Here is a 144,179-nt window from a genome sequence, read left to right as displayed (position 1 = left end):
GGTCATTGTGTTCTGGCTGATCAGTGTATTTCATCTGAAGGTAATTGGATTCTACATTATTGTGAAACTCAGAAATCTGCCCAAAGACAAACGCTGTTAGCCAGCATATATGAAAATACACTAAAGAAATTAATTCAGTTTTATCTCTTTTGTTAACACCTAGTGATACCGCTAAGGCACCTGTTAATTATTGTATCAATTAAATGAGTTGGAAATTCAATTTAATAGTAACTGCTAATAATATTATGTCAGAGAAACTGTCAATGGAGATTGAAATTCACTTTAGATGTTACGATCGCGTTGTTCCTTGTTATCTGTTAAGCATTCTGCCGTCAACCAAGGCTACGCCCTTTTGACCTCAGCTACGGTAGGGGTGTACATCCCTGCAGCCGCGTCGTAAGCTACATATTTGCCAGTTCTCAACTTCAAAAAAAAAAAAAAAAAAAAAAAAAAAATTTGCAGTGAGTCTTACCAAAAAAAATTTTGACGTTGGGTTTCTTTCGGTGTTTCTTCCTGTAGAAAAAAATTGAGCTCAGGTTTCGACATGTCGCATTAGATACTTCCCTTGTAAGTATATATAACAAGACAACTTTCCTCATATAGAAACAAATAAACCAAATATACAAACCCCCAATGTATAAGTCCATTATTACTGAAAACCATATCAAAATCCGTACAGTAGTTTCTGATATTTGCTTCACATACAGACAGGAAAGCGTGGCATGGGACTTTAAATTATATATTGGTATAGATGCCTCCCCCACACTTAGTTCAGCCTCGCTATGCCCAGCAGCTGTATTCCGAGACACATGCAAGTGGACTGCAAGGTACTGATGACTCGAAGAGAAAATAATCTCTCCAGGAATCACCCACCGAAACAGCAGATACAGTTCTACTGAACATACCGTGGGAGTGGGGAGGTAATCACGCATGCAGTGGTGTTAGTAACGTGCATTTGGCGTTGTAATGATCAATCAACTAATTCGAAGTAAGCGAACCTCCTCCGCCCCCTTCTCCACAAGAAGGAAGGAAGGAAGAGGCAGGATAATGTGCTAGCTACTTGTTGGATTGCAGTTCTTTGAGTTATATTTTATATATTCTCGTTCTGAACCCGAATCAGCTGGCGTAATTAATCTTAAGCAGTGGAAAAAATTAATCTACAGCCAGAAAATGGCAGAATCTTTCCAGTTTCTCTATTTTTAACCTAAACGTCCTGCCAGTACCCAGTTCACTAATTCCTTCTGTTGTATTCATTGACTTTCTTTTCCCCGTAGTCCTGACACCAATTCATCTTAAAGCACGTGCACAAAGATTCGCTAAGATAAAGATCACACGCAAATTGCGAAGAAAAGAAAGTCTCTGGCGTGGTACTACACAAATCAAACATTTCTCTGAGGACACTAAATTCAAACTAAGCATGATTAAAACTACTGGTCCAAGTCAACGATAGGAGTGAAGAAGCGCTCATCCGGGCTAGGTGCTGACTTCATTGAGTCTATATGCCTTGTGACCAACAACTTTTCTTCTCTATCTTCCCAGCATCCGTGCGGAAACTATAGCGTATTTAAAGTACTGTCAACAAATCATTGGACCTGTTGAAACCTTACGACATGAGAGGGGATCGTCCTCGTTAGTGCCTCTCCCAGAAATTCGGTGTAAGTGAACCTCGTACACCCCCTTCCTCACAAGAAGGAAGCACATCTATACAGAAGGGGCAGGATAATGTGCTAGCTACTTGTTGGATTGCAGTTCTTTGAGTTATATTTCATATATATTCTCGTTCTGATACCGAATCAGCTGGCGTAAATAATCTTAAGCGGTGGAAAAAATTAATCTACAGCAAATAGATAGCCAGAAAATGGCAGACACATTTCAGTTTCTCTATTTTTAACCTAAACGCCCTGCCAGTGCCCAATTCACTCATTTCTTCTGTTGTATTCATTGACTTTCTTTTCCTTGTAGTCCCGACACCAATTCATCTTAAGCTCTTACGAATACTGAACATAATTTTTACCACTTTGAAACAATGATTGCGATTTTTTCGGCAGAATAATATCGAATCATGAGTCACATTTTGTTTTCGACTTCTCAGAACCGGAACCAGTGTGGCGTCGGGTGATCGCCTTCATGGACCTGGACCTGCTACGCAACCAGGTGTACCTGAACGTGATGTTCGGCTCGGCGTGCACCATCACGGCGGCCGTCAACTTTTCGCTGCTGCTGCCCTTGTACCTGCAGCGCCACCTGCGGCTCTCCATGTCCGACACGGCGCTCTGCCTCACCATGATGGCTGCCGGTGACCTCATGGCCAGGCTAACCCTGCCTTCCTTCACTGACCGCCTCAGGGTCAAGCCGCGCTTCACGTTCTTCGTCGGTACTGTCTTCTGTGGCCTCACCCGCTCAGGTCAGCGACCCAGGCTTTGCTAAAAACGCTAACAACAAATGTACATTACTTCTGAATTTCTATTAAGATTCCTTTCATAGAAATATCTGACGAAATCAAACATTGTATTTTGTGGGGTCAGGATAGTGTCATAGAACCGAGAGTAACTACTGAGCCCTGAAGGAATATCGTGCTAAACAATGCTGACTGTAAGCAGCGAAATTTCGGCAACATTGTCATATTACTTAAGGTCTCTCGTGTGTGTGCACATATACTGGGAAGATCATCTATAAATGGAACCACATTTATTTCGTGAATGAAGAACGACAGAAAGAGGTTTTCGGCAAATGAGGTGCAATTAATTTTTTTGAATTTTTTTTATCTCTTGTCTCTCTTTATCTCTTAATTCAAGCGAGGTAAGAAGCAAGAATAGTCGTTTCTGTCAGATAATTTACCTTTCTTTTAGGGATAGCACAAATGTGCCCACCTTCGACGCTTTGGCCAGGTAACTAATCAGAATGACTTGGTTATTTTGCCTGGTAAGACAATTCTCAGATGGAAACCCAGTTCTAACCAAAGAAGGGAAAGCAGAAAGGTGGAAGGAGTATATAGAGGGTCTATACAAGGGCGATGTTCTTGAGGACAATATGATAGAAATGGAGGAGAATGTAGATGAAAATGAAATAGGAGATATGATATTGCGTGAAGAGATTGACAAAGCACAGAAAGACCTAAGTCGAAACAAGGCCACAGGAGTAGACAACATTCCATTTCAACTACTGACAGCCTTGGGAGAGCCAGGCCTGACAAAACTCTACCATCTGGTGAGCAAGATGTATGAGACAGGCGAAATACCCTCAGACTTCAAGAAGAGTATACTAATTCCCATCCCAATGAAAGCAGGTGTTGACAGATGTGAAAATTACCGAACTATCAGTTTAATAAGCCACGGCTGCAAAATACTAACACGAATTCTTTACAGACTAATGGAGAAACGGCTAGAAGCCTACCTCGGGGAAGATCAGTTTCGATTCCGTAGAAATGTTGGAACACGTGAGGCAATACTACCTCTACGACTTACCTTAGAAAATAGATTAAGGAAAGGCAAACCTACGTTTCTCGCATTTGTGGACTTAGAGAAAGTTTTTGACAATGCTCAAATTCTGAAGGTGGCAGGGGTAAAATACAGGGAGCGAAAGGCTGTTTACAATTTGTACAGAAACCATATGGCAGTTTTAAGAGTCGAGGGGCGTGAAAGGGAAGCAGTGGTTGGGAAGAGAGTGAAAGAGGGTTGTAGCCTATCTCCGATGTTATTCAATCTCTATATTGAACAAGCAGTAAAGGAAACAAAAGAAAAATTCGGGGTAAGAATAAAAATCCATGGAAAAGAAATAAAAACTTTGACGTTCACCGATGACATTGTAATTCTGTCAGAGACAGCAAAGGACCTGGAAGAGCAGCTGAACGGAATTGACAGCGTCTTAAAAGGAGGATATAAGATGAACATCAACAAAAGCAAAAAGGGGATAATGGACTATAGTCGAATTAAATTGGGTGGTACTGAGGGAATTAGATTAGGAAATGAGACACGTTAAGGTAGAAAATGAGTTTTGCTATTTGGGGAGCAAAATAACTGATGATGGTCGAAGTGGAGAGGATGTAAAATGTAGACTGGCAATGGCAAGGAAAGCGTTTCTGAAGAAGAGAAATTTGTTTACGTCGAGTATAAATTTAAGTGACAGAAAGTCGTTTCTGAAAGTATTGGTGTGGAGTGTAGCCATGTATGGAAATGAAACGTGGACGATAAATAGTTTAGACAAGAAGAGAATAGAAACTTTCGAAGCGTGGTGCTGCAGAATAATGCTCTATATTAGATGGGTAGATCACATAACTAATGAGGAGGTATTGAATAGCATTGGAGAGAAGAGAAATTTATTGCGCATCTTGACTAGAAGAAGGGATCGGGTGGTAGGGCATATTCTGAGTCATCAAGGGATCACCAATTTTGTATTGGAGGGCAGCGTGGAGAGTAAAAATCGTAGAGGGAGACCAAGAGATGAATACACTAAACAGATTCAGAAGGATGTAGGTTGCAGTAAGTACTGGCAGATGAAGAAGCTTGCACTATAGTGTAGTATGGAATGCTGCATCAAACCAGTCTCTGGACTGAAGACCACATAAACAACAATATTGCATTGGAGATGCACTAGGAAAATATGGAGAGGTTCAAGTAGGTAGACAGTGTGACTGAGGAAAGTGACAGCAACAAAAAGATGGTAGTAGAAGTATAAAAACGGTACTATTCTCAAAAGCCTAAGAAGCCAAATCTGGAATACAGAAGTTACCTAAAAGTGAAAAGTGTCACACGTCGGTTAGTCTTATGCTACAGAAATAAGGACAATGAAGGAAAGTCATACAGTCAATTTCAAGGCTATTAGGTATCTTGGTGAATAGAACTCCAGAGATGGAGACAAATAAGAAGAATTTAAGGATACCAAAGAAATGAGAGACCTTAGTTTTTGTTAGAAGGACACAGAGGGGAAGATTATAAGGCTGCGAGGATTATAGGAATATGTCAAAATCTAGGGAAACAACTTGAATATGATAGAAAAGGGCAAAAATGGGAAGTGATACGAGAGTAGGAAGGATTTTGTTTGAGGCAGACTTGTTTAGTGTCTGTATACTGTAGTATACAATATCGCCCATGATAATGATGATGACGATGATGATGATATGACGTTTCCTTCGGCACAGATAGATACATAATGCATGCCGTCTACTTTGAATTTTTTATTTCAGTACCTTCTTTCATACTTCATCGTAAGATAAGGGCAACAAAATAATTATAGGGATGGATGTTGTACCTGGAGGAAAGTGTACCTACGGTCACGTTACATATCCTCGATGTTGCTTCAGTCTAGTGACTGATTTTAGAATCACGCAGAGTAAAGTGCACTTGAAACTGATTTAAGCAGGTTCTGTCAGCTTCTACTGTTTTTCTTAGTGTGAGACGGAGGTTATGTTTGGTGAAGCATTTACAGATTTACGAGTTCTACGTATTTAAGTAGTGTGTACCTGGAGGAAAGTGTACCTACGGTCACGTTACATATCCTCGATGTTGCTTCAGTCTAGTGACTGATTTTAGAATCACGCAGAGTAAAGTGCACTTGAAACTGATTTAAGCAGGTTCTGTCAGCTTCTACTGTTTTTCTTAGTGTGAGACGGAGGTTATGTTTGGTGAAGCATTTACAGATTTACGAGTTCTACGTATTTAAGTAGTGTGTAATGTATGAAACCTGTTTGGAAGATACTGTTAATTCTTTAATTACACAGTTTTGTGGCGATTCAGTTCTGTATTTTCTTAGAACCAGTTACATAAAACAGGTAAGCTGCACTTCATTCGTCATACACCATAGTCTTCCTTGAAATAGAAGCAGGTCATCTATCACGGAACATGTAATATTTGAAAACGACCTGAGATTTTTTATTCCGTTAATATTTTTCCTCACTTGAAAATGGAAATTTGCATTAGTTGCCATTAGTTCCTGTTCAAAATGTTTTTGACTTGCAGTTGTCCATAGTATTTCCTTTTAATTATATTTCACTTACTGATTTTTGTTGTGTAGTAGAGTAGTAATGTAATATAAAGGCTGTTAATTACTGAATTGACAAGATTTTCTCGGTTGCAAGAAATTAAATAGAATATTTGTTCCTAGATACACGATCAGGGTGTACTTTGAAACAGTTCTCCATGTTTTGAAGAATCTTTCTTTTCTGCAGAAATTTTTGTAATTTCAGAAAAATAATGCAACAAACATAAAGTGATAGTTATCATTTCAAAGATGTCGATTGACTATTTCGTTTATGCAACTTAGATAATTCGGATACTACTGCAACATGTACTGATATACATAATTAAGGCCATTTACATATTTCTGAACACGACGCCAGTTTACAAAAGTTTTTCAGTTGGATAGTTTTGAAGACTGTGCCAGTTTACGCAATTCAGATTTTGATACTTTTGGTCCTGGTACAAATTTACGCTGTTCAAGATGTTCATATAGTTTTGAACTTGGGAGCAAGTAATGATTTTCAACATGGCGCTAAATTATGAATTTGGGTCACATGGATACTTTTGAACGTGGCACCCATTAATACCATTCGGTTTGTAGGATACATCGGAATATAGTTCCGGTAGTTCGCATACTTATCAACGCTACACTAATCTATGCAATTCACATTGTTTGTATACTACTGGACATCAAGCTGCTTTACACAACCCAGGTCAGTCGGATACCTTTTGACATAGGTGGACGAGATGGTAGTTTTGAGGTTCATACTGACTGGCTGCTTCAATTTAACTGCTGCTAATACAAGTGCTACCTTGCATTGTTGCATTGGAGGGGGTTTGTAAAGCAAAACGGAGCTAATCCCGCAATCTTGGATTTTCGAATTTTCTGACATCACTTTTTTTTTAGTCCATCGTCTATTTCATTGCCCTGCACCTGTATTTTGGCACCTGTATGTGAACTTATAATGTGGACCAGGTACTCTACTTCTGCTACTGTACCCGGTGGAACGTCGCTTTCGTGCACTACTGCCACTGACTCGTCTTTGTTATCGGCTACTCTCCTTTCCCGCAGTGATAGCCACATCTTCTGGCATGGTGGCTCTGTGCATATGGAACGCTCTGTCTGGTTTCTCCCGAGGCGCCGCCATGATCAACACAAACCTGTGCGTGGCCGAGGTGTGCCCCGAGCACAAACTGCCGGCCGGCATTGGCTTCAACATGGTCTCCTGCGGTATCCTGCTACTCACTGTCGGACCTGCCATAGGTAAGTTCAAAAATGGCTCTGAGCACTATGGGACTTAACATCTATGGTCATCAGTCCCCTAGAACTTAGAACTATATAAACCTAACTAACCTAAGGACAGCACACAACACCCAGCCATCACGAGGCAGACAAAATCCCTGACCCCGCCGGGAATCGAACCCGGAAACCCGGGCGTGGGAAGCGAGAACGCTACCGCACGACCACGAGATGCGGGCCATAGGTAAGGAAATCATCATCACACACCACACGAATGCGTCCACACACATGCACATATTCACGTACACACACGCACACACACGCACACACACACACACACTGCGAAAAAAGTGGTGCAACTAAAACATTCCTATTTCTTTACGTACTACACGGACATGTAATAAAAAATGGGGGTTCCTATTTAAAAAAAAAAAAAAAACGCAGTTGGTATCCATTACCTATGGCAGCGCCATCTAGCGGGCCAACCATAGCGCCATCTGGTTTCCCCCTTCAAGCTAGACAAGTTTCGTTCGTTGTAGTCATTTCGTTTGACGCTTATTTCGTGAGATATTTGGCCCGCTCACGATCAATGTGTGTGGTGTGTGCGAGCGCACCGGATGCAGGCTTAGTCAGTTCTAACTGACATTATGTATTGCATTTTAGATAATAGTTATATTACGTAATACCTACTTGATAAGACTTGAGGAAAAGAAATGAGCGTCTGGCGTCATTGGCCGGGAGGCCCCTTGCTGGGCAGGTCCGGCCGCCTTGGTGCAGGTCTTATTACATTCGACGCCACATTGGGCGACCCGCGGGCTGGATGGGGATGAAATGATGATGCAGACAACACAACACCCAGCCGCTCAACGGAGAAAATCTCCAACCCAACCGGGAATCGAACCCGGGCCCGTAGGACGGCAATCCGTCATGCTGATCACTCAGCTACCGACGCGGACTCCTGTCTTATGAAACAGTACACATGCTCTTTGTTGTTGGTAATTTACACCACATTTGTCGTGTGACGAATAGGATGGTACTTACTTTCTAATTTTCCGTAAGTGCAATTAAACAATTGCAAAATGACGCCCCAAAGACCATGAACCTCTGAAATGTTCAACTGTAAGGTCATTTTTTCAGATAAATATTTTCAAATAATTGATTTGCACCAACTGTTGAGCACTAGTAATGCAAAACATTATGACTTGTCTTTATTCTAATTGGCATTCAATATGTATATATAGATGCATGTGGCTAATTGTTGCCAAGGTATTCTGAAGTAACCCCCTATCTCTTCATGTTATATGTTTTCTGCAATTCTTGATAATCATTATTACATCACTTTATCATTAGAACTGCTGTTTCATTATTATCATTTCATAAATGTATTTTATAATTTCTGTACTTTTCACAGTTTTATGAGCTTCATTTGTATATTTTACAACTAAGATGGACTTATCTTTCAGGTCTGGAAGTGCATTATACTACTATACTGTCTTCTACACTCCACCGGCCTTAAAGTTTAGAACAAAAGACATCCCAGACTTGGAGATTGAAAAAGCTTTCAGATTTTGGTAAAACACATGTTTTCCTTATAGAATAACTGATCACGCCTCTGATAATATATTCAAAGTATGTGATGAAACACTGATTTACGGAAACACTTGATAAGAACTACAGAGACGGGAAACTGGACAAAATATCTTTTTGTGGAAATGATATACGGTCCCTTCGACATAGCTTAGTGAGGTGCACTGAAACAGACGAAAAAGTCACGGATACGAATTACCTAATGCTGAAATTTCTAAATGGATGACCGACTTCCGTTCTTGGTATGGAGCGAAAACTATAACACGGAGAAGAATGATTATGATTCGTATTCGGATGGAAATTGCGAGAAGAAAATGTTCAAATAGAAAGGTACGAAGTGTCGCAACAACCAAACCGGTTGAAGTTAGCACATGCCGCTTTGGGATAATGTAGTGAGACATCTAGAGATGCAAATGTACAGGGTGATCAAAAAGTCAGTATAAATTTGAAAAATTAATAAACCACGGAATAATATAGATAGAGAGGTAAAAATTGACACACACGCTTGGAATGACATGGGGTTTTATTAGAACAGAAAAAAAAATAGTTCGCAAAATGTCCGATAGATGGCGCATCAAAGATCTCTTGCGCGCGTCGTTTCGTGACGATCGTTTGCTCACCCGCCACTTTCGTCATGCTTGCCCTCCCAGGTCCCCAGACCTCAGTCCGTGCGTTTGTTGGCTTTGGGGTTACCTGAAGTCGCAAGTGTATCGTGATCGACTGACATCTCTAGGTATGCTGTAAGGCAACATCCGACGCTAATGCGTCACCATAACCCTGGACATGCTTTACAGTGCTGTTCACAACATTATTCCTCGACTGCAGCTATTGTTGAGGAATAATGGTGGACATATTGAGCATTGCCTGTAAAGAACATCATCTTTGCTTTGTCTTATTTTGTTATGCTAATTATTGTGATCAGATGAAGCGCCATCTGTCGGATATTGTTTGAAATTTTGTATTTTTTTGGTTCTATTAAAACCGCATGTCATTCCAAGAATGTGTGTTAATTTGTACCTCTCTATCTACATTATTCTGTGATTTATTCAAATTTATAGTGACTTTTTAATCACCTGGTAGTTCCCAAGTGGTTGTGCGCATGAATCGTCTCCCCCTAAAAAATTTAGTGCTGTGCTGCTAACACCGTCTTTTTCCGCGTCGGAGGTCCGATACCCATCGAATTCCTCAAGCACGGAAAACAATCAACAGCGACGTGTACTGTGAGGCATGCGGTAGCCTACGCAAGGCCAACCAGAACAAACAGGATGGGTTGTTCATGGATATAGTGATTCTGCTTCAAGACAACTCGCCTTTACCCGTCTCCGTGGTCACACAAAGTGTAATGGCCATGTCGAAATGGAAGAAGGTCCTTGCGAACAGGATATCCTTCGGCTCCTGGAGTAGAGGGAGAGTTACGCTGAGGCCTCTGGTGATTACTTTTGACTGAAGACTTCAGGTATACCCACAGCGTTGTTCCGTACCTTTTCTTTTGAAGAGCCCTCATAACAACGTTTCACCACACATCAGTCATGTGCAGAACAAACGGGTAATACAACATCAACCAGGGAAAGCAGGGACGCTGGTGAAGACAGTAAAAAATCTGGAACTTCCTGACAGATTAAAACTGTGTGCCGGTCCGAGACTCGTACGCGGGACCTTTGCCTATACGGGCAAGTGCTCTACCATCTCAGCTACCCAAGCACGATTCACGCCCCGTCCTCAGAGTTTTACTTCCGCCGGTACCTAGTCTCCTACTTTCCAAACTTTAAATAAGCTCTCCTGCGAACCTTGCAGAACTAGCACTCCTTTCTTCCAGGATTGCTAGTTTGCAGAGTTCGCAGGAGAGATTGTGTGAAGTTTGGAAAGTAGGAGACGAGGTACTGGCGGAATTAGAGCTGTGAGGACGGGGCGTGAGTGGTGCTTGGGTAGCTCAGATGATAGACTTCCGCCGGCCGGAGTGGCCGTGCGGCTCTAGGCGCTACAGTCCGGAACCGAGCGACCGCTACGGTCGCAGGTTTGAATCCTGCCTCGGGCATGGATGTGTGTGATGTCCTTAGGTTAGTTAGGTTTAATTAGTTCTGAGTTCTAGGCGACTGATGACCTCAGAAGTTAAGTCGCATAGTGCTCAGAGCCATTTCATAGAGTTCCGCTAGGGACGCGACAGCGACCGGACGTAACGGTACTTCCGCGTAGTCGTAGCGCCGCAATCCGTGTTTATAGAAATTCTTGGACTGTGACCTGTGATATTCTCAGTGCTTCTTCACCACCGTCGTACACACGCTTCTTAATTAACTCACAGAGGTCTCGGTCGCTCATATAGTGCAGTTAAGGCTCCCAGTGTACCCTGTAAGAATACCCTGTGTTTTGCATTTGAGAAATCTTCCAGGAACGTGCAACCGAGTCCTCTAGAAACCCGTGACCGGATAGTAAATATTATTGGAATCACGTCCGACCAGATCCACACAGCATATTATGGCATGGCGGAATACTGTTTCTTTGAGAAGTTTTTAGATCAGACACAACTGGAGAAAATTTTGGTGAATACTGGTGGGAAAGAACAGTTCCGACTTCGTGATCAGTCGGTGAGTACAGTTTCAATTACTAACGCTGACATCTAATATAAACAAGTTCGAGGGTTCAATTTGCCACCTGAGGCTGAGAATTGTTTTCTTAGAGATGTCCTCGCCAAATACGGTGACATCCGACAGATTAGAAACGAAAAATGGTGGAGCCGTCACAAACTCCAATGTTATGGTGGGGTTGGCTCAATTGACATGGCCGTTAAAGTTAATATCCCATCCTATACAATGGTTTGTGGTTATAAGGCTCATGTCATTTACGGTGGACCAGTAGGCACTTGTTTTATCTGTAACACGAGTGGCCATTGACGAGATGACTGCCCACAGCCCTCTGTCGTACTTAGAAACAAGCTGCTACAACGACAGAGATTAACACTGGCTGATGTCCTAACACAAAACCAGACGCCTTCTGTGATTGACTCCCAACCAAGTGCATCTGTGTCAGAGGACAACGATCTCGGTAATGTCACCTTCCCACCTTTACCTCGGAAACCCGTGGCCAGTCACCCCTTGGCCGCCGGTGTTGCATTATCTGTCGGTAACAAACGACGCCGTACCAGTGACGGTAATGGCTCCGGTGACCAGGCCGTAAAAAATCAAACCGACGACGCGGAGTCACGGGCCTCCACACAGGACACGCATAATGGCTCAGTTACGGCCCGCCAAATTCACATTCAAACTCCCGACGCAGAAACTGTCAATACGAGGGCAGTCGAGTTGGTTGGTTTTGGGGAAGGAGACCAGACAGCGTGGTCATCGGTCTCATCGGATTAGGGAAGGATTGGGAAGGAAGTCGGCCGTGCCCTTTCAGAGGAACCATCCCGGCATTTGCCTGGAGTGATTTAGGGAAATCACGGAAAACCTAAATCAGGATGGCCGGACGCGGGATTGAACCGTCGTCCTCCCGAATGCGAGTCCAGTGTCTAACCACTGCGCCACCCCGCTCGGTGGCAGTCGAGTGTTTCCAGCAATGCGTTCCTATGCCGCTTCTCGACTCGCCACTGGTGGTCAACACACAAGAGACGGAAGTCAGTCAACGGCAAATAGTAGACACAGAGGTTGATGCATGCGGTGTAGAGCATAACATAAACACCCGCCACCTCGGAACTGCTTCCAAACAACGCGAGGAACCGGAAAGCTGTATACAAACAGCCAGTGCGGCTCCAAACGAACACAGTGAGCCTACTGAAGCTGCTGTAACTCCCGAAAGCATTACCTTGCCGTTATGATACAACGAAACTTGTGAGCATTCTTTGGTGACACTTTTAACTTCTGTGATACTTTTAAATTTTTAGTAAATATTAAATACTTGTGGTCATAAGCCCGAGACTAAATAGTGTTGCTAAATGAGGGGAAAAATCAGTCGTTTCCTGTGACACCAATATTGTTGTTTTGTGAGAGCCAATTTGCCGCTGTTGAGTGTGGCTAAAAGTGTCTAACCTTTGTTCCTGTTATACCAGTACATATGATTGTCCATTCGTTACCTGTGTTGTGGCAGAATAATTATTGCATATAGAGGATCATTATTGTTCATCGTATAATACGTTGCCAATTTTCACTATCCATGAGTGTAAAAATGTTATTACAATAACTTGCGACAGTTAACCTTGAGTCAGAAGTCAGGACCATATGAAGAAACCTATTTTATTTCACAAACCGAGCCTCCTTCTTAAATAACTAAAAAAAACTATGAAATGCAGTGCAATTTTTGAGAGATAAAGCCGTAAACGTTTCGTAAGTCTTAGAAACGCGTTACCCTAACACTCGGAAGTTACTTGATAGTTTTGCAAGTAAGTTCATATAATACAATCAAACTTCATGTATTCCGTGTTCACAGACCGGCATTCGTATTAACTGATTTCCGAAATAATGTCCTGACCGCTAGCAAGGGATCTATTGCACGCACCTTGTGAATGCACAACCACTGTGTACTAGAGACGAACGATACACTTCTGGCACAAATATATTCGTATAGAAGTGTATATTGGCAAATCAGACAAAGCACGTATAGTTCTACATCGTTTTCAGCCGTAAAAATTTAGAAGCAATTAAGGAAGTCTAAGCAGCTTATCTATGGGCGCACCCACTCTTTAGACGTTTGTAACGTAACGTAAACCGACAAAAATTTTCAAACATCTAACGCTGAATGAATGATGCGAGCGCGGGGAATCAAATTTCAGTCTGTACATACAAAGATATTTCCTTCGATATGGTCAGAGTTGAAGAAAGTTGCCTGGGACGCTGGTTGTCGAATGGTGAAGTTGTTGAAAGCTGTATAAATCGGGGACATTGGATAAGATGGTAGTTGCGTATGTGAAGAGATCCAACCAGACTCCTCAAGTTCTCCTTTGTTTCTATTTTAATTTCATAATAATGTGTAACTAATTTAATTTTTTGAACCTTTCGACTTTTTCTATAAAAAAACGAGCCGATTTTCATTCAAGTGAAGATAGAAGCATCAGTGAAGTTTTAGCGGGTATCAAATAAATTCGCTGCGCTGTAAAAGTATGGTGGAAATTATATAACTGGGCTTTAGTTAGCTTTTTCCCCACTGATGTGACTGTTTAAGGAAAGTGGAGTCGTGATTACATTCCTTACCCCTCTTCCACTTTTCAGGTTACGTCCGTGACGAGACAGGAGACTACCCACTGTGTATTCACCTGCTGACTGTGTTGATGCTCGTCGCCATGACGTCTTGGCTAATTGAGGGCGTCGTGCGTTGGTGCCGCCGAAAGAGATGATTCCAGACTTGAGTTAGCAATGAAGAGGAACCACACGGAGAACGACGGTGTCTCTCTTTAAACTGGAGAGGAATCTTGTATACCAAACATTATTGCAAATTTGTCAGCATCTTAGTGAAATCTCATTATAAAGTGAAGTTATAAACACTGTGTTAATTTAACGAGTGTTAATTTGACATGTGATAATTTGATATTTGATCGTATTACAGTCTTCATGTCTGTATGGCTGCTCACCGACAGTAACAATATCAATTTCTCAGTACCTACGATGGTACATGAGGTTCGAGGTTATATGGCATGATGATCACGTACATTATAGATACTTGTAGAGTTTTCGAAGCTCTGTAAAACTGTAAAATGTAAAATATGGAAATGAAGCTCTTACCCAAATCAGTCTGTCTCTTCAGTGTGTTTTTACGATGTGAACTAGAAGAACAAATATTTATTTTACGACCTTGCAATCCATGTATCTGGACGTAAATGTTCCATAAATCAAAGTATCTCTAGAATTATAAAATAGACTATTTTCTTTGACTACAGTATAAATATGGAAGTCCAACAGAGAGTTCTGCATGAATTGTACAAAACACGTATTCAGGACGGTGATCAGTGTGTAAGTGAGCGCCTACCCGTTGTAATATTGGTTTCCTTCCTGATTTCCACAGATTCATTTTTATAGTCCGCACGTTGATTTTAGGATGACTCTTAATTTCATATTCGCAGTTTTGCATCTGTGACTATTCTCCTACTAAATACTAACGTGTTTGGCGGTCTATGAAACATTATCCCTTTGCTCTTGTTTTCAAAACATAATGCTGTTCTTTTTATCCTTGATTACTGTGGTCCAAATGTAATACTTAAATGTTTTTCTTTAATTCAAAGAAAAGTATTGAAGTAAATAAAGTTCTGTTTACGACGCAGGTCCTTTCAGTTTAGTCACTTCACTGTCGATGATTTCTTTACTCAATGTATCTGGCACTGTCTGGCTTACAAGTTACATGCACATTTTCACTTTTGCAGATAATGTGTTTTACCTGTCCGTCCCAGTTCTATTTTTGTCATATTCTTTTTTTACACATATTATCCTGTCAAAAACTATTACGTTACTTTTTCTTTCTTATCTGATGATATAACATCTTACTCAGCAACTTGTCAATTTCATTTTCTTCTAATCTGTATTACTGCCACTTCAGCGTTATCTTAGAAAATTGTTTTACTTTTGTCACTGTTCTAAGCATCTCTGTTACCTACTTTGTTGCAATATCAATGTCTAAGTTCAGCTGCAGACGCGGTGAACCATTTTAGCATGAGTAAGCCTTTCTATACTTCTACATTAATTCCACATCCTTGTTGTTGTGGTCTTCAGTCCTGAGACTGGTTTGATGCAGCTCTCCATGCTGATCCATCCTGTGCAAGCTTCTTCATCTCCCAGTACCTAATGCAACCTACATCCTTCTGAATCTGCTTAGTGTATTCATCTCTTGGTCTCCCTCTATGATTTTTACCCTCCACGCTGCCCTCCAATACTAAATTGGTGATCCCTGGATGCCTCAGGACATGCCCTACCAACCGATCCCTTCTTCTAGTCACTTTGTGCCACAAACTTCTCTTCTCCCCAATCCTATTCAATACCTCCTCATTAGTTACGTGATCTACCCACCTAATCTTCAACATTCCTCTGTAGCACCACATTTCGAAAGCTTCTATTCTCTTCTTGTCCAAACTATTTATTGTCCATGTTTCACTTCCATACATGGCTACACTCCATACACTTTCAAAAACGATTTCCTGACACTTAAATCTATACTCGATGTTAACAAATTTCTCTTCTTCAGAAAAGCTTTCCTTGCCATTGCCAGTCTACATTTTATATCCTCTACTTCGACCATCATCAGTTATTTTGCTCCCCAAATAGGAAAACTCGTTTACTACTTCAAGTATCCACTTCCTTATACTTAAATAAATTGCACTCGTGTCTCTCTGTATTTCATCTTTACTCCCACACAATGTCGAGCATGTTATCCGAAACGGCTGTATTTCAAATGAAATTCAGTTTTTTAAGTATGTAAGTGCCCAAGAACTTGACACATGTTGGCATCTGCTGCTTCTGAGACTCGCCTACATGACCAACATTCACCAAACATGTGAAACTGTGTAAAGTAAATACGTGTCTACAACAGCTGAAGTATATATCTTAAAACTTCCTTCCTTTAATTCTTTTCCTAATTTTTCTTTGCCTGAAGTTCAGCACCTTATTATGTTTATTGTTGTTGCTTTATTTTTGCTTATTGTTTTATTGTTTCCTTATAGTATTATTTGAGTATAAAGAAGAGCTCAGTTCTGTTTTATAAAAAAGTTGTACTGCCTGCTAAAACGCATTTGAACGTCCAAGTCCGCAGATGATTTCCATTCCGCAGCGTATTGCTACTGTAATATTAGCGTATCAGTAAGTGAAAGTGTAAATCAAACAGAAGATGTTAACCTTCGATTCTGTATAACTAAAACCTTCTATCTTAAGCATCGAGATTTTGCCGTTAATTCTAAAATCGTCCGTTTCCCGGTGGGCATCTTGTTCGAGGGGCGTTCAATAATAAATGCGATACATATTTTTTTCTCCCAGTTCCGGAAGAAAAAACGCGGAATTTGTGGAACATCGCAGGTTGTTCCCGCTTCAGCCCCTATAGATGCATGAACTTCCAGTAGGTGGCAGTGCTGTACGTAGCCTTCAAAATGGCGACTGTAACGGAGATGCGTTTCAAGCAGAGAGCTGCCAGTGAGTTTCCTTTGGTAGAAAAGCAGAGCATCGCAGATATTCAGAGGCCCTTGCACAAGGTCTATGGAGACGTGGCAGTGAACAAAAGCACGGTGAGTCGTTGGGCGAGACGCCTGTCGTGATCACGACAAGGTCTCTCAAATACGCCCGATTTCCCGCGTGCAGGCCGGCCGCATACTCGTACAGCTGTGACTCCTGACATGTGTTCGTTTCCACGAAAATGCAATCGAAATTCTCCTTCACCATGACAACGCGGGTCCTCACACAAGTCTGCGCTCCAGAGAGGAGCTTACAAAACTTTATTCGACTGTTCTTCCTCATCCAGCCGACAGCTTGGATCTCGCACCTAGCCCATTGAAGAATGCACTCCACAGAAAGCAGTAGGTGGGGAATGGGGAGTTTATTGCTTCAGAAAGTTGTTGACTAGAACATCGAGCAGTAGAGTGATACGATGTGCACATTTGGGTCCTCACAGTAAGCTGGCGTATCGCCGTCGCTCTGATCGGAAATTATGTTGAATAGGGTTTTCTTAAAAAATAGGGTTTGTCGGGAATACGGTGTACTGGAATCTCGAATTAAATCTACCTACTCTTAAGAAAAAAGTATGTTGCATTACTTACTGAATGGCCCTCCTGATATAATGATTGTCACCCCTAATCGCGTATGCCGGGCGGGGTGGCCGAGCGGATCTAGGCGCTACAGTCGGGAACCGCGCGACCGCTACGGTCGCAGGTTCGAATCCTGCCTCGGGCATGGATGTGTGTGATGTCCTTAGGTTAGTTAGGTTTAAGTAGTTCTAAGTTCTAGGGGACTGATGACCTCAGAAATTGAGTCCCATAGTGCTCAGAGCCATTTGAACCATTTTTGAACCAAATCGCGTATCATATCCGTGACACTCTCTCCCCTATTTCGCTTTAATACGAAACGAGCTGCCCTTCTTCGAACTTTTCGGATATCCTCTGTCAGTTCTGTCAGGTGCGGATCACTCTGCGTAGCAAGCTCCAGAAGAGGACGAACGAAGGTTGTGTGGGCAGTCTATTTTGTAGACGTGCTGCATCTCCTAAGCATTCTGACAACGAAACGCAGGCTCTGGTTTGCCTTCCCACCGGCATTATCCAAGTGAGCTTTTCAATTTGTTCTAACTGCAATTTTTAGGTATGTAATTGGATTGAAAGCTATGGGATTTGTGTGATTTATCGTGTTACCGAAATTCAACGGATTCCTTTTCTTATGTGGATGATTTCACGGTTTTCATTACTTATGGGAAACTGATGCTTTCGTACCATACAGATGCCACGTCTCAATCATTTTTCAATTAAGTCTGATCTTCTGATGACTTTACTAGATGGTAAATGACAGCATCATCCCAAAACAATCTAAAATAGCTGCTCAGATTGTCTCCGGAATCATTTATATAGTTAGCAGTGGGCTTATAACACTCTTTTGTGGAACGTCAGAGATCACTTCTACTACAGACTGTGACCTTTATGACAGGAAATTACGAATCAAGTCGCATAACTGAGACAATACATCGGAACGAAGTTTGATTACAAGTCGATTATGAGGAGCAGCATCCAATGTCTTTTGGAAATCTAGAAATATGGAATCAATTTGAGTTTCCCTGGCGATAGCAAGATCACTTCGTGAGAACAAAGAGCTTTCAGTGTTTCAAAAGAACGTTATTTTCTGTATCCGCGCTGCCTGTGTGCCAACAAATCATTTTCGTCGAGGTAATTCGTAATGTTCGAATACAGTAGATATCGCACAACTCCACAGCATATAGACGTGAGTGATGTGGGTCTGTAATTCATCGGCTTACTCCTACGTTCATTCTTGAGTATCGATGTGACCTGTGCAAGTTTCCGGTCTTGAATACAGATCTTTCTTCGAGCGAGAGATTTATGTAATTATGTGCGAAGCTGTTATATCAGCGTACTCCGAATGGAATGTAATTGGTATGCATTTTGGAACGTTGGACTTGCGTTTAGTAAGTGATTTAAATGGTTCAGATGGCTCTGATCACTATGCGACTTAACTTCTGAGGTTATCAGTCCCCTAGAACTTAGAACTAGATAAACCTAACTAACCTAAGGACATTACACACATCCATGCCCGAGGCAGGATTCGAACCTGCGACCGGAGCTGTCGCTCGGCTCCAGACTGTAGCGCCTAGAACCGCACGGCCAGTAAGTGATTCAAACTGGCTTGCTATACTCAGGATATCTACTTGTAAGATAATCGTGTTGGTGGCAGTTCTTAATTCGAATTCTGGACTGATTACTTCGTCTTTTTTGGTGAAGGAACATCGGAAAACTGTATTTAGTACCTCCGCTTCAGTGGCACTTCATCTGTAACGTTACCGTCACTACCCCTTAGTGGAGGTGCTGATTCTATATTCCTGCTGGTGTACTGCACGTCCAGAATCTCTTTGCATTTTCTATCAGATTTCTAGATAGAGTATCGTTGTTGGAACTATTAGAAGTGTCTCGCACTGAAATTAGCGCTAAATTTCGAACTTTTATAAAACTTCGCCAGTTGTAGGGATCTTGCTTTTTTCGTTGACTCTGCAACAGTGTATCAAGGCAAGTCAGCTCCGACTTTTATTAATTTATTTGGTATAAGTCGGTCCATTGCTTCAGATACTATTTTTTTGAATTTAAGGCACATACGGCCTACGCTTCCATAGTTCAGTAGGGGAAGCGGCTGGCTCATAGGAAGGGGCCAATTAATATTTTTATCTGCTTTTTTAAATACATACATATTGCTTTTATTTTAGGTGGGTATTCAGTCTCGCTATGTGGCTAGTAATCCCTGTATCCGTCATAAAGCTCCCTATTTACTTGGGAATGTTTGTTGCGAGTGATTTTTCCCAAACAGTTACACTTCGAGTGAGATGCTGAACAAATTGTTCAAATATTTGGTTAGAGGGACATCTGTAACTGGTCTTTATAGAACACTGCGGTGACAACAGTCATGGGATAGCGAAATGCACACATACAGATGTCGGCGGTAGCGCTCACAACAGGTATAAGAGGGCAATGCATTAGCTGAGCTGTCATTTGTACTCAGGTGTGGCGTCAGTTTGTTCTAAGCCGTGTCTCCCTACCACTTTCGCGCAACGACGCTCTGGGCTTGTTTTTTAGGGAATTGACTAGTTTGAACCTGGGGTCCTGTTGCTGGTAAGGAGACGTCAGACCACACATGACATGTAGAATTCAGAAGAGTTCAGTGAGACTAGCGATGATATAATCAAATACTTAATGATTTCAGCGTCAGCTCCACAGCACTCCCTGTAAAAGAATCTTAATACTAACTAAATTTAGTGGAAGGGGTTCAAGACTTTCCTATTTTTAGTTAGGTGGTAAAATAACGTCGAAAAAGCAGTTAAGTTTACCATTGGAAATTTTATTCTACTCACAAAACGTTGTTTATAAATTGCACTACTGATAAAAGGAAATGTTTTAATACAGGATGATAAAAACCAACTGCGTTCAACAAAAATGTGAACGAATATTCCCTGAAAGGGTTTCCAAGTTCTACAATGGATCGAAGGATGACCTATGCCATATCACATCTATAATCTAGATTTAAGTTAAGTTTCATAAAAGAGAAAACTATCAAAATGGTATACAGTGGCCCTCAATTATCGTCAATTACTTATTTAACTTGTCATAAATCACAATGGCTGATGTGGCTTCTCAATAATTATATAAAAGAAAAATCATAGCGTTTCAGATTTTTAACTTCCAATAGCAAACGTGAATACCACGAAGTTTAATTGACGAGCCACACTAGTATTACGTAAAAAGGGGATGTAACAGATGAGACTTCTGCAGTTCAGAGTGAAGTCTTATGCGCTCTATCTTTTAACATGGGCTGGGGGGGTGGTCTTGGCGGTCGGCTGGCGACGTGGAGGTCCGTCCCTTAGCGTATGGCCTCCTAGCCTACATGACTCTGCTCTCGGCTTCTGTTCTCGTTTCTCCCCTCGGAACTGCGTCTGTTTCACGGTGGGAAGGTATGACATGCATTTAGGCGTTCTTGTATTAGTCTGTGGTATTCCATTTGCTCACTCGTTGATCGTATTACTTTGGTTAATTTAATGTCAGGATTTATTCGGGGCTCCGTGATGCACTGCTGGATTTGCTTATCATGTCAGGGTTTTCATGGAAGCTGTTGGATTTGCTTGACACCTTACAAGGTGATTCATGTGAAAAGGTTTCCGATGTGATAATGACCGCACGACGATAATCAGTGGACTTTGAACGGGGAATAGTATTTGGTGATAGACGTGTGGTACATTTCATTTCAGAAACCTTAGGGAATTCAGTGTTCCAAGATCCACAGTGTCAAGAGCGTGCAGAGAATACCAAATTTCAGTTATTACATCTAACCGCGGACAACGCAGGGGCTGACGGCCCTCACATAATGACCGAAAGACGCGGTGTTTGAGTAGAGTTGTCAGTGCTAGCAGGGAAGCAACACTGCGTGAAATAACCGCAGAAATCAGTGTTGGACGTACGATGATTGTATCCATTAAGACAGAACAGCGTATTTTGGCGTTAATAGTTTGTGGCAGCAGACGACCGACGCGAGTGCCTTTGTATATTAAACTGGGGATCTAGAAACGACGGAGAGGCTTCGTCCCTGCCGTAGCCCTCAGTGGTCCACAACCCCACAACAGGCCACAGCATTCCACCCACACCACCGCCCCACACCGAATCCAGGTTATTGTGTGGTTTGTCTCCCAGTGGATCCCCCAGGAACGTCCCATACCAGACGAGTGTAACCCCAAATGTTTGCATGGTAGAGTAATTACAGAGTACGCGTACGCGGAGACAGTGTTTGCCCAGCAATCGCCGACGTAGTATAACTGAGGCGGAATAAGGGCAACCGGCCCACATTCGCCGAGGCAGATGGAAAACCGCCTTAGAAACCATCCACAGGCTCGCTGGCACACCGGACCTCGACATTAATCCGCCGGGCGGATTCGTGCCGGGGACCGGCACGCCTTCCCGCTCGGGAAGCAGCGCGTCAGACTGCGCGGCTAGTCGGGCGGGCGTGCGAGTGCCTTTACTTACAGCACGACATTGACTGCTGCGCATCTCCTGGGCTCGTGACGATATGGGTTATGCCCTAGACTACTGGGACTGGGAAGCCGTGGTCTGGTCATGTAAGTCCCGATTTCCGTTGTGTTGCGGCCCCATGTAGTAAGTGTTGCCTCACACAGTGAAAAATGGCAAAACAGGGGCATGCCGGTGGTCAAGGCGTTGCGAAGTAGGCAAGCACAGATAGCCTTCCTGACAACACCAGTCTACCAACAGACTGACGTAAGGACGCACACAGACCGAGCGCCAAGCAAAGCCTGGAGAGAGCTGAGTAAGGGGAAGTAAGGTCAGCACGTTAAGTTACGCTGCAATATACTGCAGGAGTAATAACAAAAGGCTACCACCGAGGGTAAAAAGGGCCTCCTGCTGGATATAAATAGTGGAGCGCTGGCAGCAACAGACAGAAGCCATTAGGAAGGAGTTCGGATCTGAGGACGGACGGGGTCCTTGTCCGACTGTTCAATATTCGCAGGTGACGATTCCAGAAGTCTGTTGCAGCTCGCAGGAGTCATCCGTTCGCCGCCAGATGTCAACTTCAGCTCTGGAGGTCGGCCCGAGTTCGGTCGGCACCATGGCTGACTAACTACAGCGAGACGTTCCAGCAGGACCGGCCGCGGACCTCGCGGACATCGCGATTGACGGTTTCGGAGCCGCCGGTGCAGCAGGCGTCGGCAGCTGACCTCACGGCGACGCGGCTCCGTGCGCGTGCCCGTTCAGGGGCGCCGGGCGGCGACGAGTTCATCTCAACCACAGGGCATCCTGGCTTCAGCGGAGCACTGGTGGCCTGAGGCTCCCGAGTGTGATCAGCAGCGCGCGTTCCGCGCCTTGTCGGAGAATCTACACAGCAGCAGCCAGGCGGAGGGATCCGCAGGGCTGGGCGGCGACGACGAGGGAGAAATTGTAAAGAAAGTTGAAAAAATAATTGTAAAACTCCACGCCGTCTCAGTCTTTGGCGCAGCCACTGTGTCTGCTGCCAACAAGTGGTGCAGAAGTCGTAACAGTTGGTAAGAGCTGATGGTAGTGTTCAAATGTAGTGTAGACCCTACGAAGCTGTGGGCCCAAATTGTAAACAAGGCACTTTGCAAGCTGGTAGCGGCTCCATAATGGTGTAGGCTGTGTTTATGTGAAATGGAATGGGTCCTCTGGTCCAACAGAACCTATCATTGAAGGGAAATTGCTATGTTAGGCTACTTGGAGACCATTTGCAGGCATTCATGGGGTTCGTGTTCCCAAACAACGATGGAATTTTATGAATGACAATGCGCCATGACGACGGGTCACAACTGTTCGCAATTGGTTTGAAGAACATTCTGGACAACTCGAGCGAATGAGATGACCTCCCAGATAGCCCGACATGAATTCCATCGAACATTTATGGGACATAATCGACAGGTCAGTTCGTGCACAAAATCCCGCACCGGCAACGCTTTCGCGATTATGGGCCGCTATAGAGGTATCATGGACCAATATTTCCGCAGGGGACTTCCAACGACTTGTTGGGTCTATGCCACGTCGAGGTGCTGCACTATGCCGGGCGAAGGAAGATTCGACACGATATTAGGAGGTATCCCACAACCTTCGTCACTTCGGTGAACTTTTTAAATATTAAAGTTGTTCAGTTCTAAAAAGGAAAATGTAATTTTCAATAATAACAGTACAAATAAAATTTCTTCGTTTCATTTCCCCTTTGTCACGCAACGCACTTCACTAACAGTGCCTACGCCCGTCGAGTCTTTTGTTAACTGTTATGCTTGTTCAATATTCACACTGAAGCAACAATTTCTACATTGCATTTTCACTCAGATTATGCAGGTGACAACTGATCACGAAGCCTTTTCATTTACGTTCTACTATCAATGTGTTTCCCCACGAAAATTACTTTTTCTCAGACACGACACTCTTTTAGTCATAAATCTTATTATCAATCCCGGGCGCCTCTTCCCGGAACAACTGAATTACCCGAGCACCTATCTTCTACGAAATGACGTAACACATTCACTGTTAATTACACTTTCTACTAATTCCTTCATACTGCTTGTCAGCGATGGGGCTATGCGCAAAAGCGTTATACAGCAAAACAGTTCTCTCTCAGAGAAAAGGCGCGCTCAGCTTCAAAAGTCCTGAAGCCAGCGATAAATAAGGAGTAAAATATCGATAATTTACAATATCAATGACTGCACTACCGCTTAAGCATCTTGTAACTTGAAACTTCCTGGCAGATTAAAACTGTGTGCCGGACCGAGACTCGAACTCGGGACTTTTGCCTTTCGCAGGCAACTGCTCTACCACTTTTTTTTTGTTTTTTTGTTAAATATCATTTTGTTCGCTTATGTTCGTTACATCTGGTCGGGGCGGACGTCGTAAGACATCCGTTTAAGTTCGATGTTGATCGATTAACTAAGTTTCTTTATTACAGAGGGCAGCTAACCCTCTGAGCGAACACGCTGAGCTACCGTGCGGGCATCACTGAGCTACCCAAGCACGACTCACGCCCCGTCCTCACAGCTTTACTTCTGCCAGTGCCTCGTCTCCAACCTTCCAAACTTTACAGAAGCTCTCCTGCGAACCTAGCAGAACTAGCACTCCTGAAACAAAGGATATTGCGGAGACATGGCTTAGCCGCAGCCTGGGGGATGTTTCTGGAATGAAATTCTAACTTGTAACTTGGTAATATTCATAACAGTTGGTGCCTGACGTCTTTGAAACTGCAATTGACACTCTCTTACTGAAGGCGGAGGTATTTCTCATATGTCATATATCTTGCATGTCAGTTGGCATAGTTTCGTCCGGCTAGCTCTCCCAAGGATCTCGATAATTCTGACTGAAAGTCATCTACTCCAGGAGTCCTGTTTCCACCTAGAGTCTCAGTGCCCTGTTAGATTCTTTTCGCAGTATCGTATCTTCCATCCTATTCTCATATATTTTCTCTTTCCTTTCTATAAGAGTGTCTCCAAAATCATTTACCTTGTAAAGACCTTGCATATATTCCTTACACCTTTCAGCTTTCCTTTATTTGCTTAGTACTGGCTTAGCATCTAAGCGCTGCATATTCATTCGGTCTCTTCTGTTTTCTCGAAAGATCGCTTCAATACCCCTACAGCCTTGCATGTGTCTTCTATGCATCCCTGCTTTGCCATTTTGCATTTTCTATCAGTCTAATTTTCCAACTGTGAGCATCCACATTTGCTCACTTCACTTACTGTATTTTTATGTTTTTTCTGTAGAGTCAGATAACTAACCACGTCAGTTGTAAATAGTGTCACAGGTTCAAAATCATGGCTGGTTTCGCACAGTTATAAGCCCATCTTTGGGTGTACAAGAACAATGAGGCGCGTGGCTGCTCACACTGTGAACTTTAGCTACGGGCCGGTGATAGCCGCACGTGAAGCTGCGGATGTGGTTCATGTGCAGCTGTCACCTGAGTTCAGACGTGTTCACAGCAGGTGGCGACCAAGCGCCTTCTAGTAATCGGGGGAAAGATTAATAGCAATTGCACTCCAGCATCGTGTTGTAACTGCCTTCACGTGACGACGTAACTAACGTTACGAAACCGGTCGTGCTTGTTAAATAAAGTAACCATACAGCTGGAGCAGGTTTGTCCAGTGCTCAAAACTATTGTATATGTGCTGATGAAAAAACCCGTGCCACGTGGGAACGAGGTAATGACGAAACATTTACAATAAATTCATAGGCTAGTATGGTGCTCCTTCGGAAAAAATGGTTTAAATGGCTCTAAGCACTGTGGGACTTAACATCTGAGGTCATCATTCCCTAGACTTAGAACTACTTAAACCTAACTAACCTTGCCAGTGGCAGGATTCGAACCAGCGACTGTAGCAGCAGCGCGGTTCCGGACTGAAGCGCCCAGAACCGCTCAGTCACAGCGGCCGGCCTCGGAAAAAAGGAAGGATAAAATATACGCTGTACAAAGTGAAAGTCAGGAATAATAGCAGGAGCTGCTGCCAGAAATCTGTGTGTAGTAAATGTGAACCAAATCTACATTAACTGGAGGACAAACATATTTCACCATGCTATCGATTGTCTCACTGATCACAGGTAATTATCGAACGAGTCATTTCGAGTGGTATCCCCGTTGATAACACGCAGCGAATTTTGCTTCAGGCAACACAGCGAGTGGAGTCGTGACAGTGGAATGATATCTCCAGAGCCCCAAGTGCTGCGGTCCTGCGGAGCATTTACATCCAGGTAAAGTAGCAAGGCATTATCGTAGCAGTTATCACGTTTCTGCTGTTCACTTCATGTCACGTAACGGGAGACATCTTTATGCGATTTCACGGTACACACGTAAGAAGAAGTACTGGATGGAAGGGAGTTTCCTCGTCTTCTCTTACAAATCTGGATTCTGTCGTTAAACAGATCACCTATCGCTAAATCATACTGGCATATTTATCATACTCCACAACCCCTAAACGTTTATGAAACTTTTAACCGGTGTCTGTCTACGGCTATTGACTACTGAAAAGAGTGCATTTGCACCATCAGGTGTACAATTTCATCTTTACTCTCTACCATTTTCAGTTATAACAACCATATTCACAGGCGAGAAACAGTAAACGTCAATGAATGTTCCACAATTGGCATGTCGTATTTGACGAAAATGTATTTTTAATCCTTTGTTGTATACAGTTTTTTTTCTTGTGGAGATTGTTGCAAATGAAACCAGTAGAGAATATATATACCCTAAATGTCTGTATCATTATCACGTGAAAACGCTGCATGCGTTGTAGTCGTTTTAAGGAGTGTTGTTCAAAATTCCTCTGGAAAATCCCGACACCTTTTTTGCAGTCATTACAACTGAATGCTGGGATGTTTTCTGCAATGCCTTGGTTAGTCCTCTCCTCCCTGCGTCGTTTCTAGCACAATCAAGTTGGTGCCCCGTACGTAAGGACTTCCATGGCCTTTAATTATTTGTTTTCTTCGCGTCTAAGTTGTTACTGCTAATTTAACAGTTGTTGGTTGAGAGCACGAGAGTTTTATAATACACACATCAAAAAAAGTTTTGCATCACCACGGTTCCGAGAGTTCCGGAACCTGTACAGAAAACTGGAACAGAGATCAACATAAACACATAAACATCATTTCCGCCCTTTTTATTGCTCATGGAAACCACACATTGCATGTCGTACCACCATACACCGAGACCTTCAGAGGTGGTGGTCCAGATTCTTGCACACATCGGTACCTCTAATACCCAGTAGCACGTCCCCTTGCATTGATGTATGCCTGTATTCGTCGTGACATACTATCCACAAGTTCATCAAGTCAATGTTTGTCCTGATTGTCCCACTCCTCAAAGGCGTTTCCTCGTAGATCGACAGCGTGGTTGGTGGGTAACGTCGTCCATCTATCCCAAGCATGTTCGATAGGGTTCGTGTCTGGAGAATATGCTGGCCACTCTAGTCCAGCGACGTCGTTATCCTGAAAGAGGTCATTCTAAAATGTGCACGATTGGGGCGCGAATTGTCGTCCATGAAGACGAATGCCTCGCCAATATGCTGCCAATATGGTTACACTGTCGGTCGGAGGAAGGCATTCACGTATCGTACAGCCGTTACGGCGCTTTCCGTGACCACCAGCGGCGTACGTCGGCCCTACGTGAAGCCACTCCAAAACATCAGGGAACCTCCGCATTGCTGCACTCGCTGGACAGTGTATCTAAGGCGTTCAGCCTGACTGGGTTGCTTCCAAACACGTCTCCGACGATTGTCTGGCTGAAGATATACGTGACACGCATCGGTGAAGAGAACGTGATGCCAATCCTGAGCGGTCAATTCAGCATGTTGGTGGGCCCATCTGTACCGCGCTGCATGATATCTTGGTTCCAAAGATGGACCTCGCCATGGACGTCGGGAGTGAAGCTGCGCATCATACAGCCTATTGCGCGCAGTTTTAGTCGTAACACGACATCCTGTGGCTGCACGAAATGCATTATTCAACATGAGGGCGTTGCTGTCAGTGTTCCTACGAGCCATAATCCGTAGGTAGCAGTCATCCACTGCAGTAGTAGCCCTTGGGCGGCCTGAGCGAGGCACGTCATCGAAAGTTCCTGTCTCTCTATATCTCCTCCATGTTCGAACAACATCGCTTTGGTTCACACGGAGACGTCTGCCCACTTCCCTTGTTGAGAGCCCTTCCTGGCACAAAGTAACAATGCAGATGCGATCTAACCGCGGTACTGACCGTCTAGGCATCGTTGAACTACAGACGAAACGAGCCGTGTACCTCCTTCCTGGTGGAATGACTGGAAGTGATCGGCTGTCGGACCCCCTCCGTCTAATAGGCGCTGCTCGTATATGGTTGTTTACATTTTTTGGCGGGTTTAGTGATATCTCTGAACAATCAATGGGAATGTGTCTGTGATACAATATCCACAGTCAACGTCTATCTTCAGGAGTTGTGGGAACTGCGGTGATGCAAAACTTCCTTTGAGATGTGTAGTGTATCAATGTCAGTCTGTTTCTATCACTCGCTATCCAATTCTCACAACAAAAAAAAGTTTTCATTAAGGTATCACAGTGGATCTTTTATAGTGTTAGAGGAGCGCAACAGTTCGTGATTTACACTGAAGAGCCAAAGAACCTGGTACACCTGCCTAATAGCATGTAGGAACCCCGCGAGAACGCACAAATGCCGCAACACTACGTGGCATGGACTCGATTAGTGTCTGAAGTAGTGCTGGAAGGTACTGACACCATGAATCCTGCAGGGCTGTCAATAGACTCGTATGAGTACTAGGAGGTGGAGATTTCTTCTGAACAGCATGTTGCAAGGCATCCCAGATGTACTCATTTATGTCCATGTCTGGTGAGTTTGGCGACCAGTGGAAGTGTTTAAAGTCAGAAGAGTATTCCTGGAGCCACACTGTACCAATTCTGGGCGTGTGGGGTGTCGCATTGTCCTGCTAGCACTGCCCAAGTCGGTCTGAATGCACAATGGACACGAATGGATGCCGGTGATCAGACAAGCTGCTTACGTACGTGTCGCCTGTCAGAGTCCTATCTAGCCGTATCAGGCGTCCTATATCACGCCAACTTCAAGTCACGTTGAACGGTTCTCTTCAGTCGTTGGTACCGTTCTTGCAGGATCTTTCTCCAGCCGCAGTGACGTCGTAGATTTATGTTTTACCGAATTTGCGATATTCACGGTACACTCGCGAAATGGTCTTACGGGAAAGTCCCCACTTCATTGCCACCTCGGAGATGCTGTGTTCCATCGTTCGTGCGCCGACTATAACAGAACGTTCAAACTCACCTAAATTATAACAGTAGTAACCGATCTACCAACTGTGCCAGACACTTGTTATCTTATACAGGCGTTGCCGACCGCAGTGCCGTATTCTGCCTGTTTACATATCCGTGTACTTGAATATGCATGCCTATGCCTGTTTCTTTGGCGCTTCAGTGTACAATAAAGCGGCTGGACACTGTTCACGAATAACGTCGTACAAAAGAAAGTCGCAAGATCCGAAAAATTGTGTTGGAGTGGAGGAAGCTCTGAACAGGATCTAAGCTTCATGCAGGGTATTGAAGTTGACCATCAGTCTAGACAAATGTAACATTTTGTTCGTGATATGCTCGAAAGATCCATTATTATTGTTATTACGATGATAACTGTTCGCTTTCAAGCATGAGAAACAGACACAAGCTTAAGATGTGCCGAAGTAGGAGTTTAGAGCGAGTGGTATGACCAGATGAAGCTAATAGGCCAAAGACAGATGACACACTGAGCTGAGGTCCAAAGGAAAAGTAGCTCACCGACAAAATAGTAACTTCTTTCTACTGATCCCCGCTGGTATGCCGTCTGTGACCCTTAAAAAGTTGGATTTATGGAAGAGATAAGAAGATCCGACACCAGTGGTACGTTTAGCAAATGGGAAAGCATCACAGAAACTTTCATCAGCTTTCCGCATCGAACGCTATGAGTGTTGGAGCGTATGTTACAGTGTGGTGGTAGCTAAAGTGCAAGAACTGTTCATTCTACTGAGAGAGGGAAGCATCTTCCACATACATCTCGCGAAATTACCGTTACTGGTAGATAACGATGGCTTACCTTCCTCCTGATGTAGTTACGATGCTACAGCAAAACAACTGAGGCAACATGAAAGAACCTTTATATGGAATACTTCTGCTGTCACAAAAGGATGGTAGATTTAGTATCTGACAGTGATTCGGATTTGTCATCGATACGGAGGAAAGGTCAAATTTTGATTCATAGCACCATCGCAATTTGCTATGGTGAAATGCTCCGACGCTGCTGGAACATGTCACGTGGACTTGTCCCCGGACCCACAAGAAAGACGGGCCCCGCAAAGAACTTGTGACGTCACACCAGTTGCATTGTCCACCATACGTTGCATAAAGACTGCTCCATAAAGGGTCCACAGGAAATGACAATGAAGAGGTGCCCAGTACTCCTGGGAGAAAGAATATTCCACAGAATATCTTAGTCACAGCCTGGGGGATATTTCTAGAATGAAACTTTCTCTCTGCAGCGGAATGTGCACTGATGTGAAACTTCCTGGAGATTAAAACTGGAATGATTAAACTATCCAAAGGATGAAAACACTGACAATTTTTTAAGATTTTGAGAGTTAACAATAGGAAGCTATTTAGAACATATTATGAGACAGATGGTGCGAGCTATCGTTGTAACAGTCACCGTATCTAAGACTAACAGTTGAAAGGAAAGAAAACTCACTGTGTAGAAAAATTTGTCAGCAGTAGGTGATCAGTGATTCCAACACGCGTTCCCGACAACACCTTTTCTTGGATAATCGTGTAGGACATAGAAAGTTGTAAATAACAGTAGTGTGTAAATAACAGTAGTGTGTTAACAGCAGTGGTTCGTTCAGTAAGCGGGAAAGCATCGCAGAAATGGCCATCCACCTCACGTTTCAGACCCTACAAGACTTGCAGTATTCAAAAGTGTGTGATTCCGAGAGAGTACTTTCCAATAAGGGAGGCTACGTATTACTACCATCGAATCACAGCTTGCAAAACGACCATGACAAGAAAACCAGAGAATTCGAGCTTATTCAGAGGTTTAACTTGGATCCCATCCACCCGATTCGCAAATGGGTCAGGAAGAGGGCAAATGATAGCAGCAGACGGAGTACACTCCGCAACACACTGGAAGATTGTTTGTTGTTTAGATCGTCATTTACTGCAGCTCTCCGCGATATTGTAGATATAACATTGCAGGCAGGATACTGTTGTAAGACTCTAGGAAGTAAACGTATTGTTACTATGTAGTTTAACAATGACAGAATGATGACACGTGATTAATAAATGAGAATGGAGTTATGCTTACGCTTCGATAAATAAAGTAGACCTTAGTGAACATCTCCACTGCAGACTGATAATCTGATGTTGCAAGATGTTGCGAAGTTATCACCGTCCGTAATCGCAGCTGTATGGATAAGTTGCTACCTGTTTCTGATCATAGACAAGAGGAGAACGGCCTTGGATAGCACCTGTACGATAAATCTGTGATGTTGCGACGGGTAGACTGTTGCATAAGTGTGCATTGACATTAAGGCAGGATAAAGAGCTACTGGTGGACAGTCACGACGACCAGCAACCGTTACTGTTGAAATTCGTTAGTCAAAGCATGATTTAAAATATCATCTGTCCACCTTCGACCATAATCTTCGTAATGACGTCGTCCACCTCAGTGTTTCCTCAGATGCATTTGTGTGTGTTTCCCATCACTCCCAATATTTACCAAACATGCAACTTTCCAATACACGGTCTTAATTTTTTTGTGTTTAAACTGCATTCTTCAGACCCATAAGTCAAAACTAATAACACAGTTTCATTACAAACTTTTAATTTAAGATATATTTCAAATTTCAGATTTAAAACTGTGTTTAGACTACAGAAGCCTTCCTGAGAAATCTTTTACGTTTACGTCTCTTGCATCAATCCAGGGGTTCTCTTCAGCTGCGAAGCAGATTATAAATCTACTCTGAAATCATTTCTTCTGGACAGGTCCTTCTACTCTATAGATAAACACTTAAATTTGGTAGGTTTGTTTGCGTAAGCAAGTACATAAATACTCATTCTACAAATTCAAACGCCTTTTACTTGGTGAAATCTATTTTATTTGTTCCAAACGCTTTTCACTTTACATTTAGGCATTTTGAGTGGATTTAATATGGAACAATACAGTTTTGTTTTTACAAGCCATACTTATAGATTAGAAAACACCTCAGATCCTAATTTTTAGATACTACTTATAGTAATTCATTTCTGAGGCTGAAATCTGCAGAGTAAGCAGGAAAATACAAGAGAAGATAGAATATCGAACTCAGTGACATACAAACACAAACTCAGACATAAAATAACTAACATTTTCAAAAGCAAGGTATAAACACAGCATACGCAATAGACACATCTATGAAAAAATATCATCCAAAACTAACAACAGACATACACGTAGAAAAAATCAGGTATACATCAATTGAAATGTAACTCCTGTGATGGGAGATACTTGAGGCAAACAGGTAGAAAGTTCGAAGACAGATACGAAGAACCCATGACAGCATGGAAATACGGGACAAACCACTCTACTTTTGCTGAACATTTCAGAGAACATAATCACAAGACAATGTGTAGAGAAGGAGACATGAAAATAGTCAAAATATACAATAAAAGACACTTCCTGATACTAAAAGAGAATTATCATATACAGAAACCAAATCAGAGAAGAAAACCCTTTTGTCTGACTACTTTTAAGTGGAAAACAACTCACAACTTACATTAATAGGCAAAATAGTAGAACAACACGGCAACAAATGATCATAAGAATAATACCTCGCAATTCTTTCCCCTCACTCTTCCATGGTCCACTCTAAGTAACCTTTAAACCAAAAATCCAACCATAAAAACCCCAATGACTTGTTATCTACAGTCTGACAATTATAGGATCCGCATTCAGCTTTCTACAGTTTCGTCCCTGACTACCCAGAACCCTACCCTCCCGAATTTCTGAATATTATATTATATATTTAAAAAAAATATTAGTTTGATGCACACTTGGAAACATACAAACACACATACACAGGCACACACACACACATTCATACATGCATAGCTACAAACAGACCAGAAGGGAACAGTTATTATTATGTCCTTCGTTTGGTTAACAATATTTACGTAAGATATTAGGAGAAGAGACATCAAATGAAAACATTCCTACAACAGAAATTATAGTTCTCGAAAGAAAATCTGCAGTAACCGCTACCTTAGTAGTGGTGTGTTACAGCAGTTAGCTTATCGAAATATGGAATTAAGAGAAAAAGTGTTACTTGAAAATGTGTCTATGTTTCATAAGTGAAGTGATAGTGTGACCTCTTATCTATGACCAGATGAGGGGAAACTAGATTTCAGCCTGGAAAACGAGTAATTGTAAGTAGTAATTAATTTATGTAAAAATTAGGATCTCAACTGTTTTCGCGTCTGAAGCAAACACAATACATTGTAGCAAGAACTGCTGCATTTAAATTTATAAAATGAGTGTTTAAATTTGGGTTTGTAAACTTTTCCTTCTGCCAAACAAATTGTATTTTTTTCTGTGTACCGTAACGAGTTTCGACATCAATGTACTCTGCCACAGGTCCAAAGTGGGAGCGACATTTCGGTTAATAAAGTGCAGAATGGATGCTTAACATTTTTAGTTAAAGTATTAAGTGGCAAAGAAATCAAAATATAAATAATTACTTGCCACAGCATTTAAACAGAAGTCTGTTTACAATGAAGGGCTTGTTTCACTTCTTTGAAAGAACATACCTTCATTGGTTACAGTTAGCCAATACTTCCTGTTGTTCGTAACCACTCACAAAATGTTATATAGCTTACATTACAATTTGGGCAAGAGAAAAGAAAAGTGCTCACTCAGAAATTGTGAGCACTTCGTTTCCAGTGACATATTGCAGCTGCGACATTTGCACATCTCGTAAACAAGATAAATGTCAAGGGTGGGGACGAGAGACCCAGTATCCACAGTGCTGAAGCTGTTACGATTGTTACATTTCGGTGACACCTCGTATTCTTGGAATTCTGTCGACACTTGCCGAAGTTGTGGAACATTTGGGTGAGTGGTGGCATATTTCTGTATAAATAATTAAAACCCGACATTTGCTTATAAAACATAAATAACGAATTAGGAATTAGTATTTGTTGAACTTGAGTTTCGCCTTACACACTATTCTGAAAACCTTGAAAAAGCGAAATACAGTCAAGTCCTATTTCATATCGCAGTTGCTTATTGTCACAACAGACGGATCCATTGTTAAAAAAGCGACAGAAGTTTTCACTGTACCACGAATTATTCTCACTGTCGGTTCGTTCTATGAAACACACTTGGCTTAAGACAAGAGCCTAAAATTAACCACTTTCTATGGTGTCACAGTATTTAACAATGTCTGCAAAATTCGTTGGCAACACGGACAGTGCGATGTTTACATCTATTATCTAGGACCTAGTAAAGTTGAGTACAAGAAAAAGCTGTAAACCGCTAATAAACTGCTTCACCACGTCAATGATGAGACAATATTATAAAATGAGACAGACAAACTCTGTGTTGTGGCAGTATCTGAATGCGCAAATTGTATTCAGTCTGTGTAAAAAAATGTAATGTTTATGTTAATTATCACAGTATGTTCACATCAAAATTATGTTATATACATGTCTCACTGTGATTGTGAACTCTGAAGTATGTGTTGTGTGGAAGGGGGAGAAAATGCATCACTAGAAAAAATCACTAACAGACACTAAAGAAATATTGTTCACCTAGCCGAAGTTAAGTACAAAAGAAGCTTTGAAAATCTATAATTAGTTGCTTTACCACATCTGATGCGCCGCAGTATTCTAAATTGCCTCACAAAAAGTAATGTTTACATTGTAACAGTATCAAAATACATGAAGTGTATTCAGTCTGATAATGTGTGCAATGTCATCACCCAGTTTTTCTTTCATTCATCATCAGAATAGGCAGGGAGAGGAGGGGGGAGAGGGGGAGGGAAGGGGAGTAATGATAATACAGCCAGGAAGATAATAATACTTCAAATTTAATATAGCTGCAGTTAAATTGTCTGTGTAACTCATTAAAATACCTATACAGTCTGATGCTTATCGTATTATGCAGGACATCTACGGAAATATGAACAAAAGTAGAGATGTATTCCACGTAATTTCGCATATCTTGAAGCACAATAAGGATTCAAATGAACGTAACACGTAACAGCTAATGCATATGACAAGATATTCCCTGTGAGCATATGATTGGGTGACCATCCTCCATTGCTGTAAGTGCTACACAAATGAACAAACCTTATTAAACGAAAATAATTATTTATAATGTACAGATATGTAGATGCAGATTCAGAAGTGGCTGTGTTCCACAATTTACGGGGCCACAACCAGAAAAGGCATCAGAGATTCTACCAATCCTTGACCCTGCTACAGCTGAAATATAGTCTTAATATCAAGTACTCAACAACACAGCTCATGGTTCAGACCTCCAGTTATCAAAGTTCAAACAAAACAGCTGTAAATATTGCGAAGTAAGGCACTTGGACATTACAGTATGTGCTTGGGTGCGACGGCATGAAATGGCCGGTTTGCAGAGAAGATAATATCGACGTCTTAATTCATAGAAAACAGAAACGAAATAATGTGACTACTGCAGCGATAGCGATGGGGAATTACGTATAATCGTAGAAGTAATTGTATTTCATAACAGAGTAGCTGAAAAGAAAGACCCAAGTCATCGTGTGCGTACCCAAACAGTCTCGCACAGGGATCAAACACTCGGTCCATTCGTAAACATTACATTTTCTGACGCGTTTTAGAACGTTGCGGTACCATAGATGTCGGAACATAATTAATTTGAGCCTTACAATGCTTCATTTGCACTTAACCTCAGCTAGGTGTCCAATAATTTTTGGATTATTTGTCATCGATTACTTTTTATGGTGATATATTTTCTTCACTCTCCCCTTCCCCCTGACACATACCTTGGAATGCACAGTCAGAACGAGATACGTGAGCAAAGTAATTTTGATGTAGGCACACTGCGATGACCCACATAAGCGTCACGTTTTTTACTTAGACTCAATACACACTTCACGAATTTAGTTATTTCTGCAACATAAACATTTCATATCCTCACGTGTTTTAGAATACTGTGACATCAAATATGTTATAAATTAATTGCTTTGAGGCTTACAGCGTTTTTTTATTGTACTTATCCTCAGTTAGGTCTTGAACATTCGATCCGTGTTGCCAACGAAGTTTGAAGACATTTCGAAATACTTTGACACTATAGAAAATATTTAATTTTAGGCTCTGTTGTGTCTTAAACCAAGTGTGGTTCATAGAGTGAACTTTGAATGCGTTTGCCCAGTACAGACAACTTTCGGTGACAGTGAGAATGACTCATGGTAGAGAGAATGAACGCTTGTCACTTTTTAAAGTGGGGATCCATCTGTTGGTGACAGTAAGCAACTAGAATGTGAAACAGGACTTGATTCTATTTCGCGTTTTCAGGGTTTGTGGAGTAGTAATTACAGTAAAACTCATGATAAACAATCACGAATTCCTAAATCGTTATTTACATTTTCAAACAAAATTGCAGGTTGCAGTACACCATGGCAGGTGATATATAGATCTGAAGGAAATTTATCGATATGTCTAGTGAGTCAGTCCTTAAACGAATTTTTGGAAGTCAGTAATGCAAACATAGTTGACGAAAGTTCCAGGACACTTGGGGTTGGGTGGGGTGGGGTGGGGGAGTAGGGTGGCCTTGCCTTGATGATAAGATACAGTAGTAGCTGATTTCAGTGAAATGTATCAAACTCAGTTACATGAGAAACGGTTACTGCGCAGCAGGCAACTTGAAATTTCTCAAAGGGTCGGGGGCTTGCATGCAGCTGGCTGACAGCATGATGATGAGAGTGTCCAGGTGGGCTGTGGCAGTAGGGCTGTCTCCCTCGATGACCATGCCTTGTAATGATAGAATCCCAGGAATAACATATGCTAGTGAAACATAACAAGCATAACCGCCTCAGCACTACAAATGCTGAACCTGCCATCCCTAACCTTGACATATGTCTAATTTATGACAGGCACAATTGTGTCAGCTGTAATATGACGCCGGAAACAAGGTGCTGACGGATGCTCAATCAGCACATTCCTTTCCTCTTGGCCATGTCCTAAGGTAGTTTATTTTTCAGATCATCAGAGTATACATTGTACATATCATTTTCTAAGTAGTTGCAAACAACCCTAGGTATTCGCTGACTGTAACTAGTGAAGGAACGTTCTTTGAAAGAAATGAAACAAGACATACATTCTAAACTCTTAAGTATTCAATTTAAGTGGCAGACAATTATTTAAATTTTGATTCCTTTCCGTTGTAATCCATTAATTAAAATGCGATTCAGCCATTCTGCTTTTAATTAACCTCTTTGTCGCTACCACTGCCAACCTGTAGTAGAGTACACAGATGTCGGAACATATTAGGATGAATAGGAAAAAAAAGTTCATTGTGTTAGACAGAAGGCAGAGTTTAAAAACCCAGATTCCAGTACTTATTTTATACATTTAAATGCCGTTTACTTGCTGTAATATATTTTATTTGCTCCAGACTCGTTTCACCTTTTACGTTAAGGCATCTTCAGTGGATTTAATGTGGTATAAAACAGTTTTGTTTGTACATGCAATACTTGCAGAATGTAAAACATTTTACAACATCTAGGGTTATACTTTACGAAAACACAGTGGGATTGATTGTTTAACGTGCATGACATCCCGTTACCGGGTAAAACTTACCTAATACATTTATATATGAATCAAAGAGTGAACAAAGTTGTTGGTAACCATGTTACAGATTTTATAAATTGTCGTGACATGCCACTATAGGGTCTCCTCGTCCCTTCCCATGACCTTGGCAGCAGTGGACAATATTTCAAGAATTGCAGATGTCAGCGAAATATAACAAGCATAACTGTCTTTGCACCTGCTAAATTTGAGACATGGCCGTTTTATGACAGGTGCAGTTGTGTCAGCTGTAAGATGATACCAGAAAAAACTGCTGATGAATGCTGAGCCACCAGTCCTCACCCTCCCTCCTCGCCCTTCCCCCTCCCTGCCGCCATATGGATAGTGAACCACGATGCTTGCAAAACCCCGAGGCAATATCATACATCACATAATGTGTCATGTGTAATTAACAACAACAAATACTTGTTTAAATTAAATATTAAAGACTAATATAACCTTCCTGGCCACCTGTGTTGTTTGGAAATTTGAACAGGTTTAATACAGGAAACACCCAGTTATATGTTCAGCCAGTGTATCACTTCTTATGAATGACCTATTTACCATTCACACACCACACTCACAGCAGCAACAGACTTCATTAGCACTGACCCCATATCGAAACAGGTGTGTCCATTATGACTATAACCAATTTGGAACGGCACCAGCTACGATCTGATCTACTTCATTTGCCCAAGCCAAACTACCAGGAGTCTGGGAACATACCCCTGGCAGACAATGGCAGTTCATAATCTACGGAGAACTGACCCACCTGAAACATAGTCTACAGTTAAGGAGTCAACAGCAGACAAGAATGAAAACATGATATTTCGTTGAGTAACGTGCACCTACCAACAATACATTCCTTTCTTGAAATTCTAGTGTTCTCATGTAGTTATGCCAAGGTTTCGTTGAGAATCTTAGTTTGGAACATCCACAGCAGGCGCTAATCCGAATGTGGACAGATAAAAACCAACTGAGTGCTGCAAGTACCACTGTAAACAATCACTGCACCGCTGCTCTTTATAAACAATGCAATAACATTTGGAGGTCACACTACTAGCTCCTATAGTCAGTTTACTATTACCTCAGGGCCTTGCTGTTCTTAGACTTACAACTGACTTCTCTCGCGGCCACTTCGCCTATCGCGTCCACTTTGGCACACAGGGGGAGCCTCCGCAAGGGACCAAACATCATAATGCTCACCTCAACGACAATGTGTCGCAGAGTGGCACAGTACCATCTTCTGTGGTCTTCGATTTACTTCTGACATTACATTAACTCTGGAAATGGATTTGTACAAGTCGCCTTACATTTATGTCTCATTATGGTTATGCAGCATGTCGTGTTTCCCATCATTTTGTACATCACTGATGTGTTCTATTGCTTGCTTGTACCTTCACACCTGCAAATCCTGGATTCATCCCATCCTTTGTTATGCCAGAATTGCTTGGATTTCTGCCCCTCACAGGTTCTATAATGCCTTCCAAATCCTTGAGCACCATGCACTCCACCTCACCTTCCACATCCGCCTTCTGTCCCTCACGTACATCCTCTACAACCTCATCCCCTTCCCCCACCTTCTCCTTTTCACTGAACACATCCACATCCTGTGTATTGCTCGCCGACTGGATCCCCCAACCTTCTGGTGTCCCCCTTCCTCTCCATGCCAATCCCAATGCCGCACCTTTGCCATTGTGTCCCGCCCTCTCTCCCCCTCCACACCCTCCATGTCCTTTCCCAGTGCATCTTCCAGCACCAACCCCTCCCGGCTGATGAACTTTGCCCTGATGTCTACTCCTCCTAACCTCCCCTTCAGTGTCTCTGCACTCCCTCCTGCCTTGTCTTCTCTCTTCATCTCCCACCCCACTTGTCTCCTGTCTCTTGGTACACCCCCTGGCCCACCTATTCCTTTCATCCCACCCTCTCCCCTGCTGCACCTTGCTCTTCCCTCTTTTTACATCCCCTCAGGCCTCTTCCTCGACAGGTCCCTCCTGGCAGGTTTTATTCTTTGTCATGTGTGCTTCATCTCTTAAAGTGGTTATAAGGTGTCTTTGTTCTTGTGTGTTTTAATACTGTGGCCAACCTTTAACCTGTGTGTGTGACTTCAGTGACTTTTTTGTGCTTTAAGAATCGCCCACTGTGTTTTTTAACTTTATGTAGACTTTTTTAACTGTCCCCCCATGAACATCTGTGTGTCAGTGTATGTTTTCCCTCCATTGTCTCCCCATACTATGTTTTTATGTCCCCATTTTTATTGTCTTTATATGTATGATTTCTCCTTTTATTTGCTGTCATGTCACTTGGCTGAAGAGCAGCAGATTGTGCCGCTGCCAGCCCTCCCCTACCCATATGGGGTAGGGGAATTAAATCACAATAAAGTAAAAAACTTGCTTGTAAATACACACGTCTCAAATTTCTTACACTCCAGCTTCATCTGTTATGACGCATCATATACTTACTGTCTCACTCTTCAACGCCACTTGTTCTTAGGTAATTAGTGAGTGGGGAGGGTTGCCATGATGCCCAAGAAATTTGGAATAAACACAACCCTGCTCAGTCAAGTTCTTCCTGGTGGATGAATGTGTTTTGCGAGTTGCACGCTGAGCACTAAAGCATTCTCGTTTCAAGAGACGAACTCTTTGCAGTAACATTGAATGTTGTGCTGAACAGTTGGCTGGAGGATCTGGTCTTGACAATACACAGACCTCAAATTAATCTCGCCCGTGATATGAGACTCCGACGTCTGCACATAGTACTAGCTGTAAACATGACTGGCCAAAGTCCGTGTTCTACCCAAGGATATCATGCCAGAGATTTGCAATGATACACAGCCACCACCATACTCTTCTACAACACTCCTCAGGTATATGATATGTCCTATATTCTTCTGTGTTACACACTGCACACCAGTATTGATCAGTACTTCGTTCAGGACGTTTCCTCGCCTACGTTATTTGTATAGAATGACGCCAGAGCTTAGCTCTGTTATTTGTGATCGATGCTACGCTATGAAATTGTTTATGTGGACATGATTGCATACTGACTAGGTTAATATAGCCCCGAAGTTCTCCCTACAATGGTGGCTTGCACTGTGTCTTATATTTTGTAAAAACTTATATATCGTATACTTTTCCACGTTGCACATTTTTCTACAAATGTCTAGTTTCGATCATATGTGACCATTTTCGGATCTATGTAGTTGCGTAAACACCCCACTGTATCATGCAGAGTGGATGTAAAGGGCGATCAAAAAGTTTACGTTCGATGGCTGTACTGTCCACAGTTGCTAAGTCAATCACGCAAAATCGTTGTGAGCATTGAGGCAATCATTCCACTGACGCACCAGTTTGAATATTCCTGTTTGGCAAAACACTGTGTCCTGCTGCGTGAAGTACACAATAACAGCCTGCTGGGCGTCCTTATCTTCCAGGAACTGTTCACATTTCAAGGCTTTTTTAAGGGATTGAAAGTGGGATAATTTCATGGGAAGAGGACCACAGGGCAGATGCTCGAATGTCTCCCACTTGAGTAAAGCTGGCTCCCAGATAGACTGGCGTCTTTTGTCGATTCGCCACCAGTACAGAACTTAGCGCATCATTCCACATGGATGATGTTCGACCAACATGTTGCCCTACCCACATTCTTCATCCTCTGATGGATGTCTAATTTGTATGTCCTTTGGAAACCAAGAAAATAATAACAGCATGCTGGTCCTGTTTGGACGCATTTAGGAATAATGTCGTCATAGTTCACACTGCCACGTTTACCGCACACACTTCAGAAACACATAAATGCCACATTAATCCCTTGCTTTGAGCTTAAATATTCGCATTGGAGTCGCGGTACGTTGCATATACATTGCACAAACGCTCTCAAAAGGGAACTTTTAGGTCGACATGTATGCATCAGAATTCATCTCCCCACATTACCTACGAAAGACAAATTACAACTAATGGACATCAGCAGCTCACTCCGCGGCGGTTCTTCAATGCTGTCGAGCTAGCTACCAGCTTCCCATGCTCGCAACCCTTCTTGTCGTGAAGTGATAATGCATGCTCGATCTCAGTTTGAAATGTCCCTTTAAAACACGTTGACACACTGAACGCAAGAAATTTTCTCCCTTTCACTAGCAGGGAAAGAGATTTTCGATAGTAAAAACACACACCCTCCAAGTCAGTTGTTTGGTGTAATACTCGTACGAGCAGAGGAAATCATCTCAGGATTTTTCAATGTGTGTTCGTTGACATTCCACGATGTTTCGATAAATGTCACTCTCATGATCTGTAGGTGAAGTGTCGAGAATACGTGGGCCTCCACATCTTGCGCCCTCAGGGCATGCTCAGGTGGGTGCGGAGGGAGGTGTTAGATGGAGCTCCAATCACCAAGAGTCGAAAGGCAGTCCACACCATAGCACAAAACGCTGATCTCTTATCCAAGGGTTTAGGGGGAAAACGTCAGACGCTGCTTATATATAGTGGGTGATCAAAAAGCCAGTATAAATTTGAAAACTTAATAAACCATGGAATAATGTAGATAGAGAGGTAAAAATTGACACATATGCTTGGAATGACGGGTTTTATTAGAACAAAAAAAAAAAAAACACCCCATTTTGCTAGACGCGTGAAAGATCTCTTGCGCGCGTCGTTTGGTGATGATCGTGTGCTCGGCCATCACTTTCGTCATGCTTGGCCTCCCAGGTCCCCAGACCTCAGTCCGTGCGATTATTGGCTTTGGGGTTACCTGAAGTCGCAAGTGTATCGTGATCGACCGACACCTCTAGGGATGCTGAAAGACAACATCCGACGCCAGTGCCTCACCGTAACTCCGGACATGCTTTACAGTGCTGTTCACAACATTATTCCTTGACTACAGCTATTGTTGAGGAATGATGTTGGACATATTGAGCATTTCCTGTAAAGAACATCATCTTTGCTTTGCCTTACTTTGTTATGCAAATTATTGCTATTCTGATCATATGAAACGCCATCTTTCGGACATTTTGTGAACTTCTGTATTTTTTGGTTCTAATAAAACCCCATGTCATTCCAAGCATTTGTGTCAATTTGTACCTCTCTATCTACATTATTCCGTGAGTTATTCAGTTTTCAAATTTATACCGACTTTTTGAGGCGCACGTAAAATCTCGACACTTCTCCAGAAGATGATGAGAGTGACACCGCGAATTTGAACATAACAATATGGATGGAAGTGTAACCAAGATTTTGTCAGCAGTATCAGCCAGGAAGATCTACATTCACACTCTTTTGATCTTTACACACATTCTATTCTGCAACTTGTGCAGCCTAGAATAATATTTTACGTTGTCACTGCATGTATACCTAACGGAATAGGTAAAAACTCTCAGACAATAATATCGGGATTGTTACCACTGTACAAATTGAAAATTCAGATAATTTTTGATCGAAATATGCTTGGTGTGTGAAAGAAAAATATGTGGAGGATACTGAGGAGTTTTAGTTTGTTTTCAAAACAACTACAAGACCTACGCAGGAACACTGCACAGCTCTTTGGAACCTATATCATGTTTGTTTAACATAGACTTTAAGTGTATATACAGAAGGTCACCGTAATTTTGCTTGCAGAAAGGTTGAAAGTCTCAGGTTTTGGAATGTTTGGGCAGATGTTTGTCACTTCATTCGATCACTACATCTGCAAACTGAAGGAAGAGATATTTTAAAATATGGTTGTATTAAATGGATCTCCTATCACATAATTCTTAATTGTCAGTGAGTTATGAAGTATATATACACAACAAACAAGACTCAGAGCTGAAGGACACAGCGCCTTCGTTAGGAAGTTCATCTAACTTCATAATACACACATGGATTTTTCATCTAATTATTCCTGTTCTCATTTTCAGATGCAGAGATGACTGGAGCTGAAACTGTGGAGTATGAACTAGTTCCGCCCGATGGAGGGTGGGGTTGGATGATTGTGTTGGGGGTCGCGTTCGGCAACGTAAGTTGAAAGATAATGTACTGCATCTATCGAACATCTTTCAGAGTAATAAATTGAATGTGTGATGAGGTCTGTAAAGAGAGCTGTGTAGGAGATTTCTAAGTCATTACTAGTAGAGTAACACCAATTTACACACACACACACACACACACACACACACACACAAACACACACCGAAAGGAGGCTAACTCTTCCACCTCTACATTCCATTTTGCTGACCGTTGACCAATAACCTATTATTATCACCAATTTAAATCTGATGAGTATCCTGTTATTCGTAAGTATAGACTAAACTACTGCTGTGTCAGTTCACTTTGGTCTTTGCCACTGCCCAATTCCATGAACATTCCAGGACAGCAACGCTGCAAAACAAGAAGTCACATGTGTCTTGTGATGATACTGAATACTAAACTGAATAACGAACTGAATACACTTCACTTGCTTCCTCCCCATTACCAAAATTATTTAATCCACAAACAAATTTACATCGTTTAGGAACGTTACTCATATACTCACTACATGGTCTATGTCTCCATGTGTACGCCGCTAGACGATGTAATCAACTATGAGTTAATTCAGCAGAAGACACTAACTAAGACGTGTTAACCGTTATAAATACTGAACTGATTTTGAAAAAGTTAAGGTCCTCTTACCTCCAGCGTTACATCACAGAGTCTTCACAGATATACGTGCCCTGTTCTGGATCTCCATTTAGCTAAGTTATAGTCCAGTGGAGTATTCAAACGTTCCGATATTACATTTACATTGAGCAGTTTCCTTTCGCTTACAATAGTATTTCTACGATTCCTGAAGCTACATTCATGTTTGTCAGTACTAACATTTTATTTAGAGAATGTATCAATGCTTTTGAAGTAGGACTATGGAACCAATTATATCATTAGCAGAAGGGGAATCCCCAAGCAGTTTACGGAAGTGCTGAAAACTACCTACGAAAAGACACAGATATGTACTGAGAAGACCCAGAGTAATTCATTGCTAAATACACTGCTTGACAAAAGAAAATTCAGCACCCAGAAAACGTTGTCGGATGTGGATGTGACACCAATACATACACATCGTTGGCAGGTATTTAAATGATGGCAGAACAGCACTAGTTTTGTTCATGGTTAGTGTTCTTACCGTCACTAGAGGTTTAAATATTAAAATACATCCCTTATGGGAAGTCGTTTGTTTGATGGAGCACTATCATCTAGTCAAACTGTATCAAAGTAGCTAAAATAGTTCTGATTTTTGCTCTTAGAGATTGATGTTTCGATTGGCGTGTTTCTCTTGAAAGTTTTGGTATTATTTGCAGCACTTAGCCTTATACTGACTTTTCTCGTGGCAATAATAACACTCAACAATCTTTTTGTTCGCAAGAACTTTGCTTAAATTACTTTGTCAACATTAGCATAGTAACATTTTTCTGATCAACCTTAACAGTAGCGAATGCACATACCATTTCTTTAGTCTGTGACAAGTGAAACTCTTCATTCAATAATACTTTACTCAAGTCTGCTTCCTTTCATCACACAAGTCCTAAGTCATATTAAACGAAACATATTTCGTCGGAAGTTACCCTAAAACTTTATCGTCTGTTTCTCCACTGATTCACCAACTTCTGCCGGACATTCAGCTAAGGTTACAGGTTTTCCAATATAGTGCACAGTAGTATTATAGTGCGACATTTTATAATTAAAACCGTTGTTTTAATGTAACTTTATTTGTTGCAGATCGTTGTTCATGAATTACGTTAAGCCGCTTCCACAGACCAATTGCAGTAGCATACGACGCAACAGTTTGTAGCTGGTCAAATTTCAAACTATACGAAGTAAAAACCTCTGTTTATGTCTTAAGCTCATCCTACCAACTTTCTCCATCTGTGTTGGCAACTGGCCCTTTTTTCTTTACATCAACAATGTCCATACATTTCTCAGCATGGAAGAGATATCCATCTGACATTTCCATAATAAAAAATTATTTCAAACAAATTCCTGAGAACTGACGAAACTTCCCCTTTTCGCTTTACAAGTGAAAAATTTCGATGTATTTGAACTCGCTTCGGAGACGTGTTTGAAGTGAAGAAAAAAAAAATCATTCTGCTGAATTATGACACCGGCATCTTAAAAAATGGAAATATGTACCTTTTCTGAGGCACTGGAAAGAGATTTTTAAATTGATCTCAACAACTTAACATGTGTGGAAATTGATCGAGTAGAACCTGGATCAAAGTGCCGGGAGTGACTGTCCAATCGTTAGGACGAGAGGTCCAACTAATGCTTGTGCTAGTGTAACAGACTAAGCTGCCATGTAACTCAAGTGTTACTCATGTGTTTAAGTGTGCTCTAGAATCCCGTCAGTCTGTGTCCTGTTTTAACGATCATATGACGAGCCCGTTAAGCTATTCCGACTTTCACGTTGTGTACAGAAGTTAAAAATGGGGATATAGTCTTCACGCTGAATCTTGCTAGACTTTCAGCACAGTGGTGTGGTTGTATGATAAAATAATTGATAATGGTACCACCCCCCCCCCCCCCCCCAAGATATGTCTTTACAAATACAAAAACTTTTCAAGAACCCGGAAATTGTGTTATGTGAACGAAAAGCTAAAAGAAATGCAGCTCATTTTATCAGAAGTATCATCCAGTCTGTACTAGGCAGCTTGAACGTGCGAGTGGGATCAGCTGAAGAAGTGTTTTGTGAGCACTACATCCCAAATCATTTAATTCGTTCCACATTTCTCTCCAACACAAATAGCATGGCAGTTGTTTTCAAAACTTGATAGAATTCCACAAATATTGTCTACGAGATCTGATAAATGTTCTAGTGTTTCTGTACAGTGTGTTGTTTACGAACGAAGCATAATTTTGAAGCTATGGGCAAAACAGTCTTGGCAGTGTTTACTACTGTTCTTTAAAAAACTACTCTGGCTACAGAAACAAACAACAACCTTAGTCTGCCATCACGTTATGTGAGCGTTTCAAGAATCATATCAGCAGTCCCTACTTTTCTGATGAGACATTGGAAAAGTCACAGGTATCTGGAGATCCTAACAGATATTTTGTCTAAGCTATTGGTAGGCATTTCAGTAAATAAAAGGCAATGGATGTCATACTTCATGGATGTCCCACCCGTGTGGTGACATCTTACTTGAACATTTTAAGTCATTGGACTGGTGGCTCAGAAGACACAAAATGATGTGCCATCTTACCAGACATAGCAAGCCTGTACTTATATCTGTGAGGAAATATAAAGTCAAGACGTCTACAAAGATTTAACACAGACTTATACTGCAAGGTCTAGATGAAATGTAATGTGCAACACTGTTCGTCAAGTTTTACAACATGTGTCAGCGCTCCAAGTCATCATGTTGAGCACTTTGTGTAACAATCGTAATAATCCTATGTCTTTGCCTTCATTTCGTGCAGTAGGGAAGTTGCACTAACATCAGTCACCTTGTTCACAGTATTGGGCAAAGTTGCTACAGTTTTCGGTCAATTTGTTACAGTTTGGGGAAGCACTGAGTAATTTATTACATTGTTAGGGCAGTGTCTTGCAGTTTTGGGGCAAGTTGTTACAATTTTGCACCAATTAGGGGAAGCAATTACAATTTTGGGGAAATTATTTAAAGTATAAGGCAGCTTTTTCTAGATCTGGGGAGGTTGGTACAGTAGTGCAAATGTTTGTAGGACCTGCACTCCTGACAGTGGGACAGTGGTTTCAAACACTGTTATCCTGTTAGTATTTCATAAAGTTCCATATGTGTTACGTTGTTAAGGTCTCTAATCTCCACCTTTGTTCTGACATTTGTTAAAGTCAGTAGTTGAGGTTCATCAGCAGATATCAATGACATGCACTGGTGTAATCTGCATATTACAAAAAAAAAAAAGATCTGATGATTTAGCAGTGCAGTGACAAAAGCACTATTTGAAAAGGAATAAGTAATGGTAGGGAAAAGCGAATTCTGAACCATTTTGTTTGTGCAGGTTGCATACATTCAGGGTGAAGCACACATTCAGGGGCAAATTAGCTGCCTCTGCATAGCCCATTATTATGCTGATTTATTTATAACCTCCTGGAGCTGATTTATGACCCCCTGGGGATAAACTGTCCCTTTCAGAAACCTCACCACTTAGCTCCTCCCCAAACCCTCTGGGAAATCCGTAACACTCTCCCTTCTCCTCACTGATATGAACACTTTTGATACCAAATTAATTGTTTAATTAATTAAAATGACCACTCATCCACTCCTTCCCTCTATCAGACTCCCAGCCGCCCTCCCCCCCCCCCCCCCTCGCTGCCACTACCCCTGCCCCTCTGATTATTGGTTTAATGAGACTCAATGGTGGGGAAACCCTATGTGCAGCAACTAAATGTCCCAATTATGTAATTACAGTGGTGCAGGTTAGAATTGTCATCTTGTTGGAAAATTTTGGTGTGTGTGCTCTTGTTGACATACAGGGACTGACTGAGCTAGTGCACAATGGCAACACAGAGAATATCCCACCCACTACCCATTCCTTGCCCCCTACCTCCTGAAAAAAGTGGTGGGAAAAATCGCATAGTCTGTGCAGAGCTGGTAGACTGGAAGGATCCCAAGACAGGAAATTCATTTAAACAGCAGAGATCATAACAATACATTTTTTGTGTATAAAATTCAATCAGTGTAGCATCTCACAGGAAAAAAGCTCATCATTCTATGCTGTTTTTTTTTTTAATTTTAGAAGGTGCTGGTCTTGTAAAATAGGTCCAAAAGAAGTAATTAAATATGTAAACTCATAGTTTTTTTCTGATTAGGCAAGAAATACCAGCATGAAATCAATATCAACATAAAATACTCACTGAATATAATTACACTGTTACAGATCGCACTAAATGTGTCTGACAAAAATATATCCCCATTGTGTCTTGCAAGTGCCACACTGTACTGCACCAGCCAGAAAACCAGCAACCCTTTGTGTCAAGAGGAGTGGACTGGGAGGCAGTGGTTGCCTGCAGAGGAATGCTTGATACTGGATGTCAACTTCCTTTGAAATTTGATGCCAGACTCACTTCCTGTTTTGTTCCCAAACACACACTTTCCACACCAGGTCAGTGGAAGCCGCTGCTCATTGTGCTTGCACTGCTGTGCAGACCCTGACTGAGTTACTTGACAGTATCACCTGCAGAGGACTCTCTGAGGAGCAACCTCCCCATCCATCCTCCCTCTAAGCCCCTCCCCCCCTCCAATTACTTCCTGTCAGACAAAACATCAAGTGGCACCATGTCTTTGTTACTGATACCTGAGGAACTCCTATCAAAAGCATATTTTCTCTCTCTCTCTCTCTCTCTCTCTCTCTCTCTATCTGTCTCATCCCCCCCTCTCTCTCTCACAAGTTGTTACTTCCTGACCAGCGAGCGTCTGTCACATGTCATTTGAAACCACACTAACCCATCCTTTGTCCTGAACAAAGTAGCAGATACCTGTTAAATCCCCAGCCCTCCCCAAACTGCTGGATTGTGGATGTGTTGGAAATAGTCCAGTTCCGCTGCCCCATTCAGTTCCCTCTGTGTGGAGTAATTTTTCATGCTCCCTATTGGTGGATACTAGGACAAGAATATTTTGTAGGAAATTCTGGGGCTGTCCACGATTCAATCCCACAACTGCATAGTTTCCAAACCCTCCTCTTCCCTGTTCTGGATTTTCCCTGCCTCGTATTTGTGGATACTGCTATAGTTCGGTCAATTGGCGGGAAATCCGTTACGTTGGATGTAGCTGAAAATGATAGCAAGAATTTTAAATTCCAGCTCAATTACGTTATGTTCTAAAACAGTTTTCATGAGACATGTCAGGGTTTTGATTGGAGTATGCTCGCAATACCACTATCGGAAACAATAAAATGGTCAAACAGGAATTTGATGTCGTGATTGAAAGTAGTGCTGTATAAAATGATAACTGTAATTTCATATTTCCGTTGGAATTTATGCCATCACGGCGCGTTATAAATACATACAGTTAAACCATGATCCATTCCGTAGTAGTTTTCACAGTTAGTTATTGGAGACCGTGGGATCTTTTGTATGCCACCGCCACCGGTCATCTTCAAACACACACCCCATCCGTACCAAACGCTCAGGGACTGTCACCATGACCGCCAAGAAGTTAATCGATCAATTTACTCGGGGGAGGAGGAGAATATCATCCAGTGCAATCACTAGGCATATTGAACTTTCTCAAACTTCCATGTAAAAATCGGAGAATACTCCCAGCGTATGAAGTCGTGAAGGGTGCCCAACGCATACTGAATATTATTTCTCTATTCGCTCACCGAGAGGGTGACACAGCTAGGTCAACTGCACCCTCATACCCAGTCTGACCAAATAGTGAAGCTCAGTAGCGGCTCGCGCCCTAACCCAGAAATATCAATTCGTTTCAGTCACTGGCTACGGCCCCACATGTTCAGACACTAAGTGGTCGTCCTAGGAAACCAGCCACATATTCATCGATTTAATAACACTTAAATATTACAATTGCAGCGCCAGTTTGGTGAAATTCATCAGTGAGTATAGTATTGGAAATTCCTCCTCCTGACAACTGTGGCTCTGGAAATTTCAAATTCCCCTTAAATCCATATCCTCCTTATGACTGGACCTAATTTTTCCACATAAAATCTTTCATACCTCTTACAGTTATCGATGCGCTGGAATCGCAATTTTCCACGGCAGATCTGTATCCCATTACGACCAGATAAAGTTCCACTCACATCATTTTCTTTGGACATGTCGGAACACTGACCATAGTATCTTTAGACACAAACACATACACATTTCAGACAAGCAGTGCGACTATCGTTTATATGTGTATAGCGTCCGAAAAGATTATGGTATGTCTACATACACAACGACTAGGTGTCTCGATTCTCGTCAGTTGTAAGAAACTGTTTAACGCTTAGGGCTTCCAGCCAATCGGCCTCAAATACAGACTGTAAGTACTTCCCTTCAGCACTTCAGGAAAGTGTTGCATCCCATGAAGACTCTCTCCAAAAGCGTTGTAAAACACAAGCACCCTGCAGAATATGATAGTCAACGGATGAAAGGGTTGGGAAGACTTCACCGTTATGGGTTGGTGCACTGTAACGAATGTCTCAATCAGTAATGCGCCAAAGAACATGTGAGGATCTGTTTAGGGGAGCCGATGAGAGAACTGCATATCCATGATGTTACAGCCATAATGCCTGTTTGTCTGTACATTGCAACAGATTCAGCTGAAACCTTCCATTGGTATATAGTGCATGTGTTTATGAAATGAGCCTACCACCCCTTACAGCCGGTATACTCTTCAATTTTCCATATTAAATCTATCCTCTTACAGCTAGAAATACGTAATTTTCTACTGGAATAGTAGTCTCATTTATCCGCATTTTCATCATATTTTTCCTCAACTTTACGTATTTTCCACCAGTTTTGCAACCTTCCCGGTTTTTTCCGCAATTCCAACGCATTTTTACCTAAATACTCTAGTTCAAAACCATTGCTCTCGACGGCTTCTCAAGTCAACAAAACGTCTCATCGCGTCGATCTTGAGATGCTATCAGCCAATGACAATACAGAATGGTTTCTCACTTTCTGAATTGTTGCTAAATCACCACCTCCATTACTTTGCGCGTACCGTATACACATGGACATATCGTGAACCCTGTTACACTGCCAGCATCACATGAGACAAATACTATTCCGTAGTGTGGGCAATAGCCAGCGGCAGAGAGGAGATGCAAAACCTGCATTCCTTAGCCGAAACACTTTATAAATTCGGTAAGATGTTATTACGACTCACCATCTGCCGCTGTGTATATGGGAGTCACGAAGTATTCTCGCATTCGTAGAATAAAGTCAAAGATTGAAAGTTTCTTCTCGCCACACTTAGAGAACTGCTGACCAGAGCATGTTTCAGTGTTGATGCTTGAGCACAGCTAATAATTGAATGTTAAGACTGCATGAGTCGATCAATTTAATACATCACAGTTTGCTTATCATTATTTTTATTTATCAGCATCCAATGTTCAAATAACTTACGGGACAGCCGCTAATATTTCGGCAGGAGCACAGCCCTGCGATTTCCACGGCAAAACCGCAGCAAGCAAACGCTGAGCAAGCGAATTTAAAACCTCGGTTTTCAGAGAAACTCCATAAAGATAACGCTCCTTTCCCCCCTCATCGCCCCCGCCCACCTCCTCACACACACATCGCACACTGTAAACGCTAGCGCCATTACAAACCAAATATGGCCGAAGTCAGAAGTTATCGACAGTGAAATTAATAATCAACGGGTGGGGTATCATAAACTCTGTCCCTCTGTTTTTCGACAAGTGAGAAAGTAGGATTACATCCCCAATTTAAGCAAAAACCCCCATCTCTAATTAGAAGATTATTTGCTAATTTAATTTAAACTTCTTCCTTAATAACACTATCCCAGTAGCAGGAAGTGCGTGCCAAAATCTCCGTGTTGTTATATTCCATAGGGTGACGGGTGATTAGGCGATGTTCTGCGTAGGCGCATTTGCTCGGCTGTTGTAGAGCGACCAATACATGAGTTACCACAACTTCAGGGAATACGGCAGATAAGGCATCAATGTCATCTTAAAGGAATTTTTGACTAATAGGAACTCACTACGTCCAACCTGAAAGGTAACTAACGGACACGACCGTTACAGCGAGTATTTGAAGCACACCTGATTTGCGTCCTCAAAGTGGAGCTAGTAGTGCCACTCTTTCAGGACTGGCGGTAAAATTTGAGCACACAACACCTGTCAGATGTAGAAATACGCCTGTTAACCTTAGCTTATGTCACACAACTCCTTTTTTGTGTTTAGTTTCTTTTTCCGTCAGTGTAGAAGTGTTAGGACGCGACAAATAATTATTTTCGTTATTCATGTTGCTGTTAATTAATACATATATTTGAGTTTTCATAAGATCAGTGCTTCGATACTACTCAGAAAAAAAGCGTTAGGAAAGAAATTGCAAACCCTGCGGCCGATGGTCTGTAGGTACCAGTCAGGTAGCTACTCTTTCAGTTTTCATCTTTAGAGGCCTTCATTGCCTCTTCTTGACATTCCCTTCCCCTTGCCTTCACATGTTACTGTCATTCTCAGCACCATCGTGTTTTCTGTGTTACACACCAGATGACTGGTCAGTGCCTCCTGGCAACATTCAGCCTGCTGTTTGGAGACAAGTTACAGTCACTGGGCCTCAACACGACCAGCGCTGCCGTCATCTTGAACACCATGATGGCTGTCATGCAGTTCTCCGGTGAGTCTATTATGAAATGAAAACACTGCTTCAAGTCTTACTGACAGAAATAATTTTCGAAAGCTGTTTCACTTGAAACAGAGCCTGCAGAATATGAATGCTAGAGAGGGATGTCAGGGTACAAAATACGAGAAATTACAAGTTAAAGTAAATGAACAAATCTGTGTTGTTAGAAATTCAGCTGAAACTGGAGTGACTTTCTGTATACAAGAGTCTCAGAATAATTTTCTGCTTTTTCTGATGTTATATTTGGATTCAAAACGATCAACGACGTATCACTAGGTTTTTGGTAAATAATCAGTACAAACTGTACAACATCACTGATTTTGTAGTAATGCCGTTAACCCTTGGATGCATGAGCGTTCAGACTTACGTTACTGCATGATGGAGGTCTCAGAAGTACCCATTCAGATTTCTATAAATACCGGTACCGTTATTTTTCAGCCTTGTTGCGTATATTATGAAAAATTAATTTTATAAACGAGTAAATACAGTATTATAAAACATATCTGTAGTTAGCATAAAATTGGAAAACACTAAAGAAAACGGTTGGATTTAACTTCAGTGGAATAAGATTCGAATAGATTTTCACTAATTTTGTAGGTTAGACTGCTTGTCAAAAAGTCGACACTTTACAGGATACAATCTTCACAAACAAGCACACTATATTCACTGCAAACATTGTAAGAACATTTTGATTAACACTGAGTGCCTTGGCTTTATAATTCACGTGGACGCAAAAAGGATCTTCTTCTGGACATTTTGATGGATGATGTTCATTTTATGGCGATTTTTGTCGCCACATCTAGCCAATGCTTGCATTTTTTTTTCTTTGCAAATTTAGAGTTTGGTTCTGATCACCATGTGTGGATGAATAAGTTCTAAGACCAACTCTTTCACGAAAATCCTTCTTTCACGTGGTTTTACATTGTGATATTGTGGATGTTAGTTTGTGAATAAAAGAAAGTATCTATAGGTGCACCATCTATGACATTAGCCTACGAACCAACGACCATCTCTTTGTCTACCTTTCGCGAGTTTAGGTACGTACCTTTTGGTCAAGACAATCAACACATGGTTTTGTTCTGTTATATAATAAAATCATTTCTCGTTTATTCTTTCTGTGATGTGATGCATGGAACGTAGCAGCACTTTACTCTTATTGTTCTTTGCCGCCCTCTGAAAGACACTAGTTGTTCATCTCTCCTGGATGTAATCTTTGTCTGCAACTGCTTATGAATGGTTCCCACGCATTGCAAAAGGCTGCCATATTATCGTCTTGGCTGCTAGCTCGTCGGGTGTGCCTATCATCGAACCTTTTTACTTAAAACCTGTTTATGGAGAAAAAAGTTGCCAGCAGAGTCGTCAAAATTCTTATAGGAACATCCCAGCATCTATAACTCCGGCTAATAGGAGAATTCCAAAAAATGCATTGATTTCCTCGTTTGCTACATTACAACATGTTTGACCTTTTATAGCTGCTGAGCGTCGTCCTCTCATATTTGCGCAATGAACTATTTCGTCCACAATTTTATTTGTGATTATGTAACTCCAAGCATCTTTTGGCGTTTGTTTATTTATTCCCCGAACAGTCTAAACATTCTGCGTGGTGTCTGTTTGTTCTATATCTCGTCTCCCTACCACTTTCGCGCAACGACGCTCTGAGCGTGTTTTTTAGGGAATTGACTAGTTTGAACCTGGGACCTGTTGCTGGTAAGGAGAGGTCAGACCACACATGACATGTAGAATTCAGAAGAGTTCAGTGAGACTAGCGATGATATAACCAAATACTTAATGATTTCAGCGTCAGCTCCACTGCACTCCCTGTAAAGGAATCTTAATACTAACTAAATTTAGTGGAAAGGGTTCAAGGATTTCCTATTTTTAGTTAGCTGGTAAAATACCGTCGAAAAAGCAGTTAAGTTTACCATTGGAAATTTTATTCTACTCACAAAACGTCATTTATAAATTGCACTATTGATAAAAGGAAATGTTTTAATACAGGATGGTAAAAACCTTCTGCGTTCAACAAAAATGTGAATGAATATTCCCTGAATGGGTTTCCAAGTTCTACAATGGATCGAAGAATGACCTATGCCATATCACATCTATAATCTAGGTTTAAATTAAGTTTCACAAAAGAGAAAACTATCAAAATGGTCTACAGTGACCCTCAATTATCTTTAATTACTTATCTAACTTGTCGTAAATTACAGTGGCTGATGTGGCTTCTCAATAATTATATAACAGAAAAATCATCGAGTTTCAGATTTTTACTTCAAGTGGCAAATGTGAACACCATGAGCTTTAATTGACGATCGACACTAGTATTACGTAAAGGGGATGTAACAATGAGACTTCTGCAGTTCTGAGTGAAGCCATATGCGCTCAAAAATGCGGCATCGCGTGCGTTCATTACCTTGTCGGTGTTCGTCAGGGGGCGGCGGCTGGCGCAGCTCCGTCCAGCTCGCCCTCTCGGAAGCAACTCTCTCCTAACTTCTCCTTACTACAATTTACCTAAGTTGGTTTAAAAAAACTATCTGGCTTTGTTTTCATCTGACCAATCAGGGTCTCAATGTTAACCTTAAGCTCCGGCTACAAAAATTCTGTCTATCCAATGAGAAACGTTATACTTTTCGTGGTGGGGCAATGTTTTTAAAGTTTGCAATGTAACAGAGAAGCGAAAAAGTCTCACGCTAAAACTTGCAGCTGGTGTGGTCCTTTTAGCGTTATCGTAAGATCTATACTGTTCTTCTGGAGGGCTCTAGCTTTTAACATGGGCTGGGGGGTGGTCCTAACGTAACAGAGACGCGAAAAAGTCTCACGCTAAAACTTGCGGGTGGTGTGGTCGTAGCGGTTAGCTGGCGACGTGGGTGTCCGTCCCTTATCGTAGGGCCTTCTCGCTTAACACGGTTCTGCTCTCGGCTTCTGTTCTCGTTTCTCCCCTCGGAACTGCGTCTGTCTCATGGTGGGAAGGTATGACATGCATTTAGGAGTTCTTGTGTTAGTCTGTGGTATTCCATTTGCTCTATCGTTACTCGTATTACTTTGGTTAATTTAACGTCACGATTTATTCGGAGCTATGTGACATACTACTGGATTTGCTTATCATGTCAGGGTTTTCATGGAAGGTGTTGGATTTGCCTGACACCTTACAACAGCACGTGGATAAACATTCATTGTATTATGATTAACCGTTGTGCTAGAAGGAGGTGGTGCTTTGCTTCACTGAGTTTCATTGTGTCCAATAAAAAAGTTTGCAGGCTTGGCTAAAATTGCAAAGTTATTTGCATTTTCAGGCTGGTTTTTGCATGGTATATTACTTGTGTTTACAGGCTGGGGCATACGTGCTATGTTAATTGAATTTGCAGGCTGTGCTGTATTAGCAGGTCAGTCTATCCCTCGTAAGCCTACATCATTTACATCCCAAGATTCATCACTAATTTATTTAGATTCTGGGCTGTCCGACATAGGCCAACATGCGGGATCAATTTCATCTTCGGATTCACATTCGTCCACCCATTCAGCAATAATCCTTAAGCGTTAGGACCATCTACGTTTATTGTAGAAGCGGGTTGTCTTTTTCGAGAACTACTAGATGATTCCATACAGTAAGAAACGAACGTTTCTTGGCTAGATAGGAAGTATAGGTAATTACTTTGCCAGAGAAAAAGAGAAGGAAGAAAAACACAGAAAATAACTAACCTAATTATTTACATCAGCCATGAGAGCTATCCCTTTCACTTCTGTCAACTTCAGCAATGAGCAGGAAGTCCATAATTGTTGTTGCTAGAGTCTAGTCGGTGTAATAATTGCCAGTATAAAAATACCACAAGTACCAAAATTCAATGACTGGCAGAAAATCGCTTTATAAAGAATTAGATTACAGCATGTCTGAAAATTCCCCTTCATGCATTACGTGCATAGCATTTACAATACATTTTGTCGTACAATCTTTGCTGCATTAAATACAATTTATCACGTTTCTTAGTTCTAGACATATTTTTAAGGATTACATAAGATAGTGCTCAATTATTTATTGTTTTAATATGATTAAACGCATGATTAATTCACTCTCTGACCTTAAAGGCTCTGTCACGCATCCAATGGTTAAAAGTGAAATGGACGCAAGACGTGTTTACTAGAAGGGTATACAAGAATTGAAGGCAAACAGCGCAGTACAAGGCAATCACCTACGACCAGCAAGTGTACAGGTCAGGTCGTGGTGGTAGGCACGTCAGAGTCAATGAGTTCGATGAAGAACCAAGACATTTCACTTTGTCATATAGAAATTGAAGCAAACCTTGGTATTAGGATTGTGTGTGAGGTGTAGCGGTCATGGGCCAATCGACAGGACACAGAGACAGAAGGACACCTGCCGATATGGCATTCAGAGTCTATAAAGACTAATGTTAAGCCGTTCAAAGCCTATTAAGACTATTGTTCGTCTAGTTTTGTGACAGGAGGTAATACGCACGAGTATCTCTGTGGTCTGGAAACATCTAATCAGTCAATGGACGACGTCACACGTTTTCCAATAGGCGTAAGAAGTTTAAAAGTCAGATATCACCAATGCAAAGCACTTTGACTGCTTTTTAGGGTGACGAGACCGTTATTCTACGTACAGTACACGTTGCAAAACAGGATCGTACACTAACAAACGGGTTATAAACATATTTCACACACAGTCAACAGAAACAATGGAGAGACGTCTACAGACGTTAAAGTAACCTCTGGCGTGCCACAGGGGGGTGTTATGGGACCATTGCTTTTCACAATATATATAAATGACTTAGTAGATAGTGTCGGAAGTTCCATGCGGCTTTTCGCGGATGATGCTGTAGTATACAGAGAAGTTGCAGCATTAGAAAATTGTAGCGAAATGCAGGAAGATCTGCAGCGGATAGGCACTTGGTGCAGGGAGTGGCAACTGACCCTTAACATAGACAAATGTAATGTATTGCGAATACATAGAAAGAAGGATCCTTTATTGTATGATTATATGATAGCGGAACAAACACTGGTAGCAGTTACTTCTGTAAAATATCTGGGAGTATGCGTGAGGAACGATTTGAAGTGGAATGATCATATAAAATTAATTGTTGGTAAGGCGGGTACCAGGTTGAGATTCATTGGGAGAGTGCTTAGAAAATGTAGTCCATCAACAAAGGAGGTGGCTTACAAAACACTCGTTCGACCTATACTTGAGTATTGCTCATCAGTGTGGGATCCGTACCAGATCGGTCTGACGGAGGAGATAGAGAAGATCCAAAGAAGTGCGGCGCGTTTCGTCACAGGGTTATTTGGTAACCGTGATAGCGTTACGGAGATGTTTAATAAACTCAAGTGGCAGACTCTGCAAGAGAGGCGCTCTGCATCGCGGTGTAGCTTGCTCGCCAGGTTTCGAGAGGGTGCGTTTCTGGATGAGGTATCGAATATATTGCTTCCCCCTACTTATACCTCCCGAGGAGATCACGAATGTAAAATTAGAGAGATTAGAGCGCGCACGGAGGCTTTCAGACAGTCGTTCTTCCCGCGAACCATACGCGACTGGAACAGGAAAGGGAGGTAATGACAGTGGCACGTAATGTGCCCTCCGCCACACACCGTTGGGTGGCTTGCGGAGTATCAATGTAGATGTAGATGTAGAAATGATGCCACAGGCAGTCTACGGAGTATATACGCTGGTATTTAACGCAGAGGATATTTTTCGTATGTAATCTGTAGGTAACATAAAAACGGTGCCCAAGACTGTGGCTTGCGACACTCCCACTGTTTTCTGATACGCCGCTACTGAAGCGTCAACAAGCGGATGGTGTATGGAAACATGCTGTGAATCGAATGTGTATTGAGTATATGGAGGGGAGAAGCACACTGAAAATACAGATGAGTTAAGAATATTGAAATGCTTTTTACAATTTTCGGGTAGTGTGGTATCGATAACAGACAGAGAGATGGAAAAACCATTCTCTTTCTTCAAAGCAAGTTAGAATAGTCTGTACTGACAGATTTGTATAAGAAATCATACCTAGAAAAGGTTCATTTGTGGACTGAAAAGTGAATGAGGAAACTAATGCACTGTTGTATTTCGTCAAGGACGCAAAATTAGCACAATACGAGTCATTGATGATGCCGCAGTGGTAGCCTAAAGTTTACAGTTCGGGTTTCGCTCTAAATATATTGGAAGGTATGCTAGCTGTAGGGTGACATACGGACAGCAATGAGAAGAAAGCGTCACAGGTGAACATGCTAATGGGATGAATGTTACAGACGCGAAAGTGGATCTAGAAGGAATGAATATATTTTTATACCTGGGAAGTAGAACAGATAAACATCACAGGTTCATGGAAGACATAAGAGCAAGGACAAGCTAGTGTCCGAGAATATAAATATTTTCAGAATGAGATTTTTCACTCTGCAGCGGAGTGTGCGCTGATATGAAACTTCCTGGCAGATTAAAACTGTGTGCCCGACCGAGACTCGAACTCGGGACCTTTGCCTTTAGCGGGCAAGTGCTGTACCAACTGAGCTACCGAAGCACGACTCACGGACGGTACTCACAGCTTTAATGGCAGAAGTAAAGCTGTGAGTACCGGGCGTGAGTCGTGCTTCGGTAGCTCAGTTGGTAGAGCACTTGCCCGCGAAAGGCAAAGGTCCCGAGTTCGAGTCTCGGTCGGGCACACAGTTTTAATCTGCCAGGAAGTTTCATATAAATATTTTGCTTAGAAAAAAAAACAAAAAAAAAAACCAAAAAAACCTTGAAACGAATTACAATAGGCGCAAAGCATCAGAAAGTACGTGACAAGTGAGCGGATATACTCATAAGCAGTCCGTTGTGAATTTTAACACGTCAGATCTAATTCATTTCTTGTGTATTCGATGATACGATTACCACTTAGTTACTGTGAACTGTATACATTGCATTTCACTCAGATATACTATTATACGTCAACATTAACAGGAAGAGGGGTGTTGGTGTAACTACATTTTCCTAATGGAATCGGAAAAAACTCCTCCACTTTCAGTGGTTGGGAAATTTGGAAGTAGCAGCATGAGAAGTAGCTATTTCTGAGTCAAATCAAGCCATTCTGCTGTTACTACATGCCAGGCTCTTGCAGAGCTAGAGCATCGCTAAATTGTCAGATTGTTACATTATTTTGCCCTGTGCACTTTCACGATCGTTTTTCGTAGGCTGTGATAAAAGCAAATAATAATTCCCATAAAAAAATACCCTCTGACCTATGGAAGAATATACGTTCTCTGCGGACGACCTTTTGCGTCAACAGCTATACGCAAAATATCTTCGTTAGTACTTGTTATTGTGCGTTAACGTTTTGCAACATGTACCATGAATTTTCAGTTTTGTGAGAGATGTTTAATATGTGTGAACGTCTGTATCGGAAGACTACTAGAAATCCTATATAAAAATATTTTTTCCCAAATTCGATATTAGCTACGTATAAAGAGTCATAATTAATTATAAAATCGCTCGTTGTGTTCACAATTAATTATGAAATTGCACGTTGTTTATATATTACAGTAAAGGCAACAATTAATACTGCAGCTCATACATCGAAAACATCACACGTAAACAGGACAGAATACAGAAAAACGCACTTGAAAATGGGAATTATTTGCCGAAAACCTTCGTGCAAGAATTAAATAAGAGGAAATCGTCTCTGGCTGCTGAAAAAGTGATTTCCAAAGATATATTATTCTTACAGTTGCAGACTTTCATCAATCTTTTCTAATAGGTTAAGGGAAAAAAGTTTTCGACCCTTACAGTTCTCGACCAGCAAGTGTTGGAGGACCTGAAAGCCCTATCCTTGTCATAAAACGAAACAAAATATCTGGTGAAAACTTTTATAGTGAGATTGCGAACAAATACGCCCTTTGAGTCAACGAGGAGTAAAGAAAAGGAAGAATTTGAGAGCCGGAACAAAACCAAATTCATAAGTCACGACTTTCGATTGACAACATAACACAGCTGAAATACCAACTCCTAATAATAGGGCAGTCATAATCGGTTAACATTAATGGCGCTTGTCGACGTAGAGGAGTTGGACAAAAATATGGAAACTCTATGAGAAAAGCATGCTCCAACATCAATTCAGGTGCTGGCCAAGCCTACAGGTTGCGCTGTTTAATTTGACCACTAACGGCATCTGCTCAATGTCCACAGTACGTTGGAAACGTTAGTGGCGGTCAGAGAAGTGTTGTGTATAGATGTGAGTGCATTATGCAAGAGCTAACCGAATTGGAATGTAGAAAAATGGTTGGTGCTCATGTGGTGAGTGCTTCTGTAACCAAGGGAACCAAAGTGTTTTGTGTTTCACGACGGATATGGTGGGTGCTTCTGTAACCAGGGGAACCAAAATGTTGGTGTTTCAAGAGGCATCGTATTGAAGATTTACACTGCATACAGGAAAAGTGGGAAAATATCATCTACTAAGTCACAAAGCGGACGAAAGTGTATTTTGAATGATTGTGAGGCGAACCCTGTCAACACCAAAACAACACGAAGGGTGCTCAATTAGGAGGGAATTTCAAGACGAACCCGAATTTCAGAACCACTCATCAGTGGTGCCAATGTCCGTAACAGGAAAACTCGATGAAGAAGCCATTAAACCTGAACAGTAAACCACTGGAAAAATGTCATTTCCGTCGGACGAGTGTTATTTTACACTGTTTCCAACATCAGGCCGTGTTTACATCCCAAGAACGAAACATGGGGGGAGTTTGGAGATGGTTTGCACAGCCATATAATGCCATTTCTTGGACCCCACCGGTACTTTGCAAGGTCACATTACTATCGAAGCGCCGGCTGCCATGGCCGAGCGGTTCTAGGCGCTTCAGTCCGCAATCGCGCGACCGCTACGGTCGCAAGTTCGAATCCTGCCTCGGGCATGGACGTGTGTGGTGTCCTGAGGACAGTTAGGTTCAAGTAGTTCTAAGTTCTAGGGGACTGATGATCTCAGATGTTAAGTCCCATAGTGCTCAGAGCCATTTTTGAACTATCGAGGTCTGTGTAACCATCTGGGATTTTCAGGTCGGTGCCATGGTAAAATATTTGTTCCTTAAGAGGATGCTGTTTTCCAAGATGACAGAGCCCCTGTTCAGGAGCTGATATGGTCCACAACTGGCTTGTTGTGCATAAGGTTGATTTTCTCATTTCCCCTTGTCACCACAGTCACTGTATTTCAGTATTATTGAGCCTTAGTGGTCTACTCTGGAGGGAAGGATGTGTGATCGTCATCCCACATCATCGTCACCTCAAGGTGCCACAATTTTGCACTAAGAATATAATAAAATTCCCTTCGAAATCATATAGGATTTGTACTTATCCATTAAGAGACGATTGAAGATACCGTATTCGTCATATTAATGTGTTGTGTTTTTGTGGTTCCATATTTTTTTCCAACTGCTGTAGTTCCGTGTGCAGCGAACAGACGGCGGGCTGTGTATTCGCCAGTCGGCTACTGCCCCGATTACTGCCATGTTGATAGCGACGCTTACGTGCATCTGTGTGTTGTAAGCCCAGTAAATATAGCAAATAACCATTCTCAACAAAACTAATTGTGAAATTTAATCGAAGTTCTTCACACTTTCATGGTAATTGGTAACTGCCGTCACATAATAGGAAATAATGAATACTTTTTACGCAGGAATTTTCTAAATGTAACTATGTACATATTTTTCAGGTCTTCTCACGGGGCCATTGCTGAAGAAATTCAGTGTACGCCAAGTGGCTTTCAGCGGGGGCTGCTTTGTGGTGGCTGGGATCCTTCTCACCAGCTTCGCCAACTCTTTCATCCACATCATTATCAGCTACAGCATGTTCTTAGGTTAGTGAGTCGATTTACCCACTTTATCAAAATTCCTCTTTTGCAATTAACTTCTCTCTTTGCAGTTATCCCTGTCCATTAATCTTTCCTTGCCCGTCTCATCCTTTCTCTGTCTGATTTCCTATTTTGTGTTTTCTTTTTTCTTTTATCTTCCTCTCAGTATTTTGCCAGTCTCCAGTAATTTATCTATGTTGTGAATTCTATACTGCAATCACTGTTAAACGGACAATTTGATATAGAAAGGGCTGAAATCCTTTTTATTTTGATTCCTGCATTTTCGTATGACTATCAAATCAAAACCACCATGAACAAAGTATTTCTTTTGTTGGATCACTTTTAGTCTTTGATACGGCAACCCACTTTTAGGACCACAGTTGTTTCAAATTCACTCTCCGGGTTTCTTGACATGATAAAGTTTATGTAATCCGTCACTCAGAGGAGTAGCTGTTTCTTTTCTCCAAAAAGGAGCCCCTGATCATCGATGGTGATCCTTCTGGTGACTGAAATGCCGGGGATAGTGTTCTAAAATAACCATAAGTTAGTAGTGTGAGATATAATATCACGTCTTTAGTAGACCATACTGTTCCAGAATATCACCACATATAGAGCAGCGTACAGTTAGGTGGCAATAGTATTTTACCTTCACTTTTGTTTGTATGTCCTTAGGTTAGTTAGGTTTAAGTAGTTCTAAGTTCTAGGGGACTGATGACCATAGATGTTAAGTCCCATAGTGCTCAGAGCCATTTTGTTTTGTTTGTATCGATTACTTCTGTCATAGATGACTGTGGTGGCTCATGTTCAAATGTATTTCGTCTCTGCCTTTCACTCAAAGCTAGTTTCGAAGGCAAGAAAAGCTGTGAGGATTTGTCATAAGTCGTGCATGTACAACTCAGTATGTGAACACTTACTCACGAAAGGGAAATGTCTCAGCCTGGACTTCTGTTTTAATGTGTCAGGAAGCTTCAGTGTGTTAGTCACTTGCTACAAAATCCGAATGGTGGAGAACTGCTACACTATCTCATTTCTGAACAGTCGTAGAAACTGAGTAGATGCGGCGGCAAAAGGTCGGTTACACTCGCGCAGTAGGACAATCAAAGACGGTACAACGCCCCTTCGTTTGTCCCGAATAGATATCTGGAGTGTTATTTCACAATGTTCATCCACAGTGATTGTTGTCCATCCCCAGGACCAAATGATCCACCGGAATTTTTAAATTTACTTTATCTGTGCCATAACGTTGTTTCTAGTCACATGCTGGCACTGAGATTTGCGCAGATATTAGTGTAGCGTTAGGTCACAGGTCAGCCTTAGATCTCCAGGTCAGACGGGGGTGTCTGCGTCCTCGCCTTGTTGCTGTTACTTTGTTCGCCTACAAGTCGCGTAAACAGCACAGAACAACGCTAACCTGTGAAATCAATTCTTGTTTTAAGACTATACCTTTCGTTTCACATGTCTAACGTTTGGCCTGGCATACTGCTCTTCCTTACCTGTGTCTGATTTTCACCAGTCTTGCGTGTCTCCCATAAACATATGAGTAGTCTTTGTGCTTAGTATCGCTGTGGTCATCTGGTGTCACCGCACTTTTTTCACTCATGAACAATTTGAAATTGTGTTGAAATTATAGTATTCCTAACCCTATGACGAATCGATCAATTTGTTTTGTAATGTGACCGGGTGTCCAGAAGGTCTACTGTACGTCTAGCTTACAGTAGACATCAGTAGACTCGGTCATGGTCTAACAATACACACATGAGATATGAGGCACTTGAAGCTCCCTGGCTTTTCAAGTACTATGTGCTATAGAGCAGTTACCAAGCAACAAGTTAATGATCTTTTTATTCAACACATTGTACTGTTTTTGGACACTAAAGGCTTGAAACTTTTGCCCATCATCCGATATAGCTGCTTTGCAGGATGAACTGCTAGTCAGATATTGTTTGTTTTGCGTTCCGTGCTACCCACTTGTGAAAATATATTAACGGACCAATATTCATAAAGGATGTGAAAAAAATAACATTTGGAAATTGAATAAGAGTTGTTTAGAACAAGTACTTGAAATGAATGTGTCTTGATAACTCTAAAGCCTTGCATTTCTGTTATTTTACATTTTTATTATTTTACGTGTAAAGTGCAGTAGTATCATGTTCGACATATCCTGCTGTTATAACACCACGAAAGCACAGAGTAGAACATGGATGACCATTAGCTCTATTACAACAGATAATCCGATTTTACATACAATTCATATGTTCTGAAAGCTTACAAAGACACTTGGACGCAAAAATATTCAATGTTTACGTTAGGTATCAGATATGAGGTGAAAGATATCTCATTAACAAGGATATGTTTTCACTAAGGTAAATAACCGCTATGCAGCAGAAAAATTTAACATATTTGTCTTTTAGAACACATATGAAATAATCCTTTATAATGAAAATAGTTCCAACACTTAACTTTTATCACATAGAAATCATGTTAGAAATATATGAGGTACATTTCTGTGTTACCAATTCGCAAAATTTATTTTTGTGTCTTATGAGAGAGTGTTGTTTTCGAAGTATTTTATAAAAGGATTGTTAGCCAGTTTAGTTTGTTCATTGAGGATGTTTGTGCTAACATGCTTTTATTTGGAAATATTTCTGTTTCTTCAAGATACTCATAATACTGTCCTTGTCTGCATAGTGAAGAATCTGCAGGTTGTTTTCAGTACTTTGCACAGAACATTCAGCAATGCGAACAGCCAAGGTGTTTTTCCTTAAACTGTTTAGCCAAACTGCATTGACTTACTTCCTAAACCTTATGCTGAAGCTTCTGCCTATCCGATAAATGTAGTATTTTGGGCAGGATTCACATAGTAGTTTGCATATGCCTGCTTCCTTATGGGAATAAAGGGAAGTACATTTCAGGAATAGCTTGGTGCTGCAGCTTATTGTTAATGAAAAAACATATTCTGTTATTTATACTTTTGAAGAGATTGGCTATCTTATAGAACAATCTTTCCGAGAAAGGACGTAGAGCATGTTTTGTGGTGGATTTGGCAGATTGTAGTGGCAACAATGATGCAATAGATGTGTTGTGTTTAGTTTTTATTATATCCAAAAATTTGTCCAAAAAGGGGAGGGCTGTAACCATTGTTCCTCGTTACTGGTTTAATAATATTAATTTCTTTTAATTCCTCTTATCTGTCACGCGGTACCTTAAGGATCTGCTTCAGCATTGTTCTATAATATGATGTTTTATGTTGATATGGCTGACAAGAACTATTGTTAATACTTACATCAGGGCTGTTCATTCCCTGAATGTACCGAACTGGTATTTCTGATTTTTATTCATAATTGTAATGCTTTTATTATTTTCATTTTCTTTGGCGAAGGTGATGTTTTCATACACGTTGCTGAGTTGATTCGCAGGAAAGTCTATTTCACCACATATATCGTCATTCAACTGAACATTTTTTTATACCTGGTAATTTATGACCCAGACTTTTCTAAATGAAACTCTATAGTTTTTCCGTGGCACTTGAATGTTCTTCAAGAGGAATTGTGTGGAATATGATCAAATAATAATAGGGTAACAACATTGCAAACCACTGTCCTGTCGTTGCGTTAGAAGGTACCTTGCCATCTGTCTCACTGTAGTAAATGTCAGCAAACATATAATTCAGGCAAGGCCAAGGCTAAACTCAGAAGAGAATAAAACAAAAGTAGTTATAATAGCCCATGAAACAGCACCACTAATAAGACACAAAAGACACTGATGCGAAATGAACACCGTGAAGATGAATCCCTGCTTAGAAAACGGTCTGGCACTCCGCCAGAAACCAGTGTGGAATGTATTAGCTTCAGACAGCAAAGGTGTCAAAAATAAAACAAGATAAGGACACATAAAAGGAGGTTTGAAGGGAACGAGGTATCACTGACTGAGGAAGACTTCTAAAAGAACAATATCAGGAACATCTACAAAACTTTTAAACAAACCCTCCAAATTACCATCTACTTTCAGCTTCAAAAGTAAAGATGGAAAATTAGCCCTAAGGACCCAAGAAAACTGCGAAATACTAACAAATTATTTCAACAAGTAGTTAAATAGTAAACAATAATAAAATCTGGACTGTATTTACAGAAAATAATAACCACCAAGCACGACTGAAATACAAAGTAACATTAAAGAAAAAAGGCACCCAGGAAGGGAATGTAGAAAACTGCAGATATTGGGACAATAAAGAAGCTACATGGTGTCTTTCAAAATATTTGGCAAGCAGAAGCTACACCAGAAGAATGGGAAAAGTCATTAAGTCATTCTATTGACCCTGGAAACTTATCAGTAACAAGCAAATTTCTTTCAAATGAATTACAAAAGGGACTGGAAAGCTAAAAGAGTCAGCAATTGGGAGAGTACCAACTTTGATTTAGAAAAGGACAATCCTGCGTGGTACAAATTTTAAATCTGAAATTTACAGTCAATTACAGAAGAATTAGAATGAAAATCATTAATAAATTGTGTAGTCCTCAAACGTTGTAGGAGTGGTAGGAGTGATAACAAATCATCTGCAATAATAAAAGGCACACTGATAAATATAAAATGTTAACTTAAATTTTTAGGTGAAATCTTCAAACATTTTGAGCTCAAAAATGGTGTAAAATGGTTTGTGGCCCTACAAGTTCAATTGCGTGCCAGAAAAGGTGGCCCGACGTTGAGTAAATGAACAGAAGAAGAAAGAATTCAAAAAATCATAACCGGGGGAGAGGGTGATAATCTGAGGATTATTGATTGTTTGGCTTCTGCAGACGATCTTTCCGTCTTAGCTGAATCTATAGAAGAAGCAACAATACACATAAATGTCCTACAAGCGATATTTTCTCAAGCGGGCTATGGATATCTTTGTAAGAACAAAGTATGTGACAGACGGGATGGAAGCACCGAAACATAAGGAAACGTAATATGAAAGAGTGAAAAAGGCTACATAAATTAAATATCTATATGGTCAATGCAGTCTAATACCCTGGAACAGAATTTAATACAGGCAAGAAAAACTGAAGTTTCTTCCCAACCCTGGCTGAAGCACTTTCGCTTAGTACTGCCTAACGGGTGACAGAAACAAAGGAACATCAATGATGTGGATCAAAGAAGTTAAAGCAGACCCGAAGAAAATGGAAATAACGGAGAAAAAAATTTAAAAAAGAGAAAAATTTAGAATAAAACTAAAATCTTTAAAGCGTTCCTGGCGAAAACGGAGAAAAATGCAAGTGCAATATGGTCAGAAGAAACCAGATAACAATATAGGGAAAGGGAAAAAAACTGCTGGAAAGAAAATACGAAGATGTAAGTCATTTCGTGTGGTCCTGAGTAGGGTAAACTAATAAAAATAAATCAGCTTCATAATTCGGCAACTACGTAAGTGGAAACTTACGGGCGACTTACGTTTTCCCGAAAATTCGACGCATTGAGCAACCGCAATTTCATATTGTCGCAGAAACCGAGCGTAGTGGTAATGATAGTAGACTGTTACATGGAAAGTCGTGAGTTCAACGCTCTCCTGAACGGAAAAATTTTAATTTCTATATTCTGTTCGAATACATTCTAGAAGTATCCACAAATCTCAAGTATCATTGTATTGTAATGTTCTGTAACTGTATATATACCGTATGTGTTCTAGCCGGAGGCAGTTCGCTCCGCGCTCTTGTATGTACAAGTGCTGGATGAACCTTCGTTAGGTGAAGTTAGTGTACGTCATTCATTTATTTACACCTTCTTCAACGTGGCATTATTCTGGTGGAGACGCTGGGTATTGGAACTTGTGATAGCTCACTTTATCGACGACACAGTGGCTCCCATCAGGCCACGACAGAGCCGCCATTTGCGTGACGAGAATCCCGAGTTCGAGCCATATTCAACAGATCGCAATCTATCGGAGACTGAAGAAGAAGAGGTCGTTACGATGACAGTAACTGTGTACCACCACATGAGACATCCTTACGGGTTCTCTGGTGGCGATGGCCAAGATCCAAACAAGTGGCTGAAGGTATATGAGCGTGTAGCCAAATTTAACAAATGAGATGACACCGTGTGATTGGTTAACGTATTTTTCTACATGGCGGGCACTGCCAAGCAATGCTAAGAGAACAGCGAGGAGAAGTTCACAAGCTGAGAAGTATTCGAGGCGGAACTACGCAAGTATTTCAGCGACACACAATGACAGAAGTCCAAGGCTGAAGATAAATTAAAGTGCAGGGTACAGCGTCCTACAGCATCCTGCATTCAAGACATCTTGGAGCTGTGTAAAATAGTGGATCCTAGAATGAAAGTGGAAGATAAGGTTGCAAATCCCATGAAGGGTGTTGAGGACATGTATCAAGCCCTACTCCTGAAGGAAGTTTCGACACAGACGACTTCATAAAATGGCGCCAGTATATCGAGACAATGCATCAAAAAAAGAATTACACGCAAGAAGTTAGAGCGGTTTCCAAACGTCATATCGATGTCTTTGATGGAGGAAGGAAATGATTTGACAAGTGTTCTTCGTCAGATGGTGAGAGAGGAAGTTCTGAAGGCACTTGGATTGCACAGCGAGCAAAAAACCGAGACGCTTCAAGAAGGTCATAAGGGAGGAAGTGGGTCAGACATTGAATCCAATCTCTCGCCCTTCATTACCCTCTAAAACGGTGAAAAAGTCAAGACCGAGGGGACGTTACGTTCCTACAATGCCGCATGAGGAACCTGTTTGACCTCCAAGGAAGACTGAAGTCTGGAGGACACAGGATGACCAACCAGTATGTTTCCACTGCGGACGACCGGGACATGTGATGCGCTGTTGTCGAGAAAGGCGGCGGATATTTGATGACGCCCGCGCCAGAAAACAGCAGACCGATCTTACCCGACCCCAACTGCGGGACGACGGAGATGAACGAGAAGATGTGGGTGCAGGACTACGTAGGTCACCATCGCTGCAAGCTAGCCGCTGGAGAGGACGCTCCCCAACACGCCGATGAAGGTCCCCGTTGCCTTTTAGAAGCTTCAGCCGATCACCTAGCCGCCCCAACCTGGAAATCAAATGGTGTGACCTTCCTTAGAGGTGAAGCCGCCGAAGAGAAATATCCTCTGCCACCGATAACGACAAAAATGATAGGAAACTGCGTCGATATACTCATTGATGGACATCGAACCCAAGCTCTTGTGGACTCGGGAGCATCATATTGAGTCATTTCGGAGAAGTAGCGTCGCCAGTTGCAGAAAACCGTATTCGTCGACAGCAAAATCTCGCTGTTGAAGGTGGTTAATGGGAAATATTTAAAAACTACTGAAAGATGTACCATTCGTGAGGGTATAAGTGGCCATACACAACCCTTAAAATTCATCGTCTTACAAGAGTGTAATCATGACGTCATTCTTGGATGAGACTTTTTCAAAGCTTCTCAAGCAATTATAGATTGTGATAGCTCAAAGATTATGCTAGACGAGATGAGATACTGTGGGCAGGAAGATGCGCATCCGAGTGTGTGAAGACTATGTGTGCTGGATGAAGTGGTCATTCCCGCTGTCAGCGCTAGAAAGGTAACTGACATGTGTCATGCATCAACCATTGATCTTGTAGTGGAATGTAAGAGAAGCATACCACTGAAGAATAACTTGGTCATCCCAGCCTCTGTCGTCCCTTTTAAGAACGGATTCGGTCAATTGTGGATAGTTAACTGTCGCCGAGAACCGCAGACCCTTCCAAGACGTATGTGCGTAGCAAACGCTCAGCCGTTAATTGCAGAACAGCTGAGCGTCACAGAAACCTCCCATGCCGAGTCTGTGGGCGAAATTAGCGCTACCACTACGAGACAAGATCTTCTAGCTCGACTATCACCAAATCTCACAAAGAAAGAACTGAAGAAGCTGCTTGCCATTCTTCAAGAGTCCTCTGAATGCTTCAATCCACAGGTGAAGAGCAAATTAGGCAAATCGACGGTGAAACACCGGATTAGCGCTGGAGACCATCAACCAATAGGCCAGACACCATACTGTGTGTCAGCAACGGAACGTCGAATAATTCGCGACGAGGTAGAGAAAATGATGAAGAATGACATCATTCAGCCTTTGCAGAGCCCATGGTCGTCACCAGGGATCCTCGTCAGGAAGAAGGATGGCAGTTGGCGCATTTGTGTTGATTACAGGAAGCTTACTAAGATAACTAAAAAGGACGTTTACCTTCTTCCACGAATTGACGATACACTAGATTGTCTGAAGGGGGCTAAGTTTTTCTCGACCATGGACATGTACTCGGGATACTGGCAAATCAAAGTAGATGAGGCTGATCGTGAGAAAACTGCATTCATCACCCCTGAGGGCCTGTATAAGGTAATGCCGATTGGTTTGTATAATGCACCAGCAACTTTTGAACGGATGATGGATAGTCTTCTAAGTCACAAGAAATGGAATATGTGTCTTTGTTATTTGGATGACATTATAGTGTTCTCAGAAACATTTTATGAACACATAAAAAGACTGAGGGCCGTTATTAAGTGTCTCCAACAAGGCGGACAGAAACTTAATCCGAGAAAGTGTCTCTTTGGAGCAAAAGAAATCAAAATGCTTTGACACCTTGTGGCAAACGGAGGTGTGGGGTCAGACCCAGAAAAGGTGCGATCTATAACGGAATTTCCTATTTCTAAACGCATTAGAGATGTGAGAAGCTTCCTCGGATTATATTCTTATTAACGTCGTTTTATCTAAGACTGCTGTATCAAAGCCAGGCCACTCCAAGAGTTGTTAAAAGGCGATGCTAAATTTATCTGGGGTGGTGCTCAACAAGATTCTTTCGAAGTGCTACGAAAAGCTCTGACGACTGACCCTGTACTTGGTCTGTGTGATGAGATAGCACCTACACAACTACACACAGATGCCAGTGGGTATGGGATTGGTGCTGTTCTGGGGCAAATTTCGGATGGAAAAGAGAAGTCTATGCTTCTAGGACACTTACAAAAGCCGAGAGAAACTACTCAACTACAGAAACAGAATGTCTTCGTGTGATCTGGGCCATGTGCAAATTTCGACACTGTCTCTATGGAAGGTCATTCACAGTTGTTACAGACCATCATTCACTTTGTTGGTTGGCAGCTCTTAAGGATCCAACAGGACGACTCGCCAGGTGGGCACTACGTCTTCAAGAGTATGACATTACAATAGTGTACAAAAGAACACACCAAGATGCGGTCTCTCTCTCAAGAAACCCTATGCAAGACTATCAAGAGTCTGATGAAGTTAGTGACTGTCTCTGCTGAGCAGCAGAAGGACGCCAAGATATCTCAAATTATGCTTGCGTTAAATCAGTCAGAGGATGTGAAATGACAACTTAAGGTAGTTAGTGAATTCCCTACACCTTTTCCATTATATAATCCTACTTTTCTAAGTATGAACCAGTATTAAAAGTACGATTTCTCTTTTACCATCATACATATTTTATAAAGTTTCACTACTTTTAAACATTATTAAGTTTTTGCAATATATACTTCATAGACTTCCACTTTCCCTCAGACAATTCAAAGATCTTAACTAGTACAGAACAATCACTTCATAGTTACATACACATACTTACACTGTATAAACTTTTTACAATCGATAATGGAGTTACAAGCGTAGCGGCAAAGGAAGTTATAAGAAGATCGGAGTACGCAGGACCAATGACTCGTTCCCGGACTAGGAGGACGTAAAACGGAGACACTTTCCTATTAAGGAGGAAGCAACGTCGCAGTCACCGTGGCGTAGTGGTTGTGATACTAGACTGTTGTATCGCAGGTTGCGAGTTCAACATCCACCTCAGCTGTAAAGTTTTAATTTCTATATTCGGTTCGAATACATTCTAGAAGTATCCACAAATCTCAAGAATCATTGTACTGGAATGTTCTGTAACTCTATATGTACTGTATGTGTTCTGGCCATAGGCAGTTCGCTCCGCTCCCTTGTATGTCCAAGTGCTGAATAAACCTTCGTTAAGTTAGTGTTCGTCATTCACCTAATAACACCTTCTTCTACGAGACAACATTTTTACTCTGCTCCTTGACTGATAACGCACTACACCCCGCTTTCGTCTTCTTCTGGGTGTATTTCGGATGGCCTTAGTTGCCCCAACCCGCAGCATACAGGAGTCTTGACCAACAAAGGCACTTCTGCTCACTGTAGGTCGAATTGCAGAGACACGGGCATGGGATGATGGGAGCACATTGGAAAGCACCCTTGTACTGGTGAGTCACGGTACACGTTCGTTCACACACGTAGCTACGGTTACCTCGAGAACCACACTGAACGATGCAGTCGATGTGCCAATAGGGCAACTTTCAGACGGGTAGGGGAGTGTTCTCGTGTGGGGGTCGTTAATATGGGATGAAATGGAGCTCATGCTACATGTACCATCTGCTCTCAGCAGCCCATGATACGTGAATCTACTGTCCAATAATGTATATTCACCTATAGCACATTTAAGGTGTCCTGTACCTTCAACAAGACAATCTAGCGCGCTATCGCTCCAGAGGTGTTCTAGAGCATGCTGTTGCTCCCGAGATGATTCATAGTGATATGAGAAACACTCCACTGTCAGGAGTGTGATGATGTATCCTCACAGATCACGTGAGCCCCGTCCCATTGAAGTATTTTTTACGTTACAGAGGAAGAAGTGCGTACCTTTGACCGAGATTCGATCAATCTATGTGAGTTATTGGTGGCAGTGAAGTGGCTATAACTCAGGATGGCTCTCTAATACCTGAGAGCCGATGCAGCGATGGAGGGCCATTGTCTGGACAAAACAAGATGTTACACGCCTGTGGGTAGATGTCTGTAATTTAGCTGGCCTGTTTCTTTTGCTGGGGACTGCTTGAGTCTTCAGACTAGTTTGATCTTGACTGTCATGGTTTCTTCTCTTGTATCTTCCTCTCTGACCACTACACAACAATATGAATAACTTGTTGGATGTATTCCAATCTCCATCATTCCCTATACATTTTGTCCTCTACAGTTCTCACTAGTAACACAAAAGTTATTGCCTTGTGTTTTAGCACTTGTCCTACCATCAACTCCTTCCATTCCATGTTTACAACATATTTTTAACATCGTCTGTTCTGTGCAGGAGCTCTTCATTTCAAATATCAGCCCGTTTAATTATCAAAGTCCTTCTGTAATTCCGCAACTGGTTCGTTTGTCTTCCTTTACAGAAATTTATTCTTTTAATTAAGGGCTATGATGGTACGATCCTTTTAGTGAGGAATGTCCTCTTTGTCTGTGCTAGTATGTTTCTTATATCGTCCTTACTCCTTGCAAGCAGTTGAAAATGTATCTTGAATAACTAACCTAATTACTAGCTTTTAATTTTAAAAACAACGTAATTGTCTTCATAGTTGCAGCCTCTCAACAGACGTTTTCTAGAGAATAAAATACAACAGCTATCGTTGCACAGGTCTCGGCAGTGGGTTGGTGGCGCCCTCTAGCTTCATAGCAGTCAAATCGTACTTCTTGAAAGCACGAGGGCGTGCCGTCGGCATGTCTATGGCGGGCGGCAACGTGGGGCAGATGATGATGCCGCACCTGGTGCGTTTCCTGCTGGAGAACTACGGCTTCAGCGGCGCCATGCTGGTGCTGGGAGGCGTGGCGATGCACCTTCCGGCATGCAGCCTCCTCTACCAGCCGCTGGAGTGGCACGCCGAGCGCCGACCAGTCGCCAGCGAGCTGAAGCCGCTCAAGGGGGAGCCAGACAGTTCCACAGATCGCACTGCAGTGGACAAGGAGTCGCCCAAGGTCCGGCAACCGAGGCGTTTCGCGTCCGTGACGTCACTAGCCACATCCGAGCTGGGCGACATGAGCGAAGCCTTACCTGTCGATAACAAGAAGTGTCTACCTCCCACTAGTGAAGAGGACCCAGGCCCAGTCCAGCAGAGTGAGTACCGACGAATATGTTTCAACATCTTGTCGCTCTACTAGCTGTGACCTTAGTGATTGTCAGTCCATTAGCGAATAGAGCAATACGTACATAATGCATCCACTGGGACAGCCCCACAAGGGCCAGCTGGTATGCTGAACTGAAACTTGCTGTCCTTATTAAGGGTGAATTCAAGTTACTGCTTTTGTTACGCTGTATCGCTGTTCATGTAATCGTCTAATGCAATTATTTGTCGATTTTTGGAAGCATGATCCACGTCAACTGTTTTCTCGGAATAAGCTAGATACAGGTACCTCTCGTGTTCTATCCGATGTTGCTGTATAGCACGCTCTGTCTGCCTGAAATAATAGAAAGTGCTTAGACAAAGGATCCAACATGTGTTACACATTTTAGTCCTGTGCCATTATTAACTGGCCTCATCAGTTATCACTTTGATGGTGGCTTGTCAAGTATCCTTGTAAAAGTCAGTTAACCTTTCCTCACAAAAAAAACAGAGGCAAAAACGCAATCAATTACAATAATTTGCAGTTTGGGTAACAGCTTTCATTAATTGCTACCAGAAACGTTATATCATTACAGGTAATGCCTGAGTACGATTTCCCAAATAAATTACCATGTAGTTGGTTATCATCTCTGTAAACGGCAGATTCATCTCACATACTATGCTGGAAACGAATTTTGTAATTATTAGTTTATAACCATGGAATCTTCCATGCAGCCACTTGTCACAATCAATGGCAACTTTACTGAAATAGGTATACAATAGGAACTATAACATATGTCGGAAGTTTCGGCATCTGATTTTGACATAACCGATATCTAATTCTCTTTTGGATTTATATTGTATGTCTGTCGTTGTTACTCTTTACTTCTCATATTTTATTAATCGCAAAAGAACCAAAAACACTTTTTAGAGTTCGTATGAATTTGGTATGTATGTTAATCTACAAGTGGTATTATGGTAAGTGACTTCTCATATTTAATCCACCTTACCCAATAGTTGAAATCATGTTTCTACTGGGTCTTTGTTCCTTTCGTTACTCATATCACCTACATTACAAAGCCAATCTCTAATGACCTCATTGGTGATGGGATAATAAGTACCAATCTTCCTTCCTTGTTGGAAACGTTCCCCTCCAGTAACTAAATGATAAGGCAGCTGTGTATTATGAAGAATATTGTATGCGATTTATCAAACTGAAACCACCTTACAAAATTATAACTTATGGCCTTAACATCTGAAAATTTATACTAAAATAGTGTGCTACATAGACTTCTTCCATGCTCATTATAGATCTGATGATGGTTCCTGCACCGTGAACCTGCTAATATTCATCAGAATGTTGTTGCATTTGTAAATAATACAAATTATTGAACTAACTATTTATCAGTTGTTATTTGTATCTGAAACAGTTTGTGTATCCTGATGATACAGATAATTTCTTGCAATGTCACATGTTAACGGATCTGAGTAATACGTCCATATGGCCTTCCTACGACTATGTAAGTCTCATAATATGTCATATAATAATGGTCTATTTATTGTGAGATATTACATTAAAAGTGGTACGATTATCACCTTACCAAGTAATGTTGTAATGATCTAAGCTTACATTCAATAACAAGAAACTGTTTGAACGAGGCACTCCAACTACATCTACATGATAATTCTGCAGATCACAACTAGATGGTTCATAGAACCACTTACACTTCATTTTTGTACCATTCCATTCTCGAACGGAGAGTGGGAGAAAGGAGCATGTAAATGTTTCTGTGCGAGTTCTGATTTCTATTATTTCTTCATGAAGATCATTTCTTTCTATGTAAGTGGACGCCAACAGAATATTTTCGAGTTGAAGCAGAAACTTTCATGTTTGAACCCAAGTTAAAACTGGAACTTAAAATTCAGAATACTGACTGCCTTTTAAGCTCTTCTCTAAAACCTACAGACACTTCATTCTGCGAAATTACTTACCTCTTCGCAGTCCAATGATATTTCAGTCACTGTGAAACGCATCAGTCAATTGATGGATCGCCATACCTCATATATAGTGGCAATTGATTCAATTAATTGTGATCCATGTCATATTTCGGCCAGTTGATGAATATTGGATGCTGATAACATTGGTGATGTCAGTGACACGCAAAGAGTGAACGACTAACAATTGTCTTTATTTTCTCCTATCTGTGTAGTTACTTATATGTTCGATATGCGTTGTGTAATAGGAATCTGATGGAGTCTTAGATAGGCTTCATGAAGGTGACCAGCCCCAAGAGCTCCCTTGGAGAGGTCAGCTTCCAAACATTAGGCTACTTGGAGCAGGGAACAGCGACCTGGTAACTTAGCGCCACATAGACGTTTACGGGTCCTGTACTGTCTGCCTCGGCGCTAGTATGGCACAAGCGGACAACATTTCAAAATTAAGGCAGTGCGCTGGGTGGTCTCCTTTCTAGTGGGAAGCTTGGTAGCTGTTTATTGCTAAAAGTTTTTTCTTCTCCCCTGTGGGAATTTCTATGTCTCGCAAGGCGGGATCTAAAAAAAAATCAATAAGTGATAGTTTCTCTCGAAATTTCAAATGCAGGAAAACAATTCACTGGGGACACAAAAAGATATATATGATGAGTTTGAAGCTTAGTTTTCTCACAGTTGTCTAATTCTGAGGACAGCTCATTGGTTACCTTATAAAACATTCGCTAGATTTGAAGACACATTATGATTAGTAATTCTTAGTGTACCCTTCTGATTTCGAAATATGTTTTGTGTGGGTTCAGTGCTGGGTAAAGAGGAAAGACAAACTTTTTTCGACATTCTGAGGGGAGAAATGGAAGCTGTTTTTTTGGATTTTGAGACATAGAGAAGCGGGCACTGTGATTACACTGACTTTGGAGACACAGCAAAATTCAGACTTACTTTCCTGGGGGGCAGTCCATCACACTGCGGCTAATGAATAGCACTTATCAGCAGGCCCGACTGTATGCATGACTCGACTCTCCAGCTCGTCAGCTGTGGTGGGAATATCTGGCAATCCAGGCTACTCAGGAAGGAGAGCAATTGGTTAGGTCCCGTTATTTAACTCTCGGTTAGACATTCGAGGGTTCATCCATGACCAAGCAGGGTTTTCAATTTGTGTGTGGGTTTGATACAACTTTCTGACATGATCAGGGCAATCACTGCACATTCATCCATGATTATACTTTTTCGAGAATGTGTAGTTATAACGATAGTCACTCACATCACACTTGTTCTTTGTGGACATTGACAAATCAGCCTAGTTCTGGCTTAAACTTGGTTTAATGTGAACACTGGTTCCTGTCAGATCACCGAAGTTAAGCGTTGTCGGGCTGGGCTAGCACTTGGATGGGTGACCATCCGGTCTACCGAGCGCTGTTGGCAAGTGGGGTACACACAGCCCTTGTGAGGCAGACTGAGGAGGTACTTGATTGAGAAGAAGCGGATCCGGCCTCGGAAAGTGACATACGGCTGGGAGAGCGGTGTGCTGACCACATGCCCATCCATATCCCCATCCAGTGACGCCTATAAGCTGAAGATGACACGGCAGCCGGTCATTACCGTAGGGTCTTCATGGCCTGTTCGGGAAGAGTTCAGTTTAGTTTACTTTTAGTCCTGAATTGGCCCCTTCTCTCACTCTGTCTTTTATTAATGACTTTATTGTGACATTTATTGTTTTCTTGATTATGCATGTGCTGGTGAGGAGTAATTGTAATAAACTGAGACCAATTTGAGCCAAGGCTTTTAATTCATTTGGTAGAGGAACCCTTTCTAGATAATTAAACTTGCAAAGAATTTTGTAAGAACCAAGACCCGGTACTAACGTATAAGGCCTCTCTGTTAAATTATTCAGTCCACTGCTTGTCAGATTTATTTTCGTGTCTGGGTTCATGAGGAAGGATCTGTCTCTTGACCCAACCAGTGCAGGTCATTATAGCAGCCTAAACGCTTGTTAGCTCTATTGTCAGCTTACTTTTGCAGTTGTAATCAAAGGATCGGTATCAAATACTTCGCAGTTGCCAAGGGAGGTGCATTTGTTTTTCTTGAAATAATCGAACTTTTTACAAATTCATACTGAACAGAATGTAATACCATAAGCTTCTATATTTCAAATAATGTTTCAAACTGACTGGTATGCATTAATTTTCAATACCATACAGAACTTCTCAAAAAAGGTATATTCGCTGTTCCTAAAAAAACTTAAACTGTGTGGAAGTTGCTGCTGGAAAGACAGTACGTAATACCAAAGCAATTCAATTAAATACCAAAGGTTAAACATTGTTGTACTATATGTACTTATTAGATTAGCTGTTGTTGTTGTTGCTGCTGTGGCTGTTGTTGTTCCTGCTATAGCACTCTTCAGTCTGAAGACTGGTTCGATGAAGCTCTGTAGGTCACACAGTAGAGCTGCTATCCCCAGGAAGTAAGAAGTCCCTAGTTTTCCCTTCCTTCAACTTTTTGCAGCACCAACATGGTAGGTGACTGAGCAGAGTGGTGCCTCTGCAACAACTGAAAGGACTGCTGCCACTCTTCAAAAACCATTTCCTTGTCTCTCCACACACATATCCCTCCTATGTGGTTGCAGCTGTGATCGATTATCAGTAACACAGAGGTATGCAAATCACCTATCCTTCACAAGATTCATGGTTTTTGTGGGTCACCTAAATCATTAAATTTTGTTATGTTTATTGTCAAACTTATTCAGCTACATACATTACGCTATAGATGAAGACTAGGAATGATCAACATCTTCACAGACTTGCCTATTAATGTATTCTTGAGAGACCCTAGAAACATACAACAATCACTGTAAAATACAAAAATTATCCATTACGAAATACATACATATGTATAATATTTTTCAATGGTGTAATATACAATGGATTTCTTCACATAAATGAATAGAATATGGTGTAGTACTAAACATCTCAGTACACAATTTAAAAAATATTTGCTTCAAATTTTAGAATCACATGCCTTGACATCTGCCACATCTAAAGTTAAAAGCAATATGCGGTAGCACATAAAGTAATGTCTATAGCATCTCGATTTCTCCGGTTCAGCCTAAATCATACAAAAAGAGAGCACATTAAATTTTGATCTGGATCTGTGAAGCTGTGTTGCTGTGTGGCTGTTGAAGAGTTTGACTTTCAAAGCGTTACAAAAAGATGTTCTGTACTGGTTTAAGATACCTTACAATTAAATTATACTCTATACGTGAAGAGCTTAATTTTACTGTAGTGCAGAATTACACTCAACAGTTCTAGAGAAAACCTTGTATTAAGGCGCATTGCCATGTGTAACACATTACACATCCCAAAGCAATTGCAAAATCTACAGGTTGTGTCCATCATGATGACACAATTATTTGGGGACTATCAAGAACGTGATGTGTATCAGTTTCAGTTAACAAATCCTATGACTAAAGGCGACTGAGCCAACAACTCTTAAAGAAACTACTTTTTGAGGTACTGGAGAACCTACAAATAGTTGTTTGTAAGAGGTAATGAGTTGATATGCTTTTGATGTAGCTTATATAAGGAAGACTAACTTGACGAACATCTATGTCATCACTATGTGGATTAAACACAGGAAACTCCATTAATTTGTTGAAAGTATAGTAATAGATACACCACCATTATCACTGATTTTGTAAAGGTCTTTAAAACTTCAGCCTATGTTTACAAGTTGAAGTGTACAGTAAATCTGTCTTGAAGAACTTGTGATTTACGGTAACTTGTGATTTACGGCGTTCAGTAGCAGTAAATATATCTTCAGTGTTCATTAATGCTAATAAGAACTATAGAGAAGCTGTCATATTAAATCGAACCGTGTAGGCGACATCCGATCTAAAACATATGTCCAAAACATATGTCTTTTGGTTAGTTGTACCATCGTAAAAACCTACAGCAGAGCGATATCAGGCATCGTTGTTCCGGTTGGATACATGATTTGGGGTGCAGATTTAACATGAGGCACTGGGAGGTATTGACAACTGCAATGTGGGACGACAGGAAGTGTTGCCAATTATAATGTGGGTCTGCATTAGCGTTGTGTAGACCACGATGCCGTACGCTCAGGTTCAGAAAAAAGAGAACACCTTGAACGACTAGAGACAGGACTTTCATATTCATAGAACATGTACATTACAATGTTCTTCAGAAATGATTAGCATTTCAGTCACCTTAGTTCGGCATATGTCATCTAGTCTAGTAGGCACATGGTAAGCCATGGGCACTGATAAATTCTTCCGTGCATGTTGGCACCGGTGCGTATAAGGCGCGAATGGCATCCTGTTGTGCAGCCATTCATGCTGCATTCAGCTGGTATTAAAGTTCATCATAGGTGCTTGGCATTGGGTCGCAGTGCTGCACCTGTTGTTTCATCGTATCCACCACAAATTCGATTGCGCGACAAGCCTGGTGATCAGGCAGACCAGGACAGAAAGCTGATATCCTGGACACCAAGAAGGTACGTGTTTATGCAGCAAGATCTGGTCGTGCATTGTCTTGCTGAAAAATGGCGTCTGGGGTTTTGTGCAGAGAGGGTGTGGCTGTGGGTTGCAAATGTCATTCACATAGGTCACACTGGTCACAGTACCCACCCAATAGCACTCCACACTGCAGGGTCACGAGTTGCATTGCATGTCCTTTACGAATGTAATGACTGTGATGCCACTCCCCCTGTCTGTGGGGCACCAAAATGCGGCCATCATTTTTAAACAATAAGAACCTGGATTTGTGCAAAAACGCTGTCAATGCCATTCCTGCCCCCAGTGAAATCGTCCCTTCTTTTATATTCGACCTTAATATTATCTTTTCACACATGGTTCACGATATTATTCCAATCTTCTGGCGTTACTCGTGTTACACCTCATTCACCAGCCTCTTTGTGACTCGCAACATAAAGGTTTTAAATAGCTCCCTGACATCTGCTTTTATTTGAGCTCAGATAACTTCGGTGGCACACCGTGGAAGACGTATAACTTTGTGGCTGTGATTCTCTGCTATCGTATCAGTTACATACTACATCTTCTGTGTCTTATATCGCTTCACTAATGCTAGAAGTCCCGCTTTTCGCATATTGTTTTCAAAGCATATTTTACTATCTTTCAACCAGCTGCCTATTCCGTCTCTCCTTGCAGCAGCATTCGTTGTACCGAATGGTAAGGTGCATTTTCCATTACGAAACCCTACCGTAATTGACTTTTAGAAGTAGACGAATAATGAAATGGTCTTTAAATGTATCTGCATTAATTTCGTCTTGGTAATAGACAGGTTTTTTTTCACTGAAATGACACCATAGCACTGGGCACAGCAGTTAATCCATTTGTCATCAATTTTATTACACTCTCCAGGTGCACTGCTAGGAACTCAGGCAGAAAACGGTTAGTGTCCCCGCGTTCCATTAATACCGTTCTTCCAGAGAATTTTGTCGACCGGAAGCCAGTTTTTTTTTTCGTTTTTAACAATGGAGAGACTTGTCGTTCTGCCGATAAAGTAATCACCGTTCGACAGTGAAGCCATTAACTTTTTAGGTGTTGGGAACTTTTTCGTGCTGTAACACGTGTTTGTATGTTGTCTCATAGCACTTTCGTCCAAGGTACCTGTTTCAGCCACACGACGCGATCTCTTCCTTGACTTTGCAGGCGTGACGATAACAAGGCCACCAGCTGAACTGGCACCCTCTTTATCATTTATCACTCTCTTCACGTTGCTGTAGAGATGATGTTCAATACTTCCACTACCTAGTCAATCATTTTATTCATTGGCGTCAAGGGCCCTCCACTGCCCCTTTCCCTTTCAAACTAAACAGACAGACTGTATATAAATTCGTGTGCATGAAAATTCAGCGTTGCATCTTTCCCAAAAGTCATCGTCTCTTCACAATAGGAAGCCATTTTCCACACACATGACCGAGAGAGGTGACGCAGTGGTTAGCACAATGGACTCGCATTCGGGAGGACGACGGTTCAGTCCCTCGTCAAGCCATCCTGATTTAGATTTTCCTCTAAATCGCTCCAGGGAAATGCTACGGTGGTTCCTTCGAAAGGGCTCGGCCGACTTCCTTCCCCGTCCCTCGCTCATCCGATGAGACCGATGACCTCGCTGTTTGGCCTCTTCCCCCAAACAACACAACCCACACACATGTCAAGAAACCCACATAGTCAGTGGAATGCACACACAAACGTGAACGAAGCACGCAGCACCCTTGACTGAAAGCAGGGGATCGTCTAGCAGTCTAGCACTACGGCAACACTGGGGCGTTGCCTCAGTAACGTAAGAAAAATCTCAGAATCTGACTGGCCATCGTAGACGCGCGAAGCACGTGCGCCAAGACCACTTCACCTGTCAGAGCTCTTCTCTCGGCCCAGGGAGTGTATGTAGTAGATGTGCGCCGTCTAAAACGTGCCAAGATTGCGTGGGCCGCACTGTCTCAAACAGCTAAGCAGGCCGCGAATTGTGAAGTGCTGTGTAATTTTTAATTAATGGTACAGGACTTAGACGTAGCTCTCGGTGTGTATTGTTCAGCGTTTCCACAAAAAAAGCAGTGCCAGTGGGAGCCACGTAAGGCAGCATGAAAACACTGGTAGCAAAGAGATCACTGGTTGGAACGACAAACTATAGACGCATGTCACTTGCTACCAATAAGACTGATTTCAAATCCTACAGGAATGTTAATGAATACAGGTTTATTTCATGCAGTTTTGGTGCAAACAGTATGACGGGAATTGCATACGATGGGCGTATGGAGACGGGTATCTCATAAAAGGATTTTGCTCACACTGGCAGATAGAGCTGCACGTCTTCAGAAACTCGACCGCAGATGACTGGAAGCGTGTTGTGTGGTCGCAATTTACTGAGTTTCTAAATGAGAAAATTATGGTCGTGCTTCCTCACCTTGTTAATTTTAGCTGTTGAGTTGCAAGTTTTTTTTCAGGTGACGTTACAGTGGGCGACTTGCGTGTTGGTGATGAGGAGGACAACACAACATCCAGTGGCGAAAATCTCCAAACCGGCAGGGAATCGGACTTAGGTGCATTGTGTGGCAATCAGACGAGCTGACCACTCAGTCAAGGACGCGGACTTTCTAAGTGATCCAAGTTGTCGACTACATTGTTGGCCTAATTAGACATTTAACTTGTGGAGTTTAGAGGATGTACTTCACGCCAGAGGTGGTTCTGTGGTGTTTTGATGGTGGGCTTCCTAGCATGACTTCACTCCACTCATTACGGTTACCATGTTAATGATTGAGATGTTTATTTCAACATCTGCAGGGGCCAAGCAATGCACTTTTTCCTACATCTCCCAATGCAGGTGCTGTGGATACTCCCGTCTTTCAAGTTGGAGTCACAAAGGGCTGCTCTTATACGTTCCCTGTTTCACAGAAGCATTCTGTTGCGTCTCGACTTGCCAACTAAATCATCAAATCCCATGCCCCAAGCGAAAATATCTGTGATTTTCTGGAAAAGCGAGTAAAATGTAACAGCTAACATCTCCACAATTTAGTAATCCAATATGGCCTAATTAGCTATGTGTGGATTCAACTGGATATGACATATGTGAAGAAAGTTTTGAACTCTCTTCTTCACACTATTTAGGCCATTGTAATGCTAGAGGTGTTGCTAAGAGGTCTGATATCTTTTGGGGGAGTGACTAATACTTTGTGCAGTAAAATGAGCCGGCCGGAGTGGCCGTGCGGTTCTAGGCGCTACGATCTGGAGCCGAGCGAATCCTGCCTCGGGCATGGATGTGTGTGATGTCCTTAGGTTTAATTAGTTCTAAGTTCTAGGCGACTCAGAAGTTAAATTGCATGGTTCTCAGAGCCATTTGAGCCAGTAAAATTAAATATTGTATGGCATTATTGGCTGGGATACCTGATCTGGAATTGTTCAGCAACCTGCTGGAAGTCTTTTTATATGATGCCACTTCGGCAGCTTCCACGTTGATGAAAACGAGATGTAATGATTACGACAACGCCAATACATAGTCTCTGAATAAAATGTCTGATCCGGTCGAGAAACAAACCTGTAACCATAAGGTCTAGAGGCGACAATATTGACCACTAGACCACAAGCTGCAGTACTTTTTTTTCAGTGTGCTTACTTTTATATTATCCATAACCTCCAACGAGCCTCTATCTCAAATTACATTTCTCATATACTGTATTTTGTTTAATTTAAGCACCACGTCAGTACATTACTCAGTCATTACTTTTATCTTGTCATTGTTCTACTTGTGAACCTAGAGAACCACAATTATGAAGATACTGAAATGCCCATTTGTTGACATACGTTGTGCAACGTTCCTTGAGATATGTATGCATGGCCGAAGAATCAAGCACTCCTGCGACTACAGGCGTCATGCAATAAGTCAGTTGTGAATGCCGGCAACCATCAGCTGTGCAATGGATTACGTCAACGGAAATTTGTGCCAATCCAGTACTCGAACCCGGATTTCCAGCTTTACATGAGTGGTCGAATTAACTGCTTTGGAATTGGCGCACGACTCACTGCCAGACCCAAACATCCAAGTGCCATCGTTTATGCGTTAGAACCTGCATGTGTACCTCTTATGAAATTCCCGCATGGAGGGGTGGGAGGAATGTTGATTCTTAGTCGCTGCCTGGTATCGTCGAGTCAGTACGATATTGCAGTACCTGTGGCGTTACGAGGCACGAGACAAGAAGTGCATGCAATTCTGAAGAAACATCATACCTTACTTAAGAACACAGGTGCTGCTATATCGAACTAATCCAGTGATACCAGGCAGAGACTTTCAATCAAAATTCCTCCCCCACCCCAACCTACTGTACGAGAATTACATGATGTGAATGACAACATATGAACGTTTATGTCTGGTTGTAAGTCGTGCACGGATAGTTAAGGCAACCACTCGTGTAAATCGGGAAGTATCGGCTCAAGTCTCGATCCGGTACAGTTTCCGCTGTCGTCATTCCATTACACAGCTGATGGTTGTGCGTATTCGCAGCTCCGAAAACATTTTATCAACAGCAGTCATATTTTCAGCTCGTGTGAAGACTGAACAAAACCTTTGTCCATTCCAAAACATGAGTGTATTCTCTTTTCATAGAATAAACTGCAGCAAAATTTACGTTAATTGTTCGACTTCGCAGAGACTCAGCCAGTGTGGCGTCGAGTGATGGCTTTCATGGACCTGGACCTGCTGCGGAACTGGGTGTACCTCAACGTGATGTTCGGCTCGGCGTGCATGACCGTGGCGGCCATCAACTTCTCGCTGCTGCTGCCCTTGTACCTGCAGCGCCACCTCCACCTCTCGCTGTCGGAGACGGCGCTCTGCCTCACCGTGACGGCCGCCGGCGACTTCGTGTCCAGGATCACGGTGCCTTCTTTCACGGACCGCTTCAAGATCAGGCCGCGCCTTACGTTCTTCGTGGGTGCCATCTTCTGTACAATCACTCGCTCAGGTCAGGATCCTAGTCTCTGCAAAACCAAAACTAACATCAAATTCTCTTTTTTTCGTTGTTTCAGATAGGAAAGATTCATCAACAGACTGGTCTGGTTAAATGTAGCAATGTATCTGGTAAGATCGAACTATCTTTATAGACCCAACAGTTACTACTGAGGATGAAAGCAGCATCTTCCTTATTTCAAAAACCTGTATTTCAGCAAATCAACCATTTAACTATGGGGAACTGTATGACTGTACATACATGAAGGCTAAATCATATTTTATTTTGTGAATGAGTCAGTATATCCTAACCAGGTTTTGTACAAATGATGTTAACCGAAATACAAAATCAGGTACAACTGTTTTCATCGAGAAATTTCCTCAATAGCTTTGAACGGCTGTGGAAACATCAGTAGAATGGTTTAACTGTTTGTCAAGTGGGGCTGTCAGGCCATGAGGAAGATTCCAAAGAGAGGACGAGTCAGATATCAATTTTGTGTCAAACTGTCCACAGCATTACTTACATAAACTAATGGAAAAAACTGCACGCCGTTAAATAATTATTGTGGTATAATGAAATTTTGGGAATGCGTTGTCTATTTAAGTTATGAATACTGTAAGATCAACGGTTAATGTCAGAGTGAAATAAGCCACTGCAAAAGTGGAATGCTGGTATACGAATAACAGGTGTAATCACCAAAATGTTGAATGCAAGCAAGCAAACGGCATTGCGTTGTGTTGTACAGGTGCTGGATCACAGTTTGTGGGACGAAGTTCCAGGTCTGTTTCACTTGGTCGGTCAGTACAGGGACGGTTAATGTTATTTGTTGATGACGCTGGCGATGTAGATCGATGACGTCTAATACGTACTCTACTGGGGCAAATCTGGAGGTAGGCGGCTAAAGGGAGAGGTTCGACACTCTACAGACCATGTTTTACAACAGAGGTATGTGTAAGAGTGTTATCCTGTTGGAAGACACCGCTGGAATACTGTTCATGAATACAGTTCAGTAGGTCGAATCATCAGATCGACGTACACATTTGCACTCATCGTGAGTAAGATAACGACGACAGTGCTCCTGATATCATACGAAATCGCACCCCATACCATAACTTCAGGTGCAGGTCCTGTGTGTCAAGCACGCAGACAGTCTGGTAGCAGGCCTCCTTCTAACCAATACACGGCTATCACTGGCACTAAGGCAGAACTAGCTTTGATTGTGAATCACAACAAACCTCCATCCTGCCCTGCAATGAGATCTTGCTAGGTACCTCTAAAGTCAGGTTGGTTGGTTGTTTTGGGGAAGGAGACCAGACAGCGAGGTCATCGGTCTCATCGGATTAGGGAAGGACGGGGAAGGAAGTCGACCGTGCCCTTTGAAAGGAACCATCCCGGCATTTGCTGGAGCGATTTAGGGAAATCACGGAAAACCTAAATCAGGAAGGCCGGACGCGGGATTGAACCGTCGTCCTCCCGAATGCGAGTCCAGTGTCTAACCACTCGGTCCTAAAGTCAGAAATGACTGTGGTTTGGGGTCAGTGAAATACGCAGCAGCAGTACGTCTTGCTCTCAGCTGTCTCTGAAGTAACCGATTTGTATCAGTTTGTTGTGTCACAGGGGAGCCAACTGCTGTTTACATTGCTGCTGCAGATACTGTAAGATTCTCCAAGCTATATGCCGAACACGATGGTCTTTCTTCTTGCTACTGGCAAGTGGCGATCTAGTGCCTGGTCTTGTTTCGACTGTACATTCTCATGACCATCGCTCCCAGCAATTATGAACAGTGGCTACCTTCCTACCAACTCTTTCTGAAATATCGCAGAAGGAGCATCCAACCCCTCATAGCCCTTTTATACGACCTGTTTCAAAGTCATTGACCTATTGATAATTGTTTTTATTTTACCTTAAAGTCAAGGAGTTGTGCAACATAAACGAAAGTTGGTAGGTGTCTTTCTACATCTGGAAGACGATGTCTTTTCAAATTTCGCACCACTATGAGGATATAAATCAAGTATGCAATAAACACCTACTGTAATAGTTGTGAGCGTTAGTTACCTTTGGGTACTAGACGTGGTGAGTTGGTGTTATCAAGAATGGCTTACAGACAACGAAAACGCCTTTGGCAACGCTTCAATAAGTTTGAACAAGGTCGTGAAATGCCGTAGGGCTACGAGAAGCAGGACGTTCCTTCTGCGACACTGCAGTGTAATTCTTCATGTCAGAAATTTCCTGTCATTTTAATATACTACTTTAATTCCCTTAGACAGGTAGGAAATTTGATGTCTAGTTACACCTTTTTCGTACTTCTTTCGTGTAACCATATGTAGGGTGTTAGGGGTATAAGTGCTGATATTTTTCTAATGACTGAGAGAAGTATACTGAACGACGTTACAACAGTGTTTATCTCAACTACAGAATAATAATGATAGCCATGGGTGTAGTGTGTTTTTATGTGGGTAGGTACTTCCAAGTATATGCGGCAAGAAGAAGCCATTAACGCATGTTTTCAGCTGAGCAGCAGGTCAGGTGTCGATGTATGGATGCATGGACGCAAAATGATTAGCCTACACCGTTTTCGTACAATTAGTGGTGCACTTACAAACACACAGAAAACATCAGACAGCGCATAATGTGATGTGTTTGCTAGAAAAATGTTAGATGCAGAGAAAAAAACAACTAACGCACTCATTAATGTACCAATGATAATAATGTACTGCACTTATACCCATAACACCCTGCATAACGGTCTATACAATAATATTTTGTAATTTTCCTAATCTGCACAAAAAACTTCCGGTTGCTGTATACTGAATACAGAATCGTAAGAATCAAGGAATTTATTCATGTTCTCTTTCCTTAGATTTCTGGTGTTCACATCGCTTTCACTGTCACACTGATTCAGTGACAACAGTGTTTTTCTTAATTACACAACATACAGAACTGTGTTCTCTACTTAAGCTAACGATCTAATTTGCTGTCCTTTCATCAGGTTTTATTTCGTTTGTATCTCTAGCCAAGAGTTCTCACGTTCTGTCCATTATTACAAATATATTCTCCATTCTAACTATTTCTGAAGTGATTTATATAGTGTTCGAACTACACTTGTGCCAACACGAAATGTCAACGAACTAACGTGATTCGTCTGAAGCGTTAATTACCTATCATAGATATAAAAATGTACCTGTGATGTTCTCACCTTCTTCAAGTGCATCGTCCCATTTCTATACTCTCTCATGTAACTTCTGCAGTAATGGCGCCAATTTGAAAACTAAACTGTGTCATTTTTCTTTATTATTACTACATCTAGTGTCCACCCCTGGGAGCTGAGTGTTCAGCGCGACGGTATGTCATACCTAACGGCTTGGGTTCGATTCGCTGCTGGGTCGTAGATTTTCTCCTCTCAGGGACTGGGTCTTGTGTCGTCTTTATCATCATTATTTCATCCCCATCGACACGCAAGTCGCCGAAGTGGCGTCAACTCGAAAGATTTGCACCAGGCGAACGGTCTACCCGACGGGAGGCCCTATACACACGGCATTTACTACATGTAGTATAACTGAAATATTTCCTGGCAAGGGATAACAGCAGAGAAAACTGGCCTGTAGCTTTCTGCGTATTTTCGATTTTGCTTCTTTCTCTAGTCATAGAAGATCTCTGTCCGTGTTAGACATTCTGGATAGGTTCAAAATGGTTCAAATGGCTCTGAGCACTATGGGACTCAACTGCTGAGGTCATTAGTCCCCTAGAACTTAGAACTAGTTAAACCTAACTAACCTAAGGACATCACAAACATCCATGCCCGAGGCAGGATTCGAACCTGCGACCGTAGCGGTCTTGCGGTTCCAGACTGCAGCGCCTTTAACCGCACGGCCACTTCAGCCGGCGTCTGGTTAGGGAATTGATCACAATGACTCAGTCATTTTGTTTGCTAAAGGAACCTTGGGTAGGGGAGACACTGTGTCAAGCACGACACAATTAATGCTGAAAAGGTAGGACTATCTGCTTACTTGAAACTCTCTATGAGTCATATCGTTTAAATATCTGGGAGTAAAGTTGCCAAGCGATGTGAAACGGAACGTGCATTCCAGGATTGCGGTAGGGAAGCCGAATGGTGGACTTCGGATTATTGGGGGAATTTTAAGATGGTGTGATTCATTTGTAAAGAAGATTGCGTATAGGACGTTAGTGTGACTTATTCTTGAGTACTGGTCGAGTGTTTGGGATCCTCACCAGATCGGATTAACAGAGGACATCGAAGCAATTCAGAGGTAGACTGCTGGATTTGTTACTGGTAGGTTCGATCAACACACAGTTTTTACTAAGATACTTTGAAAACTCGAATGGGAATCCCTGGAGGAAAGGCGACGTTCTTTTTGAAGAACAGTATTGAGAAAATTGAGAGCACGATCCTACTGCCACCAACATACGCTGATCAGCCAGAACGAGTCATAGCATGGTAACAACGAGGCCTTGGTAGGTCGCTGGAAGGAGCTGGCACCACATATACACACACGAGTTACCCTATTCCCGTAAATTCTTGGAAGGGGGGTGATGAGGTCCGACATCACAATGAATCACATTCCATATGTGCTCATTCGGGTACATATCTGGCGAGTTGTGCGGCCAGCACATCAACTTGAATTCGCCACTGTGTTCCTCGAACCACTCGTTACACTCTTGACCTTTTGACATGGCGCATTATCTTGCTGAAAAATGCCACTGCCGTCGGTAAATATGATCGTCATGAAGGGGTGTACGTGGTCTGAAACCCATGTGTGATACCCCTTGGCCGTCATGGTGCCTTGCACGAGCCCCACTGAACTCATGGATTCCCATTTGAATGCTCCCCAGAGCATAATGGAGCCGCCGCCAGCTCGTCTCCGTTCCGCAGTATAGGTGTCAAGGAGCTCTTCCTCCGGAAGACGACAGATTCCGTCCCTTCCGTCTGCATTATGAAGAAGGTATCGGGATTCATCAGACCATGCAACGCTCTGCCACTTCGCCAACATCTGGTGCCGATGGACACGTGCCCACTTCACTCGTAGTTGCTGGTGTCGTGATGTTAACATTGGCACTTACGTGGGTCGTTGACTGCGAAAGCCTATCGTTAAGCGGTTCGGTGCAGTGTGTGGTCAGACACACTTGTACTCTGCGCAGCATTATAGTCTGATGTATGTTCCGCCACAGTTCGCCTCTTGTCTTGTTTTACCAGTCTACACAGCCTACTACGTCTGACATCTGTAATGAAGGGTGGCTGCCAAACCTCACGGCGTGTGAATGTGGTTTCACCTTGCTTTCCCCACCTGTTGAAGACACTCACCACAGCACTCCTCGAACATCCGAGAAGTCTTGCAGTTTCCGAGATGCTCGTGCCGAGCCTCCAGCCTACCCTCGATCGAGCTCAGATATATCATACGCCTCCCCCATTCTACTCACGGACAGCACGCTCATTGACACTACATGCCCCCTGTGTGTGTGTCTGCCTAGCACTCATTCCTCGCCAGGTAACGCTGCTATCGTCTGGATGGGTTTATATCGGTAGTAGGTCGTTGGTCGTAATGTTCTGGCTGATCAGGGTACATTTGTCATGTGGACAACGAAGCTAAGATTCGAGAAATTAGGGCTCGTACAGAGGCATATAGAGAGTCGTTTTTCCATCGCTCTGTCTACGAGTGGGAGAGAAAGGAAACGATTGTACTGCTACAGGGTACCCTCCACCACACGTAGTATGATGAATTTCCGAGTACGTATGTAGATTTAAGTGTACCTTTCTGCCCTGCAGCGCTTCCAGCTGTGTGTCCACGCGGGCGCTCCCTACTTACACCTTGCTGGCTATTTCCCCCTTCGCCCGCCGATGTAACTCACCTCTCTCCATCGCCACTGCTTCACCCTGATGGTAGCAGTGGTCTATACAGAACCGCGCTGGCTCCAGAAGGCGACACCAGAAAAAGATAAATAAAGCAGTAGAAAAACAGTAGAATTTTCAAAACCATAAGAAACGAAATTTGGAACACAAATATTCCCCAAAGGTCGATAAGTGTCATATGGAAGAGTGCATGTACTCATTTTATCTTATGATGCAGCAATATGGACACTGAAGTTAACTTACTTCGCGGAATAGAAGCATAGGAAATTTAATTAGAGGGATGAGAGAGCGTTATTGACACAGGAGATGAATTTAAGGATACCAAAAATATGAAAGACATTAGGAGGCCAGGAGGAAGACCTCCAAAGGCTGAAGGAAATATACGAAAGTGTCCAAGGCTAGGGAAACAATTAGAATATGGTAGAGGAGGCAAAAGAAGTCAGAAAATGTTAGAGAAGCTTCTCTTTAAATTAGACATATTCCATGTCTGTGCCTGTTCTATATACTGATAACGATGATAATTCCTTCAGCGCAAACTGACACTTCATGGACGTGCTATTTTTTTGTTCACAGTATTTCGTTCCTTACTTCATTCAATTTTATTGACAACAATATAATTATACTTAGTGCACTATGTTTTGCATTTACTATGTTCTGAGTGACATAGAATATGTTGCTGAACTGAATAACTTCCATCCGTGATCTAAGTGCTGCTTTGTTTGTACTTTCTTTTTTAAATGTTCAATACTGTACATCACGCTGCGAACCATTTGACATTTCTCTTTTGTATTACATGTGGTTCAGTTGGTCGTTAGTTAAGTGATACTGTATCACTCAAAATGTAGCTCTGAATGCGCCACCGCCATTTACGTCGCTTCGCTACTGGCCACTATTCCTCTCTGCAGTGATAGCCATGTCCTCCAGCACGGTGGCGCTGTATGTGTGGAACACTCTGGCTGGATTCTCGAAAGGCGCCGCCATCATCAACATTAACCTGTGCGTTGCCGAGGTGTGCCCCGACCACAAGCTTCCAGCCGCCGTAGGCCTTAACATGGTGACAAGCGGCGTCTTCCTCTTCACCCTTGGACCCGCTATAGGTAAGGAAATCCGCGTCATATACACACAAAATTACACATACTAAGTGTAGGACTAGTGCATAATTTTCTTTTTCATACGTCTGTAAACTCACATTGTTTACAGAAGTATTTATGGGAGTGTGCAATGGCCATTTTAGACAATTCTGACTTAATACTCAGTTCCATATGTTAGAAATTGCGAAATCGGCATAAGTTTTTGCTACTAAAGTTTGATTATTTATGTGATTTATCAGTATTTTTCTCCTGCATTTTAAAACGAAACACTGACACGCTTCATACACACATTTGTTTATTACTATTATGATTGCCCTTATCTTCCAATTGGCTAAAAGGTCTGTCTAACAATAAGAAAGCAACCCCTGCCCCCCCTCCCCCCCTAATGACCGTCACCTTCTGAAACAGTCACTCATAAGTTCATTTTTCTTAAATTATTTATTTGTACTCACTTTTAGACAGTAGAAATGCCAATTTTTGTCAGTAAATTAAATACTGATGTTTAATATTTATTCCCAGAGCCATGTGATTTTCTATTGATAACTTATTATGAAAGAACACTTAATCTTTTTCATACGGTTAATGTTATGCATTTGCTTAGAAATGTCATTAGATAATCTTATGATGTTATCTTTAGAATAGTTATTTTATTATTTCATAATTTTATTTTATAATGTCTTCATCTTTACGGTTTCATGTGCTTGGTTTACTTATTTCATAACCACATAAGATTTTATCTCTCAGGGAAGATTTTTCATTTAACATTTCGTAGTACTATCGAACTGGTGAGCTATAATTTTTTTTCTAAAATTTAAGATCTCCAAAGTTTAGAACCAAGGGTATCAGTAGTATGCGTACAGCGACATTGACTCACTATGCACTTAAACACAGTACTGAACTATGTGATACAACTGTCATAATGCAAGATGGTGAGCACTTTGCTCTTTAAACCAATACTGCCCCATGCAATATCACTAAGGTCAAAAGCCATTACCTATGATTACCCCTTATCATTGATGTGACAATCATGATGTCAGAGAGGCGGGAAATTAAAAACAAATCAGCCATGGGCACAGAAACAGTATGTATACAGCTTGTTTAATCAATATCAGTAGTATTTCCTTTTTTTAATATCTTTGTTCCAAACTGCGTAAAGTGGTGCCATTTAAAAAATGTGTTGCTAATACTGCAGAATTTCCAAAAATTGGCTAGGGGCTTAACCTAAATTACGTCTATCTCTATATCTCTCTGCCTCACACACACACACACACACACACACACACACACACACACACACACACACACACACACACATATATATATATAGGGTGAGTCACCTAACATTACCGCTGGATATATTTCGTAAACCACATCAAGTACTGACGAATCGATTCCACAGACCGAACGTGAGGAGAGGGGCTAGTGTAATTGGTTAATACAAACCATAAAAAATTTGCACAGAAGTATGTTTTTTAACACAAACCTACGTTTTTTTAAAAAATGGAACCCCGTTAGTTTTGTTAGCACATCTGAACATATAAACAAACACGTAATCAGTGTCGATTGTTGCATTGTAAAATGTTAATTACATCTGGAGATATTGTAACCTAAAGTTGACGCTTGAGTACCACTCCTCCGCTGTTCGATCGTGTTTATCGGAGAGCACCGAATTACGTAGGGGTCCAAAGGGAACGGTGATGGACCTTAGGTACAGAAGAGACTGGAACAGCACATTACGTCCACATGCTAACACCTTTTTATTGGTCTTTTTCACTGACGCACATGTACATTACCATGAGGGGTGAGGTACACGTACACACGTGGTTTCCGTTTTCAATTACGGAGTGGAATTGAGTGTGTCCCGACATGTCAGGCCAATAGATGTTCAATGTGGTGGCCATCATTTGCTGCACACAATTGCAATCTCTGGCGTAATGAATGTCGTACACGCTGCAGTACATCTGGTGTAATGTCGCCGCAGGCTGCCACAATACGTTGTTTCATATCCTCTGAGTTTGCAGGCACATCACGGTACACATTCTCCTTTAACGTACCCCACAGAAAGAAGACCAGAGGTGTAGGATCAGGAGAACGGGCTGGCCAATTTATGCGTCCTCCACGTCCTATGAAACGCCCGTCGAACATCCTGTCAAGGGTCAGCCTAGTGTTAATTGCGGAATGTGCAGGTGCACCATCATGCTGATACCACATACGTCGACGCGTTTCCAGTGGGAAATTTTCGAGGAACGTTGGCAGATCATTCTGTAGAAACGCGATGTATGTTGCAGCTGTTTGGGCCCCTGCAATGAAGTGACGACCAATGAGATGGTCGCCAATGATTCCGCACCATACATTTACAGTCCATGGTCGCTGTCGCTCTACCTGTCTGAGCCAGCGAGGATTGTCCACGGACCAGTAAGGCATGTTCCGTAGATTCACTGCCCCGTGGTTTGTGAAACCTGCTTCATCGGTAAACAGGTAGAAATGCCCATTGACAGAATTGCACTCGATGATTAAAGTCATCACCATGACACTACTTTGACTCAGTCCACCGGCTCTCGCAATGACCCGTGTACTCATGTGTGGGTTCATGGCAACAGCAGCTAACACACCAACTGCACCCGCTTCTCCTGTGACGGGCCTGTTACGGACCCGTTTGCGTGTTACGACCATACCTGTTGCATACAGTTAGCGGTAGATGTTTTGCAATGTGCGGCACGTTGGATGCTCTCTGTCCGGGTACCGTTCTGCATACACCCTGCAAGCTTCAGCTGCATTTCGTCGACACTCGCCATAGATGAGTATCATCTCCGCCGTTTCAGAGTTCGAATACACCATGGTCACAGTTCCTACAACACTACACTATCATAGACGTCTGGTAACACGGTGTACTACAGTTGGTCTGTGTGCGGAGACGAATGCAGAATAACAATAGCAGCAAGCGCTACACGCGGACACTGCGACAGCTAGACCAAACCACAACAGTGCACTACAGCCACACTCGTAAATACGGTCGTCATCGTTAACATGTCCCTGCAGATGCTGCTCGCCGACCGTGGCCCGTGTTTGTTACAACACGGTTTCAAGCGTCAACTTTAGGTTACAATATCTCCGGATGTAATTAACATTTTACAATGCAACAAACGTCACTGATTACGTATTTGTTTATATGTTCAGATGTGCTAACAAAACTAACGTGGTTCCATTTAAAAAAACGTAGGTTTGTGTTAAAAAACATACTTCCGTGCATTTTTGTATGGTTTGTATTAAACAATTACACTAGCCCCTCCCCTCACGTTCGGTCTGTGGAATCGGTTCTTCAGTACTTGATATATATATATATATATATATATATATATATATTTATTTATTTATTTATTTATTTTGCAGTATCTTACGCACATATCTCTAGACTTCAGTGCATCTACTAGCTGGATGAATGAGAGAGCAGTCCATCGTTATAGGTAACTGACATCTCTGCTAAACACCTTGTCAATACAGCTATGGAGTGTGGTTTCATTGCTCAGCTGTAGGAGATGTAGACCAGACGCACCTCTCGTTAGACATGGCAGAGAGATGTTGAAAAATTACGTCTATGATGATCCATGATTTCTGTTACAGATCCTTCTCCAAGTTGCTAAAATACCTCTTAAAGTCAGTATTTTATCATGTTGCAAAGAATAGTTGGAAAGTTATTAATAATTCATCATTCTTAAAATGAAATTGAGTTTCGATATTTGATTAAAGTTAGAGGCACCAAATTTCGCATGAGGTTTTAATTATACATTAGGCTGGTGGACATAGATGTATGTTGTGTAATTTTTGAAGCTTTGTACTAGTGAAATTTCACTTTGAATTACATTGAGTGTACACTTAAAGTAACTTTCAAAGGTGTCGATTGCTATAATTACGAGTAGAACACGTTTGTTTGCATATTTCGAGAAAAGTATTAAAAATCTTAATAGGGATAACATGATAGCTGTATGGATGTCTTAAATTACATTCGGCTTGTTTTTGAAAGTAATGAAGTCGTAGATGAAAGCTTTCTATAACGCAATGACGACGCATGCCAGTACCGCAGAGGCAGCTCAACGTAGTGCCATTTTGCCACTCTCTGCGTTCAGTGCACCTGTGTAGAAGATGAATTTCGATTAACTCTTCAGTAGTAGACCTATCCCTGTTGCTGTGTGTCTCTGTTAATGTACAACTAACACTCCTGGGAAAGCTAGCCCGAGAGATACTCAACGTAAGCTTGAAGGTGATGAGTAAAGTAAAGTATGTGCTATTCTTGTCAACAAGGCTCACAGAGCATATCTTCGTCATTTGCAGGTATTATCAGTGTATGAAATCAAACGAAATGCTACGAGTTATCGGAAGCCATGGGTACCTTATACCGAAATATAAATAACTGTGAAAAAGGTCGATAGAATTTGCGTTTATTATCGGTAGAGAAATTACAGTGACAACACGAAAAGTTGGAAATTTGCAATCGTATTTCTACTTGGAGGACAGCTGCGAGGCTTTTAGAGAGTGAATTATAAGTTTTACTATAAGATCGTCTTCATTTCCGTATTAAATATTTCCATGAAGTTTTAAATCTAAAAACGGCAAATAATGTATTCCACGACACCCACTGAGTACAGCTTGTAGAAATGTTAAGAACATCTGGATCTATAAATAAAATAAAAAATAAATCTTTATAAGCATAAAAATGATAAAAAAATAACTGTATTTGTTTTTAAGGGGACGAGGCATCCCCTGCAAAAATGGGATATTGACAAATTCTTGCTACACTCACTCGTGTTGTAATAAAGAACTTTGGATTTTTGTGTTACACTGCGAGCGATCTGCGACGGTTCTCTCATGAAAAAGGTCAAAATTGTGACAGCGAAAAATGATTTAGGTTTTACAGTACTTGGGGAACGAAAAGTCTACACTAGTCACAACTTTACAACTATGTAATTTGAACAAGCTAACTCTATTGGATGTATAAAGTTATGTGCAGGAATCTGTTTACGTCTGCGGAACCGGATCACTGCTGTTGTGCACTCAGAGTAACAGCAGATACATTTCTCGTGTCTGTCGCAAGTTTGGCTACCGTGTCGACATTCACTGTGCAGCCAACTATAGCCTCATTGATCAGTTATAACATCTAATTATAAAAAATAATTAAAAAAACTAATTAATTACAAATTATTAAATTTATTAAAAATCTTTTAAACTTCCTCTTTTCATTGGTATGAAGCTTGTTCAATTCGAATTTGTACTTGAATAAGTATGAAGTTTAGAAAATGGGTCCATCATTTAGAATAACCCTATATTTTGATCTAATTCCATCCCTCTCTTCCACATTCAAGGGACCATTACACAGACAGAGGGCGAGATGATATTTAACATAAACATTTTTTAGTAAAGTATAAAATAAAGAGAGAGGGCGAGAAAGTTAAAATTTATTGATGAGGCAATACAGTGCTGATCATAGATATTTTGGAAATCAAACGCTCCACTGCTGAGTTGACAAAGACTTTTACAGAAGCCTTCCAACTGCACTCAAGCCAAAAGGGCTGGGAGCAAATTATCTTTATCAGATGTGTGTATATATGTGTGTATGTGTGTGTGTGTGTGTGTGTGTGTGTGTCTGTGTGTGTGTGTGTGTGTGTGTGTGTGTGTGTGTGTGAGAGAGAGAGAGAGAGAGAGAGAGAGAGAGAGAGAGAGAGAGAGAGAGAGAGAGAGAGAGAGAGAGAAAGAGAGAGGGGGGTGAGAGAGATGAACAGCATCAATGTAAGCAATTCAGTTGAAGTTTACATTTTTTTCTGAGAGTGCTGAGGTATTGGGAGTACTTCCTTTTTGAGTATGATGGCAATTTACGAAATTCACATTATAGTTTAAGTATTTTTAAAGAAAATAATACCAGTCATTTGTACTGGCAATGTGATATCATAATTATGACGTCATAGATAAGGTGGCAAAGCTTGTGACTTTAGTGGTATTGCACTTTTCAGTAGTGTATTTAATTGCAAACTGGCTGCATACTGGATTGTGATGCCAGTGTTATCACACAATTTAATGCTGTGTTTAAGTGCGAAGAGAGCCAGTGGCACCATAGCCATAATACTGATACAGCATTGGTTACTCAAAAAGTGTCCAGGTTTTTGAATAAATGCATATAATCTTACTCAACAAGCTAATAAGCTGATAAACTATTCCTACTATTTAATGAATGGAATGATTTATGGAAACAACCGACTAGAACTGTGGAAGGAAAAGATGCTTTTGTGTAAATGATATCTGATGTCTTAGGCGTAACTTACTGAGAAACATACCAATAGACAAAAAAAACGAGGATATGACTTAAATATAGTTTCACTGTCACAACCGATAACCAACTTCCATTGTTGGTGTAGATCAAAAACTAAAACAGAAGGGAGAAAGATCAGTGAAGGCCATTCCTATGTCAACAGTATGACATCTCTGCTCTGTAAAACCATGGTCGGGTGGTTGGTTGTAACAAGCTATTGGTATGTGTGGGGACTGTAGTTGGAGACATACTGCATCAGGTACATCTCACAGTTTTTCTATAGAACTCGCCTCTCGTTTTCCTTTCGTTGAAGAGGTTATGTTCAGAGGTGGCTTGGTGTATGAAGATATGCTGCAACTGTGATGATGTGGATCTACCTTTCATCAAAAGAGTACAAAAATGTTCATCCAGGCTTTTTTACAGAGTGCTGTACTTCTTAAAAGTTATACACCGAGTTCTAGACAATCTTATGTAAATCGGTACTGGGAATTCATGAATAATAATAAAGTTGAACACAGTTTACAATCACGTATTCATTATCAATGTTTAATATAGCTTTGAACACAAAATCTCAGAAACATTAATGCAGTCATATTATGACTCAACATATGGGACTGCCTTTGGCTATGAATGCTGGCCAAGTGCAGTGAATCACATTCTCAACAATGGCTATTAATAATACATGATTAGAGCAGTGAACAGATTGCTACCCAGACCATCGGCTTACATACCGCGCTCAGCTATGGACCTCAGCAGACTCTGCATAATAGTACAAGACAGTTCTTGTCTTGAGTGCCTTACCCAATTACAACCCAATAAAATCGTGCCATCTCAAATGGCCGTGGTTTGCTCATCTAACAGGAAGCGAGGTCATTGTGTGGGTTGGGAAGCCATAACCCATCACCAAGCCGCCACCGCTGTCTTCTACCCATATAGTATATCTTGTGATTTACAGAACTATAACACCAATTACTGGATAAAATTTGATATCGGTGTAACAACTACCACGAATAATGTGACCCAGTTTCCTCATACGCAACTTTTGTGCATAACAATATAAAATCCAAGCTGTTAGTTACAACAGTAAAAAAGTCCTTTTGTCGCCATTCAAGAAGATCGGTAGTTTATTTATGGTACATTTACGACGAAATCCAAGTGATGAAAATTCAAAAATATTATCAAAATGAATAATGAAGAAAAATCTACATCTACAATAAATAATGAAGAACTTTTAATTCAAGAAACATCTAAATCTACAAAGATTTGCAAGAATTGTCAAGAGATTAATGACTCTAATTGTTTTTATATAAATCTTTCCCATAAAGATGAACATAATAATAAAAATAAGAATTGTATTTTAGAATATATTAGGAATAAGACAGCTTTAACTTTATGATTTGTCATTTATTAAATAATATTTCTTTATGTTTAATTAAATAAATTATTAAAATTAATTGATTGTAAAACTAAATAACATACTAAATGTTTTAAAAGCTAATTCCTTAGAAACTAATTGATAGTTAAACTAAATAGTAAACAAATTTTTTTAAAAGACTAATTGTCTAAAAACTGATAGATTGTTAAACTAAACAATAAACTAATTATCTTTTTGATTAATTATCTATTAACTAATAATCCTTATCCATGTAATAAATAATTATCATTGTGTTAAATTTTTGTTACAAATTCAAAGACTTCTCTTATAATTAAAAGATCAAAATGGCAACATACATTGCTTATACACTGCAACAACTTACTGTTGCTAGTCTTTGTTAATTTTATAGATAAAATAATTGATAAGGATATTCAAATTTGCGTAAAACTGATTTAATAAGATTTATTATTAGGAATAGTTAAGTTATTGCTATAAATTATAGATGTGAAGTAATTGAAAATCATACAAATATTTTTAAAAATTATGCACCTGAAGTAAGTGAAAATCATCTAAATTTTGTTAAAAATAATATAACTGAAGTAATTAAAAATTCTAGAAATATATAAAGTAAGTGAAAATAATACAAATATTGTTAGAAATAATACATCTGAAGTAAGTGAAAAATTTTGGAAAAAGTTACCAAATTTTATTAGAAATTATACATCAGATGTATGTTAAAATCATACAAACATTGTCACAAATTATACACCTGAAGTAAGTGATAATTTTTGGAAATAGTTACCAAAACTGTTAGAAATTATACACCTGATGTAAGTGAAAATCAAACAAATAGTATTAAAAATTATGCACCTGAATGCAGTTCTAAGAATGCCCGAGCTGTTGTTGAAGAAAGTGAAACTTCTTGGAAAAAGTTACCATATTATAATATTGATGATGTTTTTATAACTAATGAAGACAAAAGATTACAATCTATAAATTATGAAAATAGTATGTATATACTTGATGCTAAACATTTTTAACTGCAAAAAAACAAAATTTTTTTAAATAAATGAAAAAGTTCAAGAATTTGGAGAACAAACATGAAACTATACTATTTAACAGAAAAAGATTGTAGTAAAAAATATTTACAAGGTAAAAGAGAAATTTTAGAAAAAAATTTTCAAACTCAAGGATCAGGATGGACATTTAGTAGAATTATAGGTTTGCAACTAGATATTAATAAATATATTCCACAAAAAGGATCTTCTATTGATTTAACTAAAATAAAAAGAAAGAGAAAAGCTTGCATTAAAGTAAAAAAATAATGATGAAAAATGTTTTTATAGTCTATAAAAGCAGCTTTTTTCCTGTAGATAAAGACGCTGAAAGAATAACAAAAAATAAAACTGTTGTCCTTGATCTTGATAAAAAATTTGAAATTATTGAATTTCCTGTATTAGTTGATCATATTCCAAAAACAGAAAATAGATTTAATGTATCTATTAATGTTTATTCATTTGATGATGAAAAATATCAAATGTCTCCATAAAAATTACTAAATCTAAAAAGGAATAACATATAAATTAACTTTATTTCAAGTACCATAATAATTCACACAATGCTTATATAAAAAAATTATCTTAACTTGTATCCTGTCAAATCAATAAACATGATATAGTGGGAATTAGTGAAGTTCAGTGCTGGAAGGAACAAGACTTCTGGTCAGGTGACTACAGGGTTATAAACACAAAATCAAATAGGGGTAATGTAGGAGTAGATTTAATAATGAATAGGAAAATAGGAATGCGGGTAAGCTACTACAAAGAGCATAGTGAATGCATTATTGTGACAAAGATAGATACAAAGCCCATGCCTACTACAGTAGTACAAGTTTATATGCCAACTAGCTCTGCAGATGATGAAGAAATTGATGTCATGTATGATAAGATAAAAGAAATTATTCAGGTGGTGAAGGGAGACGAAAATTTAATAGTCATGGGTGACTGAAATTCGAGACTAGTAAAAGGGGGGGGAAAAGGATACATAGTAGGTGAATATGGATTGGGGGTAAGGGATGTAAGAGGGAAGCAGTCTGGTAGAATTTTGCACAGAGCATAACTTAATCATAGCTAACACTTGGTTCAAGAATCATGAAAGAAGGTTGTATACATGGGAGAACCCTGGAGATACTAGAAGGTATCAGATAGATTATATAACGCTAAGACAGAGATTTAGGAACCAGGTTTTAAATTATAAGGTATTTCCAGGGGCAGATGTGGACTCTGACCACAATCTATTGGTTATGATCTGTAGATTAAAACTGAAGAAACTGCAAAAATATGGGAATTTAAGGAGATGGGACCTGGATAAACTGACTAAACCAGAGGTTGTAAAGAGTTTCAGGGAGAGCATAAGGGAACAATTGACAGGAATGGGGGAAAGAAATACAGTAGAAGAAGAATAGGTAGCTTTGAGGCACGAAGTAGTGAAGGCAGCAGAAAATCTAGTAGGTAAAAATACGAGGGCTAATAGAACTCCTTAGGTAAAAGAAGATATATTGAGTTTAATTGATGAAAGGAGAAAATATAAAAATGCAGTAAATGAAGCAGGCAAAAAGGAATACAAACGTCTCAAAAATGAGATCGACAGGAAGTGCAAAACGGCTAAGCAGGGATGGCTAGAGGACAAATGTAAGGATGTAGAGGCTTATCTCACTAGGGGTAAGATAGATACTGCCTACAGGAAAATTAAAGAGACCTTTGGAGATAAGAGATCCACTTGCATGAACATCAAGAGCTCAGATGGAAACCCAGTTCTAAGCAAAGAAGGGAAAGCAGAAAGGTGGAAGGAGTATATAGAGGGTCTATACAAGGGCGATGTACTTGAGGAAAATATTATGGAAATGGAAGAGGATGTAGATGAAGATCAAATGGGAGATACGATACTGCGTGAAGAGTTTGACAGAGTACTGAAAGACCTGAGTCGAAACAAGGCCCCGGAGTAGACAACATTCCATTAGAACTACTGACGGCCTTGGGAGAGCCAGTCCTGACAAAACTCTAGCATCTGGTGAGCAAGATGTATGAAACAGGCGAAATACCCTCAGACTTCAAGAAGAATATAATAGTTCAATCCCAAAGAAATCAGGTGTTGACAGATGAGAAAATTACCGAACTATCAGTTTAATATGTCACAGCTAAAAATTCAAACGCAAACTCTTTACAGATGAATGGAAAAACTAGTAGAAGCCGACCTCGGGGAAGATCAGTTTGGATTCCGCAGAAATGTTGGAACATGTGAGGCAATACTGACCCTACTACTTATCTTAGAATCTAGATTAAGGAAGGGCAAACCTACGTTTCTAACATTTGTAGACATAGAGAAAGCTTTTGACAATGGGGACTGGGAAAAGCTACATAAATGAATTCTAAATTCAACACATTAATCTGTCAAAATAGTAATTTAATTAGTATTAATCAAATTCTGAAGGTGGTAGGGGTAAAATACAGGGAGCAAAGGCTATTTACAATTTGTACAGAAACCAGATGGCAGTTATAAGAGTCAAGGGGCACGAAAGGGAAGCAGTGGTTGGGAAGGGAGTGAGACAGGGTTGTAGTCTCTCCCCAATGTTATTCAATCTGTATATTGAGCAAGCAGTGAAGGAAACAAAAGTAAAATTCGGAGTAGGTATTAAAATCCATGGAGAAGAAATAAAAACTTTGAGGTTCGCCGATGACTTTGTAATTCTGTCAGAGACAGCAAAGGACTTGGAAGAGCAGTTGAACGGAATAGATAGTGTCTCGAAAGGAGGATACAAGATGAACATCAACAAAAGCAAAACGAGGACAATGGAATGTACTCGAATTAAGTCGGGTGATGCTGAGGGAACTAGAATGCGAAATGAGACGCTTAAAGTAGTAAAGGAGTTTCGCTATTTGGGGAGCAAAATAATTGATGATGGTCGAAGTAGAGAGGATATAAAATGTAGACTGGCAATGGGAAGGGAAGCGTTTCTGAAGGTGACAAATTTGTTAACATCGAGTATAGATTTAAGCGTCAGGAAGTCATTTCTAAAAGTATTTGTATGGAGTGTAGCCATGTATGGAAGTGAAACATTTATGATAAATAGTCTGGGCAAGAAGAGAATAGAAGCTTTTGAAATGTGGTGCTACAGAAGAATGCTGAAGATTAGATGGGTAGATCACATAACTAATGAGGAAGTATAGAATAGAATTGGGGAGAAGAGAACTATGTTGTACAACTTGACTAGAAGATGGGATCGGTTGGTAGGACATGTTCTGAAGCATCAAGTGATCACGAATTTAGTATTGGAGGGCAGCGTGGTGGGTAAAAATCGTAGAGGGAGTCCAAGAGATGAATACACTAAGCAGATTCAGAAGGATGTAGGTTGCGGTATGTACTGGGAGATGAAGAAGCTTGCATGGGTTGGGGAGCATGGAGAGCTGCATCAAACCAGTCTTAGGACTGAAGACCACAACAACAACTTTTAAATATGCACAATTGTGAACCAAATGCAGAAAAATCATATACAATGGAATATCAAAATATGTACCAAATTGATCGTGTTTTTTTTATAGAGGATCAAATTGTTATAAAAATGTATTGAATGTATAAAACAAGAAGTTGAAGTAATTGGAAAAATTTATTCTGAGATTGAAGAAATGAAATCACTTACAATCGAAGAAAACATAATACATAATAATTCTAAATTTTTCACATTGTATAAATATATTTACAAAAAAATAATAAAGAAGTTCGTCATCGAGATCATATTGCTTCGTTGGGCAATATTGTAATTTAAACTGACAACGACTGGATTTTGTACCTATTTATTTACATAATTTATCTGGTTATTATTCTCATCTTTTTGTAAAAATCTTGGTAATGATAGTAAAGAAATATAACTATTACCAAACAATGAAAATAAATGCTTTAAAAAAATCAATAACGACATTCGTTGATACTTTTAGATTTATGGCTTCTTTACTTGATATACTTTCAACAAATTTAAAGAAAAATCATTAAAAATGTTTTTTTTCTCCAGTATTATTTAATTTAGTACAGAGAAAAGATGTTTATCCATATGATTATATGTTTTCTTGGAAAAAATTTGAAGAAACATAATTACCAATAAAAGAAAATTTTACAATTAATTAAATGATTGTAATATAACTGATGAAGATTATGAACTTATAAAATATGTTTGTCAACCCGACCTGGTATGGATCCCACACTGATGAGCAATACTCAAGTATAGGTCAAATGCATGTTTCATGAGCCACCTCCTTTGTTGATGGACTACATTCTCCAAGGATATGTAGCAGCAAATAATAAATATTTAAAAGATTTTGATAAATACAAATATCAAATTATATAACATATCTAGATGCAATTAACTTACATGGTTATGCTATGAACCAATATTAGCCATGGTGGATTAAATGGGATGAACCAAATAAATTTAATTGTACAAAAAAACATGAAATTTCAATCAATTGTGAAAATGGTTATATATTTAAATTAGATTTAAAATATATAAAAAATTACATGATCTGCACAAAGATTTACCCTTAGCTTCTGAATCAAAAATGGTTCCAGGTACATTCATAACTACTTTAGATAAAAAATATAATTATGTAGTATATTATAGAAATCTTAAACAATACTTATCCCTATAAATGCAATTACAAAAGAAAACAAAGTTTTAAAATTTAAGCAAACTAATTGGTTAAAGAAGTATATAGATTTTACACACAGTTAAGAACTAAAGTTATAAAGGATTTTGAAAGAGGTTTCTATAAATTAATGAAGAATTCTGTATTTGGAAAAACAATGGAGAATGTAAGAAATAGATAAGGTGTAACCTTAGTTTCAAATAGTAAAATATGTGATAAACTTGTAGCTAAACCAAACTTTAAATGTAGAACTATTTTTAATGAAAATCTTATTGCAATTCATATGAATAAAAGTAAAATCACATTTGATACACCTATTTATGTTGGATTAATTACGCTTCATTTATCTAAATAATTAACATATGATTTTTACTATAGACTTATGAATTCTAATTATGGAGAATATATTGAATTATGTTATCAAGATACATATAATAATATTTATAATATTAAAACTGAAAATTTCTATGAAGATATAATATCAAAGATGGATTAATTTGATAAAAATGATTATTCAACAGATAATATATATAATATTCGACAAATAAAAAGAAAAGTTGTTTGTAAAATGAAAGATGAATGTAGTGAAAAAGTAACTGAAGATTTTTGTGGCTTAAGAACCAAAATGTATGCTTATACGGTTGCTTATAATATAAAAAAGGTTAATTGAGAAATGTGTTTTTAAAAACAAAATAAGTTTACTAGATTATAAAAATTGTTTGTTTAACAATATAGCACAAACGGAAAAATTAATATCATTAAAAGTGAAAAACATGAATTTTATACAATTCAAGTATATTAAAAAGGCACTAAACCTCATGTTAATAAAAGATATGAGTTGGAAATTAAATATATACAATACCATATGTTCATTACATGATATTAAAAATCTAATAAAATGTTTTATATATAACATTAATAAAATTGAATGTAAATAAAATTAATAAAATATTTTGTATATATTAAGTTTTTTCTTTATGAATGGAAACTTTTTACAAGTTAAAGTAAACATAAATATTTTTGAATAAGAAACTACAAACCCTGAATAAAATATACAACACAATAAAGGAAATAAAAGAGGAAATAATTAAAATAAACAATGAAATAAGTAAAATAAAAGATGAAATAATTTAAGTAAAAGATAAAATGAATAAAGTCTAAAATGTGCAAGTTCAAAATTTCATGGAAATAGTTCATACTTATTTTTAAAAAATTGATCGTTACACTAAAAAGTAAACTGATTCTTTTAAATTTCCAGTTGTTAAAAACTAATGGATTGTTAAACTAAATAGTAAACTAATTCTTTATAAAATTACTTTATATTTATTTATCCAACTGTTATGTGAATTATCAAAATCTAACCCTTTAACATAAACTTTATTAACTTTCTTTCTTAAAACTTTTTCAACTAAGTATACATCTAGATAGATCTTTTTCTGTAGTTGTTGTTGTTCATAAAAAATTCCTTTTAAAACTTACAACTATTTGTTATTGGACTAGAATAAATAACATGTTCAATTTCAAGTATTTCTGTTGCCCTATTAGCTGTATAATCTTATTCAGAAAGACCTTTAAGTTAACTAATTCTAACTTTATCATCATTTTGAATGGTCTGTTTCATTAGATATAATGTTACTTACTTTTAAATTTTTTTCACTGAATTTGTTTCATCTTTATTGTAGAATGTTTTGTATTATCGTATTAATCAATTAGATTTCTTAGTAAAGATAACCATTTATAATTTACTTCAAAAGCAAATTTCTTTCACACTTTTACTTTAAGTGTTCTGTTAAATCGTTCAACAACAGAATCCTTTATGAAACTTTCTGGCAGATTAAAACTGTGTGCCGGACTCAGACTCGAACTCGGGACCTTTGCCTGTCGTGGGCAAGTGCTCTACCATCTGAGCTACCCAAGCACGACTCAGGCACTGTCCCCACAACTTTACTTCTGTCAGTACCTCGTCTCTTACCTTCCAAACTTAACAGAAGCTCTCCTGCGAAACTTGCAGAACCAGCAATCCTGAAAGGAAGGATATTGCGAAGACATGGCTTAGCCACAGCCTGGGGAATGTTTCCAGAATGAGATTTTAAATCTGCAGCAGAGTGTGCGCTGATATGAAACTTCCTGGCAGATTAAAACTGGGTGCTGGCGTGAGACTCGAACTCGGGACCTTTGCCTTTTGCGGGCAAGTGCTCTACCATCTGAGCTACCCAAGTACGACTCACGCCCTGTCCCCACAGCTTTACTTCTGCCAGTACCTCGCCTCCTACCTTCCAAACTTTACAGAAGATCTCCTGCGAACCTTGCAGAACTAGCACTCCTGAAAGAAAGGATATTGCTGAGACATGGCTTAGCCACAGCCTGGGTGATGTTTCCAGAATGAGAATTTCACTCTGCAGCGGAGTGTGTGCTAAATTGAAACTTCCTGGCAGATTAAAACTGCAGAGTGAAAACCTCATTCTAGAATCTTTTATTTCTGACAAAGTTGAATAATGATAAAAGTTATATTTCCCTTTAAATCCTTTTACTCTTTGTTACAGAATTCTTTACCATTATCTGATTGTAAATTATTTGGCTTTCTAAGTCTTTTGAAATGCATCAACTATATTTTCAGCTTTTTTATCTTTAATAGGAACACCAAATAAAAATTCCGAGAAAATATAAATTATTGTAAATAAATATTATAACCTTTGTTTATCTTTAAAATTCCTTTTAAACTACCAGAATCCATTTCAATTAGATCAGCTTACCATACATAATCTACATTAAAAGAAAAATATTATTCCTTTAAATTTTTTCTAATTAGTTTATGTAGTTCATTAATTATATTTTCATGATTATTGTTTTCATGAATATTATTTAAACCTTCACTGTCTACAAAATTATGTTAATTAATTTGCTCTTTTTAGATTTAAAAATTGTAGTAATACCTTCAAGTCTTGGTCTTCCATTTGTAGTTATTACTCGATGTGGATCATGTGGTTTCTGTAAATTTTTTATATTTCAAACAATAAAAATGATCATCCTTAAGAACTAAATGTAAACCTTGATTTTCCGTTTATATAGAAAAAATTTATATAGATTAAAAATTTATATAGAGAAATAATTTATTCACCTAAAAACTTATTTTAATTAAAATTATTTCACCAAATTCAGTTATATTTACATCTACAGGAACATTTTAAACGAATCTTTCAATGCTACAGTTATAAAATTTGATCTGTGTATCATCAATGGTTGATTATTATTTATTTGATATATCTTATCAGCTACACTTACTGTTATATAAGAATCATCAAGGTTTAAATATTTATTTATATTTTACTAACAATATAGATCCTTTAAGTATGAAATCATATTCAAAATTGTACATTATTTTGTTCAACACCTAGTTTGAAAGTATATTCAATTATTTGTTTATCATATACTTTATCTTTTAGATTACTTTACTTATTCAAATATGGATCTATGTCTGTTTTTGAGAAATAATCTGATAAAGCTTTTTGAACTTCTTTTTTGGTAAATAATTATTGAGCTGTTTTGGAATGCTTGTGTATTCTGGTTCTGTAATTTATTCCTTTTGCATAAATTGGATCATTTATATTACCAAGTCATCTATTTTTGAAACCAATGTAACTTTTAGTTATTTTAAAAATATCATTAAATTCTTGTTAAAATTTTTTAATTATATTACTTATCAATGGATCTATTGAGGATTGCAGTTGTTAAATAATATTTTCAATTTTTTGAAAATAGAATACAGGTGTATTAAGTACTTGTTCAGTTTGTTTAGTTAGATGTATCTTATTTCAAAAAATGTCCATTTACTCAATCTCAAATATCATTAATATTATAATTCTCACATAGCTATTTTAAAACAAATAAACATAAATAACAACATAATACTTCATCAAAATTTTGTATTCTTTCTGTATTTTAGTACAGTACATTTTTTCCTAAATATTTAACTAATTGTTTTGGTATATTACTTCAAAATGAATCAAAAATAAATTTTTTATCATTATTTTTATAACAAAAAATCCAATGAGTATCAGGAATATCAGATGTATTTAAATTTAATATATCAGATTCAATATTTTGTGTTTTATTTGCTTATTCATAAATCATATATACACAATGCAAGTATTTAATTTTTAATTGCTTAGTTACTTTTTCTATATTAAAACTACTTAATGCATAAGTATATTTATCAATTAATTTTTGAAATTTTATTTTCTCTTTATACCAGTTCCTGCTTTTTTGTGCACTGCTTGATAATGACTTTTTTGTTCTTCTAATTCTTAATCATTTTTCCTTTTGCTTAATAATACATTTGCAATTGCTGCAGATCCTCCAGCTAATGAACCAATAATTGTTAAATATGGTAAAGCAGCTAATAATAATTGAAGAAATCCACCTTCATGTTGTGTCAAACTTTTACCACCTTTCTTTTTTGTTAAATATTCTATAATTTTTTTAACAGCAGGAGTCCCTAATATGATAATTAATTTTCCATCAGTTTTGTCTATCTTTCTGACGTTTTCAGGTACAGTTCAAAATGGTTCAATTAAATTTAATTGTTCATTATTTAACCATAATTAAATTGATTTTGGTAACTAGTAACAAAGTATGTTATAACCGACAAAATTCTCGCATTTCATAGTGATACGACAGCACGAAACATAGGTTGACTAAATAACACCTGCACAAAATCAGAAACCAATTATTTAACTGTAACCCATTGTCCCTCCCTGTCCATGGACACATTTCTAAGCTGCTTTGGCTTATTGATAGCAATATGTCAGGTACAGACTGGATGCTTTCCAAAAGATTTAAAGAAATATGGATAAAATTTATCAAGAAGTCTGATGACTGAGTTCTATTATTAAGTAAAAATTTTTAATGTAACTATTTTTTTATATTCTCTTTCTTTTGTCTGTTACTTCGCTGTTGGCAGCTAGTGACATTAATTGTGTACTCAAAAAGGGTAGTAAAGTTTAATATTGACACTATTGGTGATTACCTTTACTGACAATGTAAATGATTGGGAATTTACCTCTGTAGTATCAATTTCTCAGAGAAGTTAATCATGTTATGACATCTGTTCAAACAATACCTGGGGCCATCGTTATTATCCAAAGTATTTAGTGGATATTATTGAGGCTGTTTATAAATAAACAATCACTTTTCATTTATACTTCACTTCTCACCCAATTTGTCTTTTAGATAGCTTTGCATTAGTCATTAAACACCAGTACTAAAGAAACCAGAACAATCTTACCTGATGCATTTTCCTTCTGAAAGTTTATATTCATACATGGAAAAATTCACACGAAATTCTAAGCAAACACACAGTTTTTAAACATAAATACTATCTCGAAAACCTTATTGACACAATAGAATAAAAAAAAGAAGTAGTCTTATGGTGAGCGAAATTTACACTGGCAATAGGTGAAATTTAAAGGATAATAGGAACAACGAAATGTAACATCATCTCTGATGATCTGTGTAGACATGTCAGTACTTGGTATCAGATACCCACTTACAGCGAACTCCTGGACCCAACCAACACACAAGGCGGCAGCTGCAGGCATGAGTCTTCGGATTCACAACTCAGTCGTCATTTCCTCGTTATGAAAAGGGGTCCACAAATCTTCCATGGTTATTATTTTCGAAATGTATAAGACTTGCATGTATTTGTTACTTCTTGGTAACACCATAGGCCACCACCCATAGAACTGTGTACGTCTCCGCAACACAGAAACAGAGCTTGCTCACAGAAAATTTAATCTTCATGACAATAGCTTCTCAAAGTAATAGATTCAGTTGAATGTTGCAGATCCTTTTACATCAAACAAAGAAAACCAGAAGATCTTCCTATTGCTGGTCACATAAAATCAGTATAGTATCAAAAGTTGCAAGTTTCACAAAACAAAATGCCATCGCTATTATATCGATCTCTAAATGTTCTCTCTCTGGTATCAATAAATGTTTAGTTTACGTGTCACACAATCCTGGATTATCATAACTGGATAATTTATCTTCAGAATTTAATTGCGATTAACATGAGCTACGCGGTAATACGATTCAGTTTATCTGCAGTCAGAACTTTTCTTAATAACATATTGTATTCATAGATACTAACAAACGTAAAAACTCAGTATCGACAAGTAATATTATTGCCTATCTAAATTGATTGAAACAACAGTTTAACTTCACACAAGTGTATAACGATACTTAAAAGCCTTTCAAGATTACATAACTATCAATGGTCTCAGTTACATGTAATTCTCAATTAACACTTAACCTAAGTACTGACCACTAATATAATCATAGTAAAACACATTATGAATTGTCTCTTGAATGTTCAATGTCAGGAGTTATTACGATCTTCTCGATTGATCTGTCTTAGAATGCACAGTTTCAGTACAGCCAAAGAGTCCACATTATGATCAAAAACATATTATACTCCTTTTTTGAAACTCTAATTACCTTTCTATGTTTAATTAATTTTCAATCAATTTGAAGGATTAATCTCTTGAATATGCAGGCTCAAATTATTGAACTCTGTAGTTTGAATCCCGATAAGTCCAGAATATTCTTCAGAAGTATTTTGAAGTGCTTTATCTTTATTGACATTGTGAAGCAACACTGAGTGAATGAAACACATATGTTTAATGTTTACAGTCTGAGAATCTCTACATAATTGGTTACAACGTTACGTTTCATCATTTATTTCGATATTTTAACAATGCTATAAGAGTGTCAGCAAAGTCCCCAAGGCATACTCCCATCAGCTGGCTGTCGGCTGCACTGTAATAATGACTGCATTCGGACACGCCCAAAACGGCAACACACTTCAGTTGTAACTTGTCGCTGTCATGGTTGTCATGCAAAACAAATCAAATACAGTTATTTTTTTAGGTATAATAGCGTGGAAAGCAACTGACACTATGACAAACGTTATAATTAACCTGGTAACATATAGCAGAAATAAACACTTTAGGTTTCACTTGCTTTTGAAGCACTACAATGCACTTGTGGCGTGAGCAATCAACACGCAAATTTTGCTAGGAAACATGCATCTGAGGCAGTTATTTGAATGAGACGACTTGTTACTTTGAAAGTATCTAAACGATGCTCCCATTCTACATTTTGCGCCACTTTAGTGAACAATAAGTAATATTTTGTTGTGCACATTATTCATTTCTGACATTGCCTAGAAGTCACTGATTGCTAGTAAAGAGTAGGGCTCCAAGACAAGATGGTGTACACCCTCTTCGTTCGTGGCCGATGATCACGCTAAAAACTTTCTAATAAAACAACTTAGGAATCCAAAAATCGTTTCCAAATGGTAATAAAGAGAATTGTTCCATGTGAAACCAACTACAAATAACTGCCAACATGTTACATACATTTTAACAGTTCATCTTTGGTATGCAGCTGAGATACACCGATAATGAATCATGACACTTGTACAGCTGTTTTATCACAAAATATCAGATGGCAATGAAGAACTAGATGAGCCCCTTTCCACCATTTAGATTTCTTGCTCTCCATATTTCGTTGCAGAAACAGTGATGTGGCACTAGAAAATCTGCTGAGTCACTGTCAGTATTCCGAAGAACAGAATTTAAGTTCCGAATCCAGGAGCTGTGCGTCGTGCTACGAGACTGCCAAAGGTAGATTTCGATTTCAACATATACCTCCTCAAATATAAGCTTCAGTTGCCTCACTGGGAGAAGAGGTCTTTAGGAAGAGTAAAAATTTTTCTTGTCCGAACGAACGAATCAGACTGTCTTGTCTCATAATATGAAATTGATACATCTTATCATAACTTATACTTCATGGGTCAACTGATAAATTATCGATGATATGGGCATATGTAAGGCTGCCGTGAAAAAAAAAAAATTCCAGTGGTCTGGTACTTTCCTTAATGTGAATACATTATGATGATTTTCCAACATCGGATTAGACAAGTATGTGGCAAGTCAAAAGGCAAATAGACGAGGTAGCAGACGAAAAAGAAAAAATGTTCATTCTGCATCAAACTGAGTTTTCTTCCTTCACAAATATGCAATTATCGTCTTTTGTAACTTCTGGACAAGAATTTTCTTCAGGAGAGATCCTATCAGCTGCGACGTTTCATCACCAAAGAGAATTGTTATTTCCAGAAAGAGAAGATGACGAGGGCATTCTCACAAAAGACGAAGGTGAGAAGCAATTTTTTTCTTAGGTCGTGGTTGGAGGAGCCAAATGCAACCAAATCTTCTATCTGTTATAGAAGCTGTAAGCATTATTAACTAAATAATATTTTATTTACAATTTTCACGTTTTTCAGAAGATTTAAAAATATGTTTGGAAAATAAATAAATAAATAAATAAATTTGTTCTGTTTGTGATCGCATTGTCAGTATGTAAAACTTCTGAAGTTTCGGTCACTTTTGAAAGTGACTTTTTTTAGGATGTTCAAGAAGTATTAGGGGTCCCATATAAAAAACACCTTGAAGAGGTCACTTGCAACAGTGACCGAAACGTCGGTGGTTTTACATTTTACGTATTGACAATATGGACACAAACTCAGAGAAATTTTACTGATTGTGACAATGTCCGCAGAAGCGTACGTTTATATGTTTTTCGGAAAGTTTATAGACTGAAGATCCAAGAAACCTATACACCTACCTAATATCGTCTAGGAACACCGCGAACATGCAGAAGTACCGCAATACGAGGTGGCATGGACTCAACTAATGTCTGAAGTAATGCTGGAGGGAACTGAAACCACGAATCCTGCAGGGTTGTCCATAAAGACTACAAGGGATTGGACATCTCTTCTGAACAGCACGTTGCAAGGCATCTCACATATGGTCAATGATGTTCATATCTGGGGAGTCTGGTGCCCAGTGGAAGTGTTTAAACTCAGAAGAGGGTTCCTAGAGCCACTCTGTAGCAATTATGGACGTGTGGGGTGTCGCATTGTCCTGCTGCAATTACCCAAGTCCGTCGGAATGCACAATGGATATGAATGGATGTTGGTGATCAGACAGGATGGTTACGTACGTGTCATTTGTCAGAGTCGTATCTAGCTGTAAGAGGGGTCCCATATCTCTACAACTGCACACGCCCCACACCCATAAAGAGCCTCCACCAGCTTGAATAATCCCCTGCTTACATGCGGGGTCCACCGAATGATTCATGAGGATGTCTCCATACCCATACACGTCCATCCGCTCGATACAATTTGAAAGGAGACTCGCCCAACCAGGCAACATGTTTCCAGTCATCACCAGTCCCACAGCTCGCGTGTCAACAAAAACACAACGTTCAAACTCTTTTAATCTTTATAATCTGGCATCGTAGCAGCAGTAAGCGATCTAAGAACTGCGCCATATATTTGTTGTGTTATAGGCGTTGCTGATCGCAGCACCGTATTCTGCCTGTTTACATATCTCTGTATTTGAATACGTATGACTGTACCAGTTTCTTTGGCGCATCAGCGTATCAAAAAATTTTATCAAGCGCTGCGTTGGCCATGATGTTTTCCATCTACATCTACATCTACAACCACATGGATACTCTGCAAATCGCATTTAAGTGCCTGACAGAGGGTTCATCGAATCACCTTCTCAATTCTCTATTATTACAATCTCGTATAGCGAGCGGAAAGAATGAACACCTATATCTTTCCGCACGAGCTCTGATTTCCCTTATTTTATCTTGGTGATCGTTGCTCCCTATGTAAGTCGGTGTCAACAAAATATTTTCGCATTCGGAGGAGAAAGTTGGTGATTGGAATTTCCTGAGAAGATTCCGTCGCAACAAAAAACGCCTTTCTTTTAATGATGTCCATCCCAAATCCTATATCATTTCTGTGACGCTCTCTCCCATAATTCGCGATAATACAAATCGTGCTGCCTTTCTTTGAACTTTTTCGATGCACTCCGTGAGTCCTATCTGGTAAGGATCTTACACCGCGCAGCAGTATTCTAAAAGAGGACGGACAAGCGTAGTGTAGGCAATCTGCTTAGTAGGTCTCTTACATTTTCTAAGTGTCCTGTCAATAAAACGCAGTCTTTGGTTAGCCTTCCCCACAACATTTTCTATGCGTTCCTTCCAATTTACGATGTTCGTAATTGTAATATCTAGGTATTTAGTTGAATTTACGACTTTTAGATTAGACTGATTTATCGTGTAAGCGAAGTTTAACGAGTTCCTTTTAGCACTCATGTGGATGACCTCACACTTTTCGCTATTTAAGGTCAACTGCCACTTTTCGCACCATTCCGATATTTCTTCAAAATCGTTTTGCAGTTTGTTTTGATCTTCTGATGACTTTATTAGCCGATAAACGACAGCATCATCTACAAACAACCTAAGATGGAAGCTCAGATTGTCTCCAAAGGGCCTATAACACTGCGTTGGCGAACGCCAGAAATCACTTCTATTTTACTCGATGACTTTTCGTCAATTACAACAAACTGTGACCTCTCTGACAAATAACAGATCCAGTCACATAATTGAGACGATATTCCATACGCACGCAATTTCGCTACGATCCGCTTGTGTGGTACAGTGTCAAAAGGCTTCCGGAAATCCATAAATACGGAATCGATCTGAAATCCGATATCAATGGCACTCAACACTTCATGTGAATAAAGAGCTAGTTGAGTTTCACAAGAACGATGTTTTCTAAACCCATGTTGAGTGTGTGTCAATAGACCGTTTTCTTCGAGGTAATTCATTATGTTCAAACACAACATATGTTCTAAAATCTTGCTACATATCGACGTTAATGATATGGGCCTGTAATTTAGAGGATTGCTCCTACTACCTTTCTTGAATGTTGGTGTGACTTGTGCCACTTTCCACTCTCTGGGTACGGATCTTTCGTCGAGCGAACGGTTGTATATGATGGTTAAGTATGGAGCTAATGCATCGGCATACTCCGAAAGGAACCTAATTGGTATACAGTCTGGACCAGAAGACATGCTTTTATTAAGTGATTTGAGTTGCTTCACTACTCCGAGGATATTTACTTCTACGTTACTCATGTTGGCAGCTGTTCTCGATTCGAATTCTGGAATATTTTTGTGAAGGCATTTCGGACGGCTGTGTTTAGTAACTCTGCTTTGGTAACACTCTCATCGATAGTATCTCAATTGCTATCGTGCAGAGAAGGCATTGATTGTTTCTCGCCGCTAACATACTTCACATATCTCTTTAGATTTTCTTCCGGGTTTCGAGACACAGTTTCGTTGTGGAAACTGTTATAGGCATCTCGCATTGAAGTCCCCGCTAAATTTCGAGCTTCTGTAAAAGATCGCCAATCTTGGGGATTTTGCGTCTGTTTAAATTTGGCATGTTTGTTTCGTTGTTTCTGCAACAGTGTTCTAACCCGTTTTGTGTACCAAGGAGGATCAGCTCCATCGTTTGTTAATTTATTTGGCATAAGTCTCTCAATTGCTGCCGATACTGTTTCTTTGAATTTAAGCCATATCTGGTATACACTTATATTATTAATTTGGAATGAGTGGAGATTGTCTCTCAGGAAGGCGTCAAGTGAATTTTAATCTGCCATTTTGAATAGGTATATTTTTCGAGGATTTGGGGATTACAATATTCAGTCTTGTTACGACAGCCCTGTGTTCACTAATCCCTGAATCGGTTTTGATGCTCGTTATTTGATGTTCGTTATTAACTCAGTAAGTTCTCTTAGTATAAAAAAGGAACGGCAGAGATTATGAAGTGTAGAGCACTTCGAAATGAACTTAATCGACGTGTATTTAAATTCTCAACTTCAAGCTGCTTTGAGGTCGTCTAGAAGTTGGCAGTTTAATTAGAAATTTCATTCAGACTTTTCTTATCTTTGACTGGAACAAAGGTTCACCTTTCGGGAGTAACCTATAGTTAAAGGCAACCTAATTCTCCATTGGGAACAGTAGCAAAACAAGCAAGTGTACGTTACTACTAATGAATGCAACAACGTATTCTACCCATTTTATCAGGGTCCTGAGAAGAGTAGAGTAAGATTTAATATTGCCTGATGACTATCTTTGAGTCATGATTGTAAGCTGTAGCTGAAAAATAGCCGCTGGAAACAGTTTGTGGGTGTCGACGACGTCTTTGCCGCTAGTTATCCCACACCTTAGAACGTATCTGTAACATTGGTGTATGAGCGTCTGTACAGAATGGTTTCGCGAATTGTATTGTGCCGTATCGTACTCGACATGCTGTCCTGCGGTAGAAAGCTCTAAGAGGTGTTATGTTGTTGTTTCTTATAGATGATGGTTGAAAAAATGAAAGCAGCGGATATGCTAGACCTCTGTACTTGCATGTGATCTGAGTGTGTCGATTAGCACCAGATACCCTCGAGTTTAACGTACAGTCCCACTGAACGGTGTTCTGGCCAGCATTTTAATATTGATCCATCGAAGGCGACAAATGTGACGTGTTATGCTATAATAGACCACAGCTGAACTAAAGGAGATTTCTCTCTCTCACACACTTTTTCCTGTCTTCCACTCTCTCCCGTAGACCTTCCAGGTTGGAACACGCTGCTTCTGTAATGCCATCGATCCATCTCATCCTCTGACGTCCTCTTCTTCTAGTTCCTTCAATCTTCCCCAGCATTAATGTTTTTTCCAGCGAGGCATGCCTTCGCATAGTGTGTCCAAAGTAGGTCAGCTTTCGTTTTAACATTACAACTTCCAGGGAGAAATCTGGTTTTATTTGCTCCACTATTGATCTGTTGGTTCTCTTTGCAGTCCGTGGAACTCTAAGAAGTTTCCTCCAACACCACAATTCGAAGGAGTCAATTCTTCGCCGTTCAGCCTTTCTAATGGTCCAGGTCTCACATCCATACATCACAACTGGAAAGACCATAGCCCTCACAATACGGATCTTTGTTGCTAGTGTTATATCTCTGGAACTTATAACCTTGTCAAGGTTTGACATCGCCTGTCTACCGAGCAACAGGCGTCTCCGGATTTCATGGCTGCTGTCGCCATCAGCAGAGATCTGGGAACCGAGATAACTGAATGTGGTCACTACCTCCATGGTTTCTCCTGCTATATCCCACGAATTGGTAGGTGTAGTTGCCATAATTTTGGTTTTCTTCACATTCAGCATAAGACCGGCCTTTTCGCTTTCGTCTTTCACCTTCAGTAAGAATGTTCTCAATTCTTCTTCACTTTCTGCCAACAGGATCGTATCATCCGCGTACCTGAGGTTGTTTACATTTATTCCAGCTATTTTAACTCCTGTTTCTCCTTCATCTAGCCTTGCATTCCTCATAACATGTTCTGCATACAGATTGAATAAGTACGGTGACAGTATGCAGCCTTGCCGGACCCCTTTCTGAATCTTTATCCATTTCGTTGTTCCATACATAGTTCTCACCGTGGCTTCTTGGTCAAGGTATAAACTCTGTATCAGATGAATAAGGTGATCTGGTACACCCATGTTTTTCAGTACGTTCCATAATTTGTTGTGATCGACGCAGTCAAAGGCTTTGGCGTAGTCAATAAAGCAGAGGTACACATCTTTCTGGAATTCTCTCGCTTTTTCCATAATTCACCGAATGTTAGCAATTTGATCTCTAGTTCCTCTTCCTTCCCTAAATCCAGCTTGTTCTTCAGGTAGCTCTCGATCTAGATATTGGCGAAGTTTATTTTGTAAGATTTTCAACATAACTTTGCTAGCATGTGAAGTAAGTGCGATTGTTCGGTAATCTGAGCATTCTTTAGAACTTCTCTTCTTTGGAATGGGGATGAATATTGATCTTTTCCAGTCTTCTGGCCACTGCTGCGTGATCCTTATTTTTTGACATATTGAGTGCAGCACTTTCACTGCATCCGTTCCAGTGACTTTAAACAAGTCTGCTGGTATTTCATCATATCCACTAGTTTTGTTATCAGCCATATTTTCAAGGGCCCGCTGGATTTCGCTCTCCAAAATATCTGGCTGTAGTTCTAAATTAACATTAACATCAGCAGTAGGAGCCCTGTCATTATGCAGTTCTTTCTTGTATAGGTCTTCTACATATTCTGCTCATCTTTCCTTAACATCCTACGCTTCACTCAGATCTTTCCCGTTTCTGTCTTTTATCATTCCAATTTTTGCCTGGAATTTTCCTTTAATTTCTCTAATTTTCTTTTAAAGATCTCTTGTCTGCTCCATTCGGTTACTATCTTCAGCTTCCTTGCATTGTTCATTAAGGAATATATTTTTATCTCTTCTAGCTAATTTCTTAAAATCTTTATTTAATTCAAACATAGCCGATCTACCTCCCTTTATTTTTGCTTTCCTTCGTTCTTCTGCAACTTGCAGTGCCTCAACTGATAGCCATCTAGCCTTCTTACTGTTCCTTTTCTTGGGAATGTGTTTCTCTGCGGCCTCCTTGACAGTATTAGCTACTTCTGTCCACATCTCTTGCGAGCTTTTGTCCTCCAGCTGTAATACATTAAATCTGTTTTGTACCTCTACAGCGTAGTCAGAGGGTATAGAATTAAGGTCGTATCTGCAAGTTGGGATACTTTTTGCTACATTATGAAGTTTCAGCCGAAATTTTGCAATCAGGAGCTCATGATCTGATTCGCAGTCAGCACCAGGTCTTGTTGTAGCTGACTGAACCGCGCTCTTCCACCTCTGATTACAAAGTATGTAATCAATTTGGTTCCGGTGTTGGCCATCTGGCGAAGTCTAGGTATATAGGCGTCATTTTTGTAGTTGAAACAGTGTATTAGTAATTATCAATGAATTTTCTTGGCGGACTTCTAGGAGTCTCTGTCCAGCTTCATTTGTTGTACCAAGACCATATTTCCCTGTTATACCTTCTACAGCTTGATTTCCCACTTTTGCATTCCAATCTCCAACTATGAAGACGATATCCTTTTTTGGTGTTGACAGTAGTAATTCTTGTAAATCTCCATAGAACTGGTCAATAATTTCCTTTTCAGCATCGGTTGTTGGTGCATAAACTTGAATTACTGTGATGTTGAGGGGCTGACCTTGAAGTCTGATGGACATCATTCTATCATTTTTATATTTGCATCCCATTACAGCTTTTTTCACTTTATCACTAACTATGAAGGCTACTCCATTACTTTCGTTGTTATCGTGCACAGAATAATACACCATATGGCCATCCAAAGCAAATTCTCCCATGCCAGTCCACCTCATTTCACTTATTCCCAATATGTCGATGTTAATTTTCTCCATTTGCCTTTTCACTATGTCTAGTTTTCCTTGATACATGGATCTTACACTCCATGTTCCTATGCAGTGCTTCTCTTTGCACCATCTTACTCTTCGTGAAGCTCCTCTCAACCTGGTTCCCCCCGGAGATCCGATCGGGGAACTTGAAACTCTGGAACATTTTGAGCTGAGTGAAGCCATGGGGGTTTTCTTGGGATAGTTCAGTGGTGGTTTCCCATTGCCTTCCACTGTCCTCCAACTCCTATCTGCTCACCGACTCAGTTTCCCACTGGGGTTGGTTACCCAACCTTCCGCTGAGTTGCTCGGCTTAACAGGGGCACCATGTGTAGGTAGGAAGTTGGAGAATTGAGGTGACAGAGACTGTGAGAACTAAAGGAGATTTATAACATCCAAAATCGCCAACTACATAATGAGTTTTAGCTCAATGATAGTAGCCGCATCTGTCTAAAATAGTATATTGTTGTTATGAAGTTATAGTACTTGTGAGCATAGTTTAGCTTGGTGACATTGTTTTAGTATCAATTTTGTAGTGAACATTAAGTATATAGAACCATAAAGCTATTACTAGAAAATAGTAACTGCTTGGAACTGCAAGTTTGTTAACAGGGAGCAGATGCTGAGGCTAAATGGCGTTGCCGAATTAGGAAATTAAGTCAGTTATCTGTGACACTTATATGCTGTTTCGTGACAACAACATTTGCCATTGTTAAGTGCAGATAAAGATTTATAAACTCAGTCACTGTTAGAGTAGCATTTTTGATTGTTTGTTCGTTAGCTATAAATTTAGGGCTGTGGCAGAATATTTAACTTATGTTACGAAAACATCTTTGTGACTCACTGTGTTACAGTTCGCCAATATTTATTAACCATGAGACTGAAAATGTCATTGAAAAACCTTCGGCAGTTACCCTTGCATCAGAACCGCATGAAGCAATCTAGATTATTTCGAAATCAAGACCACTAAATAATTTAAGAAAAGCATATGATATGCTGCAGTTGTATTGGGAGATAAAACCATAATACTGATGATGTCCAGGGCACTCTGGAAAGTTGAGACTGAAAGTCTTATAAACAGGGTAACTTGAAGAAGATGGTATCTTCGTATGTGGAGAGATCGAATCAGTCCGTCAATAAAAGAAAAACGAAGTGTTGGTAAACAATCCCAGCTTTACAATTGCAAGATAATGGATTTGTCCAGATCTCTTTTACTTTTATTTTAAGTACTTTAAGTAACTAATTCAATCTTTCAACTTCCTGACATTTTTCTGTGTAAAGCAGGTAGATTCTGATTCAGATCAAGCACAATATTTTTGCAGAGAATTGTATAATCTTGCTGCACTGTAGAATTAGCACATAAATTATATAACTGGGCTCTGTGGCTAGTTTTCATTCATTTATGTGAATGGTTTAAGCAAATGGAATCGTTATCACATTCTTCACTTGTCTTCCATTTTCAGGTTACGTCCGTGACGCAACAGGAGACTACCCACTGTGTATTCACCTGCTGACTGTGTTGTTGCTCGTCGCCATGGCGGCTTGGCTCATAGAGGGTGCCATGCATTGGTGCCACCGAAAGAGATGATTCCAAACTTCAGTTAACGATGAAGAGTAACCAGGCGGAGAACAATGATGTCTCTCTCTACATCTGAACAGGAATCTTATATTTAAAGCATTATTGCACATCTGTAAGCTTCTTCATGAAATCTCATAGGGAAATTAAGTTATAAATTGTGAGTTAATTTGACGTGTGTTAATTTCATCTTTACTCATGTTACCCTTCTGACAGAAATCAACAATGCTAACTTCTCAATATCTATAGTGGGACGTCACATGGAACATATTGTAAGTTAACCACATACATAACTACGTCTTGCAGAGTTTACCAAGCCCTGTGAAATTGTGAAATGTACAAATTGTGCTTTCAACCAAAACAGTGTTGAAACGATGTAAAACAGAAATAAAGGTAATTTCAGGAGTAAAAAGAACAGAAATATTTTTTTTCCTGAGTAACAAATATCTTACTATGCGACACTGTAATGCATGTATCTGGATGCCTCATAAACAAAAATATCTCTTGAATGATAGACTTGCCATACTATCATGTGTCTATACCAAAAATGTGCCAAATGCAACAGAAATTTCTCTGTGAATTGAACGAAATAGATAATGATGTTGGAGGATCAGTTTAAACTTGAGCGCCAAAACTTCTGATTCTCTTTCTGCCTTATACAGATTCATTGTTACAAGTCGCTCATTGATTTCAGTGACGTTTAATACGATGTTAGCAGTTTTGTATCGACCTATTTTGTCCACTTCTCCACGACTGGATTATTCATTTGTCTAAGTAACATTATCCCCTTCCTCTTCCTTTCAAAATATCATGCTGTTCACTTTACTCCTTCATTGCTGCGATACAAACGGACATACTTAAAATGTTTTTCTCTGATTCCAACAAAAGATTGGAATAAATAAATCTCTACTCTTCGTGAAGGATGTGTAAATATATTTAAGTATATTGTACTCCTGTACCTCTGTAATTCATCTTTACTCACTATGTAATGTCGAACATGTTATCCTAAATGGCTAATTTAAAAGATTTCTCCGTGTCTAAAACTACCTTGGTGGCTTATTGGTTCTTCTTATGTCTCCCTTTAGTTGCTGACAAGAAAGTTGAGGCTCGACCGCATTTATATGAAGGCCTGAGAGCAATAAACAATGTGTAAAAAAAGAGAATCACCCGATTTCGCACGCCTATAGTTCTGAAACTAATAAACATATGCAATGAATTTTGGTTTTTGATGAACAGGAAACTCAAAAACTTTTTTTCCGTACCTTTTCATAGGTTTTCAATATGCCCTACTTGAGATGTACGGTATATGTGAATGTGGTATTCAAATTGTTCTCACACTGTAGCGAGCATATCTTCAATTACAGATTCCACAGCTGCTGTTGTGCAATGTCTCAGTTCATTCATTGTTGTTGGTAACGGAACCACATAGAGTCTTTTATAAACCCCACAAGAAATAATCACATACAGTCAGGTCCGGTGACACTGGAGGCCAGTAACGTAAGGTTGAATCATTTGGTCCAGTGCCACCGACCCATCGTTCAGTAATTCTTTGAATTAAAAATACCCGCACTTCCAGATGTCAGTGTGGCGGTGCCCCATCCTGTTGGTAAACGAAGTCGTTCGAATCAGTCTCCAACTGTGTGAAAAGAAAGTTCTCAACCGTATCGAGATACATGCCTCCTATAAAGTGTTCTCGCTAAAGAAAAATGGTCCATTCCTGTTTTCCCGTGAAACTGCACAAAACACATTAAATTTTGGAGAATCCCTCTTATACAACTTCCTGTGGTAGTTCAGTACCCCACATTCTCACATTATGACGGATCACACTTCTATTTAAATGGAATGTTGCCTCGTCACTAAACACTAAGCGTGGAATCAAACTGTCATCCTCCATGTTGCCAAGAACGAAATTACAGAACTCCACATGCTGCTGTTTGTCATCTTCACAGCACCCTTTCATGTAAAACACATCTTGAAAATACCTCTGCCAAGATAAATATTCGTCAGTATATTATTCAAAAAATGTGTGAAATGACATGAGGAGCTTCAGCAGATATCTTGCGCGCATCATTCGTTCCGCTGGTCTTCTCAAAGGCCGAGTGTTGTGCGTCGCTGTGGCTAAACATTTGCCACACTAACTTGATCGACTTCCAGTTGAAACACACTATGCAGTTAATAACTGGGGTAATCCCAGCAAAAACCATTTATTGGCTTCCTCTGCTGAGCAACATTTGTCCTCTCGCAATCCGTATAAGCGAGACCTTGCTTCGGGAATACAACAAGCTACAGGAGAACCTGGAATTACCCATAGAGGGAGACATACCAAGTTGCCACTAAATACACTCCGTTCAACAAACCCACTTTTACGGCAAGCAGAACAGTTAAATGCTAGTAAAATCGATGTGACAGACCTGTGGGTGCGGAACTGTCGACTTACTGAAAATCCTGAAGAGCGTGAATGAGTCCGAAAGTATAACTGTGATACTACTGACACAGAAATCGACAGGAAATTATGGGTCAAACGGAAGAGAGCTCGCAGAGGGCATCATCGATGCACATAATAATTTTACAAATGGGGTGCTACAGAATCTCCAGTTTGTAAGAGTGGGGCTCCGAACAGACAATCAAACACATTAGACATGAATGACCCTTGCGTTCCTATCAGAGGAGTCGGAGCGACTGCATGAAAGCTAATGATACAGGTCTTATATGTATTACGAACTGAGATATTGACATTTTATTAGTTTTATAAGTAGTTTTGTCTTTCTCTATTCTTATCGTTTGCATATACTAGTGTTATATAACTGTATTTTTACACTCCATGTGATCTACAAGAATAAATAAATTAAATCTACATATTATTTTAGTCATTAATTTGAAAGCAGTAGGTGACAACTGATTGAGCATAACTTTCATAATTACCTGGTTGTGAGTATTATTTTTTACAGTAGTACGATAAAGGTATCCTCGGAATCTAAAACTAAATTTTGTGAATTTCTGGTTTCAGATACACGCGTTTTATTTTTTAGTTATGTGTCCACATATCTGAACCAGAGAGACACTTTTTCGTCGCTAACCTAGCATCATTCTGCTAACATCAATTACGACACTGAACTGTAACATATGGAAACTAATTAGAGAAACTACACGTTACAAACTTAAACGACGACGTATTCTGCACATGAAAATTATAACAGTTCTGATGTCATAGCGAAATCAGATGTACATTCTCAGAATCGTCCTGGTAATGACATTATCAGAAGGAGTTTCACATCACCTGAATATCTGGGAATGTTTCGAGGGGGGAGGAATAAGTGACCCTATTTAAACTAAAAGATAACTACAGTGTGAAGTAAAAACATAATAATAATGGACGTGCACATGTTTGGCAGGCTATTCAGAAACAGTTAATCCATATTCCTACTAAAATTATAAATGCGAAAGTATCTCTGTCTTTTATGCTTTCACGGCTAACCTGCTGCATCAGTTATGATAAAATTTTCTATGAAGGTAGCTTAAACGCTGCGGAAGAGCGTAGGCTACTGTAGAAGGGGGTAGTAGAAGATACTTATTGATTTGATTAATATAACGTGAAAAATGGAAGCATGATTACTCTTTCAGAAAACTATTTATTCTTTGACTTTTGAACTTTATCACATTTCTGAAAGTGTTCTCTTTGTTTGATATGTTCTACATAATACGATTCCACGTAATGAATACATACTTATACAATCCTTAACGTGCTTATTCTATGCAATCCATACTTCCATACTGATATTGCAAATACGAAAGTGAGTTTATGTTACGTTTTTGCGACTAAACCACTGAAACGATATCCATGATATTTGACGTGAAACCCCTGAACCCTAATGAAGAAGATATGCAACTTTAGGAAGTGTGTAGTAGAACATATTTATCAATTTGAGTATTTACTCTTTCATTTTTGAATTATAGGATATTTGTGAAAATGTTTTTGATCGTTGATATATTCGTAACCAATACAATGTTTATTTAGTTCTCAACTCGTTTGATCAATCCTCAGCCAGTGTTATTAACTGTGAAAGTAACTAACTTGTTACGTTTTCACGACTCTCTCACTGAACCAGTTCCTGTGGCATTTAGTATGGAGATAGCTTGAACCCTCAGGAAGACCACAGGCTACTTTACTTTTTGACTGTTATTAACATTTTTAAATATGGTATATGTGAGTGGCAAGCAGACGACGCTGGTCGGCCATTTTTAGTGTCTATAGATTATTCCGCGACAGTGCAAATCCAATATTACTGTGCCCGTTTTGAGTTCCTGCAACACCTTGCATAGCTAGAGAGTTTTGGTGGATATACAACAACAAAATCGGACGATAAGCCTGAGAACCATATTTAAAACTATTACTATAAGCCTCGCAAACGTATGTCCGACTGATCGCTTAGTCCTAAGAGAGCTCACGCTGCCCAAGTTAATCGAATTCAACAATTCTCAGAGCAATCTCATGTCCCCAAGAGCTTGGATGTAGAACGTAAGAGTGTACAGACGTTAGAACAGCCGTAAGCCCGTACAATTTTAGACACTGAGCGTCACTCGTCTCTTAGCAACTTCCAAGAAGCTTGATGACTCACAACAATGTCGTCATTTAAAGGCTGTACGGCAAACAGAGAGTAATGCCTTTACCTGTGAAACGTGGGAGGCTTTTGGTGAGGCTGCATTTGGTTATGATAAATTAACTATGTTAATCACAAATTAATTATCGTAGGGAGATGGATCAAAACTATAGATACCATAGTGCATCAAAATGTACGAAAGAAACAATTGGTATGTGTTTCTCTGGTATCAAAATCTCACATCCAGCACTAGGTGAGCCAGAGAAACTCCTAAAATCTCTACTTCTGCATGAATGTAATGAATGGAGACAACCTGAAAATAATTAGTAAACATAGTTCAGGATTTCAGATTCGACACACAGCAAAATAATAGATATACATTCATTATGTACTTACATACCGCCACTGCATGCATTTTTCATACATACGTCTCTGCACCCTCCGTAAACCATGGATCTTGCCGTTGGCGGGGAGGCTTGCGTGCCTCAGCGATACAGATAGTCGTACAGTAGGGGTAACCACAACGGAGGAGTCTCTGTTGAGAGGCCAGACAAACGTGTGGTTCCTGAAGAGGGACAGCAGCTTTTTCAGTAATTGCAGGGGCAACAGTCTGGATGGTTGACAGATATGGTCTTGTAACACTAATAAAAACGGCCTTGCTGTGCTGGAACTGCGAACTGCTAAAGCAAGGGGAAAGTACAGCCGTAATTTTTCCCGAGAGCATGCAGCTTTACTGCATGGTTAAATGATGATGCCATCCTCTTCGGGAAAATATTCCGGAGGTAAAATAGTCCCCCATTCGGAGGCTACTCAGGAGGATGTCTTCATCAGGAGAAACAAAACTGGCGTTCTACGGATCCGAGATTGAAATGTCAGGTCCCTTAATCGGGCATGTAGGTTAGAAAATTTAAAAAGGGAAATGGATAGGTTAAAGTTAGATATAGTGGGAATTAGTGAAGTTTACCGGCTGGAGGAACAAAACTTCTGGTCAGGTGAATATAGGCTTATAAATACAAAATCAAATAGAGGTAACGCAGGAGCAGGTTTAATAATGAATAAAAAAATAGGAGTGCGGGTAAGCTGCTAAGAACAGCATAGTGAACGCAATATTATAGCCTAGATAGACACGAAGCCCACGCCTACCACAGTAGTACAAGTTTAATTCCCAACTAGCTCCGCAGACGAGGCAGAGATTGAAGAAATGTATGATGGGAAGAAATTATTCAGATAATGAAGGGAGACGAAAATTTAATAGTGTTTGGGGACTGTAATTCGATAGTAGGAAAAGGAAGAGAAGGAAAAGTAGTAGGTGAATAAGGAACGCAGGTAAGGAATGAAAGAGGAAGCCACCTGGTAGAATTTTGCAGAGAGCATAACTTAATCATTGCGAACACTTGGTTTAAGAATCATGATAGAAGATTGTACACATGGAAGAGGCTGGAAACACTGTAAGGTTTCAGATAGATTATATAATGGTAAGACAGAGATTTAGGAACCAGGTTTTAAACAGTAAGACATTTGCATGGGGCGGATGTGCATTCTGACCACAATCTATTGTTTATGAACTGTACATTAAAAATGAAGAAACGGCAAAAAAGGTGGGAATTTAAGGAGATGGTACTTGTTCAACTGAAAGAACCAGAGGTTGTAGAGAGTTTAGAAGAGAGCTTTAGGGAACGACTGACAAGAACAGAGGGAAGAAATATGGTAGAAGAAGACTGGGTAGCTTTGAGAGATGAAATAGTGAAGGCAGTAGTGGATCAAGTAAGTAAAAAGACGAGAGCTAGTAGAAATCCTTTGGTAAGAGATATTGAATTGATGAAAGGAGAAAATATAAAAATGCAGTAAAAAAAGCAGGCAAAAAGGAATACAAATGTCTCAAAAATGAGTTCGACAGGAAGTGCAAAATGGCTAAGCAGGGATGGCTATAGGACAAATGTAAGGATGTAGAGGCATACATCACTAGGGGTAAGACAGATGCTGCCTACAGGAAAATTAAAGAAATCTTTGCAGAAAAGAGAACCACTTGTATGAATATCAAGAGCTCACATGGAAAACCAGTCCTAAACGAAGAAGGGAAAGCAGAAAGGTGGAAGGAGTATATAAAGGGTCTATACAAGGCCGAAGTACTTTGAGGGCAATATTATGGACATGGAAGAGGACGTAGGTGAAGATGAAATGAGAGATATGATACTGCGTGAACAATTGACAATGCGCTGGAAGACATAAGTCAAAAAAAGGCCCAGGAGTAGACAAAATTCCATTAGAACTACTGATAGCTTTGGGAGAGCCAGCCCTGACAAAACTCTACCATCTGGTGAGCAATTTGTATGAGACAGGCGAAATACCCCAGACTTCAAGAAGAATGTAATAATTTCAATCTCAAAGAAAGCTGTTGTTGGCAGAAGTGAAAATTAGCGAACTATCAGTTCAATAAGTCATGGCTGCAAAATACTGACGCGAATTCTTTACAGAGGAATGGAAAACCTGGTAGAAGCCGATCTTGGGGAAGATCAGTTTGGACTCCGTAGAAATGTAGGAACACGTGATGCAATACTGACCCTACGACATATCTTAGAAGATAGATTAAGGAAAGGCAAACGTACGTTTCTAGCTTTTGTAGACTTTGAGCAAGCTTTTGGCAATTTTGACTGGAATACTCTCTTTCCACTTCTGAAGGTGACGGGGGTCAAATACAGGGAGCGATAGGCTATTTACAATTTCTACAGAAAACAGATAGTTACAAGAGTCGAGGGGCACGAAAGGGGAGTAGTGGTTGGGATGGGTACGAGACAGGGTTGTAGCCTATCACCATTGTTATTCAGTCTATACATTGAGCAAGCAGTAAAAGAAAAAAAAGAAAAATTTGGAGTAGGTATTAAAATCCAGGGAGAAGAAATAAAAACTTTGAGGTTCGCCGATGACATTGTAATTCTGTCAGAGACAGCAAAGGACCTGGAAGAGTAGTTGAATGGAATGGACGGTGTTTTGAAAGGAGGCTATAAGGTTGGTTGGTTGGTTGGTTTGGGGAAGGAGACCAGACAGCGTGGTCATCGGTCTCACCGAATTAGGGAAGGATGGGGAAGGAAGTCGGCCGTGCCCTTTCAGAGGAACCATCCCAGCATTTGCCTGGAGTGATTTAGGGAAATCACGGAAAACCTAAATCAGGATGGCCGGCCCCGGGATTGAACCGTCGTCCTTCCGAATGCGAGTCCAGTGTCTAACCACTGCGCCACCTCGCTCGGTAGGAGGCTATAAGATGAACCTCAACAAAAGCAAAACTAGGATAATGGAATATAGTGTGGTTGAATCAGGTGATGCTGAGGGAATTAAATTCGGAAATGAGACACATAAAGTAGTAGATGAGTTTTGCTATTTGGGGAGCAAAATAACTGATGATGGTGGAAGTAGGAAGGCTATAAAATGAAGACTGGAAATGGTAAGGAAAGCGTTTCTGAAGAAGAGAAATTTGTTATCATCGAGTATAAATTTAAGTGTCAGGAAGTCATTTCTGAAAGTATTTGTGTGGAGTGTTGCCATGTATGGAAGCGAAACATGGACGACAAATAGTTTGGACAAAAATAGAATAGAAGCTTTCGAAATGAGGTGCTACAGAAGAACTCTGAAGATTAAATGGGTAGATCATGTAACTAATGAGAAGGTAATAAACAGAATTGGGGAGAAGAGGTGTTTGTGGCACAACCTGACTAAAAGAAGGGATCGGTTGGTAGGACATGTTCTGAGGCATCAAGGGGGGCGCTGGAGGGTAAAAATAGTAGAGTGAGACCAAGAGATGAATACACTAAACAGATTCAGAAAACAACAACACTCCTCTACACCACTATAGACATCTCGTGAAATTACTGACTTACTTATTCACCGCCACTCACTGCAAAAAAAAAAAAAAAAAAAAAAGAACCAACTGATGTAAGAGCGAAGCAGAGGGTAACATCTAGTGTGTACATAAAAATTCAAGCTAAACACTGGAATTGCCATCTGATGATGGACCAAAGACTCCGAAAGGTGTCGGAATTAAGAAAGGATTTAGTGACGATGATGTGTATCTGTTTATATCGACAGACGTCTTCTTTAGTCAGCCAATGTCATATCTCCCATTTATTTACATCTTGTTTACCGACGCGCACATTTGCTTTTGTATCTGTAAGACACTGATCGATTTCAGCATTTTCTCTTGGTACCCTTGTCTTTTTTTCTGTGATTTTGAGGGCTAGGTTTCGAAGGGAAGAAGTAGCAGTTGGAGTACTGCTGTCAGTTGAAGTGTGTTTGCTGTCGTGGTTCCAAGCAGCCAGATAATGCAAGTGGTCACTAGAATTTGTACGTGATTGCCTGGCAGTTGTCTGATGTATTGTTTTTCGGCACTGCTACGGATAGCAGGTGTGACATTGGTATAAAGTGGTAATGAGCATCGCTACAACAAGATGCACAGAAAGGGAGACAGAGAGAGAAAGAGAGAGAGAGAGAGAGAGAGAGAGAGAGAGAGAGAGAGAGAGATCTGAGTGCAGTAAGGAGTTCGTACTGAGAACGTTAGAAAGAACGTTAGAACAACAGGCACATATCGCTCCGCTCTATTGGTCAGCTCAGCTGCTCGAAACAACGTGTACTTTTACTTTACAGCTTGGCATATTACATTGGAGCTGTGTGGTTGCTTAGGTCCTCTTGCCGAAAGTGCAGCAGACAGGCGCTAATGCCTACGATCAATGAGTGGCGGATATTGCTCTATCATCTTAATTTGACCTATAATGGAATGTAGTAAGTCGGTACTTCCTTCGCCAAATAGGTCTTGCATCTCTCATACCATTTTGAAACGTGTATTAAGGAATCGATCTTTGTCTAACGACGCCAAGAGCAGCAGACGGTTGTACAGTAACAAGTTGAAATGTGTAAGACTTTTGTAAATTTTGAAGTACAATAGTAATTGTAGAGTGAGCGCGTATCTCATTTCTTTCAGATTCGCACCTTTTGTAAATTTAATGATCTGAAGCATACATTTTATCAGACTGTGGAAGAGAGCAAGCGTGAGGTGTAACCCAGCGCCTACATGGACGTAATTAAACGAAATAGTCTCGTGCCTAATCCAAGTGGTTCTTTGGCATCGAAAAAACGATTTCTGCTTAAGTAGGCGCTAACAAAGAACAAATTTTTATGTTAATAAACTATTTTATGGTGCATTTTGAGAGCCTCGATAAGGCGGCTACTCTATATTTTATTCACTTGTTTTGGGGTGTTGTGGAGTTGCAAGGTCATTTCGGCGAAATGTAACAACATTATATACGAAATTAGAAATCTTGGTTTGTGTCTTGCAAATCTAGGAGATATTAGAGGAAACAGAATGGGAAGTGGACATACGTCCTAGCCTCTTCCTCCCCTCTCTTTCTCTATCCCCCTCATCCTCCCCCTAACACTGTCCATCTCCTTCTCCGGCTCCCTGTACAACTATTATTCCATACTCTCTCCATTCATCTCCTCCTCCCTCATCTCTCTGTCAGAATCCTTCTTCCCCTTCTTTATATCCAGTCCCCCCCCTCCCGTTCTCTGTCCATCTCCTTCTCCTCCTTCCCTCTGTCCTTATTTGTTGCTATTGCGAACGGAACCTTGATTGGGAATAGAAGTCAAAATGAATGGGTAAATCAGGTGGAATCATTAGTACACGGGCTCTAAGAGAGACGTTTCCAGCTGCTGGACCTGTGAGAACAATACCATTAATGACAGTATTTGGCATGGTTTTCATCTACGAACAGGCAGGATTATAAAGTTGGGCACAAATATAACACTCCTGTTTTCTGTTAAAAAATGACTGAGAAAAGAAAAACAAAACTGCACGTTATCACAGCACAACTTAGCATGTTCTTTCTCGCAGCCGCTTTGACAGAAACTGTTTATGACATAGGCTGTGGTGCCAACTGCAGCAAAACAATTTGATTTTCATCATTAACATTTGATGGTAGTGCGTCCGTATCATAAATGTGTTCATGGAGACGGAATATATTGTTTTGACAATAAAAGGGCTGCCAAGTTAGCGGAATTTCCGCTAAATTTGACGGATTCTACCCACTGTCAGGGGGTGAAATTTTGCATTTAGTGGTCAACGGATTTTTTAACGGATTTGTGGATGGATAACTGCAACAATATTTTTCCGTTTAATTCAGTCTTTATTGTTTTGACCATAACAAGGCTGCCAAGTTATCGCAATTTCCGCTAAATTTGACGGATTTTACATACTGTCAGCGGGTGAAATTTTGCATTTAGCGGTCAACGGATTTTCTAACGGATTTGTGGATTGATGTCTGCAACAATATTTTTACGTTTAATTCAGTCTTTACTGTTTTGACGATAACAAGGCTGCCAAGTTATCGCAATTTCCGCTAAATTTGACGGATTCTACATACTGTCAGCGGGTGAAATTTTGCATTTAGCGGTCAACGGATTTTCTAACGGATTTGTGGATTGATGTCTGCAACAATATTTTTATGTTTAATTCAGTCTTTCCAATATACAATTTGAAATTGCATTTAGCGTGAAAAATCATAAACCGGTAACAATATGGCTCCAGCTAACTCTATTAAATCAGATTTCTATATAGTGTTTCCCCTGCCTCAACACAACAGAACAATCCTTTCCATCTTAGTTCTTTGCTCTTAGCATTGTAGTGACAAGTTACCGTGTACCAAAGTCGGTTCAGTGCACAGTGTTGGACTGTTAATGTTTATGGTGCAGTTAATCTTGTTGTAATCAATGATTTTCTTAACTTTTTATTAGTTGTTTCATCAAAACATCGAAGCAAAAGTACAAAAAATACACCCAAAAGTTTAGAAAACAGTGGCTTAGCAACAAACAATTGAAAGACATGGCTTGTTGAGATCCTTCTAGAGTGTGATGTCGATTTTACCAGTGCAATTTAAATTCGCATCTGTCGGATTGGTGGAATCATTCAAAAAGCATGTAAAAGCTGCAGCACTTTTTTCTTCACAGGGGCGGCAGTTGAAACTCGATGCACATGTAGTTAGGCAGTCCAATGAAGTTTCTGTTGCAGAAGCTGCATTATGTTTATTTATGGCTAACCATTCCGCAAGAAAATCTGTGGATCATCTCCACAGCCTTTCAAAGAGGTGTTTTTTAGGTGCTGATCATGTCTCTCACATGCGTTTGCATGGAATCAAGTGTAGAGGTGTGATAAAAAACACTCTTTACCCATATTTCAAGGACAATCTGAAAAAGGACGTAGGAGACGTATATTTCAGTGTACTTCTGGATGAATCCTCAGACATTAGTGCCAGTAAATTGTTAGCTGCATGTGTGATATACCTTTCTGAGGCCCGAGATCGCAATGTTTCCACATTCTTTGGAATGGCAGAGTTAGATGAAGACAACGCAGTGGCAATAACCAATGGTTTGAATTCTTTGCTTAATGGGTACGCCTTGAACATTCATTTAATTTGCGGTTTTGGTACTGACAATGGAGCAGTTATGGTAGGAATCAATAATGGTGTGTATCAGAATCTGAATCTGAATCTAGTGTTAATTACTTGTGTCTGTCATTCCGTGTAGCTGTCGGTATGTCCTGCTACATATGAAAATTTGCCCCGGAATTTGGAATTTTTGTTGCCAGAAACATTTTCTTGGTTTTCCAAATCTTCATCTCGTCAAATTGATAATAGAAGTTATTCAGTGCACTAAATGACGGAGCTAATCCATTGAAAATCGTTCAGAAGTGCAATACACGTTGGATGTCTATTTCTGAGGTTGTTTCTCGTGCTTTGTCTCAGCGGCTTGAACTAAAAACCAACTCTGAGATAGCAGCGCTTCATGAGAAGTGCTATACTGCCCAAGTCCTTCATAATATATACAGTGATGATGTGAACAAAATTTATCTTACTTTTCTGAAACCCTATTTGGAAGAATGTCGGCTGGTAAATAAGACATTTCAGTCAAATTCTGCAGACCAATCACGCCTTCTAAACGATGTTGTTTTACTAGTCAGTGGGCACGTAAGGAAAATTGTATATGCTAGGGTATAGAGGCGATCTTTTAGCAGCACATGTTCGCAACTATAGATCTTCAAGAATATACTTAAGTCATGCAGTCGAAGTCTTACTGCAGGATATGAATACTTCCAAAAAAATTTCTGGTTTTTTTACCGTGAGGTATGGTAACTTCAAACTGTGGTGTCACCGCCAGACACCACACTTGCTAGGTGGAAGCCTTTAAATCGGCCGCGGTCCATTAGTATACGCCGGACCCGCGTGTCGCCACTGTCAGTAATTGCAGAAAGAGCGCCACCACACGGCAGGTCTAGAGAGACGTACTAGCACTCGACCCAGTTGTACAGCCGACTTTGCTAGCGATGCTACACTGACGAAGACTCTCTCATTTGCCGAGAAGATAGTTAGCATAGCCTTCAGCTAAGTCAATTGCTACGAACTAGCAAGGCGCCGTATTCAATTAATATTTATTATATGAAGCATGTATCATCAAGAGCGATGTTCTACAAATGTGGATTAACGTTAAGTATTACATCAACTGCGTCCATTTTCTAAGTTCTCATTTCCTTTTAACTGTTCCAGACCTCACGCTAATCTGCGTGAGCTTAACGCGTGCCTTCCGGCTTCCTCTCATTGTGTCTAGGCTGTCTTGTCTAGACACAACACAAACCTACAGAACCGATTGACATGAGTCTTTGTTTCCGCTAACTAAATTTTCTAGGAGTTGTACCACTTTTATTCCGATCCATCAATTGTAAATATTTTTACTGGGCCGATGAAGTTGAAAATCTATTAAAGAAACCCTATTTTTTCGAAATGGCCGCCATTTCGTTTCCAATTGTCCAAATTACTTAAGCGAGGTACAACCCCTAAAGAATCTTATATGCTTCGCTAGCGTCAACTCAATTTTAATTTCAGATGAGCCGGCTGACCTGTGACGTACCTAGATCGCCCGACATGAATTCCACCGAACATTTATGGGACCTAATAGAGAGATCAAATCGTGCACAAAATCCTGCACTGGCAGCACTTTCGCAGTTATAACACGAAGTCAGGTGAAAGATTCACTAGTGAGTTCCAAATTGCTATCGGCAGTCCATCTAGCACAATCGCTGTGCGTATGGAGTTAAAGGAATGGAATATGGAGTTCGAGCAACTCCTCATAAGCCACACATTTCTGCAGCCAGTTCTAAGCGACGCTGTAGATGGAGTGAAGAGCAACGCCACTGGACAGTGGAAACGGCTGGTTTGGAGTGGTGGATCACGCTGTACTCTGCGGCAAACCGATGGAAAGGCTTGGGTTTGGCGAACGCCCGGATAACGCAATCTACCATCCTGTGTAGTGCCAACAGTGAAGTATGGAAGAGGTGATGCTACGGTAAGGAGGTGTTGTTGTCGTTATCTGTAATCCCTTACATGCGCTCAAGAAAACGCTAAATGCGGAAAGAATATGAACACGTTTACCACATTGTGAAGTGCGTACATTACAAGAACAGTCCGGTGTGTGATTGTATCAGTATGGCGGTGTAACGCGTCATGAAACAGCATATGTTGGTTTGTGGAAAATAACATTCCGGCAATGAAATGGGCAGCCAGAGTCCCAACCTGAACCCAATGGAACTTTGGAATGAGTTACAGCGTCCAACACCTCAACATTTCAGGTTTAAAAAAAAACGGCACTGAGCGCTATGGGACTTAACTGCTGAGGTCATCAGTCCCCTAGACCTTAGAACTACTTAAACCCAACTAACCTAAGGACGTCACACACATCCATGCCCGAGGCAGGATTCGAAACTGCGACCGTAGCGGTCGCGCGGTTCCAGTCTGTAGCGCCTAGAACCGCTAGGCCACTCCGGCCGGCTGAGGTTTCTGCTTTTGTAAAATAACGAACTGACATTTATCCACAGACATTCAGACACCTCAGTGAAAGTGTTCCTAACAGAGCTGCTGTCGCGATAACGGTGAATGGTGGGTACAACCCACATCAGTGTCCACTAATGGGCGTGCGGACACTTTTAATCCGTGTACTTGCTTAGCTTATATGTGGTTCACTAGCGTCGTAATCACATATTTCCGGAGTCTTTTTTTTAGCTTAATAGTTTTTTTATGGATACTGTCTTCCATTTATCGACGTTTATAGGCGGCTGTCATCTAGTGTTGCCTCAGACAGTTCAAATATAACGTCAGTAAGAAGTAAGTAGTTCTGCCTAACTCGTTCTGCATTTCGTCACAGTCAGCAAACAATAATCGTTTCATGCAGACAACAGCATCACATGTGAATAATCTCACTGCACTACTGAGCCTTTCTCGTCAATGAATTATACGTTTCTGTTGAAAATCCGTAATACACAGGATTGTGTCAGTGAAGACAACATCGACGTTATCACATGTTTGTGAGGGTACTTCATACACTGAAGCGCCAAAGAAACATATAGGAACGCATATTCAAATATAGAGATACGCAAACAGGCAGAATACGGCGCTGCGGTCGGCAACGCCTATATAAGACAACAAGGATCTGGCGCAGTTGTTAGATCCGTTACTGCTGCTACGATGGCGGGCTAGCAAGATTTGAGTGAGTGGTGTTATTGTCGGCGCACAAGCGATGGGACACAGCGTCTTCGAGGTAGCGATGAAGTGGGGATTTTCTCGTACGACCATTTCATGAGTGTACCGTGAGTATCAGGAATCCGGTAAAACATATAAACTTAAACATCGGGGCGGTCGGAAAAAGATCCAGCAAGAATGAGACCAACGACGACTGAAAAGAATTGTTCAACGTGACAGAAGTGCAACCCTTCCACAAATTGTTGCAGATTTCAATGATGGACCATCAACAAGTGTCAGCGTGCGAACCGTTCAACGAAACATCATCGACACGGGATTTCAGAGCCGAAGGCCCAGTCGCCTGGGCCCGTAAACTTCCTTACGATTAGAATGGGAAGAAAGTTCCGAATATACCTAGGAACTTTCCTCCATAATGACATTTACCGTGGCTTGTAGACCATAAAACTTCTCGTAGCTTTAACAAAACACTCCCTACTGCGAGGCCAGTAAGTGGATGACAACGTTGTTTTGAAATCCCGAATGATTTATCTAATTATTATTTGAATTAATTACTATATTACTCGAATATTCAACAACTATCCGAGATAAGATTACATTTTTGTGGAAGACGGACTCAAGTGTATAGCTGGGCAGAACAAACCAGTCGAAGGCCAACGATTGCAAAACGATAGCTGTATACCGTTATCCATATCAGTGCTTCTGCGTGTTTCGCTAAATGATCTCTGACTGTGTTACTGCGTCATATCGTCAAGATCGTCTTATGATAGTTTAGAATGTATGGTTTTTTCCCCCAACAAGAGACACTCTCATAACGGCAGGAATGGCCAGCTTACATCTTATCCAAAGATATCTAGCGCTGGAATATCAGTAGCCACTGTCACCTCCACGTGAATGGAAGACGAGTAATAAGGAGTCGTTCTATGAGAGCAGTGACAGTATCTGACAGTGAACCATCTATTCGTTGAACGCCACTGAGATCTTGATGTTATTGTGGTGTATCGGTTCGCCGAGGCGTCTACATGTACTACTGAAAGAACACATCGTGCCAGTTTATACGTAACAGTTACCTGTAGGTAAGAATCAACAGAATGTGTTACTAGAATTAGATCAGAGAAGAAGCCGTTCTCTGTGTAGATATAAGTTACATTTATTTTGTCATAGCGTTCAATTGTCATTTTTCCTCCACAAATACTGGTTGTCGCGCTTCATACAAGGCACAATGTCTATGGGCAGAGGTCAGCTAGGATAAGAGAAATGATATCTGCGTTATCAAGTACCTTATCCATACCTAACCTCCCTTCCACAAGTTTTCAATTTGTATCGACGAGTATTTACATTGTATAAGCTACTGTAGCCTGTCTGGTGCGCCGAAACTGTCACGGTAGACTATCACCTGGCCTCAGTTTTCGTCTCCTGAAGTTGGACCTCATAGTTACCTTTCCCTAGGCTAATTTCCTAGAGACCGATCGCGAGCATTATTTAAATAAATTACATTCTAAAATGTGCCGTAAATTGCAACTCGTTCTCGCATTTACTGAATCGCATTTTGTGAAACTTCTGCAGAGCATTCCTGCAAATTTGACAAGTCAAATTGCGGCATGTTATCAGTTGCTGTCACATAATGCATAGTTCTTTTATCAAACGTACGTTAACTCCCTTTATATTCAATCATGTTAATGTTCTACACTTCTTAGTCAAATAAGCGTTGAATTGTGCGTTTGTATGTTGTTGTTGTTGTTTTTGTTGAGGTCTTCAGTCCTGAGACTGGTTTGATGCAGCTCCCCATGCTACCCTATCCTGTGCAAGTTTCTTCATCTCCCAGTACTTACTGCAACATACATCCTTGAGAATCTGCTTAGTGTATTCATCTCTTGGTCTCCCTCTACGATTTTTACCTTCCACGCTGCCCTCCAATGATAATTTGTGATCCCTTGATGCCTCAAAACATGTCCTACCAACCGGTCCCTTCTTCTTGTCAAATTGTGCCACAAACTCCTCTTCTCCCCAATTCTGTTCAGTACATCCTCATTAGTTATGTGATCTACCCATCTAATCTTCAGCATTCTTCTGCAGCACCACATTTCAAAAGCTTCTATTCTCTTCTTGTCTAAACTATTTATCGTGCATGTTTCACTTCCATACATGGCTACACTCCATCATACAAATACTTTCAAAACGACTTCCTGTCACTTAAATCTATACTCGATTTTAACAAATTTCTCTTCTTCAGAAACACTTTCCTTGCCTTTACCAGTCTACATTTTATATCTTCTCTACTTCGACCATCATCAGTTATTTTGCTCCCCAAATAGCAACTCCTTTACTACTTTAAGTGTCTCATTTCCCAATCTAATTCCCTCAGCATCATCCGACTTAATTCGACTGCATTCCATTATCCTTGTTTTGCTTTTGTTGATGCTCATCTTATATCCTCCTTTCAAGACACTGTCCATTCCGCTCAACTGCTCTTCCAAGACCTTTACTGTCTCTGACAGAATTACAATGTCATCGGCGGACCTCAAAGTTTTTATTTCTTCTCCGTGGATTTTAATACCTACTCCGAATTTTTCTTTTGTTTCCTTAACTGCTTGCTCAATATACAGATTGAATAACATCGAGGAGAGGCTACAACCTTGTCTCACTCCCTATCCAACCACTGCTTCCCTTTCATGCCCCTCGAGTCTTATAACTGCCATCTGGTTTCTGTACAAATTGTAAATAGCTTTTCGCTCCCTGTATTTTACCCCTGCCACCTTTCGAATTTGAAAGAGAGTATTCCAGTCAACATTGTCAAAAGTTTTCTCGAAGTCTACAAATGCTAGAAACGTAGGTTTGCCTTTCCTTAATCTTTGTCGTAAGGTCAGTATTGCCTCACGTGTTCCAATATTTCTACGGAATCCAAACTGATCTTCCCCGAGGTCAGCTTCTACCAGATTTTCCATTCGTCTGTAAAGAATTCCTGTTAGTATTTTGCAGCTGTGACTTATTAAACTGATGGTTCGGTAAATATCACATCCGTCAACACCTGCTTTCTTTGAGATTGGAGTTATTATATTCTTCTTGAAGTCTGAGGGTATTTCGCCTGTCTCATACATCTTGCTCACCAAATGGTAGAGTTTTGTCAGGACTGGCTCTCCCAAAGGCGTCAGTAGTTCTAATGGAATGTTGTCTACTCCCGGGGCCTTGTTTCCGCTCAGGTCTTTCAGTGCTCTGTCAAACTCTTCGCCCCAGTATCGTATCTCCTATTTCATCTTCATCTACATGCTCTTCCATTTCCATAATATTGTCCTCAAGTACATCGCCCTTGTATAGACCCTCTATATACTCCTTCCACCTTTCTGCTTTCCCTTCTTTGCATAGAACTGGGTTTCCATCTGAGCTCTTGATATTCATACAAGTGGTTCCTTTTTCTCCAAAGGTCTCTTTAATATTCCTGTAGGCAGTATCTATCTTACTCCTAGTGAGATAAGCCTCTACATCCTTACATTTGTCCTCTAGCCATCCCTGCTTAGGCATTTTGCACTTCCTGTCGATCTCATTTTTGAGACGTTTGTATTTCTTTTTGCCTGCTTCATTTACTGCATTTTTATATTTTCTCCTTTCATCAATTAAATTCAATATTTCTTCTGTTACTCAAGGATTTCTACTAGCCCTTGTCTTTTTACCTAGTTGATCCTCTGCTGCCTTTCATCCCTCAGAGCTACCCATTCTTCTCCTACTGTATTTCTTTCCCCCATTCCTTTCAATTATTCCCTTATGCTCTGCCGGCCGGTGTGGCCGAGCGGTTCTAGGCGCTTCAGTCTGGAACCGCGCGAGCGCTACGGACGCAGGTTCGAATCCTGCCTCGGGCATGGATGTGAATGATGTCCTTAGGTTAGTTAGGTTTTAGTAGCTCTAACTTCTAGGGGACTGATGAACTCAGATGTTGAGTCCCATAGTGCTTAAAGCCATTTGAACCATTTGAACCTTATGCTCTCCCTGAAACTCTGTACAACCTCTGGTTAGTCAGTTTATCCAGGTCCCATCTCCTTAAATTCCCACCTTTTTGCAGTTTCTTCAGTTTTAATCTACAGTTCATAACCAATAGATTGTGGTCAGAGTCCACATCCTCACCTGGAAATGTCTTACAATTTAAAACCTGGTTCCTAAATCTCTGTCTCACCATTATATAACCGATCTGATACCTTTTAGTATCCCCGGGATTCCTCCATGTATACAAACTTCTTTTATGATTCTTGAACCAAGTGTTAGCTATGATTAAGTTATGGTCTGTGCAAAATTCTACCAGACGGCTTCCTCTTTCATTTCTTATCCCCAATCTATATTCACCGACTATGTTTCCTCCTCTCCCTTTTCCTACTCTCGACTTCCAGTCACCCATGACTATTAAATTTTCGTCTCCCTTCACTACCTGAATAATTTCTTTTATCTCATCATACATTTCATCAATTTCTTCATCATCTGCAGAGCTAGTTGGCATATAAATTTGTACTACTGTAGTAGGCGTGTGCTTCGTGTCTATCTTGGCCACAATAATGTGCTCACTATGCTGTTTGCAGTAGCTTACCCGCACTCCTATTTTTTTATTCATTATTAAACCTATTCCTGCATTACCCCTATTTGATTTTGTATTTATAACCCTGTATTCACCTGACCAAAAGTCTTGTTCCTCCTGCCACCGAACTTCACTAATTCCCACTATATCTAACTTTAACCTATCCATTTCCCTTTTTAAATTTTCTACCCTACCTGCCCGATTAAGGGATCTCACATTCCACGCTCTGATCCGTAGAAAGCCAGTTTTCTTTCTCCTGATAACGACGTCCTCTTGAGTAGTCCCTGCCCGGAGATCCGAATGGGGGCTATTTTACCTCCGGAATATTTTACCCAAGAGGACGCCATCATCATTTAACCATACAGTAAAGCTGCATGCCCTCGGGAAAAGTTACGGCTGTAGTTTCCCCTGGCTTTCAGCCGTTCGCGGTACCAGGAAAGCAAGGTCGTTTTGGTTATTGTTAGAAGGCCAGATTATATTTAATATCATCTTGAGATTAGTCTAGAAGATAAAAAATAATACTTGAGAAGTATTAACAATAACATCTGCGTACATTTTGTAGAGACCGATGTAGGAGCTAGGATAATGTCTCCGTTAGGAAACATACCTGTGTCAATTCAGTTGCATGAAAACATCATAAGTTTTGTGCCAAGATTGGCGGCTTCAGAGAGTAAAAAAAGGTGATAAAATTGAAGAATAATGTTTACCAATAACTAAATGATCCTTAATTTTGTGTCTTTTAGAGCTATCTGAAGGTGATTATTAACAGTTAGAGCTATTTTTCAAATAGAACAGAAACCCACCCGTGCCATCAAAGATTGGAGTAAACACAAGAGTTTCAAACGGCGATTTGTTACTCCAATATAGAGGATCTATACAGAGGCTGTAGAAGGTGAGTGTGGGATCAAGCTATTTAGAGAACAGGGTGTGGTATTGTTGGAGATGCTAAGTTTACCAATTACAACGAGCACTGCCCCACTAAAAGAAGAAGTAAACCCTTAAACCATTGTTTGGTTGCTAGACTCAATGCAGACGTGTTACTTTAAAACAAGAAAAAAT

Source organism: Schistocerca serialis, chromosome 6 (assembly GCF_023864345.2).
Source record: "Schistocerca serialis cubense isolate TAMUIC-IGC-003099 chromosome 6, iqSchSeri2.2, whole genome shotgun sequence".
NCBI lineage: Eukaryota > Metazoa > Arthropoda > Insecta > Orthoptera > Acrididae > Schistocerca > Schistocerca serialis.
The sequence above is the reverse complement of the archived record's forward strand: the minus strand, read 5'-3'. Positions refer to the sequence as shown.